The 144,179-nt window shown below is 38.7% G+C and overlaps 2 protein-coding genes, 1 non-coding gene and 2 pseudogenes across 7 annotated transcripts; 2 read left to right on the forward strand and 3 right to left on the reverse strand.

Annotated features, from left to right (window-relative positions):
- The first annotated feature begins 214 nt into the window (after positions 1–214).
- LOC114913077 (uncharacterized) lies at positions 215–24,719 on the forward strand (annotated as a pseudogene).
- An 8,281-nt stretch (positions 24,720–33,000) lies between these two features.
- Positions 33,001–37,632, reverse strand: LOC140855229 (uncharacterized; annotated as a pseudogene).
- A 25,333-nt stretch (positions 37,633–62,965) lies between these two features.
- Positions 62,966–64,553, forward strand: LOC105034487 (uncharacterized). 2 transcript variants are annotated; one of them, XM_010909679.3, is made up of 3 exons: positions 62,966–63,183; positions 63,295–63,389; positions 63,560–64,553. In XM_010909679.3, exons 2-3 carry the CDS (start codon positions 63,308–63,310, stop codon positions 64,429–64,431), a joined length of 954 nt encoding a protein of 317 aa, XP_010907981.1. In that variant the 5' UTR covers positions 62,966–63,183; positions 63,295–63,307; the 3' UTR covers positions 64,432–64,553. The 2 variants fall into 2 exon arrangements, with proteins under 2 accessions (XP_010907981.1, XP_073107763.1); XM_073251662.1 differs by having other exon boundaries at positions 62,966–63,389.
- A 1,059-nt stretch (positions 64,554–65,612) lies between these two features.
- LOC114913078 (U6 spliceosomal RNA) lies at positions 65,613–65,712 on the reverse strand. Its single transcript, XR_003799115.1, has one exon. It is a non-coding gene; the product is annotated as a U6 spliceosomal RNA (small nuclear RNA).
- Positions 65,713–66,744: 1,032 nt separating this feature from the next.
- On the reverse strand, positions 66,745–109,211 carry LOC105034486 (mediator of RNA polymerase II transcription subunit 32). 4 transcript variants are annotated; one of them, XR_012138541.1, is made up of 5 exons: positions 108,645–109,210; positions 92,405–92,495; positions 70,151–70,396; positions 69,228–69,281; positions 66,803–67,532 (listed from the first exon to the last, which is right to left on the reverse strand). XR_012138541.1 is itself a non-coding variant. In XM_073251664.1 (2 exons), exon 1 carries the CDS (start codon positions 109,098–109,100, stop codon positions 108,645–108,647), a length of 456 nt encoding a protein of 151 aa, XP_073107765.1. In that variant the 5' UTR covers positions 109,101–109,211; the 3' UTR covers positions 70,029–70,396. The 4 variants fall into 4 exon arrangements, 1 of the variants encoding a protein (XP_073107765.1); XR_012138542.1 differs by lacking the exons at positions 92,405–92,495; positions 108,645–109,210 and adding an exon at positions 87,299–87,866 and having other exon boundaries at positions 66,745–67,532; positions 69,406–70,396; XR_012138540.1 differs by lacking the exons at positions 66,803–67,532; positions 69,228–69,281 and having other exon boundaries at positions 70,029–70,396.
- Positions 109,212–144,179: the final 34,968 nt, after the last annotated feature.

A 144,179-nucleotide genomic window follows, 5' to 3' on the forward strand; every position in this document is an offset into this window, starting at 1 on the left:
CTCCTCCCTCTCCACTCTCTTAACCGCTAAAAATCTCTTAAAATCTCTCTTCTTTTTCTTCTTCATTTGGGTGGATCAAGCTTACCCTAACTTCAAACCCTCTTCTCCAAATCGGTTATCTATCTCTCCAAAATTATTATTTTTTCTCTAAAATCTTTTTCACTCTACCTTTCATTAGGTCTCCTAAGCTGTTTGCAAGTCTCTTTTGTTCGAAATGGTTCTCAAATTGAAGCTACCACAGAGAAGAAAGTTTGCTCGTAGGTTAGAGAAGGATGTGCGTAAAAAAAGAATGGCAGCGAAGCCCTCTCCTGCTCCAACCTCAGTTTCAAGTTCTGCTTCAGCTTCTTCACAGTCTCCACTTAGTCTAAGTAAGGTACCACTCTCCAATTGAAAAGTAGAATCCGGGAAGAATATAGATTTTAAGTTTTTTGAAAAAGAGGGGTTCTCAATTGGATCAAAAATTAAAAGTCAAAGATGGAAGTTTTACTGTCTATTGAAGGAAAATACTTATGTTGATTGGTCAGAGAATTCTATTTGAATTTAAGTTACTACAATGGAACAGTAAAGTTTTTAGTGAAAGGTGTTAACATTGTTCTTGATCCATTACTTTTGAGACAAATCTTGCACTTGTTTTGTGAAGGTTATACTCATATGGAGCTCCCAATCAAAGAAGAGGGACTAAGTATTATTTTAGGGAGAACATTTACTAGAAATTTTAATAAATTAGAAGCAAGGATACTTTCAGTAGAGACGAGACTTTTGCATCACATGGTGACTAAACTTTTTGTCCCTAGGAGTGGCAGGCATGACCTCTTATCTGGTAGGGATTTATGCATCATGTACCATGTGATCATCGAGACCCCCTTGAACCTTCCTACTCTGATGATTGAGGCCATGAGAGAGACCCTAAATAGGTCTAAGGCTCACCTGCCTTATGGTATGGCACTCACCCTGATCTTTAGGAGGTTCGGAGTCTATTTTGAGGAAGAGGCAGTCACTAGATTATCACATTCTGACATCATCAACCGTCACATACTGCACCGCATAGATTTTTCAAAGACTGATGGCGGTTGGTCGAAGGATGTTGAAGAGAGAGCAGAGGAGGAGGGACCGTCTTCACCTCCTCGTGATCACAGAGCATCTCCTGATATTCAGTTCGTGTCTGATCACGAGGCTGGTCCCTCAGAGTCAGTGAGGAGGGATGCTTCTGGACCACAGTCAGGGAGCAGAGTAGATCCTTCAGTATTCAGACTTGCAAACGATCAGATTCAGTTGATTTTTTAGCAGGTTGCCTCTATCTTATCCCAGCAGTTTGCCACCTTAGGTTTTACTCAGAGGACGATATCTCAGGCTGTTTCAGACTAGACTGTGATCCCTTATGTCTCTACTATCTTTCAGATGCTTACAGCTCAGTCCGCATGATTTGAAGAGCTTGAGGGATGTATTCTGAGACTGACGGGCAGAGTTTTAGATATACAGAGGTAGGTATTAGTCTTAGCCCATCTCCAGCTGCAAGAGGACATCACGGAGATCTCCAACCTGTCTACAGAGGCAGCTAGGCTTCGAGACATTTGGGAGAGTGGCTTTGATTTTTTGATGAGAGAGATTAGGAACTCCAGTGAGGCTGTCTCTACTCAGATTGGTATCCTGATGCAGTCCAAGTCGAGGACTTTGGAACAATTGGACACCATCAGACTTGTTTTCCTATCAGAGTCCATATCTTCCCAGGCTCCAAGACCTTCTCGCCCTTCTGCTCGTGCCGGTACTTTTACCCGTGGCCGAGACAGACGTGGTCGAGGACGTGCCCATGGCTTTGATCCTGAGTCTCCTCATCATATCTCTGACTCTTCTGATTCTGATGCCTTTAGCTATGATATTTATTAGATCTAGCATAGTTAGTCTTTTATGTTTAGGATCTAACTTATGGCCTTTGTATTTGTTGGCTGATTGACTCATAAATAGTTATATTTTTTATTATCCATGATTTTTGTATGGCCTTTGTATTTTGACTTGACTCTTATGTATTGTGACACTTATGTATCTGATAACTCTTTAATCATATTTTGGATATATATATATATATATATATATATATATATGCTTTTAACTTCTATGAATGTTATTTGGATTGATATTTATGAATGACATCAATTAAAATATCTTAATTATGTGATATGAAAAATACCTCATATATGTACTATAAAATATTTTGAATGGCAATATCTTCTATATGAGCAAATTGAAATATCCTTTATGATTGCTATAGTGAGGGAGAGTCTTTTTTATTTTTTTTAAAAATTTCTTAAGATCTTAATTGATGTTATCAAAAAGGAGGAGTAGATAAATAAAATTAGGCAATAAGCAAATTTGTCAAAGAAAATAATCTTATAAGCAATTTTCAAACTAATTTTCAAACTACTCATGATGTTCAAACTACTCAGGATGTATTCTATTTAAATAATTGACTATAATGTTTAAGTGATGTATTTTCATAAATTTGAAATTCTTAATCAATCTTTATATATGTTATATTTTGCTTTTGCTCAAGTATTTTGTCATCATCAAAAAGGGAGAGATTGTTACTCCATGAATTGATTTTGATGATTATAAAATATTTGAGGAGGTTACTAATGATTTTAGCTTGAAAAAAGATTTATTATATTTCAGAAGTAAAATCATAATTTTATCAAGTTCTGATTCGAAAGCCTCAAGAGCAAGAATAGAAGATTTGTGATCTATTGGAGGTAATTTTATATTTTTTTGGATGTATATTTTGAGAAAAATTAAGTTTAAAGAAAAGGGTCGATCCCTATCAAAAGGGACTGAACGACATGCTATTTTTGGTTGGCACACCCAAAGGGGGATGACCCTATGAGTCAACCTCCGTGCCAGGGGTCGACCCCAGGGTCGATCTCTGTTGTTTGTGCAAGCCAAAGATACAGAACACTCATTTTCTATTCTGCGCCATAGAGGTCGACCCCTGGGGTAGACCCCTGTGCAGGGGACGACCCTATGAGTCGACCCTTGTGACAAAAAATCTCTGTAATGGCTAATTTTTTAGTTTGTTTTGGCCATATTTAATGCTCATTTATTGCTCTCCAACAGCTCTAATCCTGTCCAGATTTCTCTCTAGCATCTATTGAAGATATAAAAGTACTTAAAGGAGGAAAAAATATAAGAGATTCAAGCATTCATTTCAGCCCTAAGCAAAAAGGCCTCTTCAAGCAAAAGAAGCTTTCATTTTAAGTTCACCAACCCCTCAAGAGCTCATTCAAGTCTTCAATAACTTTGAAAAAAATCAGAAAAGCTTCTTCCTTATTGTGTAAAGTATACTTAAAGCTTTATTTACTCATTAAAAGAGCTAAACTTATATTTCTATGTCATTAACTCTTATACTTTATTTTTGTCTTGATCTTTAGTTTTGAAAGGGTTCCAAAATTTAGATAGGTTGATCCGAACTTTGAATCGAATTATATTGGGTTGGCTTGTATTCGAAAAATAAGTGTTCTTGCTTGGGATAGCTAGAGTCGGAGGTACCGACGTTGTATTCTTGTTGAATATATTTTAGTAGATTTAAATTCTCAAATAGTAGCTTGGGGAGTGGATGTAGGTGCAATATTGGCACCAAACCACTATAAACTTTGATTGTTTATGGTGTGCTTACTTGTTCTCTATCTAAATTTTTTTATTTTCTTGCATTCTTGCATCTCATTTCTACACTTTGTTTAAATCACTTACTACATATAACTTACTTATTATTACTTAATCCTTGTGGTTCTAAATTAACTTTAAAATTTTAAAAACTCAATTCATCCCCTCCTCTTGGGTTGCATAGCTGGGCAACAAACTCATAACTGGATGAAGCGTAGCATCTTCTAAAAATTGCTATACTGGTCTACCAATTTGATTCATCATAATCTTGATATCATGTATATTGAAAAGAATATTTTTGATAATATTTTCTACACTGTTATGGATGTCAGAAAAAGGATGAAAGATAACCCCAAGGCTCGAGTGGATATAAAGAACATATGCAAGAGTCCTCTATTAGAGCTAGTTGAGGTGTCTCCGAAAAAAATTTTTAAAGTCGAAAGCATCTTACACTTTAGCGAGAGAGCAGTTGAAGAATGTATGTGAATGGTGCAAAAATCTTAAACTCTCAGATGGTTATGTAAGTAATCTAACTTGGTGCGTCAATATCAAATATTGCAGGTTGTATGGGCTAAAGAGCCATGACTGCCATGTCTTCATGCAACGATTACTTTCATTGGTTTGGTGTGATCTCCTTTCCATCTGTATATGGAGTTCTTTAACTGAGCCTAATTTTTTCTTGAGAGATATTTGTGCTACCAAACTATCTCCCGATCACATCTTCAGTCTTAAGGCTAGTAGTGTAGAGACTTTATGTAAGTTAGAGAAGATATTTCCTCCTAATTTCTTCAACTCCATGGAGCATCTTGTGATTCATGTGGCATATGAAGCTAGGGTCGGTGGACCAGTGCAATAAAGGTAGATGTATCCATTTGAAAGATATATGCACAATCTCAAGAAGAATGAAAAAAATGAGGCTAGAGTCGAAGGTTCTATTGTGGAGGCTTACATAATTGAAGAAATATTTAATTTCAGCCGACACTACTTTAATCTCAGTGTGCAGACAAATCTGACTCAAGTGAGTCGACATGATGATGGTAGTAAGGGATTAGAGGTGGAGATCTCAATATTTGCCTATTCTGCTTATGAATTTGGACACGAGGTTTATCGAATATTGACTGATACTGAACTTCGATAGGTAGAGACATATGTTTTGCTAAACTACACGAAGGTCGACCCATATGTTGAGTAAATATCCATCACAATCTGAACTCTTTAATAACCTATTATCCTGTACTTATTTTATGCATGTATAGCAATATAATGAGATGCTGAGACGGGATAACCGATGATAAGTGAGAAAAAAAATTTCACTCAGCGCTCACATAATTTATAAATTGATTCCATCAACTGGTAAGCAATCATTGTCATTTTATTTATTTTAATTTTTTTTAATTTATTTTTTCTATAATATGCAAGGAGATGAATCCATACCTAAGAAGATAAGACCATTAGATTACAGGCCAACAAAATACGTGACATGTTATAATAAATGTAACATAAATGATTTCAAATTTTACACACAGCAATATGGATATAATAAGAATACAATGAAGAGTGGTGTGTGTATAAAGGGCAACTGGTGGGCAGAGACGGAGAGTGACTACTATGAAATTCTTAAAAAAATGATCAAGTTGACCTACCTTGGAGGTAATAGTATCATTCTGTTTAAGTGTTGATGGTTTGATATCGATAATTATATGAAGGTTGATTTATGATATAGATTTATTGAAATCAAACATGGATCAAAAGCATATGTTAATGATCCCTTTGTGCTAGCCCGACAAGCTGTTCAAGTGTATTACACTCCATTCCCATCAAGAGAGAGAGGAAGAAAAGAATGGTGGGCTATATGTAAAATTAAGTCTCAGGCCATTCATTACGCGCTCGAAGAAGAAAAAGAGCCCCATTTACCAGAATACTTTAAAAAAGATGAAACATCTAGAGTTCATCAATCTTTTATAGATGTAGAGTTAGATGCTTCAAATTTTCTTCTACATGATGGCCAACATGAGGAGATAGATACTTTTGAGTTTGTTTTAAGGGACAATTCTATCCAAGAAGGAGAAGAAAAAGAAAAAAATAAAGAAATAAAAGAAGAGGAAGAATCAGACGAAGAATCCGAATGATACCAAACATCTGAAGAGGCCGATGAGTAGTGCTCCCGCTTGGGATGAACTTCCCCACCTTTGACTCATTTTAAATAGTTGTTTTGCATTGCCACCAATCTGAAAGATACCAAACATCCGAAATGTACCAAGAAGCTAGACCTGCAAATTGATGTCGATCCTCCATCAGAGAGATCAGACTCTACATAATACCGAGCATGAAAAGCTGCCAAATGTATATAATATGTTGGGGAAACTGCTCAAGAAAAGATGTTATGTAGGATTGTTAGTTAGTATCTGCAATGTATCAACAAAAAAATGATTCTCATCCAGCAGTACATGATAATGTGTTAGTCTGCTGGTACAAAGTTAAGGTATTATGATATATAGTTAAATAAATATGATACTGTTGGATGTATGCCCTAGAAGTCAATCTTGACTAACTGTTGCCCAGCTATGCAACCTAAGAGGGGGGGGCGGGGTGAATTGGGTTTTCAAAATTTTAAAGTTAATTTAGAACCACGAGGATTAAATAACAATGAGCAGGATATATGTAGAAAGTGATTTAAGCAAGATGTAGAAATCAGATGCAAGAATGCAAGAAGATAAAAAAATTTAGAAAGAGTGCAAGTAAGCCAACACAAACAAATAAGATTTATAGTGATTCGATGCCAACCTTGCATCTACATCCACTCCCTAAGCTCCTACTTGGGAATTTAAATCTATTAAAACATATTCAATCAAGAATACAACGTCGGTACCTCCGACTCTAGCTATCTCAAGCTAGAACACTTATATTTCGGATACAAGCCAACCCAATACAATCTGATTCAAGATTCGGACCAACCTTTTCAAGTTTTTGAACCCTTCCAAAATTAAAGATCAAGATAAAACAGAGTATATAAGTTAATCACATGAAAATACAAATTTAGCTCCTTTAATGAGCAAATAAAACTTTAAATACACTTTACACAATATGAAAGAAGCTTTTCTGATTTCTCTCAAGGTGGTTGAAGACTTGAATGAGCTCTTGAGGGGTTGGTGAACTTGAATTGATAGCTTTTTTTGCTTGAAGAGGTCTTTTTGCTTAGGACTGAAATAAATGCTTGAATCTCTTTTTTTTTCCTCCTTTATGTGCCTTTATATCTTCAATGGATGGTGGAGAGTAATCTGGGCAGGATTAGAGCCATTGGAGTATATTAAATGAATATTAAATACGATCAAAATAAGCTGAAAAACTAGTCGTTACGGAGATTTTCTGTTGCAGGGGTCGACTCATAAGATCGACCTCTGCACAGGAGTCGACTCATAGGATCGACCTCTATGGTGCAGAACAGAAAGTCACTGTTCTGTATCTTTGGCTTACACAGCAATAGAGGTCGACTCATAGGATCATCTCCTTTGGGTGTGTCAGCCAAAAATATCATGCCATTCAATCCTTTTGACAGGGATCGACCCTAGGGGTCGATCTTTTTTTTTAAACTTAATTTTCTCTCAAAATATATATCCAAAAAATATAAAATTACCTTCAATAGATCATAAATCTTCTGTTCTTGCTCTTGAGACTTTCGAATCAGAACTTGATAAAATTATGATTTTGCCTCTGAAATACAATAAATCTTTTTCCAAGCCAAAATCATTAGTAACCCTCTCAAATATTTTGTAATCATCAAAATTAATTCAAGGAGCAACAATCTCTCCCTTTTTAATGATGACAAAATATTTGAGCAAAAATAAAATATAACATATAATATATATAAAGCATTGATTAAGAAATTCAAATTTATGAAGATGCATCACTTAAACATTATAGCCAATTGTTTGAATAGTAAGCATCATGAGTAGTTTGAAGATTAATTTTAAGATAGCTTATAAGATTATTTTTTTTGACAAATTTGCTTTGATAATTTTGCTTATTGTTTGATTTTACAATTTTGCTTATTGCTTGATTTTAGATAATTTTACTTATTATTTAATTTTAGATAATTTTGCTTATTGCTCGATTTTATTTCTCTACTTTTCTTTTTTTGACAATATCAATTAAGATCATTACTCTCGCTTTTTAAGAAAAAAATGAAAGAGACTCTCCCTCACTATAGCAATCATAAAGGATATTTCAATTTGCTCATATAGAAGATATTGCCACTCATAATATTACATCGCACATATAAGAGGCATTCTTCATATCATAGAATTAAGACATTTCAATTGAGACCATTCATAATAATAAAAAAAAATCAATCCAAAGACATTCATATAAGATAAAAGCATATATATATATATATATATATATATATATATATATATATATATATATCTAAAATGTGACATATATATCATAATACATATGAGTCAAGTCAAAGTACATAGGCCATACAAAAATCATAGATAATAAAAAAATACAACTATCCATAAGTCAATCAGCCAATAATTACAAAGGCCATAAGCTTGAACCTAGACATAGAAGACCAACTATGCTAGATCTAATAGATATCATGGCTAGAGGCATTAGAAGAGTTAGAGATATGATGAGGAGACTCAGGATCAAAGCTACAGGCATGTCCTCGACCTCGTCTGCCTCGGCCACGAGTAGAAGTACTGGCACGAGTAGAAGGACAAGAAAATCCTGGAGCCTGAGAAGCTATGGGCTGTGTTAGGAGAGAAAGTTTGATGGTGTCCAATTATTGCAAAGCTCTCATCATGGACTGCATCAAGACACCAATCTGAGTAGAGATAGTCTCACTGGAGCCCTTGATATCTCTCCTCAAAAAATCAAATCCACTCTGCAAAATACCTCGAAGCCTAGCCACCTTTGCAGGCAGGTGGGAGACCTCCATGATGTCCTCTTGCGGCTGGGGATGGGCTAAGGCTAATACTTATCTCTGCAAATCTAGAACTCTGCCCGTCAGTCTCAGAACACATCCCTCAAGCTCCTCAAGTCATACGGACTGAGTTGTAAGCATCTGAAAGACAGTAGAGATATGAGGGATCAAGGTCTAGTCTGAAACAGCCTGAGATATCGTCCTCTGAGCAAAGCCTGAGGTGGCAAACTACTGAAATAAAATAGAAACAACACGCTGGGACATCAACTCAATCTGATCGTCTGCAAGTCTGATCTCTGAAGGATCTACTCTGCTCCCAGACTGTGGTACAGAAGCATGCCTCCTCGCTAACTCTGAGGGACCAGCCTCGTGATCAGACATGAACTGAATATCAGGAGATGTCTTATGATCACGAGGAGGTGAAGATGGTCCGTCCTCCTCTGCTCTCTCCTCAGCTCTCTCCTCAACATCCTTTGACCAACCACCATCAGTTTTTGGGAAACCCATGCGGCGCAATGTGTGGCGGTTGATGGTGTCAGAGTATGATAACTTAGTGACTGCCTCCCCCTCAAAATAGACTCTGAACCTCCTAAAGACCAGGATGAGTGCCATACCATAAGGCAGGTGAGCCTTAGACCTATTTAGAGTTTCTCTCATGGCCTCAAACATCAGAGTAGGAAGGTTCAGGAGGGTCTCAGTGATCACATAGTATGTGATGCATATGTCCTTACCAGATAAGAGATCATGTCTGCCACTCTTAGGGACAAACAGTTTGGTTATCATATGATGTAAAAGCTTCATCTCAACCGAAAAAATTTTTGCTTCTTATTTATTCAAGTTTCCAGTAAATGCCCTCCCTAAGGTAGCACTTAATCCTTCTTCTTTGATTGGGAGCTCCATATGAGTATAGCCTTCACAAGGCAAGTGTAAGATTTATCCCAAGTGAAATAGATCAAGAATAATATTAACCCCTTTCACCAAAGATTTTACTGTTCTATTGCAGTAACTCAAATTTAAGTAGAATTCTCTGACTAAATCAACATAAGTATTTTTTTTTAATAAACAGTAAAACTCCCATCTTTGATTTTTAATCTTTGATCCAATAGAGAATCCTTCTTTTTCAAAAAACTTAAAGTCTATATTCTTTTCGAGTTTCACTTTTCGATTGGAGAGAGGTACCTTGCTTGGGCTGAGTGGGGATTGTGAAGAAGCTGGAGCCACACCTGGAACTGGAGTTGGAGCAGAAGAGGGCTGGGCTGCCATTCTTTTTCTGTGCACATCTTCCTCTAACCCTCGAATAGATTTTCTTCTCTGTGGTAGCTTTGATTTGGGAGCCATTTTGGACAGGAGAGACTTACAAACAGCCTGGGAGATTTGATGAGGGGTAGAGTGGAAGGGATTTTAAGGAAAAGCAAAGATTTTGAGGAGATAGACGGTTGGTTTGGAAAAAAGAGTTTGAAACTAGTGTTAGCTCGAACTACCCAAACGAAGAAGAAAGAGAAGAGAGATTTACATCCTAAGGGAGCGATTTTAAGAGAAAAATCTGATGGGAAGAGAGATTTTGAGATGAGAGTGGAGAGGGAGGTGATCTTGTTCGATGGAATGAGGAAGACGAACGGCAAAGGGGTTAGCTCTTTGCAATCGGAGAAATCCCAATAAAACAGAGCCCGATGGGTTTTAATAAAAAATTATAAGTTTATCCTAAGATCGACCCTAGGGGTCGACTCATGGCAAGAAAAAATTAAAAAAATAATGAAAAAATTCCAAAAAAATTTGAAACTTGAAGGAATGGTGTCTATTTGAGAGATTGATCATATGAAGGATAGTTTTGAGCTTTTAAGAAAGGAGAGATATGAATTTAGCTCAAAAATAAATTGGTTCAATGAATTTTTGGCAAATTAAATTTGGAATCAGAAAGATACTCAAGCTGAAGGATCAAGGATTTCTAATTCTCTCCTAATTTCACAAAATCAATCTTCACTTAAGGCCTTGGTAAAGATGTCAGCCAATTATTTTTCAGTACATACATAATCAAGAATTATATCTTTATTTTGGATATATTCTCTTATGAAATGATGTCTAATTTCAATATATTTTGATTTAGAGTGCTGAATTAAATTTTTAGTTAGATTAATAGCACTAGTGTTATCACATCTTATGGGAGTTTCATTGAGTTTGATGTCAAAGTCCTCAAGTTGTTGCTTAATCCACAGGATTTGAGCGCAGCAACTTTCGGCTGCAATGTATTCGGCCTCGGTCGTAGACAGTACTACCAAATTTTACTTCTTACTAAACCAAGAGATTAAGTTAACGCCAAAAAATTGGCAAGTTTCACTAGTACTTTTTCTATCTAATTTACATCCAATAAAATCGGTATCTGAATATCCTATTAAATCAATTGATGAGTCATTAGAATACCATAATCCTAAAGTTTGTATACCTTTTAAATATTTAAGAATTTTTTTAACTGTATTTAAATGTGATTCTTTTAGATTTGATTGAAAGTATGCACATAAATAAACACTAAACATAATATTTGGTATACTAGTAGTTAAATACAATAAAGAACCAATCATGCCTCTATAAAATTTTGAGTCTATATTTTTACCTCCTTCATCTTTGTCAAGCTTACATGATGGGCTCATGAGTGTACCAATTGCTTTGGAGCTCTCCATTTTAAATCTTTTGAGTAGTTCTCTTATGTACTTGCTTTGGATGATGGAGATCTCTTTCTTTGTTTGTTTGATTTGGAGTCTGAATAAGAATGTAAGTTCTTCCATCATGCTCATCTCGAACTCCCCTTGCATGAGCTTAGCAAAATCTTGACAAAGAGTTTCATTAGTAGACCCAAATATAATATTATCAACGTATATTTGTACAAGTAAGATATCATCATGATTTCTTTTAATGAAAAGGATTGTATTTATATTTTTTTTTGAAAAATTATTATTAAGCAAGAATTTATTTAACCTTTCATACCAAGCTCTAGGTGCTTGTTTTAAACCATATAAAGCTTTGTTTAATTTAAAAATATGATTAGAAAAAGCATGATTTTCAAAATCGAAAGATTGTTATACATATACTTCTTCAGCAATATAACCATTTAAAAAAGTACTTTTGACATCCATTTAGAATAACTTAAAGTTCATAAAGCATGCATATGCAAGTAAAAGCCTAATTGCTTCTAATCTAGCAATAGGTGTAAAGATCTCATCAAAATCAATTTTTTCTTCTTGATTATAATCTTTTGCAACTAATCTTGCTTTATTCCTAATCATATTTCTATGTTCATCCAATTTATTCTTATATACCTATTTTGTGCCAATTACAGAATAATTTTTAGGTCTTGATACTAAAGTCCATACATTATTTCTTTCGAATTGATTAAGTTCCTCTTACATTGTATTTATCCAATTCTAATCTTTTTCAGCTTCATCTATGGTTTTAGGTTCAAACTGAGAAACAAATGCAAAATGATTGTATGCATCTCTAAGTGAAGAACGAGTTCTTACTCCATGTATCGGAGCACCAATGATTAGTTCTTTGGGGTGATTGTGATCATACCTCCATTCTTTGGGTAGATCATTTGTACCTTGAGGTTGTTCTTGTTGTTCTTCACCTTCATCCTCTTATTAGTTTTCATGTTCTTCTTCATTTTGGATTGTTAAGTCTTTTAGGGTGAGCTCTTTCATCTCTTCTATAAGAGGATCTGCATCATTAATACCTTCACTCTTCCTTGAGGGAAGATCATAAGTCTTATAAAAAATATATATTGACTCCTCTACTACTAAAGTTCTTTTGTTGAAAGCTCTAAAAGCTTTGCTAGAAGAGGAGTAACGAAGAAAAATAGCTTCATCAGATTTTGCATTAAAATTTTTTAATTTCTCTTTACCATTGTTCAAAACAAAACATCGACAATCAAAAATATGAAAAAAATACAATGTTTAGTTTTCTTTTTTTCCAAAGCTCATAGGGCATTTTTTTTAGAATTAATCTAATTAAAGTACGGTTTAAAATGTAGCACGGTTTAAAATATAGAATTGGTCTAATTAAAGCTCATAGCATATTTTTTATTTGTTTCTTGGGATGCAAGACATACCTGCATATAAAAATCAAGTTTTGACTTTAGGTACCCAAGTTTTCTTGGATCCTTTTTGGTTAGTCACAATAGTTTCTTTTGGAATCTATATTTTCTTTACATTAGAATTTTCAGATTTGTTAAAGAAACATGTATAGGATTTGTGTCCTTCTTTACCACATTTAAAGTAAATAATATTTGAAAACTTATTGCTTGATGAGTTCACATAGATATTTTTTAGAAATTTTTGTTTCTTTAAAGGATTGTAGCCAAGGCCGGCTTTATCATAAATGGCCTTTTGATTATCAAGTATCATTTAAAGTATATTTAAATTTAAAGTAAATTTTTCTATTATAGATTTTAACTTAGCAATTTTATTTTTTAAGTTTTGATTTTCTTGTATCAAGATCGATTTTTTATTTGAAATAATCTCATTTTCTTTTAGTAAAGATTGATTTTTTGATTTCAATTCGTTGTTCTTTACCTCTAACTTCTTTAAATCATCAACTAGATCATAAAATACTTCTTGAAGTTCTTCAAAAATAAAGTCATTAGGAGTTTTAGCATTTACTTCATTTTTATGTGCCATAAGGCATAAGTTGGTTTGTTCATGAGACTCTTCTTCTTTGGAGCTTGACTCATCACTATCACTCTATGTAGCCTCCATAGCCTTTTTCTTGTACTTCTTGGGATCCATTTTAAGTTGTGGATATTCAGACCTAAAGTGCACCGACTTCTTACATTCATAACAAATAAGGGGCTGCTCCTTATCCTTCTCCTTGCTATGCTCCCCTTTTGTAGGTGGCCTCTTTCTTATCCCTTGTTTTTTTTTCTTCAAGAATCTTTTAAACTTCCTAGTGATGAGGGCTATTTCTTCATCTTGCTCTTCATTTTTTATTTCTTCGGATTCCTCATCGAGTTGAGTAGTGGACTTGAGGGTGATTGTCCTCTTCTTCTTGACATCTTCTTTTTGATATTGTTTCATATTTAGCTCGTGTGTCGTTAGTGATCTTAGAAGCTCCTTCAAGGGTAAAACATTCAGATCTTTGGTTTCTTGAATTGCGATCACTTTGGCCTCCTATGTCCTTGGTAAAGACCTAAGAATCTTTCTCACAAGATTGCTGTTAGAGTAAGACTTATAAAGACTTTTTAGACCAGTAATAATATCCATAAAATGAGTAAATATTTTAGTTATTGATTCTCCATGTTCTATTTTAAAGAGTTCATATTTATGCACAAGCATGTTAATTTTTGATTCCTTAACTTAATTAGTGCCTTCATGCGTTACTTCTAATCTATCCCATATTTTTTTAGCCGATATGCATGTTGAAATATAATTAAATTCATTAGCATCTAAAGCATAATATAAAATATTCATGGATTTGGCATTGAGTTGAGCCATTTTCTTGTCAACCTCATCCCATTCTCTTTCGAATTTGATTGATTCTACACTATCAATTATCTTAGTGGGTGTGTGTGGTCCATTAATTATGATACTCTATATATCATAGTCAAGTGCTTGGATAAAGATTTTCATTCGAGCTTTTCAATAGGTGTAGTTTGACCCATTGAAAAGTAGAGGTTGGTTTGTGGATTGCCTCTCGGTTAGTGAAGCACCAACTTGAGTTGCCATAGATCTTTAGCTCTTTGATAGTTAAATCAAAGTTGGGCTAGAGCATCTGGCTCTGATACTACTTGTTGTCCAGCTATGCAACCCAAGAGAGGGGGATGAATTGAGTTTTTAAAATTTTAAAGTTAATTTATAACCATAAGGATTAAATAATAATAAGCAGGATATATATAGAAAGTGATTTAAGCAACGTGTAGAAATTAGATGCAAGAATGCAAGAAGATAAGAAAATTTAGAAAGAGAACAAGTAAGCACAATACAAACAAACAAGATTTATAGTGGTTCGGTGCCAATCTTGCACCTACATCCACTCCCCAAGCTCCTACTTGAGAATTTAAATCCACCAAAACGTATTCAATCAAGAATACAACATCGGTACCTTCGACTCTAGCTATCTCAAGCTAGAACACTTATTTTTTGGATACAAACTAACCCAATACAATCCGATTCAAGGTTCAGACCAATCTATCCAAGTTTTGGAACCCTTCCAAGACTAAAGATCAAGACAAAACAGAGTATATGAGTTAATCACACAAAAATATAAATTTATCTCCTTTAATGAGCAAATAAAATTTTAAATATACTTTACACAATACGAAGAAAGTTTTTTTGATTTTTCTCAAGGTGGTTGAAGACTTGAATGAGCTCTTGAGGAGTTGGTGAACTTGAATTGAAAGCTTCTTTTGCTTGAAAAAATCTTTTTGCTTAGGGCTAAAATGAATGCTTGAATCTCTTTCTTTTTTCCTCCTTTAAGTGCCTTTATATCTTCAATGGATGGTGGAGAGTAATCTGGGTAGGATTAGAGCCATTAGAGTACATTAAATGAATATTAAATATGATCAAAATGAGCTGAAAAATTAGCCGTTATGAAGATTTTTCGTTGCAGGAGTCGACTCATAGGGTCAACCTCTATGGCGTAGAACAGAAAGTCACTATTCTATATCTTTAACTTGCACAGCAACAGAAGTCGACTTATAGGGTCATCTCCTTTGGGTGTATCAGCCAAAAATATCGTGCCATTCAGCCCTTTTGACAGGGATCGACCCTAGGGGTCGATCCATTTCTTTAAACTTGATTTTCTCTCAAAATACATATCCAAAAAATATAAAATTACCTCCAATAGATCACAAATCTTCTGTTCTTGCTCTTGAGGCTTTCGAATCAAAACTTGATAAAATTATGATTTTGTCCCTGAAATGCAATAAATCTTTTTCTAAGTCAAAATCATTAGTAACCCCCTCAAATATTTTGTAATCATCAAAATCAATTCAAGAAGCAACAATCTCCTCCTTTTTGATGATGACAAAATGTTTGAGCAAAAGCAAAATATAACATATAACATATATAAAGCATTGATTAAGAATTTCAAATTTATGAAGATGCATCACTTAAATATTATAGCCAATTGTTTGAATAGTAAGCATCATGAGTAGTTTGAAGATTAGTTTTAAGATAGCTTATAAGATTATTTTTTTTGACAAATTTGCCTTGATAATTTTGCTTATTGTTCAATTTTAGATAATTTTGCTTATTGCTCAATTTTAGATAATTTTACTTATTGCTCGATTTTATTTCTCTACTCTCTCTTTTTGACAATATCAATTAAGATCATTACTCCCATTTTTTGATAATATCAATTTTATTTTAGATAATTTTACTTATAGTGAGACTCCCCCTCACTATAGCAATCATAAAGGATATTTCAATTTGCTCATATAGAAGATATTGTCATTCATAATATTACATCGTACATATAGGAGGCATTCTTCATATCACAGAATTAAGATATTTCTATTGAGACCATTCATAATAATAAAAAAAAATCAATCCAAAGACATTCATATAAGATAAAAGCATATATATATATATATATATCCAAAATATGATATATGTGTCATAATACATACGAGTCAAGTCAAAGTACATAGGCCATATAAAAATCATGGATAACAAAAAAAAAATACAGCTATCCATGAGTCAATCAGCCAACAATTACAAAGGCCATAAGCTAAAACCTAGACATAAAAGACTAACTATGCTAGATCTAATAGATGTCATGGCTAAAGGCATTAGAAGAGTCAGAGATATGATGAGGAGACTCTGGAGTGAATCACACTACATACACTAATAGAGTGAATCACAAGACATAAAAGACTGAATCATATGTTAACTGCACCTAAAGGTTCATTTTAGTTCCACTGGGTTGCCACTACATACTGTTAGGTGTTACTAGTGGATTGTGAGAGCTCACTAGGATTGTTCTGGATCGACAATCCTTATTGTGTTAGAGTAAAATTATTTTGATCCATTGAAAAGAGTTTCAATGGTACGGTGATAGAGATCATTGTATGTCTCACTACTAGATAGAATTGAACCTATGAGGTCACACAACAAAAGGATTAGGTCTGAAATAAGTAATTGAGCTTATAAAGTATCAATTGGGTTTAGAGAAATCCAATGAGTTTATGGTAATCTTGCTAGCACATGGTTGGACCCAATTTCTCTTTTCGTTGGGATTACTTATTTGATAAGTTAATTCTAACTTAATTATCTGCTAATAATCTACATAAATAAGATTTATGAGACTTTAATTATTGGGTGTCTAAGGTTATGGATTATATAAATTAAGGGTGCAAGTCCCTTATGAATCTCCTTGATAGTTATTATTGAGCACCACCTTGATTTGATCAATTTGGGCATGTCCTTTGATTAGAGGGTCTTTTATTTTCATATGGGGTATCTCTTGAGTATATTTTGGGGTGTCTAATTATGGGTGCAAGAGCTTCAATTGTTGGCACTTAATGGGCTTCCTAATGTAAGTTGGATAACTTAAGTTAATAGAAATCCTAATGCAAGTAGGACTTGTATTATGAGATTGAATAGGATTCAATCTTTATACCTATTTAAAGGGATCTCCCCTAAGGTCTCTAGAGCATTAAAATTAGTAACCCCTCACACCCAAAGGATCTCCCCATGTCCTCTCTTCCTCTTCCTTTCTCTCCTCTTGGGTGTTCTATACACCCCTTCCTTGGGACACGCATCCCAAGGAGTTCCATGCCCAAAGGAGTTTGGGTGCCTCTTTCTTACTGGTTTCTAACATCGGTAGCAGCACATAGCAAGGAAAAACTCTAGAGAAGAGAAGAAGAAGAAGATCAAGGAGAAAGATCAAGTGTCGATCGCGATCCAGGCTTCATTCAGATTCAGCAGGCTGAATTTTGAAGAACCAAAATTTAGATTAAAGAGGACTGTTCCAGATTGATCCCAAGAGGCCGAACACTTATGCTACTAAGAGAGAACCTCTTTTCTTTCAGATTCAGTTTTGAAGAAAGAGATTGTGAAACAGGTATGTGATTTGATCACAATCTGAATTTCAGCATATATCAATTTCAGCATATGAAATAGATCATGTGGTTTTATATTTTTATACATATAAAATTAAGATTAAAATTATTTTAATCTTATTCTCTACTATAGTATTTAAAAAATAAAATTTTTACAATACATATGCATGCATCAAACCCCAAAATCCAACAGATACATAGTTATTTTATTTTGGTACACAGTTAATTTAGTATGATACATAGTTATTTTTATTTTTAGAGATTATAGATTATATCTTCCCAAGGTCGGAGCCATCGCAGTTGAGGAGAGAGCTCTCATGCTGCCAGCTCGCATGCTTCTGCACCGCACGTACCACACGATAAACTCTAATTCTTTAGATATTCTTCTTTATGTTATTTTATCTTCTATTATCTAATAGAACATTCTTTATGATGTCTTAATACTCTCAGATTCGGATGATGTGGGGTCATCAGTGACCTCACAGTCATATAGAGCAGCGTCTGGCTATCAGTGTTAGTGGGATGGTAGAGGATCCGTCCGGCTCGCAGTACCTCTGACTCAATCAGAGGATAGAGAGCTCATCTACATTCAGAGCCGCTCATAAATACTATATCTTCACTGGATATGTTTAAAATTTAGTCATTGTAGAGTCTAACATTTATTGATCAAAATCAATTTTGTAGCATATCTACAGAGACCTCCATGCCTCGTGTGATTATCGGGATCATCCGATGATTGATGCCAGGGCCGATGAATGAGTTCTCCAGTTAGCTATCGAGGGCTGGTGATGCAGTCTGGGAGATGTTCCTGATAAGTTAAAGGTATTTAATTTTTAAATTTATGATAGGTTTGTATTCTATTTATTAATATATGCTTGCTTCTACTTGCAGGAGTACTATCGATTCGAGATTCCTCAAGATGAGGAGGCTGACCGTCGGATCTTCGAGAAGATGGCCACCCGTAGGTTTCGAGATGGGTGATACAACCTTAGGCAGTCCGTCAGATAGCACTCCAATTCTGAATCACCATCGGACTAAAAGTCTTACACAGGTCACTGAATGCGGACCGATATATAGGAGGCCCTTTGCGATCAGTGGAGTACTGAGGAATACCTTGATAGATGGCAGAGGGGCAGTATCTGATCAAGCACACTGGTGGCTCCATTGGCACATATGTTGTGGTCGACAGATTGATAAAAATTCTATCCTTAAATTAATTTTATATTAAATTGATCATATATATATTTTAATTAATTTAATTTTATTATTTATTTATTATAGACAGATAGTTGGGTCATGCATCAGGACAGCTACAGATATGGGAGGCCACACATTAGTCCAGGAGGATTGGTGATTACTTAGATCCTTGTTCTCAACAGATCACGATAATAATTTAAAATATTATTTATTAAATTTTTATATACACTGATATATATGGACTAATAAATTTCTAAACTATATAGATGGATTATACAGAGTTTTTTGTATCACGACATGGTGAGGATCCATCCTCTCGGTCCCTTTTTGATCTCGAGGGATGGCTCAGGATCATCAGAGGGGTGAGCAGGAGTTGGGTCATAAGATTCGACCACAGCTTCGACCCTCCACCAGCTCAAGGATCTTCATCGATATTCTCCTCTTAGGGCTCGATGACCCAGACATAGACTGACGCACATGTGGAGGAGGTCGTGTAGAAACTTTTGAGCTAGTGACCTCAGAGCTTTCGAGAAGCCATCCGTGATATGGTCATTGAGATTCTTCAGGATCTACATCTACGTAATTAGCTGGGCTCTATTGTCACAGCCATCACAGTAGATAAGTCTATTAATAATTTTTTTATTTATTTTAAATTTTTATATTTAGAAGCTTTACATATTTTGATTTAAGTCCTGAAAAGAGATCTAGGAGATAAAAATTCAATCTAACCATCCAAATAATGGATTGAAGATGTCTATAGCTCCATATCATCGAGTGTAATATGTAAAAATAATCTATTTGAGAATTGGAGCAGTATATCAAAATATATATCTCCGTATCGATATATATACTTTCACATTAAAACTTATTAATAATATATATTTTTTTATTATAGGATGCTAGGATATCCGACTCTCATCCATCAGGTACTGGAGAGGATGTACAGAAGCAGGAGGAGGATGAGGAGGACAAGAAGGAGAATCGTACATGATTTTTTTTGATATATATGCAATTTTGATACTTATAAAGTAGTATTTATATTTAAAATTATATAATTTATAATTTTAATATAATATAATTAATTTTATATTTATGATTGTGTTACATAAATATTATTTTATTTATAATAAGTTTTAAAAAATATTATTGCTTGTTACTATAATTAAAAAAGTTTTAAAATATTTAATTATATTTTTTTAAAAAAATTAAAAATTATTAGTGATGGCATTATTGACACAAACTGCCATCGCTAATAGTTTTTTAAATTTTAATTAAAAAAAATTAAAAATTATTAACAATGGTAGTAGCGATAGAACTGCTATCATTAATAATCTTTTAATAATTTAATTAAAAAAATTAAAATTATTAATGATAAAATTTTATCGCTAATTATCTTTATTAGCAATAGTAGATTTGTCATTGCTAATAATGATAATTAGCAATGAGATTATTTTTATTAGATTTTTAGTAATGGGAGTCCATTGCTAATAGTATTAGTGACAGCAAACTAACTATTAGCTTGCATTTGGTGCATCGCCAGGCAATCTGAAAAGGTAATCTGGATTGCCTTCAAGATAGATTGTCATCATTAAATTATCCATAATATTGATTACTGTATTTGGTACATATAAGTAATATTGCAGTAAAATTATTGAAAATCTTAATTGATATATTTGATATGATAATCAGATTATCGATAATATAAAATCAAATTTCTAAAATATCTTTTTAATTTTATAATAATAATAATAATAATATAATATAATATAATACATTATTATATATAATGATATTTATATAATTATTATAATATAATATATTTTAATATAATATATTGTAATATTATATTATGATATTATAATAAATTATTATAATATAATATAATATACTATTTTATTTTAATAATATAATATATTATACTATATTATTATATATAATAATATTATATTATATATTATGTTATATTAATAAAAGATATTCTTATAATATATTATATTATTAACATATTAATATATTACAATATATTATAATATAATAGTATAATAATATAGTTAATATATTGTTATATAGAATAATATTTATATAATATACATTACAATATATATCAATATATAATATTATATGATAATATAATAATATATTATTATAATATAATATAATATACTATATTATTATGTATAATAATATTATATCATATGTTATATTATATTAATATAAGATATTAATATAAGATATTAATATAAGATATTAATATAATATATATGATTATAATATATAATAATAATATAATAATATATAGTAATATATTATTAATGATATTTATATAATTAATATAATATAATATATTTTAATATAGTATATTGTAATATTTTAATATTTATATAATAATGTAACAATATAATTAATATATTGTTATATAGAATAATATTTATATAATATATACTATAATATATTAATATAATGTATAATAATATATGATTATATAATAATAAATTATTATAATATAATATAGTACACTATATTATTATATATAATTATATTATATTATATACTATATTATTTTAATATAGGATATTGATATAATATAATATATATTATTATAATATATTATAATAATCAAATAATATATAGTAATATAATATTGTAATAATATAATAATATAATAATATATAATATAATATAATAATATAATATAATACAATATAATTTATTGTTATATATAATAGGATTCATATAATATATATTATAATATATTATCATATATTATATTATTATAATACAATATAATTATTATAAAAATATAATAATATAATAATAATTGTATATTATATTATAATATATTATATAATATTATTATATATAATAAGGGAAGGATGAGAGCTGTCGGGGAAGGGGGGAGGAGGGATGGATTTTGTATGATTTTTTTTTTGAAAGATAATTTTGTCCAAATTTTTTTACAACATTGTCAGATAAGTGATAATCTGGATAGCCACCTCTCCCTAAGGTAATCCAGATTACCTCCTGAGAGGTAATCTGGATTGCCAAGATAATCTAGATTGCCACCCAAAAAGCATATCAAACACAGTAATCTGGTGGGCCCATGTTAAATTGCCAGCAATCTGGATAGATTGCCAGCTACCAAATGCAACCTTAGTGACAGCAATGAGCCATCACTAATAGTCTTTTTTCTTGTAGTGAATTTCAGTATGATTTTATTCATGCTACCGGTGGCGGTGGCTGTGGCGCTATTCTCTGACCTTCTCTTCGACGACAATGATGATGGAGGTGATGGACACAGGTGGAGGTGAGGTCGGACGGTAATTTTCTCTCTCTCTTTTCTCTTTCTTCTCTTTCTTCTCCTCTCTTTTCCTTTCTCTCCTTACATTCATCAGACTTATTAGATTGTTTTCTATAGTTTCTTTTTTTTTAGACCAATTATAATGCATCTAAAATGCACATGACTGCTAAAGATTTTGGATAAAGGGTTATTTAACTAAATTTTGAATATTGAATATTCAAAATTGATTATTTATTAGTTTTTTGAAAAATTGTTATTGCAAGAGAATAGTTATGGCTTGCGAACCAATACAGCTCAGGGATTTTTAGGATTGAAAAATAATCCTAGTGGTAACAACCCTAGGATTAGGAAGAGCTTGCCAAGGTTAAGAGAAAGGAAACAATTTAACAAAAAAAATGTTATTAGGAGAATTTTAATAGTTGAAAAGTTGGGAATATTCCTATTTTTATATAATGTTGGGATTTCTTTGATGAACACCTATCAGAGAGCCCTTTTGTTGTTACAATTTTTAGTTTATGAAGGGTTTTATGTAGGTTTTAAGAGTGGAAAGGCCTCTATAGTAATGGAATATTCTTTTCAAAAATAAAAGTCATATTTTGTCTGCATTTATTTTTTTAAAAATCTACTTGATTCATATGTTGAATATTCACCCTTTGGTTTTGGGTTCGACCCATCTTGCTGAATTTTTGCATGAAACACAAAAAAAGGTGGATTTTTAAATGCATTATTTCAGTCCAAATATATGATAATGTTACATGAATCTTTTTATCTTAATTAAAGTATTGTCATTGTAGACTGATGCATTTTAATTAGGAGAAAGGCTCAAAAGTTTAGGGAGGAGGTTTCTAGAGAATTTGGATGTTAGTTGTGAGAAAATATTTTGAAAGTTCATTTTGATTAATGGCTTGGTTTGTAATGTGGCTACAAAAACTCATCGTTTGATATAGCTGATCATTGATGGATGGGCTGTGGTTAGTCAATCATGATTTTGATGGCATGAAAGCATGAAGTTTTTAAAGGAACAATGTTAAGATGTGTATAACTTATTGTACATTGTCATGCTATAATTCACTTCATACTTTATTTTAGACATTATTGTTTATGAATATATAGAATTGTGCTTCTCTAGCAATAACTTTGTATTCACAATTTTCTTTCTAGATTTTTTGAGTTAATTTTGATTGATATATATTTATAATATTACAATGATATTTCTAATATGCATCGCTTGAATTTGATTTGTGATGCAGTGTTTCAATGGCTAGCTCAAGGAGAGGCAAAGAATTTTGTATTGGCCCTGATGAATATAGCGAATGGAAGATACTATTTCAGTCACTATGTTGAGATTATGGATAGACTTATAGAGTCCATGCCTGAGGAGCAAAAGGCAAGGGTGGGTACGACTCTATTTGGTCATTTGCTCTAGCTTTCATACATCAAGCAGAGCAGGTCATTATTAGATGCATTGCTCTCCTTCTAGGATGATGAGAAGGAGGATTTTAGGTTTAGTAAGACTATGGTTCCTTTTATGGAGATCGATATTGCCCTCATCCTTGGTTTGAGAGCCATGGGTGATGAGGTTGAGTTGTATTAGGAGGGGAGGATTTAGTTAGACCTTATCATCTGATTTTTTGATGGTGACAACTAAAGACCACTAGAAATTTAGTTAAAAATAAATTGATGTATCTTGTTAGAAAGTCTGGATTGGAAGATGTGAAGGACTTTACTGAGTGTTAGGTTCTTTATCTTTTTGTAACTATCCTCTTTCCAACTATACATTATCATATTTCTAAGCCATTATATCCATATCTTGATGATTTGGATCGTCTAAGATCATATAGTTGAGGTCTTATAGTTTTTTATTTCCTTTGATAGCAGATCTCTAATCTAGCATAGAGTGTGCACATAAGGAATACGACTAGAAGAGGCTCTACTAGGTACATGAATAGATGTACAGTGGCTCTAGTGGTAAGCTTGTCTATATTTACTTTCAATTTAATTATTTGAAAGTTAATCTAATATAGTATATAGTTAATTTAGCATAGTATATAGTTAATATAGAATGATATATGGTTAATTTAGTATGGTCCACAGTTAATCTATTATGGTACATAGTTAATTTATTATGGTATACAGTTAATCTATTATGATATACAGTTATTTTATTATGATATACAGTTAATCTATTATGGTACATAGTCTAATATTATTTTGGTATGGTGCACAGTTAATCTATTATAGTACATAATTAATCTAACATTATTTTGGTATGGTATATAGTTAGATTCCTCTAAAATATAATGCTTATATTGCTTTATTTTATAGGTATAGGCTGTTGAGCATACCAACAGTCTTTTTGGAAACCATAGACCATCATTCATCTATTCTCATCTCTTGCATTGGAGCAACATGCCATTCCCTCACAAGGTGGAGGTGATCACTGAAGCCATAAAGAAATTAAAAAAAATTGAGATATTAGCTTTTGTATCTAATATCATACACATTTCCAGTAAAGCATAACTAAATATTTTTATCCTTGTTAGATGATCAAGAGGATAGAGCCTAAGGAGGATAAGCGGCACATCCTATTATAAGGCCATAGAGGCCGGTTCCGATATAGGGGTAGGCATGTACAAAATCTAATTTTTTTTTCTATTTTTTGTACTTCATATTAGTTACGGAACTCACATATTATTTTCTATTTGGTACACACATGCTATATGCTAGCACACAATAAAGGCCACCCCACATACATTTATAATTTCATTACACACAATTAATGTTATGCTATATTCTTTTTTATTTTTTATAGTATGTAATTATCTTCATATGCCATACACTTATTTCTGTTTGGCACATAGCTATTATCTGACGGCATACTATTTGTCACACTTTACTTAAATGACACACTTAAAATTTCATTATATAGGAACACATATAGCTTTCCACTATACATTACTTATTGCATACAATCTTTAAGATATTTTATGGTATTTTAGGTTCCATCATCTAGTTAGCCCAAACGACATCCAATTCATGCTTTAGAAATACGTCTGGCAACAGTTGAGAGGTCCTTGATTTGTCATGGTTTCCACTTAGAGGACCCTCAACCTATCGAGGATGTTGCAATGGAGGATGCATAGATTCTTGCCTTTGATAGGAGGCTTTTGTGCATTGAAAAGATGCTTTATGATAAAGATTTAATGTCAGTAGATGACATTGCAGGCATAGATGTAGATCCTACTGAGGTAAGTATGATATTGTAGTTGTAATATAAAAATTTAAAATTGTTGTTGTTTCTGACCTAAATAATCTTTATCATTAGGTGAGGGCAAGCATTCTTTTGTATATAAAGACCCTGACCAAGTTGAAGTGGAACCTACTATCTCTCATAGTAGTGAAGCTATAGAGGTAGTTTTTATTAATTTATAGTCAAAGATATGATTTTTATATTATAATATAAATGCTTATTATGTCCAATAAGTTTGTTCTTATCAGGTCAGTTTCACAGTTGAAGTTGAGTGCGAGAAGGAATGTGCCACCGCATAATATATATCCGTATATGCAAGCAAGTGAAAATGGAAGCTCGCGAGAGAAAGCACATGAAGAAGGGAAAGACCATATCATACTTTCCTAAAATCTATAAACATACAAGGAAGAAACAATAAGAGAAGAATATAGGCGAAGGGATTACGGCCTTATTCACTAGCGAGAGTGATCCAAATGCTCACCAATCTTCATTTTTGGAGCTTATCACTACTACATTGATGGAGCTGCGCTAGTTAGTTAAGGACCAAGAAGATTCATCCCTCTTAGAGAGTTTTAGAACTTTTTTTATGTAATACTTATTAAATTACTGTGATGTTTTGTGTTTTTGTATCGTATGGTTGTATGACATACATTAAACATTCAATTTACTTACTCAAAATATTTCTTATATTTCATTATTTTTAGCATATTCGAGATTCTAGTATAGTTATAGATATTGAAACATCGGTGCTGCCAGATAGATCAATACGATTGGCACGAAGATGCACCTATCACGGGAAGGAGAAAGGTATACTCCCATCACTTCTTGAAGCATCAATTGATTTCTATATTGATGGAGATCACTTTGAGTAAGTTAATAAAATATTTTTTCTATATCTCATTGTTCAGCATGAGTTCTTCTGTTAATACCTACATATTTTATGTAGTGAGACTATTTGGGAGGACCAAGATACATCTAAACCTTTTTGCACATATTATGCATTGGATCAACTCCTTCATGATAGGCCACTACAGAGTGATGTATGAAAATTATGCTTACCTATTTCCCTTCCTCTATTTTTTTGGTCATAATGATTTTTTTTATTATGTACAACTCATTAATGTACACTTTCATATCATGTAGCTATTCTATATAGAGTATAGGGAGCCTGTGAAAAATGCTGCTTTGTTTTTGCATTGGGAGATATAGATGCAAAATTTATTAGAAACATGTATTTTATTTTTAACAATAGATGTTATGAGTTACTCATATTTCTCTTCTCTTTTTCTATGTAGACTACTGTGCTTCAATGCCTTTTAGGGGTGACTAATGTGACCTCTAAAATCACCAATTAGATCATAGATTCAACATAACCAAGCATACAAAAATGGATGGTTGATATCTAGTTATCGGATCTTGAGCACTATAAGTACTTTTCATCTTAATGAACACAAGATGACATTGGTACTTCTTACTTTTAAATTTGAAGAAGCAGTAGTATGACTGTTACAACTTGATGTGGAGCTTCAATGTATTAGATGATGCAAATAAATATTTATATAACATTGTTTGGCAAATATTTGTTGCTTTTATGTGTAACAACATCTATAACTAATATATTATATTTCATACCATGTTGCATAGGCAACATTCATGCATTTTGGGTTGTCTGAATGAGTAGGATACCACCTCCCTGAAGCTCAAGTTCGAGATAGTCACGACTGCTAGCAGTAGAGCTATGATACTATAGATTGCAGAGTGCATTTATTGATATTTTCAAAAATCCTCATATGAGGTAGCTTGAGTGTCAGATTTAAGTGATTTCAGCATACAGATTTTTTATCTCATGAACATACGCAGTGGAAAGGTAAGATTAAAATAATTTTACTCTTAGGCATGCTTGGATCTAATCCTAAATCACCAAAGGATCTATTAACATGCTTGAAATAAATCTATGCATTAGATCTAAAATCAAAAATCAGAAGGAAAGATCAATTACATTAATTGCTTTCCTTTGATCTTACTCGGATTGGATCTGGTGGATGTCCGAAGTTTCTGTTGGAGCCGCGAAAGTGTCCGACCTTTACTGATATCACATTGAGATGATCTGATTGAAGCACTGAAGCCACTGGAGTACTAGTACCTTGCAGGCCTCACTTCTAAATTTAGATTTGGACTTCTTCTTTTAGATCTCGAAGAAGAAGGCTGCAGCACAAACTCTTCGTGCTGAACTGATGAGATCTTCACTAGGATACCTGAAAGAGAAGAAAATCTTTTTTCTTCTCTTCTTCTCTCTCTAAATTTTCTCACTCTGATCTAATCTGAGCAGAAGGAGATGGTAGGGCATGGAGAAGAAGGAAGTTGGCATGGAGATGGAAGAAGCTGATAAGGAGCTCAAGCTAGATCTCATCTCTCGCACGCCCCACATCTCTGCCTCTTTTAATGTCACCCAAACATCATTTCAATCTATTCCAATGCCCTAACCTGATAAGGATCAATTCAAATTCAAGTTACATTTGAATTGAAGTTGATCCTTATCAGGAAGAAGTCAAACCAGAAGAGGAGGCACCAAGTTGCGCCTCCTCTCCTCATCCACATGCACCAAGAGAGAAAGGGCAACAATTTCAGCCCCTCCTCTCCTCTTGGTTGACCAAATAGGAGAGAGAATCCCAATAACCTTGGGCTTAGGTACCTAATCTGATTAGATTTTAATTTAGATTTGATTTGAATCCAATTCGAGTCTGATTCGAATCCAATTCGAAAAGGCTATCAATCCTGATTTAATCAGGATTATAATCCAAGTCAAACTTGGATAATTAAACCCAATTAGTCATAAATTAGGTCAAGCTCAATTAAATTAAATTTGATTTAAATTAATTAAGACTTGATTCATAATTCAATTAGGCCCAATTATATTGCAATACTTGTAATTAAGTCCCTGATGCTAATAATTAGCAGTTTCTACATTTGTAACTTTTACAAATTGATCCAAATCATCAATCTGATAATTTAATCATGATCCAAGCCATTGATCAGGTCAAGCTCGTTTTGTGTGTGATCCCTCAGATTCTATTCTATCTGATAGTGAGACATATCATGATTTTCATTATAGTATCATCTAAACTCCTTTCGATGGGTTGGATCAATTTCAACTCAACTCAACAAGGATCGTTGATCTAAAAATAATCTTAGTGAGTTCTCACAGTCTATCAGTGATGCCTAACAATATGTAGTGGCAATCCAGCAAAATAAAAAAAACTAAACCCTTAGGTGTAGTTATCGTGTGATCAATTTCTTCTATCGAGAGTTCCGACAGGATGCAAATCATGAAAACTCATCAAATCCTAAGCATCCGTCATATGCAAGATTTAATTAGCTTGAGTCCAATCGTAAATCTCATAAAAATTTTTTTCATTATCACGCTGCTGTGACCACAGACTTAACGACTCAGCCTCTTAGATTGCATAGGACTACTCCTCAACTACTAAGACCGATAGATCCCCTATAAATGTACTCCTACTCCTACAGCAAACCTACTATAGCCAATGAATACCACAAGATCTCGAATGGCTAGGGACCATGCTTATGTATTGTCAAACTACAGCAACCCTACTGTGAGCAGCCGAGGCACCGTAGGTCAAAAAACTACTCATATAACTACAGCATCGAGATAGTCATTGACGAGTGAGTAGACATCCAAGTGACTTCTTGTTCTTGATCATGTTCAGTACCATTATTCTCTAACAATCATCTGCACTCTCGCTCTAGTATCCCCACACTGTAGACTCAAGATCTATCTATTCAAAGAGAAGCGATCCGTACATCGATCTTGATAGATCAATCACCATCTTCATAATGATTCAACAATCAAAAGTAATTCGAGAGTTAATCTATAACGACATATGTCTCAAATTTTCAACTCCTTGAATGATTCTAGGACACATTACTCTAGAATAGAAATAATTATTCATATTATTAATTTTAATAAATCAAGTATAAAAATATGTTCTGAAATTAATATAATGTATCAGCCAACAATTAGCTTTTCAGATCATACATCCAACATTGAGACCACTGCGTGATGATTTTAAGGATGCCTCATCATATAAGAGTTGGGTTGTGAGAAATATTTTGTTTAATGGGTACTCTGCTATATATAAAAAATTTTGATCTTGATATGAGAAAAAGATGTCAAGTACAAAAGATTAAAACAAGATGGTTGTGTAAATAATCTTGATAGTTTATATCAATTGTAAATTTTGATCTTGTACTGATATGATGCATATATTATTTTTAATACCATCCAAAATTTTTCTACAATGTGGCTTGTTCGAATGTACAGCAGATTAATATTATATTCACTGTGTATGTGGAATATAATTATGTTGGTGCCGGTGGTGCCGAAGGCATCATCCTTTTGAGATGAAACTTTAGCTTCTACCTATTTAAGTTTATTCTGTATTCGCAAGCACCTTCTTTTAATGCATCAGCGTTCCTTTCTAGCTAGTTAAAATGCTTCAAAATAGCTCTCTCATCAGCCTATGCAACATTAAAGAAGCAATTGATATCATATAAGCAAAATAATACTGATATCATATAAGCAATTGATATCATATATTGATTCGACAGTTTCAGGTGATATTTCATCTACTTAGTTTACCTTTTTTGATCCTATAATGGATGCTTAAATCACAGACATTTGATTTCAATGTTGAGAAGCTAAATTTATCTTGTATATTTTTCTGCAATAATTTCTTTCAAGTTTAGTCATTTATTTTAATTTTCAATAAGTAGTTATAACAGCATAAGCTAAACTGCTTGTTCAGTAAGTAATTCTGATTCATATATACTGACTGTTTGCCTAAACTGAATAGAATGGAGGAAAAGGCTTCATGTAGTGGACCTCAGCTAGTTTGTGATTGAGGCTTAGTTGAGTTATACATAGTCACTGACTGAGTTGACTGCCAGCATGTTGTTTTGTTTAGAAGTTTGGAAGTGCAAACTTTGATGCTGTCTAGGTGACATAGGATTTTATCTACATGGTTTTTACTTACATGTGTTTTATTTTCAATTTGATCTTCTGAATCATATTTGATTGTTAGAATAACAGATTTGTAAATGATGCCTTCTCTTATTTTCTACAAAAGATCAGAAGTAGAGAAGTAAACTAGGTATGTTTGACCACAAAACAAGATATTCTAGTGATTGTGCATTCTTATGTCACTCTAGATATTTAGCCATGATACTTCAACTGCATGCCGCGATACTTCAACTATGTGCCATGATACTTCAACTACTGTCACGAAACTTCGGCTACATACCATGATACTTCGACTGTGTGCTACGATATTTCAATTGCATGCCATGATACTTCAAATGCATGCCATGATACAAGTTTAGCCATATAGCATGAAAAATTAGATCCCTGATAAAATATTTTTCAGTGAAACAAAATATTTTTCCATGTATTCCCTTATTCTTCTTTTATCCTCTTGCAAAATTAGATACTTGGATGCACTTCTCAACATCCATCTTAATGCAATGCTAATTTCAATGCCCATATCTTAGCACATCAAAAAATTTTTTTAATATTGATGAAAATTCAATTAACATATCTTTGCTCATAATCTGCTCGATAATATATGTTAAATGATGATCTCATTCATGAGTGGATAAAAAATGATTCAAATCTATAAGATAGATTAAACAATTATGATGGTGATGACCCTCATTTATTTAATAATGTTTATTTAATGACGACTAGTTGAGCAAAAACACCATCATTCTCATTTTTTGAAATATACAAGAGGAGGCTCCCCACATGGCCAATAAAAGGTTAGATATAAGAACAAATATAAGCAAGAGAAAAAGAAATAGAAAAAAATAGTACCGTGATACTTCAACTATATGCCATGATACTTCAACTGCATGCCATGATACAAGTTTAGTTGTGTGCAATGGTAATTTAACTATGTACCATATAAATTTAACTATATACAATGATAATTTAACTATATACTATATTTATTTAACCATGTATAGTGATAAATTAACTATATACCAGTTAATTTAACTATGCAATGGCAAATTAACTGTATGTAGTGACAAATTAACTGTGTACCATATTAATTTAATTATATACAATGACAAATTAACTATATATTATATTAATTTAATTTTATGTAGTAGTAATTTAACTATGTATCATATATAGATAACTGTGTAAAGTAGTAAATTAACTGTATACCATATTTAGTAATTATGTACCATATTAACTTAACTATATGCTATGGTAATTTAAATGCATGCCATGAAATGTCAACTATGGACCATGATCTTGGTTTCAGTTTTGAAAATGTAAGTGCGTAAGTTTCAGCGATACTTTAATTACGTGCCATAATACGTCAATTGTGTCTCACGATCTTGATTTTAATTTTCAAAATATAAGTAGGTTTCAATGATACTTCAACTGCATGGCATGATACATCAACTACATGACATGATATATATACTTCAACCATGTATCATATTTATTTAATTGTATATAGTGGCAAATTAAGTATATACTATATTAACTTAACTGTATACAATGATAATTTAGTTATATACCATATTAATTTAACCATGTACAGTGACAATGTAGTCGTGTACCATGTATATATAACTATATACAATAGCAAATTAAGTATATACTATATTAATTTAATTGTGTGTGGTGGCAATTTAATTATGTACTATATATATATAACTATGTATAATAGCAAATTAATTGTATATCATATTTAGTTAACTATGTAATATGTTAATTTAGCTGTGTGCCATGATAATTTAACTATGTACCATATATATATAACTGTATATAATAATAAATTAACTATGTACCATATTTATTTAATACAGTGATAAATTAACTATATACCATATTAATTTTACTATGTATAATAATAATTTAACTGTGTACTATATTAATTTAATTGTGCCTAGTGGTAAATTAACTATGTACAATGATAATTTTATCATGTACAATATATATATATATATAACTATATACAATAGCAAATTAATAATATACTATATTTATTTAACTGTATACAATAATAATTCAAATGTATACCATATTAATTTAATTATACACAGTGATAATTTAATTGTGTATCATATTTATTTAATTATATATAGTGATAATTTAATTATATATCATATTTATTTAACTATGTATAATAGCTAATTTAACTGAGTAACATGCAAATCAATCCAATGTAAGCCTACAATCCAACATCGAGCACGAGAAGACATCGTAAGAAAACTATGAAGCTCCAAAAAGAGTTCAGACCCAAATCATACCCTGAGATATTAGAGCATGCCAATAGATAGCATTAATATTAATAGTATATCAAATTCAATAGTTTCATTAATCTGGATTCTTCTGCTGTCGTTGTTTGATTCAGAATTTAGTAAGATAAAATACAAAATTTAGAATAAGAACAAAGAATATAAGTTCAAGTGAAAAGCAATTGAATAATTGAAAAAGATAGATATTTTTAGATTTTACATGTTCATAACAAATTGCACTTTCGTAACATCCAGCCATTCTACTTCTTACAAAATAACTACAATCCTAAATGTTACTCAATAGCCTTATTACAAGTCCTTCTATTGTGTCCTTCATTCCCACATCGCTTATATTTCATATTTCTCGACAAATCCATCTATGAAGCACTTCTCTTCTTCTTAGGTTTGCTAGGATGAGTCTTCATGACAGGCGGTAAAATATGTATCTCATCTGAGGTACTTTGGGTCACCTCAATATCAGAAATTAGATTGATAAATTCTATATATACTATTCTATATATTTTAGTCTGAAAATAATTATCAATAAAGTAATATAATGATCTACCGGCCTTCTCAATGCATGTACATGCATGCTTAAATGGCATTCGAAAGATTTGCCATTCACCATAAGAGCAAGTGCATTCTTGTAGGTTAACCTTACATGAATACTTTGTGTCTTTTACGTCATAAATCATGATGTTTGATGTAAAGATGGATAACATCCGACTCTCTTCTACATTTCTTTGTAACACTCTTTTAGGATCGAGGCAAAGATGGGTTTAGATGCTGTAACCTCGAGTACATCTATCATGCATCAATTGCATAATTTGGAGTCTTATATGATTAACCATCTAAGAAATAGGAAGATATCGAGCCTCCAAGATCTAACTATTAAAATACTCAGCCATATTAGATGTTATGATATCCCAACGTAGGTCAAAAAAGATTAAATTTGCCCAATACTCCGACTTTGCATGCATTATAAAGTTGCACTTGAGACTTCTGCTATAAATTTGCTCATTAATTTTTGAAAAATATTCAACCTTGGAGTATATAAAGTAATATTTAATAAATCAATTAATCTCTTCTTTTCAACTGCACGATAGTGGTAAGCACCTGCATGTAAAACAATGAAAGGATAACGTATACAACACTTATATATTAATATACCTAAGTATTTTAAAGATGCAACTTAAAAATTCAGAAAAAGATGCTGCACACCTGATTTTTAAAATTATCTTTAACACGACGGTTGCAGTAGGAGTGGTAGTTCTCCGTAAAGTATTTCGGCACTGCTTTCATAAGCCCATGATATCTATCATAATTATGAATTATTGTCTATGATAGTTGACACAAGACTCTAAGGCTCCTTTAAAAATCTAACAAAATTAGTCTCAATTGTCATCATTTTCTATATCAATAACAACATATTATAGAGAGCATATCATCATTTGTATCTTTGCCTACAGTACCAAGTAAACTCCTCCATCCTTATGCTTAATAAATGTTGCATCCATGAAAATTAGAGATCTACAATCTTTTATGAAACCATTGATTGAGACTTTAAATGAAATGAATAGATGTTTGAATTGATCTTCGAGGGTTTCATACCCCACTATGCTACTTGGGATTGGTCTCAAGAATGGCATCATGATGCCATCATATTCGTTCATAAGATAGTGACCTCTAACTATAGAGCTCCTTGCTAGCAACATCTTTCCCACGCTAAGCTTGATGATATGGTAATTTCACATCAAATTTATGATGAATATCTTTTACAATATCACTTGGCCTATACAAAGGCATATCTTGAATTTTTTTTCTTCACAATATTTGAAACCCAATGCTTCAAAGCCTTAGGATGAGATTGAACTTACAACCTTACTCAGCATATATATTCATTGTTCATTAATTTAATTACAAATCTATCTTGATTCCCAAGGCGAGAAGCATGAATGCACCATCCACATCCTTTATATGCATAATCAATGATCATACGCTGATGATCATTCTTCACAAATATAAAATCTCACTACAATAAAATAGAATTTTTGTGATATAATTATTTGCTACGAAAATATTTTCATTACAAATACATGTATTCACAAAGAAATAATATTTCCATCATAAATAATATATTATTTATGATGCAAACTATTTTTCATCACAAATAATTGATTATTTCTGATGAAAAATTATTTTTATTATAAATATTTAATTATGATGAATAATTTTTATCACACATAATTGATAAAAAATCTAAAATTTTTAAAAAATAAATGATAGATTATTTATGATAAAAAATTTTTATCAAAAATAATTGAACATCAATGATGAAAAATATATTTATGTCATAAATAAGTATATATTTGTGACATAAAATTTTTATCACAAATAATTGATAAAAAATCAAAAATAAAAAAAATAAATGATAGATTATTTGCGATAAAAATTTGTCATCATAAATCAAGAAGTATTTATGATGAAAATATATTTTTCATCCTAAATAATTATATATTTATGATTAAAATTTTTATTATAAATAATCGATGAAAAATTAAAAATTTAAAAAAAATGATAGATTGTTAATGATAAAAAATATATTTTTATCATAAATAATTATATATTTACAACATAAACCTACTTTTCATCATAAATAATTGATAAAAAATCAAAAATTTTAAAAAAATAAATGATAAATTATTTATGATAAAAATTTTTCATAAAAAATAATTAAATATTTTTGACCTACAATATATTTACATCATAAATAATTATATATTTATGATGTATAATTTTCATCACAAAGAATTGATGAAACATCAAAAATTTTAAAAAAATAAATGATAGATTATTTACGATAATTTTTTTTTGTTACAAATAATAAATATTTATGATAGAAATATATTTTTCATCATAAATATTAAATTATTTTTGATAAAATATTTCTATCATAAATAAATAATAAAAAATCAAAAAATTTTAAAAAATAAATAGCAGACTATTTGCGATGAAATAAGTTTCTATCATAAATAATTGTATATTTGTGATGTACAACCTCCTTTCGTTGCAAATAATAGATGAAAAATCAAAAAAAAATTTAAAAAAATGGCATATTATTTGTGATGCAAATATTTTATTGAAAATAATTGAATATTTATGACCAAAAATAGATCTGCATTGTAAATAATTATATATTTATGACATACAATTTTTGTCACAAATAATCAACAAAAAATCAAAAATTTAAAAAAATGAAAACAGATTATTTGCAATGACAAATATGTTTCCAACGTAAATAATTATATATTTGCAACGTAAACCTACTTTTCATCACAAATAATCGATGAAAAATCAAAAATTTTCAAAAATAAATGATAGATTATTTGCGACATAATTTTTTTTCTGTCAATTTTTGCCCTGCTTCTCTTTCTCAGTCAATTTTTTTTCTCTATTGACTAACATTCTCTTCAACCAGCCACAAAGCCCAGATTTTCAACTCTCCAAACTTCTTCTACTCATCCCGTTCATCTCCTATCCTTCTCTTTTTGTACTAACTCCCAAATGTTAAGAATTTTTAGACCGTCAAACTTACTGGAAAAGAAAAAAATACCAATTTGAGTGCGTCAATAGCTGAGCTGAGGGGGATGAATCGTTGATGGATGCTACATTTCCATCGCTAATACCCAATTATTTGCGATGAAAAGTTTTAGATTGATTTAATCGGATTGATTCGGATTGGGTCATGGGTCAACCCAGTTCATTTTCACCTCGAGGATCGTGACCATCGAATAGCATGCATCTCGCATTGCATCGAACGACATGCATATCGCTTTGCATCGACCGGCTCGAAAACTATTGAAATTTTTTTACTCTCTGCATCACATCAGAGTTTTCATCGTCCCCATTAATAATCATAATATAGGTGGCATGCAACTAAGCCTATCCATCGCATGCCATGCGAGCCCATACGCATGCAAAGCATCGAACGACATGCACACATTCCATGCATTAAACAAAAATTTATTTACGATGAAAAATTTATTTTTGGATAAAATTTATTTTAGAGAAAAATAATTTTTGAGAATTCTTAGCAATGAAAACTTTTGAAAAAAAAATTGAAAATTTTTGAAAAAGTTTTTGAAAATTTTTGGAAAAAGGTTTTTGAAAATTTTTGAAAAAAATTTTTTGGGAATTTTTAGAGGGAATTTTTTTTTTATCGAGAATTATTAGCGATGGAAACATATTTTGCATTGCTAATAAAATAATTAGCGACGGAGATTTGTATTTTCATCATAATTTATTTTTTTATGAAAATTTTTTTGGTTAAATTTGTTTAGGCAAAAAATTTTTAGAGGAAAATTTTTTTTTTTACAAAAATTATTAGTGATGGAAAATAGAGGTACATTGCTAATAAAATTATTAGCGATGTAAATTTATATTTTCATCATAAATTATTTTTTTTAAATTTTTTTGGTTAAATTATTTTAGAGTGAAAAATTTTTAGAAGAAAAAAAATATTTTTTGGCCAAAATTATTAGCGATGAAAAAAATTATTGCATCGCTAATAACACTTATTAGCGATGGAAATTCTTATGTTCGTTGCAAATTATTTTTTAAAAAATTTTTTGGTTAATTATTTTTAGAAGGAAGAAAATTTTGTGGGAATTATTAGTGATAGAAACAGAATATGTATTGCTAATAATTATTTTTAGTGATGAAAATAATTTTGTGTCGCTAAAAATTTATTAAAGATCCCCCTCAGGCCACTTCAGTCTACCTCTCTTAGTTCCCGTGAAACCCTCTCCCTCCCACGAAACCCACTCCCCCCTCCCAAACTTCCATCGGTCGGTGAGCGAGCCCCTCCTCTCGGGCTTCCTCTCTGTCGGCACCACTGCCACTGCCACCGCTGCCGCCATCGCCATCGACGACTTTCAAAGGTGAACCCTTTTTTGTTGGCTCCATGGGAAAGGGAGGAGCGGGGGGATGGGTGCCTAGGCGGGGAGGAAGGAGAGGGAGGGGGGCTATTTGGCGGGGTTGGGGGTGGTGGTGACAGGCACGGACCAAAGGGGTGGGGTGGAGGGATGTCATGTGGGGTGGGGGGGTGCGAGCAGAGCGGGCTCGACACCCTATGCGAGCAGGGTGGGGCGGAGGGGCGCCGCATGGGGTAGGGGGCAGTGTTGACGGACTGGGGGATGGAGGATGGGGGACTAGGAGCCAACAGTTGGGGCATGGAGGATGGGGAGTAGGGGGAGGGGGGGTGTTCCTGCGAACAGCCTGTGGGTGGTCGGAGGTTGGAGGATGGGGTGGTTGTGTTCCCGCAGACGGCTACCAGGGCTCAGGGGGGAGGGTAGGTGGGCTAGTCGCTTGGAGGTGGGCCAGTGCAGGGGGTGGCATGGATGGCCGGAGGGTCAGGGATGGTGCCGGAGACGTGACGGCCAGCGGGCTAGGGGTGGACAGTTGGGGGGCCGGGGGCAGAGCGGTCGGGGTTTTAGGGAGGGGTTGTGGCGTGCGGGAGAAGAAAGAGAAAAAAATAAAAAAAATATTTTTAAAAAAATTAATAATTTATTAATAATAATAATAAGTATTAAAAAATAATAATGATAAATAAAGTAAAATAAAATATTTAAAAATATTTGAAAATCAATTATTTTTGTAATAAAAATAATTAAGATTTTAAAATAATGATAAAATATTATTTTTATAAAAAATATTTTTAAAAAATATGGGGGGGTACTGACAGAAGGCGTCAGTCCACGGGTTGAATGGGCTGGGCTGGCCCAGCCCATGGGCCAAATGGGTTGGCCCTTGGGCCCTGATAATAATTTAGGGCCAAATGGGCACCACGGGGGGTGGAAGGAGACCCTTTAATGGGTTTCGGATTTTGAATTTCAATTAAAAATCTAAATTTGATTTGCTTCATTAGGTTATGTGGCATTTTTACATTTTAGACCCTATAAATTGTAATATTTGATCTTAGTCCTCAATTATTTATAGTTTAATCCCTGCTGTGGAATTTATTGCATAAATTTTTTATGTTACTATTTAGTCCTTGTTGTTTAATGCACATTACTTTTGCTTGTTATAACTTAATATTTTTGCTTGTTTAGTCCCTATGTTTTATTATAATTATGATTTAATGTTTTACTAAAATTAGCCAAATCCTCCAATGAATTTTTAATGCATATGAACAGTTGTTATTGATAAATTTATATTTTATAATTATTTATTAATTTAACTAATTAATTAGATATTTATTTTTATAAAATTTGTATTGCATAGAACTATAGATCCATCTTTTCATTAATGTTTCATTAATGTACCATGCTATGGCGTCCATACATTTATATATTTTTGTATGGGTGAGAGAATTATATACTTTGGTCAATAAATTATCCAATTTAGATAGTTTAAAAAATTATAATTAATTTTATAAGTAATTATAGTAATCAAATGATATATTGAAGATTTGAAAAAAAATTTGGATAGTATTTTTCTTTAGTTCTCCTTACATATCTCCAGCAGTATGGGGAGAACTAAGGAGAAATACTACTAAAATTTCTTTTAGCCTCTATTGCATATCGTTTGATTACTGTAATTGATCTATAAAATTAATATTATTTATAAATAGAATAGGATCTAACTTTATGGTAATAGGATGCATTTATTATGTAAGTTGTTGGGTATAAAATACCCTCAGCTGAAGTTCTCAGCGGGATTGACCCTTGCGGGCTCCGTCCCCGACTTCAACTGCAGGAGGACTCCGTCCGGACTCTTACGGGAGCCGGGCTCCGTCACCAACTTCAACTGCAGGAAGACTCTGCCCAGACTCCCACGGGAGCCGGGCTCCGTCACCAACTTCAACTGCAGGAAGACTCCGCCCGGACTCCTACGGGAGCCGGGCTCCGTCACCGACTTCAACTGCAGGAAGACTCCGCCCGGACTCCTACAGGAGCCGGGCTCCGTCACCGACTTCAACTGCAGGAAGACTCCTCCCGGACTCTTACGGGAGCCGGGCTCCGTCACCAACTTCAACTGCGGGTAAGCTCCGTCCGGACTCCTACGGGAACCGGACTTCGCACCCGACTTCAACTGCAGGAAGACTACACCCGGACTCTTACGGGAGCCGGGCTCCGTCACCAACTTCAACTGCATGAAGACTCCGCCCGAACTCCTATGGGAGCCGGACTCCGTCACCGACTTCAACTGCAGGAAGACTCCGCCCGGACTCCTACGGGAGCCAGGCTCCGTCACCGACTTCAACTGTAGGAAGACTCCGCCCGGACTCCTACGGGAGCCGGGCTCCGTCACCAACTTCAACTGCTGGTAAGCTCCGTCCGGACTCCTACGGGAACCGGACTTCGCACTCGACTTCAACTGCAAGAAGACTCCGCCCGGACTCCTACGGGAGCCAGGCTCCGTCACCAACTTCCACTACTGGTAAGCTCCGTCCGGACTCCTACGGGAGCCGGACTTCGCACCTGACTTTAACTGCAGGAAGACTTCGTCCGGACTCCTACGGGAGCCGGGCTCCGTCACCAACTTCAACTGCAGGAAGACTCCGCCTGGACACTTACGGGAGCTGGGCTCCGTCACCAAATTCAACTGCAGGAAGACTCCGCCCGGACTCCTACGGGAGCTGGGCTCCGTCACCAACTTCAACTGCAGGAAGACTCCGCCCAGACTCCTACGGGAGCCGGGCTCCGTCACCAACTTTGACTGCAAGAAGACTCCGCCCGGACTCCTACGAGAGCCGGGCTCCGTCACCGACTTCAACTGTAAGAAGACTCCGTCCGGACTCCTATGGGAGCCGGGCTCCATCACCAACTTTCACTGCTGGTAAGCTCCGTCCGGACTCCAACGGAAGCCGGACTTCGCACCTGACTTTAACTACAGGAAGACTCCGCCCGGACTTCAACGAGAGCCGGGCTCCATCACCAACTTCAACTGCAGGAAGACTCCGCCCGGACTCTTACGGGAGCCGGGCTCCGTCACCAACTTCAACTGCAGGAAGACTCCGCCCGGACTCCTACGGGAGCCGGGCTCCGTCACCAACTTCAACCGTAGGAAGACTCCGCCCGGACTCCTACGGGAGTCGGGCTCCATCACCAACTTCAACTGCTGGTAAGCTCCGTCCGGACTCCTATGGGAGCCGGACTTCGCACCTGACTTTAACTGCAGGAAGACTCCGCCCGAACTCCTACGGGAGTCGGGCTCCGTCACCAACTTAAACTGCAGAAAGACTCCGCCCGGACTCTTACGGGAGTCGGGCTCCGTCACCAACTTCAACTGTAGGAAGACTCCGCCTGGACTCCTACGGGAGCCGGGCTCCGTCACCAACTTCAACTGCAGGAAGACTCTGCCCGGACTCCTACGGGAGCCGGGCTCCGTCGCCAACTTCAACTACTGGTAAGCTCCGTCCGGACTCTTACGGGAGCCGGACTTCGCACCTGACTTTAACTGCAGGAAGACTCTGCCCGGACTCCTACGGGAGCCGTGCTCCGACACCAACTTCAACTGCAGGAAGACTCCGTCCGGACTCTTACGGGAGCCGGGCTCCGTCACCAACTTCAACTGCAGGAAGACTCCGTCCGGACTCCTACGGGAGCCGGGCTCCATCGCCAACTTCAACTGCTGGTAAGCTCCGTTCGGACTCCTACGGGAGCCGGACTTCGCACCTGACTTTAACTGCAGGAAGATTCCGTTCGGACTCCTACGGCAGTCAGGCTCTGTCACCAACTTCAACTGCAGGAAGACTCCGCCCGGACTCCTACGGGAGTCGGGCTTCGTCACCAGCTTCAACTGCTGGTAAGCTCTGTCCGGACTCCTACGGGAGCCGAACTTCGCACCTAACTTTAACTGCAGGAAGACTCCGCCCGGACTCCTATGAAAACCGAGCTCCGTCACCAACTTCGACTGCAGGAAGACTCCGCCCAGACTCCTACGGGAGCCGGGCTCCGTCACCGACTTCAACTGCAGGAAGACTCCACCCGGACTCCTACGGGAGCCGGGGTCCGTCACCAACTTCAACTACTGGTAAGCTCCGTCCGGACTCCTACGGGAACCGGACTTCGCACCCGACTTCAACTGCAGGAAGACTCTGCCCGGACTCCTACGGGAGCCGGGCTCTGTCACCAACTTTCACTGTTGGTAAGCTCCGTCCGGACTCCTACGGGAGCCAGACTTCGCACCTGACTTTAACTGCAGGAAGACTCCGCCCGGACTCCTACGGGAATCGGGCTCCGTCACCAACTTCAACTACAGGAAGACTCCGCCCGGACTCCTACGGGAGCCGGGCTCTGTCACCAACTTCAACTGCAGGAAGACTCCGTCCGGACTCCTACGAGAGCCGGGCTCCATCCTCAACTCCAACGGCTGCAGGCAGACTTCGCCCGGACTCCTGCGGGAGCCGGGCCTCGTCCTCGATTTCAACTGCCGGTGAGCTCCGCCCAGACCCCTACGGGAGCCGGACTCAACCCCCGGCTGTGACTGAAGGAAGGCTCCATCGAACTCCTGTGAAAGCTGGACTCCGAGCTCCTCTTGGACGGATGGCTAACTATCTCTCCCCGCCAGACACCCCAGCTGGACTTCAGCCGGCAGACCTTCTTCTTCGCCCCCTGGCGCGCTGCAGTAACTGCCACGATTCTGCTCCATTCCCTGCGGCAGATTCCACGCGGCTCCATCACTCCACGATCCTGCTCCACCTCCTGCAACAGATTTCGCGCGGCTCCATCACTCCTTGGCAGGCCGTAATAATGGCCACGGTCCTGCTTCACTTCTTGCGACGGATACTGCGTGATTCTTCTATCCTCTGGCAAGTCGCGACAACGGACGTCGCTCCGCTTCTCATAGCAGACTCCACGTGGCACGCCCCGGTGATAGCCACGGGTCCACCCCACTACTCTCCGAAACAAACTTTTCCTGACTATGGACGGCCCACTGCCAGACGGTTACAGGCATCACCATCAGTTTGTTGCCCCCTCCACCTATAAAAGGGGGAACCCCAGATACGTTATTCTATAAGCTCTCATTTTTACCTAGAAACTCTGCTAAAATTTTCATTCGAGCACTCCATTCTTGTTGAGGCAGAGAACTGACTTATGCGTCGGAGGGTCTTGCCGGAGCAACCCCACCTCCAGTTTAGACTTCTTTTGTAGGTCCCGACGGCGACCGCGACTCCCTCGACTCCAGCTTCTCCGATGCAAGCGGATTTTTGCACCAACAGGATTGGCGCTAGAGGAAGGGGCTGTGTCTTCACAGTATCCTTGTTCTTAAAGGAGCGCTCAACGGGATCGCCCCCGGGCATTTCTTCCAACGTCCCCTCCTCCTTTCTCCACTTGGTCCTTGCTCGATGCCTCCCCGCAAGGTGTCCATGCGACGGTCCACGGCCTCCACGGCCAGATCTCAGGCTCCGGCCTCACCTCCTGTTTCCAAACCTCCTCCTCCTCCGGCGACGGCAGTCGGTGCGGAGCAGTTTGATCTGCTAGCGTAGCAGGTCAGAGGCCTCACTGAAGCTGTGCAGGCTATGCAGCAGCAGCAGCAGTCACAGGCATCGGTGCATTTGGAAAGGGTATCGCCGGAACACCAGAATCCGACGGCGGGGCGGGCCACTTGGGCCAGCCGCCCCGTCTTTCATGGAAAAACGAACCCGAGGGTGGAGAGCCCTCAATCGGATCACGACTCCACTCCTGGAAGATCCCTGCCCCCATTCTGCCAGAGGACCCTCGAGACTCGAAGTCGAGAGGATTTCCAAGACCGGAGACTCCAAGAGATGAACCGGTGGATCGAAGAACTCCGCCATGCTCCCCCCGCTTATGGTGAGGATATTTGCACTGACCCTCTCTTTTCTCAAATGATCATGCAGGAACCGATCCCGCCAAACTTCAAGCTCCCCCAGTTCAAAAGCTACGACGGGACTTCGGACCCGATTGATCATCTGGAAGCCTTCCGGACGATGATGCTGCTTCATGGCGCTTCCGATGCCATTCTATGCCGAGCCTTCCCATCCACCTTGAAGGGAGCGGCGAGAAACTGGTACTCGGCCCTGAAGTCGGGTACCATCTTTTCCTTCGATCAGATGAGCCACCAATTCGTGGCCCATTTTGTCAGCAGCCGGCACCCCCGGAAGGGTTCAGAGTCCCTCATCAATATCAAGCAGAGGGAAGGGGAGTCCATTCGGGCCTACATCAACCGTTTCAATGTCGCGGTGTTGGAGGTCCAAAACTTGGACCAATCAGTCGCAATGGCTGCTCTGAAGGGCGGCCTTCAGAAGAATGACCTTTTGTTCTCCCTGGAGAAGAAGTACCCCAAGGATTTTACTGATTTGTTGGCTCGGGCTGAAGGGTACACTCGAGCGAAAGAAGCCTTCAAAATGAAGGATGAGGAGACCGCGAGAGAGCGGCAGGCGGGAGACTCGAGTAAGCCCGCTGTCGAAAAAAGGCCGAGAGAAGCTCGGCCGCGTTCTTGATCTCCTCCTGGGCACAAGCGTGCCCATACTCCACCCCGGGTACGCAGGCAGAGGAGTCCAAATCGCGGGGTTTGGCGGGGTTCTCCATCGGGAAAGTTTCGCAACTATGCCCCCCTCAATGCCTCGAAGACCCAGGTACCGATGGAGGTCAGGGAGCAGCTCCCTAGGCCAGAGAGGATGCGCACACACCTCGGGAAGTGCAACCCCAATAAGTTCTGTCTCTACCACCGCGACTACGGCCACGACACGGAGAAATGCATCCAGCTCCGAGATGAGATCGAGGAGCTCATCCGACGAGGTCGACTCGACAGGTTCATCCGACGCCGGCCTGAGGATAGAGAAGATCGGCCAAGGACCCTGCCGCAACCTGAACCGCCAAGGAGGGAGGAGCAGTCCGGAGATCGGCCTCCAATCGGGACCATCGACTCCATCGTCGGAGGGCCTCAAGGAGGAGCAGACCTTCCGCAACCATGGAACTCGGGAAACCTGTAAATGTATCGCTTACAATTTCGTCTTGAATCTAAATTCCTTTCAATTTGGCATGCTCCTCCCATTTGGCATGGATTTGTCACGACTGGGTATAACCCCTTCAAATAATTAAAACAAAGTTATGTTAGGAACGAGAGGAGAACCTCATCCTAACATGACTAAAATGAAAGTTCGATTATCTTGAGATCGGATGGGGGGAGAGGCCTTACAACGCCCTAATGCGCCCCCACAGCCATATCGGGAATAGGAGGAGAACCTCGTCCTGGTATGAGCAAAGTCAAAGGCCCGGTTCTTTTAGACCGGATGGGGGGAGAGGCCTTACAACGCCCTAATGTGCCCCCACAGCCATGTCAGGAATAGGAGGAGAACCTCGTCCTGATATGAGCAAAGTCAAAGGCCCGGTTCTTTTAGACCGGATGGGGGGAGAGGCCTTACAACACCCTAATGTGCCCCCACAGCCATGTTAGGAACAGGAGGAGAACCTCGTCCTGACATGAGCAAAGTCAAAGGCCCGGTTCTTTTAGACCGAATGGGGGAGAGAGGTCTTACAACGCCCTAATGTGCCCCCACAGCCGTGTCAGAAATAGGAGGAGAACCTCGTCCTGACATGAGCAAAGTCGAAGGTCCGATTCTTTTAGACTGGATGGAGGGAGAGACCCTTGCAATGGCCCTTATATGCCCCCACGGCCCCGTTGGGAACAGGAGGAGAACCTCGTCCTGACGGTGATGAAATCCGACCGCCCGACAAGATCGGATGAAGGAGAAAGACCCCTCAGCGGCACCTTCACACTCCTACGCAACCCCGCAAAAAGCGAGGGGAGGGCCCTCACTTTGAAAAGAGGAGAGAAATTGAAGAAGAAGAGCGACGAGCTACGTCGAAAACAGGTGAAGGATAAACCACACCAAAGACCTAAGGAACCTCATCCCAACAAAGACGGGAAGTTCCTACAAAACACCCCCGGCCTCTAAGGAGGCTCTCGACACAGGTCAAGAAGACAGCGACGTCTCTGAAGTAATGCGGAGTTCGGACCACCAAGCTCGAGCCTGCGGCCATGAACGATGAGAAAGGCAAACCAGTGTATCGATGACTGGGCACCTCCCAACGACGTCAACGTCGGACAAGTCGAACGATAAGAGAAGTTCGACGGACGATAATTTAATACAATATGCAGACGAAGTAACACAAAATCTTCTTTTCATTCCATTTGCGAAATATACACCACAAAGCCCAGAAGGCCAAAGGAAGAAAAGCAAAACGACAAAAGCGGGACAAAACAATAAAAAGAAAAATGTATACATGAAAAGACAGAAGGACAAAAAGAGCCCTAGGGAAGCTCTGCTCCTTCCGACCTAGAATTATCTGCTCCACCCCTCATCCAGGACTGCCTTAGATTCTCAATTTCTTCTTCTAGCTCTCTCCTTTTCAGCAGCGCATCCTGGAGCACCCGACGAAGTCGCTGGCTCTCGGTCTCCGCCTCTCGACGCCTCTTTCTCAGGACCTCAGATTCTGCCTCCACGTCCGTGACGGCCTGCTGCTCGTATGCCAGCTGGATCTTCAATTGCTGTAGCTCAGTCATCCTTTCTTCAAGGGCGGCAGAAAGCCCTTCGACGGTTCCTCTCAGGGACTGGAGTTCATTGGAATCCCGGGCAGAAGTCAGCTGAGCCCTGTTAGCCAGCTACCTCTGAAGACGGGTGACTTCGTCGGTCGCCACCCTGAGTCTCCCTTTATATTCCTCTATCTGCCTGTGCCAACCGGCCCGATGCACGTCGTAGCTCACCTCGGCGTCCTGAAGCTGCTGCTGAAGGTCGGAGACCTTCTTCGACCACTCCCATCACCGTCGGCCCGAGCCAAGAGCCGGGATGAACTTCCTCCCAGCTGGCTGATTTTCTCCATCGCAGCCGACAGTTCCACCCTGAGAGCGCTAATCTTGGCAGCTTGAGCCCAAATTCGGCCGCTGGCGCTCTTCTTGCATTCCTCAAGCTCTTTCGCGAAGTCCACCTTCCTCCGGCTATACTCCATGATCCCCTTCACATGGAGATTCCGAAAGCAGGTGGCCTCCACGGTGGCTTCAGAGTGACCCTCTCTGAATCTGCGAAGCTCGCCTTCCATCTTCTTTGACTTTTTTGTCAAGTGAAGGACTTCCTTCTTCAGCTGCTGGATCGTCGACTTCAGCAGAATCCTCAGGGGCAGGGGAAGTGCTTCAGCAGGGCACTGCCATCAGAAGGCAAAAACGTCAAGACACGCCTCATCGCAGAAAGAAAAGCAGAGAGAAGAAAGGAAGGAGGGAGAGGCCACCCACGATAAAAAATTCAACTTTATTGATTGGATGATTCTTGAAGACAAAAAGGAAAAGAAAAATTACGGTAAAATAAAAATACAAGGTCGGAGGTATCAGACCTCAGGGGCAGGAGTTGGAGAGCTTGGCGTTCCTGGAAGGGGGGCTGCGGCAGTAGTGGTAGCAGGAGAGGGACCGGCCTCATCTTCAGACTCCTCACCCAGGAAGCTGAGGTCGAGCTCCGAAAATTTCCTGGCCACCTTCTCCGGGCAGAGCTCGAACCCCTTGATGAACGCCTCCTGGCCGAATTGGACATTCAGGTCCCTCATCTCCGTGGAGGTCTTGAATTCCTCTACTGCAAGAACCCTGGCCTCTGAGACCAGGACTGAAATCTGCTCAGCCAAGTTGGTGACCTCGGCCTCCGCCTTTCTCACCGTCTCCTCTAAGGTCTGCTTCTCCTCCTCCCGGACTTGTTTCTCTCTTTTCAGGGCCTCTTGAAGGATGACTACTTCGGCTACCTTTTCTTTGAGATGAGCGACCTCGGCCCGGCAACGCTCCTCCACCTGGATGGCATCCCTCCTCGTCCGGTTCATCGCCTCGATATTGGCGAGGAGCTGGTGCCCAATTTGCAAGGGTGACAAGGGGATCAGAACAAGGGCCGAATAGCCGGTTAAATGAAGATTTGTTTACCTCGAGGAAGGATCCTAGGGAGTCTCAAACCCACTGCTCAGGATCGGCACGATCGATCCTCTCGATGACTTCGGGCAGGATGCAGCCGTCGATCAACCGCCTGATCAAGTCCCTGTCATTGAAGGGATTCTCCGGATCCTCTTCGGAACAGAGGGACTCGTCAGCGATGGCTCGATGGCTACTCACCCTGCGGGCCACCGACTTCCTTCTCTTCCCCCTCTCGACTGCGGGCGCCTCCATGGGGTGGACCCCCGAAACGGGAGCCCCAGTCGGTGGACTCCTCGAAGAAGCCTGGGGGGCCGTAGGTTCGGCGTCCGAGGGAATGTCGATCGCTGGAGCCGCCTGGGCGGGCGTGACCAAGCTCGACTCCTCTGCCCTAGCCCTCTTTGCCGATCCGGAGGCCGCGACACCCTTTCTTTTGTGGGCCTTGAGGCCCCTAGCAAGCATCCGTGCTGCTTCGGCGTCCATTCCTTAAAAAAAAAAAAAAAAAGAGAAAAAGAAAGGAGAGAGAGGTCAGAAATCAATAATGGAATGAAAAAGGAGTGGCACAAAAAAGAAAAGAGAAGAGAGAAAGAAGAAGAAAAAAAAGAGAGAAAGAAGAAGGATAGAAGAAAAGAAGAGAAAGAAAAAGATGAAGTACTCGCAGGATCCTAGGGACTCAGGCCAATGTTGAACAAAAATTGCTCCCTCAAAAGGTTGGGAAGGGAAGGAGCGGAATAGGCGAGAAGCTTTCAGGCAGCCTGGAGGTCGTCCTCCCCCAGGCTGGGGGCCCGGCGGACAGAATCCCTCAGAGAGCCCCAAGGGGGCAGGCCCAGCCACAGGGTCGGGTAGTGGACGAAGAGGTATTTCTCCTTCTAGTTATGGATTGAAGAGGGGGCACCTTTCAACAACCCCTTCTTGCCGAACTGAGGGGAGAAATACCATCAGTCCTTCGCCGAAGGATGACGCTTGAAGGTATAGAAGTGCCTAAACAGAGAGAGGGATGGTTGGACCTCGACTACGTGGCAAAGGGAGAGAAACCTTATCAAAAACCTAAAAGAATTCGGAGCAACAGAAGCCAAAGAGATGTCTAAGAAGCGGAAGAGGGCGACAACAAAGGATGAAAGTGGAAGCCGGAGTCCGGTACGGAACGCCTCCTGATACAGGCAAAATTGACCGGGTGGGGGAGTGCTAGTCCGGTCGGAGGGGCCAGGCAGCTCCAGGTCGTACTCCAGAGAAACTCCATACTGAACCCTTATCAGAAGGAGTTTATCCAGAGTCAGGGAGCATGGAATGGCGCCCGACGCAAAAATCGGGCGAAGCCCAGCCCCAGATGCGGGTTCGTCTACAGAACGAGGGACCTGGGGGGTCGAGGCAGAAGAACTCCCGAAACCGTTGGGAGCGGAAGAGCCGGAAGATATTTCGAATAACTTCGAATGAAGACTCTAAAGATCCCGAAGAAGACGGACAGGACAAAGGGTGAGAGGCCACAGGAGACTAACTCAGAGGAATACAACAGAAAAAAAAATGGTAAAGAAAAGGCCCCTAAGTGGCGGGAAGAAAGATGAAGGTTCTGGGACTAACCTAGATCGCTCTGAGGGATGCAGAGGGGCGAGGACAGGGATGACTCGAACGATGCCTATGGCCCGAGAAGATGCCAACAGAAATAGGCTCTCGAAGAAACAGGGCTCTCGAAGGAAGGGCAGGTACTGGTAGAACTCTAGAGTGAAATAGGGCCCCTAAAGGTGGAAGGGCGAATTTAAATAGACCCTGAAATCCGGTGCCATAATGATCGCGAATCCCCCCAAGCCGACCCGCGCTCAATATGTGTCCCACTCGCCACGGCAGGCGGCTAAAAGCGACTGACGGTTGGCAGGGCCATTATTGCACCGTACCTGGGCCAGTGTACCAGCGAAAATTTTGAAGGGTCCCTTCGTATCGCCCCGATTCGAAAAGACTCCAGCACGCGCACCTTTAATGCCAAAATATCTGGGGACGGTCGTGCGCAGGATTCGAGGGGACAACTTCGGCTATGCCAATCTCTCTGTACTTCATTCGAAATTCAAACTCGAAAGTAGGGGGACTGGTGTTGGGTATAAAATATCCTCAGCCGAAGTTCTCAGCGGGATTAACCCTTGCGGGCTCCGTCCCCGACTTCAACTGCAGGAAGACTCCGCCCGGACTCTTACGGGAGCCAGGCTCCATCACCAACTTCAACTGCAGGAAGACTCTGCCCGGACTCCTACGGGAGCCGGGCTCCATCACCAACTTCAGTTGCAGGAAGACTCCGCCCGGACTCCTACGGGAGCCGGGCTCCGTCACCGACTTCAACTGCAGGAAGACTCCGCCCGGACACCTACGGGAGCCGGGCTCCGTCACAAACTTCAACTGCTGGTAAGCTCCATCCGGACTCCTGCGGGAACCGGACTTCGCATCCGACTTCAACTGCAGGAAGACTCCGCCCGGACTCTTACGGGAGTCAGGCTCCGTCACCAACTTCAACTGCAGGAAGACTCCGCCCGGACTCCTACGGGAGCCGGGCTCCGTCACCAACTTCAACTACAGGAAGACTCCGCCCGGACTCCTACGGGAGCCGGGCTCCGTCACCGACTTCAACTGCAGGAAGACTCCGCCCGGACTCCTACGGGAGCCGGGCTCCGTCACCGACTTCAACTGCAGGAAGACTCCGTCCGGACTCCTACGGGAGTCGGGCTCTGTCACCAACTTCAACTGCTGGTAAGCTCCGTTCGGACTCCTACGGGAACCGGACTACGCACCCAACTTCAACTGCAGAAAGACTCCGCCCGGACTCCTACGGGAGCCAGGCTCCGTCACCAACTTCCACTACTGGTAAGCTCCGTCCGGACTCCTACGGGAGCCGGACTTCGCACCTGACTTTAACTGCAGGAAGACTCCGCCCGGACTGCTACGGGAGCCGGGCTCCGTCACCAACTTCAACTGCAGGAAGACTCCGTCCGGACTCCAACGGGAGCCGGGCTCCGTCACCAACTTCAACTGCAGGAAGACTTCGCTCGGACTCCTACGGGAGCCGGGCTCCGTCACCGACTTCAACTGCAGGAAGACTCCACCCGGACTCCTACGGGAGCCGAGCTCCGTCACTGACTTCAACTACGAGAAGACTCCGCCCGGACTCCTATGGGAGCCGGGCTCCGTCACCAACTTCCACCGCTGGTAAGCTCCGTCCAGACTTCTACGGGAGTCGGACTTCGCACCTGACTTTAACTGCAGGAAGACTCCGCCCGGACTCCTACGGGAGCCGGGCTCCGTCACCAACTTCAACTGCAGGAAGACTCCACCCAGACTCTTATGGGAGCCGGGCTCCGTCACCAACTTCAACTGCAGGAAGACTCTACCCGGACTCCTACGAGAGCCGGGCTCCGTCACCAAATTCAATTGCAGGAAGACTCTGCCCGGACTCCTACGGGAGCCGGGCTCCGTCGCCAACTTCAACTGCTGGTAAGCTCCGTCCGGACTCCTACGGGAGTCGGACTTCGCACCTGACTTTAACTGCAGGAAGACTCCGCCCGGACTCCTACGGGAGCCGGGCTCTGTCACCAACTTCAACTGCAGGAAGACTCCACCCGGACTCTTACGGGAGCCAGGCTCCGTCACCAACTTCAACTGCAGGAAGACTCCGCCCGGACTCCTACGGGAGCCGGGCTCCGTCACCAACTTCAACTGTAGGAAGACTCCGCCCGGACTCCTACGGGAGCCGGGCTCCATCACCAACTTCAACTGCTGGTAAGCTCCGTCCGGACTCCTACGGGAGCCGGACTTCGCACCTGACTTTAACTGTAGGAAGACTCCGCCCGGACTCCTACGGGAGCCGGGCTACGTCACCAACTTCAACTGCAGGAAGACTCTGCCCGGACTCTTACGGGAGTCGGACTCCGTCACCAACTTCAACTGCAGGGAGACTCCGCCCAGACTCCTACGGGAGCCGGGCTCCGTCACCAACTTCAACTGCAGGAAGACTCCGCCCGGACTCCTACGGGAGCCGGGCTCCGTCGCCAACTTCAACTGCTAGTAAGCTCCATCCGGACTCCTACGGGAGCCGGACTTCGCACCTAACTTTAGCTGCAGGAAGACTCCGCCCAGACTCCTACGGGAGTCGGGCTCCGTCACCAACTTCAACTGCAGGAAGACTCGGCCCGGACTCCTACGGGAGCCGGGCTTCGTCACCAACTTCAACTGCTGGTAAGCTCCGTCCGGACTCCTACGAAAGCCGGACTTTGCACTTGACTTTAACTGCAGGAAGACTCCGCCCGGACTCCTACGGGAGCCGGGCTCCGACACCAACTTCGACTGCAGGAAGACTCCGCCCGGACTCCTACGGGAGCCGGGCTCCGTCACCGACTTCAACTGCAGGAAGACTCCGCCCGGACTCCTACGGGAGCCAGGCTCCGTCACCAACTTCAACTGCTGGTAAGCTCTATCCGGACTCCTACGGGAACCGAACTTCGCACCCGACTTCAACTGCAGGAAGACTCCGCCCGGACTCCTACGGGAGCCGGGCTCCGTCACCAACTTCCACTGCTGGTAAGCTCCGTCCGGACTCCTACGGGAGTCGGACTTCGCACCTGACTTTAACTGCAGGAAGACTCTGCCCGGACTCCTACGGGAGCCGGGCTCCGTCACCAACTTCAACTGCAGGAAGACTCCGCCCGGACTCCTATGGGAGCCGGGCTCCATCACCAACTTCAACTGCAGGAAGACTCCGCTCGGACTCCTACGGGAGCCGGACTCTGTCCTCAACTCCAACGGCGGCAGGCAGACTTCGCCCGGACTCCTGCGGAAGCCAAGCCTCGTCCTCGATTTCAACTGCCGGTGAGCTCCGCCCAGACCCCTGCGGGAGCTGGACTCAACCCCCGGCTGTGACTGAAGGAAGGCTCCATCCGAACTCCTACGAAAGCTGGACTCCGAGCTCCTCTTGGACGGATGGCTAACTACCTCTCCCCGCCAGACACCCCAGCCGGACTTTAGCCGGCAGATCTTGGCCCCCTGGCGCGCTGCAGTAACTGCCGCGATTCTGCTCCATTCCCTGCGGCAGATTCCACGCGGCTCCATCACTCCACGACCCTGCTCCACCTCCTGCGACGGATTCCGCACGGCTCCATCACTCCTTGGTAGGCCGTAATAATGGCCACGGTCCTGCTCCACTTCCTGCGATGGATACTGCAGATTCTTCTATCCTCTGGCAAGTCGCGACAACGGACGTCACTCCGCTTCTTGTAGCAGACTCCACGTGGCACGCCCTGGTGATAGCCACGGGTCCACCCCACTACTCTCCGCAACAAACTTTTTCTGACTATGGATGGCTCACTGCCAGACGGTTACAGGCATCACCATCAGTTTGTTGCCCCCTCCGCCTATAAAAGGGGGAATCCTAGATACGTTATTCTATAAGCTCTCATTTTTACCTAGAAACTCTGCTAAAATTTTCGTTCGAGCACTCCATTCTTGTTAAGGCAGAGAAATGACTTGAGCGTCGGAGGATCTTGTCGGAGCAACCCCACCTCCGGTTTAGACTTCTTTTGCAGGTCCCGACGGCGATCGCAACTCCCTCGACTCCAGCTTCTCCGGCGCAAGCGGATTTTTGCACCAACATAAGTCATTTTAAATGATAAAACAATTAGGTAGCAATTACCTTGTATTTATTATGTAAGTCATTTTAAATGATCAGGGTTGGCATTCAGTCCGAGATTTGGATCGGGATTCAGTCTGAGATCCGGGCCACGGACGGTTCGGGATCTGATAGGGATCAGGTCTGAATAAATGCCAAGGATATTTTTTTTATTGTTAATAATTTTTTTTATTATTAGATGGATGTCAACAAAAGTTGAATGAATGCTAGGGGTATTTTTTTGCCTGAATATCGAAAAGATGTTCGAAATTTTATTGAGTTTACACGGCATAAGCCTGACAGTGCCAGTAGGATAAAATATCCATTGAAGAGATGTGTCAATATGGTATATCATCACATATCACTTGTTGAGAAGTATTTGCTACGTTATGGTATGGATAAGAAGTACACTCACTGGATATGGCATAGAGAGGGTGATCTGAATGAAGTTATGCACGATGATGATGATATTGAAGATGATAGTGATGCTCTGAATCTGTCAAACATAGTGGTATAGGTTCACTATTGGATGATTTATATCAAGATGTTCACTCAAATGTACCCATGAGTACTAATGCATCTACAGGCAGTTCTGATCGTGAGCACAATATCAATAAGGTAGAAAGGACTTCTAAACAGTTTATAAAGCTTGTAAGGGATGTACGAAGCCACTCCACCCAAATCGTGTAAAGTTCTTCAAGTTAGAGTTTTTGATCAAATTATTTCATATTAAAATCATGAACCGATGGAGTCAGAAGTCATTTGATCAAAATTTGACATTGATTAAAGTAGCTCTTCTCGATGGAGAGAGACTTTCAAAATCATATTCTAAAACAAAAATATACATACGAAAATTGAGACTTGACTATATTTCTATACATGCCTACAAAAATGACTGTATATTATTTTATAAGGAGAAGGAACAAGTAAGTGAATGTCCGAAATACGGTGAGTTTAGGTACAAAATTGATAATATGAAAGAAAAGAAGATATCTCATAAAGTTTTGAGGTATTTTTTATTGATTCCAAGACTTCAAAGATTATATATGTCCACAAAGACAGCTGAAGAAATAAGATGGCATCATGAGCAATGGGTTCTGGAGGAGAATATACTTAACCACCTGATCAGTTTTATAGTGTGGAAAGACTTCAATGCAAAGCATCCGCACTTTGCGAGTGACCCACATAATATCCGACTTGGTCTAGCAATAGATGGATTTAGTTTCTTTGACAATTTGAGTATTTCCTACAACATGTAGCCTGTGATGCTAATACCATATAATGTGTCACCTTGGAAGTGCATGAAAGAATCATTTATTTTTATGTCACTATTGATTCCACGTCCGAAAGCATTAGGTAATGAAATTGATATGTATCTACGATCTTTAATCAATGATCTGAAGGAGTTATGGAGAAATAGAGTACAGACATATGATTCTATCAGTCAAAAAAATTTTAAGTTGCATGCTTTGATTTTATGGATCATAAATAATTTTTCTATGTATAGAAACTTATCTAGGTGGAGTACCAAAGGATATCTGACATATCTAATATGCAACAAGGATACATTCTCTTTATATTTAAAGCATGAAAGAAAAATCTGCTTCATGAGTCATCGATGGTTTCTACTTGCTAATCACTCTTGGAGGATCTGTTATAACCAATACTTTGATGGTAAGTCCGACCGACGTCCGCCACCTAAGGAGCTAAGTGAAGTAAAAATTTAAGAACAATTTGAAGCCATTGAAAATATAAAATTTGAAAAAATATCGGATACTCGCAAGGGAAAGCATACTGAAGCTAAGCTGAATTGGATGAAGTGAAGCATATTTTTCAAACTACCATACTGGAAGCAGCTATTACTTCGTCATAACTTGGATATAATACACATCGAGAAGAATATTTATGATAATATCATCCGTACAGTATTAAGCATCGCAAAATAAAATAAAAGATAATTTAAAAGCTCATCTTGATTTGGAAAAAATGAGAATCTGATCGGAGTTACATTTAGTTCACCGAGGTGATAATTTTTTTATGCCACCTGCATGTTATTCACTATTTGACGAGGAGAAAAAGAGTTTCTGTAGATGGTTCAAAACTGTAAAGTTTTCTAATGCTTATGCTTCAAATGTATCATAGTGTGTTGGCAACAACGATGGCAATATCTCTGGCATGAAAAGTTATGACTCTTATGTGATGATACAGCACTTGCTTCCTATGGTCATATGTGGCTATCTGAGTGGCGATGTTCAAGCTGCATTGATTGAGTTGGAAGTATTCTTTCGAGAACTGTATTGTTAAAAATTGAAGATTAACTTACTTGAGAAGTTTGAGAAGGATATTGTGCTAATTTTTTATAAGTTAGAAAAAAAATTTTACCATCATTTTTTGATATTATGGTGTACCTGGTTGTTCATCTCTTAAAGAAAGCTCTTTGGTCGGATCAGTACATTATCGATAGATGTTTCCTATTGAAAGGTAAAGAAATCATAATCTCTTTATCATATCAGTTATAAGATATAAATATATTAATTAAATTTAAATTTATTTTTATTTATAGATTCTTGTGTATCCTAAAAAAATATGTGTACAATGAGGCACAGCTTGAAGGATCTATAGTGAAAGTATACATAACTACGGAGCATATCACGTTCTGTTCGATATATTTTGATGATATCAAAATAAGATTCAATCGTACAGATCGTAATGCAGACTGTGAATAGAGTGATGATGAACCGACACTGTCCATATTCAAACAAACGGTTCAACCTATGAGTGGCAAGAGGTATGAGTTTATGGATATGAATGAGCTATCCAAGGCATACTTCTGTATTCTAAATAATTGTAAAGAAATTAAAAATTTTATTGAGTAAGTACCATCTTAGCATACCTTTTAGTATGCTAACCAATTTTTTTATGTCGATGTAAAATTAAAAATTATGATTTATTGCAGTGAGCATAAAAGTATACTATTTAAGGAGAATAATACAGATGTTGATGATCAATAGAGAAAGAAATTTACAAAATAGTTTGGAGATCATATAAGTTCCATTAGTATTATATTATATTTTAATAATTATAAAATTAATTATTTGAACCAACAAAATTTTTTATATTATATTATAGATGAAATCTAAGCATTTCAATAAAGAAGAAGGTGTGATCGATGAGTTGTATGATTTAGCATGTGGTTCCGATCGAAGGATTAACCACTATACATCCTGTATCATTAAAGAAATGAGATTTCATATAAGAGAGCTTGAAATGTAAAGATGAATCTAGAATAATGAGATTGCTATGATAGGATATGAAGGAGAAGAGGAGATTGAATATCTTGATGTATTGATAAATATCATAGAATTGAAGTATGGATCCAATAATTCAGTATTCTTATTTTAGTGTGAATGATGGTTTATTAGCAATAAGAAGATCAGTATTCATATCGATCCACACTTTATCAGTGTCAATTTTGTACAAACATGATATCAGAATGAGCCATATATATTAGCAACTCAAGCGAAATAAGTAATATATTTGAAGGATCCGAAGTATCGAGGTGATTGGCATATCATACAAAAAATAATACTTAGAGGCATATATGACATACCAATCCGACTAGAGATAGATGAAAATTCAGATCTACATGAAAAAGAAGCCTTTCAAGAGGAAAAACAAATATTGACTAAGCTTCTTATTGATGAAGAACTTGTGACAACTTCTTTGAATAGGGCTGATCTGCCATCCAATGAAGTTAAAGTTGATTTTATATTTAATCTTGATGATTCGGAGGACGACGATTAGTTCATAAATAATGTTGAGATAGAAGACGATACATTAGTCGATTATTATGATTTAGAGGAAGACTTACAAATCGAGGAGGATATGGATATTGATGAGTAGATCTATATTCTTTGTTAAATCTTCTCTTGCAATAATGATATGCAATATAATTCTATTTATTAGCATTTATTTATTTTTCACTATTATTGTTCATTATTACATTCATTTATATATCGAGTTAGTTATATACATGGTTTAAGCATTGTAAGTATGGCACCAGGAGGGAGACGGTCACGTTCGAGTTCTCAGCCTATCCCTGAGGATGAGCCTTCTCCCATTTCCACTGCCGCACCATTGGAGCCACCAAAGAGTGCTGTAGAGGCAGATCCAAATGCTATTTTAATATTTTTTACATAATAAAATTTACTTTTAATTGTATATGTTAGGTTTATAGATAGCTATCATACTAATAATTTATTCATTATTGTTTCAGGCCATTCGATATAGATGGTGAGGCGAGGGTGAGGTCCATCGAAGAACCTCACCTTGGAGCATTAGAGACGCAAGCACAAGGGGCAGCATCTTCATATCGAGATTTCGTCCGACTTCACCACGCCCATTAGAGGATGGTGCGAGTCATGGCAAACTGAGTTGGGCATCATATATATGCCGCAGCTATGCCTCTGTGACACTTTTCGATTGTTGTCACGTTACACTGGCTCAGATAAAATAATATTTAGTAAAATATTTAATTAGTACTGTATTCTTATAATATTTGTTATTGGCAGGCTATATTTGATATTATTGATTTTAAGCATGATTACGTGCGACAAGCTATGGATGATCATCTATGCTCGTATTTCAAGGATTACCGACATCGTATTCATTGCCACTGATACACTATAGTACAGGATCAGGGGGTGGAGGCAGCACAGCAGCGGCCATATGACAGCATCAATATTGAGGACTGGACTGTCATATGCCGCAGGTATGAGGATCCGATATATCAGGTTAGGCATCCAATTTTTTTTAGAGTTAATAATTAAATCATTTATTCTTAAATTCAGTTAGTTACTTATTAATTTGACTGTTAACTATAGAGGCTTAATGTATTCGAAATATCGCGAATTGGATGATATAGACCGTCTCACACTGTGGGGGTTCGAGGTCGTTCGCTCGTCATATATAGCAGATAGTAAGTAATTTCTATTTAGCATATTTTAACTCTTTAACTATTTAAAAAAAAAAATTATTAATTGTTCTTAAATTACAGAGAGATATAGAGAGTGACGAACTTTCTGGTAGGATCGAGATCTACTAGCAGATCCATCAACGATGGTCAGGAGAGTGGACGGTGGGGAGCCAAGAGCTTTATGTAAGTTTTTTCAACTATTTTTTTTATTAATATTTTAATTTTTAGTATAAATTTAGAATAGCTATAACTTTAATTTTTGAGATTGTATAATAGAGATGAGGTTCCAGCCTACCCCCAAGGGCTCGACCGCATCCACAGATGATGAGATCTGTGATCAGGTACTGGTATGAGACCCTATTATGTTAGGGGGCTAGAGCATGGGATCAGAGCTCTCCCATCCTCACACTCGCCCAAGGCTGACATCCATATTGCCTACGATGCTCGACTGGTGGAGATACAGAAATAGACTGTTGAGGATCGACAACGAGCTGATGAGTTGACTGCATATGTCGACTTATACCAGTTGTTCCAGGCACAGATGGAGTTGATGGTAGATGGAGCAGATGATGAAGCTGATGAGGCAGCAGCAGGCCGATCCTTTGTGCTCTACCCATTCCCCTTCTCTAGATGCTAATGCTTGATGGCTAATGGCTTATCTTTGTATTTTTTATTTTTATTTTGAACCTCTTATAATTATTAAATTTTTTTATAATTATATTTTAATATAATAAAATGATCAGATTTATTTATGGATTTATTGTGTGAATTTTTTTTATTTTTATTTTATAGATTATAAATATAAAATATTAAAAATATAAATTAAAAAATATATATTTATAAATTATTTTTTAAAAAATATTATATTTTAATTGGTGATGGAATTATTTGTGATGGATAATCATCGTAAATAAATTATTTGTGACGGAAGATTTTCGTCACAAATAATTTATTTTTTTCAAAATTTAAAACTCCTTTTTAAAATTATTTGTGATCGATAATTTTTATATTTTTTGTGATTGAAATATTTATGACGTAAATTTTTCATCATAAATAAATAATTTATTTTATTTTTTAAAAAATATTAAATTTATTTATTAAATTATTTACGATGAAAATTTTTATCATAAATAAGTTTATTTATGATAAAAATATATTTTTGTCATAAAATCACCTATTTGTGCTCAAAAAATTTTCATCATAAATAATTTAAAAAATAAAAAAAAATTGATGAAAATATTTTATCATAAAAGATCTATTATTAGCGATAAAATTTTGTGTTTTATTGCAAAATATTATCTGCAATCTCATTTTTAGCAACTAATTATTAGCGATGAAATTATTTGCCACGAAAATTTATTTGTAATGCATTTTTTGTGTTATAAATATCTTTTTTTGTTGTAGTGTTTCTATAATTTGCAATACAGAAATTATGAATTATATCACGAAGAATTTCAACATTCTTGAATTCTTAACCTACACCATCTATAGAGTTCTTCTAAGCATCAGATATGTTCTTTGGACTTGGTTTATCATACCATCTATAGAGTTCTTCTAAGCATCTAATGTGTTTCTTGGACTTAGTTCATCTTCAATGATAGCTCTCATTTCTTCGACTACTCAAAATAGAATTACTCGAATTGCTAAAAGAGAAAAAATGAGATGAATTGCTCTTCTGACAAGTTTTGGAACAATATATATGTTTAGCTTTTTGAGATGGGCCGCTATCCCTGCAACATAAAAAGTTCATTTTTTGAATATACTACCTCATGTTTATTATCATATTAGACGATTCGATCTAATTAAAAAAAAAACTAAATAAACTATAAATAGATTTTATATCATCTCATGTTAATTATCATATTAGGTGATTCAATTACCGATACAGAATGACATACAACCATATCAATTATTGCAGTTTTTAACTTTAGATGTATTTCATATATATTCCTAACATCCTTATCCATCGTGAGCGTAACGAGCATTCTCGAATTATTAGGAATATAAAATTTTATATCAATTATTGTGGGAGATAAATACTTCCATCTCTCCACTCAATAAAAATATAATTGAGAGTTGTATCTTGTAAAATTAAAATGATATGGGCTTCACTACTATAAAACCACACAATCATAATAACGGGATTTTCAATATCCTTGCAATCCATAATTGAGATATTTTAAAAAAAATAAAATTCTTTTCAAGGATCATCAATAGAAGTTTATTGCATGAAGCTCATCCACAGATAAGAAAGATGTTTAGGACTTGAACAAGTCAATGAAATAGAAAGAAAGATTTTTGTTATGAAGGATAGACTTATGATGATTTTTAAAGAAATTAATCTATACCTAAATCTTAATATCACGATAATATCAACTGAATGAAATGGGATTCAGCAAAACTAAAAAGAACATCTAAATGGGATAATTTAGTATTTGAGAAGACCAACAAAAACATCTAAATAAGGCAACTTTGATAATTGTTATTTCCAATCTTAACCAATACGATTCTACGATGCAATATGATATCCAAAAAAAACTAGAGAACCACATAACAGGATATCCAAAAAATCTAAAAACCACAGAATATGGAATGTTTCCAAAAGAAGAGTCCAAGTCAAAGGGTAAGTTAGGTATTTTATTAAGTAAAATGGAGCCAAAAGAACGTTCTATTATGATAAGCTTAAAAGGACGGATCGAGAGTTAGAGCTTTAGCCAATAAAGATTCTTTGTTAGAGTGGCGTCAAAAGGAGGGTCCAAAATTAAATTCCTGTAAAATATAGAACAACATTTATCCATCCCCTTTTTATTTTAAAATTTTGGTAAAAGAAAACAATAGGGCGGCATTGTGTGGTATTCATGACAATTGTATTTTGGGCTTGACTCGAATCTTGCATTGACAAGCTTTATCAAGTCCATGGTACGTGGCTATAAGGGCTGGGTTATTCAACTTTATGCATTAATGCACATGCATCTTGACTAGATCTATTCATGGGCTGGTGGTCTGCAGCATGCTCTAGGCCCAAATATTTTGGACTGGTTTGAGCCCAAATTTTAGGCCTGATGGGCTTCATCGGTTTGAACATGGAAAATAAGCTTATTTAATAAATGAGTTAAGCTTGGGTTTAGAATTAAAGCCTAGCTCAAATCGCACCTAGCCACTTTTTTTATATTATTTTATTTATATTTGACATATTTATACATCAAATTGACAATTATTGTTGATAAACAAACTTAATGGGCTAATAGACGTGTAATAGGTTATTGGTAACTTTTTTAACATTTTAGATCCAAATTGCCCTAGCTTATTCGAAGAGATTATTTTCCTAATTTTAAGGACATGCTGTTATTTGCTATTGTATTATATATAAACACCTTTTCCAAATATCATGTAAATCTATTTTGTGATTGCTTTTGTTGGCAACTATTATAGAACTATAAACTTCAAAACTTATATTATAATGCCAAAGAACCTACTTGATTCTATCTCACACATTAATAGTTTGGCCTAGTGAACCTACAAACTTGAAGGAATTCATGGAAAGTGTTTTTTTTTTTTTTTAATGGTGAATATGAAGGCTTATTTTAGAATATTATCCAAATGAGACCATTAATTGGTTATTTTCCTTAGATATATAATATTTTAAAAAACAATGAAGATATAAATGCATTAATACATACCTACCTATCTACACACATAAATATGTGTTTATGTATTTATGTATGCACATATGTATGTATATGTGTATATATATACATTTGTGTAGTTCTAATTAATATACATGGGGTATAAAAATCTCTCTGTACACTCACTATAAAAATCTATGATTCAAGTTGCAATTGAAATTCTAAACAGGTGGATGCAATTAAGAGTTAAAAAATGCCTATGTACGTATATGTTTTAATGACTTCTTTCAAATGCCTCAAGTTATTCCTAATGTATTGTTCCTATGAAATTAAATGATATATTGATGCAACTAGATACATAGGTCAGAAATCTCAAAATTATGTAATTTTTTAGTACAGACATAATAAGTTACTAAAATTACATCCAATAATTTAGATTTTGCATTTGCATCTTAAATCATAAAATTTTGCGGTTGGTATAAAAAGAGTTTTTTACTCCCCACTTATATATATAGGGATGAACCACCCTCCTCTCGAGAAGAGGGGGAATGGATAACCTATTCAATTTAACCTCTTTAAATTTATCATGCATTTTATTATATTAACATGACAGAGGTTATCCATTTTTAAGTCCATTTGGTACATATGTTAGAGACTACTACAATATGCAATGTTTAGTTTTTACGCATTTTTTACTAATATAGATCTTGATCAATAGTAAAGATCTTCCATTTGAATATCTCATTATCTATTTTGGAATTGACAAAAATGAATATCCTCTCATCTGTATCTATATATATATATATATATATATATATATATATATAGAGAGAGAGAGAGAGAGAGAGAGAGAGAGAGAGAGAGACCTTGATGAAAATGCAATGCACCAAAACTGTAATTAATTGTCCTGCGTCGAAACAACGTATCAAGGATATGGATCACATGACTTCCCCTTTATTTTTTTTGACGAAGGACTTTAGAGAAAAGCCAAATTAGTCAACGTGCTCATGTGGAAGAAACCAGGACCCCAGAAGGCACGGGCAGCTTTTGCAAAGTCTAAGAAAAAGTCCAGCAGACGCCCCTACATTTCGGACCGGCAACAGCCCCAACAACCATATCCATCACAAACTACTCACAGCCAAATATTCAAAAAAAAGCTCTAGCAAAGAGAAGGAAGAGAAACCTCGGCCCCCCAAAAAAAAAAATTGAGACAAGGGGAGAGAGGAAGCAAGGAGAGCGGCCTCTCTTCCTCTTGCATCTATCGGTGCAACTGGAAGGAATATTCGTTGAATAAAACGTTCTCGTCATCTCCTTCCAAGCAATATTTATCATAAAATCCTTTTTGGAAACCATCTTTTCTATTTAAGCTATTCTTCTCTCTTTCATACATATCTATAGAATTCTATCTCTCGTCTCACTATTTGTTGGTATAATCAACAAGGCCTCTAGACAATATGAGGAAGCTCCGCACGAATTCATCCCCTGAATTACTTTTTTCTGCCGATGGACAACGTTCAAACGATTCTACTTCCAAAGGTAAGCAGTGATGATTTACGCCATCTCTTCTCTTTCATTCACTTTAATTCCCACTATTCAATACATAAACGTTGGTCTCATATTCGATACCAAGGAAAACGTGAAATTATTTGATTATTCTTCTAATTTCTCATTTCTCTCTCTCTCTCTCTCTCTCTCTCTTATTTCAGGTGCAAAGGCAAATGCAAAGCTGCCACTGGAATTGATCCATGATCACAGCCATGCATCTAAAGAAGACGACGTCCAGAAACCGCAACGTATTAGCACCGGGATGATGACCATCCTCGACGACATAAAATCTCGGCTCGAGAAGTCTCAATTCCCCAAAAAGAGAGAGCCCCAGCTCCGGCGGTGCAACACCGACCTCAGACGTGGCTTTCCACCCGAGGAGAGGAAGCATCGGGAGCCGATCACTGAGGAGAACTACAAGCTCCGAAGGGAGCTCAACTCCAGCATGATGGCCCGCAAGCACCTTGAAAGCATGTTCACCAGCTTAGGCAAGGAGAAGGCCATCATGGCCGCCGAGCTCGCTCGGAAGGTGCAAGAGCTCAGCGACATGGAGGAGCTCATCGTCGACCTCAAGGCACAGAATGAGACGTTAACAGAGAAAGTAAAGGCCTGTGCAGCCGAACACAAGAATAATGGCGTCGGCATCGGCGGCGACTCGTCGGGGAGCATGGCGCTGCAGGAGCGAAACAAGGTGCTCTCCGAGCAGCTTCTGAAGTCGTTCGACGGCTATCGGTCGATGAAGAGGAAACTGAAGGAAGCTCAAGAGGAGAATGCTACAATTGTGTCTAAGATGGAGATGGCGGCGTCGGAGGTGGCGGCGAGCATTGAGATGATTCATGGCTTGCATGAAAGGATCGGTAAACATGGCGAGGCGATGGCGGGGATCGACGGGGAGCTCGCAGCGGTGGAGGGGATGCTTGTTGGATTACAAGGGAAGCTAATTGTGGGAAGTCCAAAGAAGGGGGAGAGTGTGAAGCCGGTGGTTGATATGCCGGCAGAGAAGCCTTCAGGTTTAGGTGCAGAAGGTGAATAGAGAAGCTAAGAATGTAGAGAGAAGAATTTTATTCTCTTTTTTGTTTTTCTTTTTGAGCTTTTGTAAGTGTAATGGTTCCCCATTTTCTTGTTATGAAACTATATATATTTACATAAATAAAAGCACAGTGCAACCTCTCTGTCTTCCCCCCCATGTTACCCTCCTTTCTTTTCTTTGAAAAAAAAAAAATTTATATGCAATATCCCCAAAAATATGTAAATAAAATGCTATACTGACGAAATTTCCAACAACAAATAGGACGATGCTCTGCATGAAACTTTTGGAGGATCACCCGGTTCAAGGCTCCAAAATGTTGTATAAAAAAAGCCATAATAGCAATTTTCCTTTAAAGTCCTTTTGGCCGGGATATATCAAATTACAAGATAATCTAACGATTTATAAAATTATTTATCTAAAAAAATAATTTTTACTATATTTGATTGATAGAAAAATTATTCTGAAAAATGATAATGAAAAGATTACTATATTTGGGGATAATCCTATACGAGAATATGAAGAAATTTATAAATATGCTTTTCAACATAAAATAATTTTTTAATATTAAGATGGTATATTAGTATTATTATCTCTGATTAATTTTTATATAATGACTATAATCACATAGTCTTTTGCATAATACTATCTTCATCTTAATTTTTTTATAAAATTTTTTTATTAAATAAATTTGGAAAGATATCATAACAAATTCAATGATTACATATATAGTTTTATTAGAATATTTTTATCAAGTATGGATTACTATTACTCAAAAATTTATCAAATTACCAATCCTCCCATAATATTTATTTTAACTTCTCTCTTTGAAAAATAAATATGGAGTCTATCAATTTTTTTTACCATCTCTCTCTTCCATTTTTCATACCAAATCCGATATAGAATTCATTTTTTCATGCCAGATTATCTCCAACCAAACAGATCCTTAAACTAAATTCAGCAACGAGGCTGGTAAATTTAAATATCATGATGGCTGTACCGAGGGTAAATCTTTCTCTTGTTGAGGTTGGAGTGCTTAAGTAGCTGTCTTCCAGCCCTAAACTATGCAGCACCCAAACAAAGAAGATAAGCCCAAAATTTCTTCGGGGCAAAAGCAGGACCCATAGGAAAAAGTGAGAGGCATATGTAACCATGCCCAAAATATAAGAATGAGGTGCATGGAAAAAAAAAATATGGACCGTTTCAGGATTTGTGCGTGTCATCCTTGCACAGAGGAGCTCATCTTCTTTTTATCGTTAGGATCTTATGTGATGTCTCCAGAAAGGCAGCCATCTGACGTCTTCTCACTTTGAGGAAGTGAATGGGATCCAAGTGAATCTCAATACGGCCTAAAAAGTTGATTGGTAAATGAGTTGATTGGGTTTTGATTTCCATTGGGCATGGGATTGGTTTCCATGTAAAACCTGACTCTCAAAGTAAAGCCCAAGCCACCTTCTCATCTCACTCTCCACAAAATAAAACATTTGGTTCCCATATTTGAAGTACATTGAGAAATTTATGCATCTTTTAATGCGTGAAAAGATTTACATTGACGTATCCCCAAATTTTATTAATAGAAACCCTTGCTAGCTCTGAGGATACTAATGAATCATCAAATTTGATTTTCCAGGTCTACCGTTCCCCTTCCTGTTAAAAGTTGAATAAGGAAGGTTGAGTTACATAAAAAGGGAAGCATTTAAGTAGATGAAAGTATGCTATGAGATTGGAAAATACATTTGCAACATCTGATTAGGAATTCTCCTTTTAACAGCAGAAATTGTATTAAGTTTTCAAAATGTTGAACCATGTAGAGTTCTAGAGATATGGTCAGGCCCTCCGGCGAAACATATGCCATACGAGGGCTAGATAACATCACAGTCAGCTAAGTAACTCTCAAGCTTTGTAAGGATGGCAATGAATCAGATACAGATCAGAGAGACAACTAGCTATTGCACTTGCTTGAAGGTGGGACAAATTGGAATAATCGGATTAGGTGAAGTTACATTTTTTTTTTCTTTTGTGGCATACAAATTATTTTTTTTTAATTTGTTTACCTCACGAAGAAAATTTGTGACGAGTTATATATATTCGGATTAGATTCAAGACAAATTTTACCATTATCCACACCTACCTCAGATTGCAGTGATAGGGTAAAAGATGCCCTAGTAGGATCAGGTGGGAAGAGTAAGTTGCCATCCGTAAAACTTTGCCGGTAAATTTGGAGAAGCTTTGGTGCACACACCAGGTATAATTGCACCTGCGCCACTTTGACCTCCTTTCCCATTTGTTTACAATTATCTATATAAATAATTGATCTCAACTCAAAAAACAAGTAATAAGCACAAAACCAAGAATCCAGATTCCACATTTGTTCAATTACATCTAACTTATAGGCATTGCATACATATCAAACTTCCCCAACTAAAATTACAAGCAGGCTTTGTAGATTTGAAGCAACCCGTCATCTCAACCAATTGAGTGGTTGGCAATCGTAAGGCAAACTGCCTAAGCCCGGGTCTGCTTTTGGAAGTACACCTACCATTCTAGCTCAAAAGAACACCCCTTAAAAAAGTTATGAAGAAAGGTGGTCCAAGCTTGAAAAACTTTGATATAGCACGCCTGGTAGTTAGGAACTTAGGATGTAGATTTACATTTTAGAAACAAAAGCATTCAGACTGAATCTGGATTACACTGTAGGTAAATTCTTAAATAATGCATTCTAGAACTTGAGTATTTGAGGATCTGATGTCCTTTATAAATCTTAGGTAAAATTATCTCAGGAATGATGAGAAAATCCAAGTGTAGAAGGATCTACATATGCTCTTTAGCACTGAGATATGGAAGCAGTCAACCCTTGCCTGTCACAAAGAACTGGGGATGAGTAAATGGTGACATGTAGTGGTTAAGGATCTGTCTCAGCCGATGGCTCAGCAAGTGTGTCCTCTTCAAAAAGAGAAGAAAAAGTCCATACAAGAAAGATGAGGAAAGTTGGATTCTCTCTATGGTTCCACTCGAATAAAGCAATCGATGTTCGGACTAAACCAACTTAAGTGTCAGCTGAAACTGCAGATATCTGACTTTGAGCAAGTGAAGGAATCCAAGCAAATCTGCAAATGACCAAAAGAGTTGATTTGTAATGATTGAGGCTGGCTTCCATTTGGCATGAGTTTGACACAGCTTTATCTTAACCATAAACCAGGGTCCAGAATCTTAATATTGGCAAGTTGATTTCAGGTTTGCTGAAATTTCGACCATGCTTTAGCCTAAAAGCCCAGGTCACCTAGCCCATGCTCATCATACTAGTTCTTACTCTCAACAAAATAAAACCTTTCTTTGCCTTATTTGAACTGCATTGGAGAACTGATTACATCATTTAATGAATGACAAGATTTAGACAGATGTACCGCCAAATCCTATTAATAGAGACTCTGACTGCTTTTAAAAATGCTTTAATGGATCACCAAGTTTGAATTTTTAGGTCTGTTTATCGCCTTAAATTGGAACTTAAATTTGGAAGGTTGGCTTGCATAAAAAAGGAAGAATTCAAGTAGATAAAACATTCTATGAGATAAGAGAGCACATCTACAGCGTATAAACAGGTTCGTAGTTCTTTTAACAGCAGAAACTGATTCAAGCTTCCATCAACTTTTCAAGACAACGCACCATGTGAAGTTCTAAAGATATGGTCAGACCGTCATGGCAAAAGACATGCCAAGTCATGAACGAGGGCTACGTCACACCGCAAGTGCTTAATACTTGACATTCATGCAAGTCCTGTCCTTTTTTGGTTCCCTCAGAAGCTGCTTTGGTACATATACTATGTATAACAGCACCCAAGCTACTTCCCTGAACTCACAAGTTTACCCCCATCAATCTAAATGATTGGTCTCAGCTCATAAGAAAGAACTGGTAATAAGCACAAAACCATCAATTCTTGCACAACTAGGGATATAAGTGAGCTCTCTAGATTTAAAGCCACCCCACCCATCATCTCAACCAAACAGTAGAGCAAAAGCAATAAAAGCCTCTGTTTGCCTAAATTGAGTAGTTACAACTCAAAATGCAGACTGCCTAAGTATCATCTCAACCAAACAGTAGAACAAAAGCAATAAAAGCCTCTGTTTGCCTAAATTGAGTAGTTGGAACTCAAAATGCAGACTGCCTAAGTATTAAGTCCCAACGAAGAACTTGAATTCCAATGGGGTTTGGATATGGTCATGTATGCCTAACAAAGATGGACAAGACCACACCTGATAAGACCTGTCAAAAGCAGTGAGGAAGGGTGTTTCAAGCTTGCAAAACTTTGATCTAACATACTGAGTAGTTAGGGCATAGATTTACATTCGACACAGCCGTCTGGACTGAATCAGGATCAGAATGGAGGTGAATCACACCCACCCATCTGCATCCCTACACCAGACTGGCCTTGTACAACTTTAGTGGAGGATCTGATGTTCGTAAATAGTTATTTGGTGAGTCTATTCCAAGGGTGATGGAAAAATGCAACTCTAGAAGGATGTACTTTGTATGAGGCAGGGTGTAACGTGTTAAGTAAACCCAATGCATGTGCACTAAATTTGTAATGAATGTGATACTAGACCTATAAATTCCATTTTCTAACATAAAACATTTTCATCTGACAAAACAAAGTAGTTAATGAATCATATAATTATGTTCGTAGACACAAAGCACTGGTTTACCAAAATTGTAAGAATCAATATATTTCTAAATCTGTTCATGAGAAAAGATCAAGAAACTTCGATTTCTGTTTAGACAACCACAGCAGAGAAGTCTGCCCATACCTGTCATAAAGAACTGGAATGCATGATACTGACATGAAGTGACCTGTTAAGGATCTGTTTCAAAAAGGAGATTAAAAGTCCATGTAAGAAAATTGGGGAACTTCAAAGCTTGCAATAATGACCTAGGGATTATATATTGTTACAAAGAAAAATCACGGACTACAAACTACCAGCTGACCACATCTTAGAAAGGTGCTTGTGGATGATCCTTTTGATCTTCCATTTCACAAAGGTTTTGTCAGACAGCAACCCTTGACTGAATTGATTGTGGACAGCCTTACAAGGATGTCATTCCCCACCATCCCAACAACCATCTGAATCATTGGATCCTCCAACATAAGAGATGATCACACCAGTTGTTTTGAAATAATAAATAAAACTTAAATATAGAACTAATATGAAAATTTAGCTCAGTATTGGGAGACGATCACCTTAATAAGGAGTTCATGATGGAAGCTTTTAGATCCACAAGAACACACCAGTTGCCTCCTTGTTCAGAGATAGGGCAAACTGGAAATGTCCACTGTGATTTTACCTGTTCCATTTCGGGCTTAACTCCACCAGGTTTTGAAACTTTCAAAAGGAAACTTTCAAGCTGTGTTGAAATGCCCATAAAATCTAACATGATAAGGTTTTAATATATATATATTTCTATGTAAAACCACATAGATAGGTATAGACAAGCCCTATCCCCATTATCTGAAGCCACTTGTACAGAAAATGCCTTATCATTTGTTTCTATCAAAGGCCAAGTTCCACAAACAAGTACATTTAAATTTTGTAACATCCATCCAACATTGATGACGCTGCTAAGATCATTTCTTACTAATTATCATAATCTTGAAATACAGTAATAAACTGAATTAAATAAAAACTTTGGAATCAACAACAAAGAGAACCAAAATAGAAATACAAAGGCTCACTTGTTCCAATCAACAGAGTTGGTGATAAAGCAAGGAAGATGCTCATCCCACTTGCTTGACATCACAGCAATTCTTCAGGCCTTGGAGGTGAGAGGTGGCATACCTTCATGCAGTTGCATGCTCCATTTTCATTGCATGTCAATTAGTGATGCAATGCCATCAAATCATGCTGCAGCCACTCAGCAGTTTGCACAACCAGATCTCGGACATACTGGTGGAAAGTCCTCTCCAGGTAATGGCATGGGCCTGTTAAAAGTATCAGGTAAGCCAGGGCTTCTTCACCATTGAAGCAAAAGCAAAAACAGCTCTAGCAATCTTCAAATGATGCTATTAGAATTCCTAAAGGAGTATTTATGAGAACTGTTTGTTGGTAGTTGGTCTAGTGGAGGTGCTAGAGACAATTTGCAGTGGCGCATGTGCATACTTATAGGCATATGAAGCTATTCTTGGATTCTTGTGGGCTAGAAAATTTCTGCTTTGCCCTCTTAGCTGTGAATGACAAGTGGCTACAGAAAAGGAAGTGATGATATTAGTTATTTTCACCACACCATGCATAGGAAAGGAAGTGCATCCCTTCTAAAAATGATAGGCAATGGTTTATCTTAATTATACCAGAGGATTGATATGCAAAATGTATGCTGACATTTGTTAGGCTAATCCTTTTTCCTGATAAGAGATCCTTGATGGAGGTCTTGATCTCTATAAAACAAAAAGCAGTAGACAACCGACGTTAATCTTACAGTCCGCGAATTGTTCTTCTTCAGGACAGTGAATATCATAACATTTAAATATCCAATATATCATGTTTCTTGATGAAATTATATCCCTGAAATTAAATGGAGAATTCTATTTTTTAATCATAGTTTTCACACGGGCACCCCTTGAGACCTGAGATTAACATTACACCTCACAATCCAACTAAGTGAACTCTTTATCTTTCATTTTAACTGAAAACCAAATATTTGGCGCTAAATATGAAAATCAAATACAAATCATTTAAAAGTAGGGGCAAATGTTCACTATAATTCTATAGTCTACATGACAATTTGCATACTAGAAAACATAAACACAGATGTTTCATTGTTTCCTCTTCATATAGAATTTTTGTTCCTTGGCGACTCTGGTGCCAAACTTGCTATGAGATCTGAGGTTGAATAGGAAAGTCTTAAATTTATTAGGATGATGTTTTATAGTACTGTAGTGTCTACCTTATTGAACTATAGGGATACTAGATTATATTTTTTTCATATTAATTATTAATGAATCTTTTCTTACAGATACTACACTCCCTTCTCTTTTTGATTTTCCTCTTCTTCTTTTCCTCCTCTTTCGAGCTACCAGCCAAGGCAATGGCCAGCACCAACTAGCTGTAAAACCATCTCCTCTTTTCTCTTCATTTACAAGCAAGCTTAAAATCATTCTACTATTTCTGATTCTCTGCAGAGTTCTGTATTGAGACATTGCATCGGGAAAAAAGAAAGAGTCATGTGTTAGAACACTTTCCTCTATATTCACATAGTTCACATTCTCACCTTCTCTTAAACTTGAGAATGTCCCAGCTGCATGATCCTCAAATTGATTTTTTGCCTAAATTAGCATAACGTATCGTATCTGAACCAATCAAGTAGCCCAGAAAGCAAACACTCATTCGTCTGAACTCCCTTCTTTTATAATTTTCATTGCTGCAATCACATGTATTGCATAACTTGTTGTCTAGGTTCTCGGATCGCATCTATTTTCTCCATAATTTATCTTATAACTTCCTATCTTTAACTTTTTTGTTTCCATTTTATTGTTTGAGCCTCTTTGCTATCAGATTTTTATTCACTTGGCCCTCAAAATGTTAAATGATTATATCCTGAACTCATAATCAACAAGCCATGATATTCTTGCCATTGACTAGCTTACTAGCCTCCTCTTATCGACCAATATTTGAAGCCACATGTAATTCAGCCCAAGCTTCTCACTATACATCCAATTAGATACAAGGACTGATTTCAATTTTCATCATTAATTCACTGCATCACTCCAATAACAACGCATAGTTCATAGCACTATTCATCCTGAAGAAAGGAAAACCATTCCTGTTGCAAGCATTTAGACAGGTGTGACAGCCGAAAACCCTCATTGGTAGTGAATTGTTTTGAATGTTAAGCAACATGGATTTTTGAAAGTATAAGAGATTCACATTGTGGGCTTTTAATAGGGCTGAAAACAGATCGAATACGGATTGGATATCAGTAATATTCATATCCATGTCATTTTCTAATTCACAAATACGGATGCAGAAATTGATATCAATAAGATGCCAAAATTCATATCTATATTTGTTTTATACAGCTAAAATACAATTTGGATTTTGAAAGTATGGATATAAATATGGATATAAGTTAGTTGAACTTTATAACCACCAAATCAAAGATATCACTGAATGGAATGAAAATTTAGTCAATAACATCACTTATTTCCCTTAAAAGTTCTTGAATGCTATATAAGTTTACAAAGGATTACAAACAGAACTAGATATTTGGATATGGATCAAACACTTTATCCATAGCTGTATCCCTTTTTCTTTAATGGAATCAGATGTTCAAATTTGTACCCATATCTGGACAGATTCCAATATAGAAATGGATCTGCACAGTTATTATCCAGATCACTTTCGCCCAAGAAGTTCTACATACCCATTTTAAGAATCTAAGTAGTTATCAGGCATCTTCTAAGTAAATGGTGATGGCAAATTCGCCAATAACAGATAAAATGATGGCTACAAGTGCTGCCTATTGACACATTCAAGCCAATGCTTGATGCGTTAAAATGGAATAATATAGTCCTATAACATTTTAATCATTCATTTGTAGCTCGGCTATTCAGATTATGGAACTGGATAGTAGATAAAAGTTGATGTTTAAGTCCCAAGGATGATAAGTCAAGTTGTTGCACTAAGCTGAAGATTAGGAATTAGATCATTTGCCTCCATGCTTTGCTTCCAAGAAAATTTAAGACAAGCTAGATCTTAGGTAGGATTCACCATCTGACAAGCTGGAAAAGCCTTTAGGCTCAGCCACGAGGCTTACACACAGAACAATATTGTAAATTATAGCAGCTTCATTGTACGGTTAGGATTATTTCGCAAAAATCCCTTTGCCTGTAACATGTTTTCAGAGTAAAAGAAAAGGCAGACAACACGTCCAACTGCAAAGAAATTGTACCTATTTAGGACAGGAATCTAGCTATTGTAAATGCACAATAGATGATGAAATGTTCTCTGTCTAGTGGAAGACTATGGCTACTTTAACTAGCACCAGATTTTCAAACATTATCAAGATGGGATGGTACCACATACACTGTACTGGTCCGATGGAAATCCAAAACCTTTAGCACCCTTGGGGCGCTGAAACTGGTTGGACCGGTATGCACTAACTGTATCAGTCTGTACTGATCCATATAAGTCAGTATTGATCGTATCATACCGACCAAACTGCTTGGTATCAGTTGCCTTTTATTCTTTTTGTTTCTAATTCTCTTAGTGTAGGTACCTAAAGACCGTACTAGTATTGTACCATTTTGATGGAAAAGTGGTACAGGATTGGATACTGGTATTTGAAACCTTGACCAGTGCAATCTAAAAATACAACAGTGGATTCCAATTTAAAGAAATATCAATCAATCTATGCACAAACATTTTAATTAACTCAGATAAATGATTTACCAATCACTCAACCAAAAGTTGCTAATCTATGACTCCTTAATGTTGCTCCTAGATTGATTTTGATGATTACAAAACAATTTGAAGGGATACAAATATTTTTTATTTTGAAAAAGTCCTTATGCTCTACAGGGGCAAAATCGTAATTTCATCAAAACTCTGATTTGATAGTATCATCTTGTAGAACAAATGATTTGTAATCTATTGGTGAAGATTTCATTATTTTTGGACTTATATTTTTGAAGTTATGAAGGTTTGAAGTGCATGAGTCGACTCATGAGTCAACTCATGGCACAATGAGCTGATTGGCACGCTAAAATCCTGTTGGCACGCGACCTTTTTTGGCTTGGCACGGCTTGTGAGTCGACTCATGAGTCGACCCACAAGGCATGAGTCGACTCATGAGTCGACCTCTGTTAGTGTGGGCCAAAATTTCCAGAAACTTGATTTTCTGGATGTTGCATCAGAGATCGACTCATGAGTCGACCCCTGAAGCATGAGTCGACTCATGAGTCGACCCCTGCGACAGGATTTGCCTGTAACGGCTAGTTTTTGGCCAGATTTAGCTGCTTTTAATGCTCACCTTTTGTGCTCTAACGGCTCTTTTTCTGGCTAGTTTGTTTTCCTTTGTTTCTTAAGGCTATAAAAGGTTTCAAAAGGTGGAAAACAAGTAGAAGAGACATCCAAATATTCAAGAGGCATTCAAGAGATTCGAAAAGAGAAAAGAAAGAGCATTCAAGAGGGCATTCAAGTGCATTCAAGAGAGGGTTTCTCAAGCCAACTTCTCAACCTCATTCAAGAGCTCATTTAAAGCCTTCAAGAAGTCTTCAATCAAAGCTCACCAACTCCTCAAGCATTTATTCCTTTTCTCATCCATTTTGAGGAAATCAAAGAAGGGCTTCTTCTTTTGAGTAAAGCGTATTTATTGTTATACTCGCTCATTTAAGGAGCTATTCTTGTACTTATTTGTGCTCTAAACTGATTTTATCTTGTGAGTAATTGTTTTGTTTTGGAGGGTTTCCAAAACAAGGGAAGGTTGATCCGAACCTGAAATCGGAATGTATTGGGTCGGCTTGTACCCGGAAAACAAGTGGACTAGCTTGGGATAGCTAGTGTCGGAGGTTCCGACGTTTGTATTCGGGTTGAATACAAAGTATAGTGGATTGGAATTCTCAAGTAGGAGCTTGGGGAGTGGATGTAGGTGCAAGGTTGGCACCGAACCACTATAAATCCTTGTGTTTGTGGCATGCTTTATTGTTTCTCTTTAATTCTCCATTATATCCTCGCATTCTTGCTTTAAGCAATTAATCTCAAACTAAAGTCTCTCTCCTCATTCATCAAGCTTTTGATATATATTTTTCATAAGTAATTAGTTAAGCCTAAATTCTTTAAAACCCAATTCACCCCCCCTCTTGGGTTGCATAGCTGGGCAACAAGTGGTATCAGAGCCCGGTGCTCTAGCCCTTCTTTGATCTAACAATCAAAGAGCCAAAGATCTATGGCAACCCACGTCGGCACTTCTCTAGCCGAGGGGCAATCCACCAACCGACCTCCACTTTTCAATGGGTCTAATTACACCTATTGGAAAGCTCGGATGAAGATATTCATACAAGCACTAGACTATGATATGTGGAGTATCATAGTGAACGGTCCTCACACACCCACCAAGATTATAGATGGTGAGGAGTCAACCAAACCCGAAAGAGAATGGGATGAGGTTGATAAGAAATTGGCACAATTAAATGCTAAAGCTATGAATGTTCTCTATTGTGCATTTGATGCAAATGAATTTAATCGCATTTCTACCTGTGCATCTGCTAAAGAAATATGGGATAGGTTAGAAGTAACCCATGAGGGAACAAATCAAGTAAAAGAGTCTAAAATAAACATGCTTGTACATAAATATGAGTTATTTAAAATGGAGCATGATGAGTCCATAACTGCTATGTTTACTCGTTTTACTGATATAATTAATGGTTTGAAGAGTCTTGGCAAATCTTATACTAACAGTGAGCTTGTAAGAAAGATTCTCAGGTCATTGCCAAGAACTTGGGAAGCCAAGGTGACTGCCATCCAAGAAGCAAAGGACTTGAACACTCTACCTCTAGAAGAGCTTCTTGGATCCTTGATGACTCATGAGCTTAGCATGAAGCAACATCAAGAGGATGAAGTCAAAAAGAAAAGAACCATTGCCCTCAAATCCACAGCTTCTCCTGATGAAGAAACTGACGACACAGAAGATGAAGAACAGGATGAAGAGATGGCACTCATCACCCGGAGATTCAAGAAGTTTCTAAGAAAAAGGAAACAGGGGATGAGAAAGAGACCTTTCACAAAAGGGGAACAAAGCCAAGAGAAAGAGAAAGATCAACCCCTTATATGCTATGAGTGCAAAAAGCCGGGGCATTTCAAATCCGAATGTCCACAACTGAAGAAAGATCCCAAAAAGTTTAAGAAGAAGGCAATGATGGCCACATGGAGTGCGAGCGATGACTCAAGCTCCGATGAGGAGACTTCAACAGAACAAGCCAACCTGTGCCTTATGGCACATGAAAATGAGGTAATTTCTGAAATCCCTAGTGAATTCACTTTTGAAGAATTGCATGAAGCCTTCAATGATTTAATTGATGAATTGAAGAAACTAGGAATGAAAAACAAAGAACTGAAATTGAAAAATCAATCCTTAGTAAAACAAGCTGAAAACCTTTCAATTGAAAAATCCACTTTGCTTCAAGAGAACCAAAGCCTAAAGAATGATATTAACAAGCTGAAACCTATAGTAGATAAGTTCACCTTAAGTTCAAACAAACTAAATATGATTCTTGAAAATCAAAAGGCCGTATATGATAAGGCTGGACTTGGTTATAACCCCTTAAAGAAACAAAAATTTCTGAAAAATATTTATGTAAACTATTCAAGTAACAAGTCTACCAATATTACTTGTTTTAAATGTGGTAGAATAGGACATAAATCTTACACTTGTGCAAACACAACTATAAAGAAAATATGGGTTCCAAAAGGAACCATTTTGACTAACCAAAAAGGACCCAAGAAAGCTTGGGTACCTAAAACAAAAACTTGACATTTGTTTGCAGGTGTGTCTAGTATCCCATGGAGAAAACAGGAAATGGTATCTGGACAGTGGATGCTCGAGACACATGACTGGTGATGAATCACAATTCATCACGCTTGATGCTAAGGATGGAGGGATGGTCACCTTTGGAGATAATGGCAAAGGAAAGATCATCGGGATAGGTAACATTGGTATCACTCCCTCCAAATATATTGAAAATGTTTTGTTAGTTAAAGGTTTAAAGCATAACTTACTTAGCATTAGTCAATTTTGTGATAAAGGGTATAAAGTTGTTTTTGAATCATCTGTTTGTATTGTGACTAGTCCTATTAATGATGGCATCAAATTTATAGGTCATAGACATGGCAATGTTTATATGGTAGATCTAAATGATTTAGCCAAATTAGACATGCAATGCCTAGTATCCTTAAATGCTAAAATTAATGAGACTAGTTGGCTTTGGCATCGTAGACTTGCTCACATTAGCATGCATTCTCTTTCAAAATTAATTAAGAAAGAATTAGTTCATGGCTTGCCTAAACTGAATTTTGAAAAAGATAGAATTTGTGATGCATGTCAACTAGGTAAGCAAACTAGAGTTTCATTTAAATCCAAAAATATTGTTTCAACTTCTAGACCTTTAGAGCTTTTGCATATGGACTTATTTGGACCAACTAGAACCACTAGTCTAGGAGGAAAACGATATGGTTTTGTAATTATAGATGATTACTCTCGTTTTACTTGGGTTTTCTTTTTGGCACACAAAGATGAAACATTTCATATTTTCACTAAATTTCATCGAAAAGTCACTAATGAAAAAGGATTTTCAATTCAAAATATTAGAAGTGATCATGGAACTGAATTTGAAAATCAAGACTTTGAAAAATTTTGTGATGAAAATGGAATTGGCCATAACTTCTCTGCTCCTAGAACACCCCAACAAAATGGGGTAGTTGAAAGGAAAAACAGAACCTTAGAAGAAATGGCCCGTACCATGCTTTGTGAAAGCAACCTTCCAAGATATTTTTGGGCGGAAGCTATTAACACAGCATGTTACATTCTAAATCATGCTTTGATTAGACAATTTTTTAAGAAAACCCCCTATGAACTTTGGAAAGGAAGAAAACCAAATATTGCATATTTTCATGTTTTTGGTTGCCGATGTTTTGTATTAAATAATGGTAAGGAAAGACTTGATAAATTTGATGCAAAATCAGATGAAGCAATCTTTCTGGGTTACTCCTTCACTAGTAAAGCTTTTAGAGTTTTTAATAAAAGAACCCTAATAGTTGAGGAGTCCATTCATGTTGTCTTTGATGAATCTAACGATCTTCCTTCGAGGAAGAATGAGGGTGTTGATGATGCAGATCCATTAATAGAAGGTATGAAGGAGATCACTCTGAAAGATTCAGCTACTCCAGAGGACAAGGGACAAGAAGACAAACAAGATGAGAGAGGTGAAGAAATTCAAGAACAACCTCAAGGTACAGATGACCTACCCAAGGAATGGAGGTATGTTCACAACCACCCTAAGGAGTTAATTATTGGTGATCCTATGCATGGGGTAAAAACTCGCTCTTCACTAAGAGAAGTGTTTAATCATTGTGCTTTTGTATCTCATCTTGAACCAAAAACCATTGAAGAAGCTGAAAAAGATCATAATTGGATTAATGCAATGCAAGAGGAACTTAATCAATTTGAAAGAAATAATGTTTGGACTTTGGTTTCAAGACCTAAAAACTGTTCAATAATTGGCACAAAATGGGTCTTTAGAAACAAATTAGATGAGCATGGTAATGTAATTAGAAATAAAGCAAGATTGGTTGCTAAAGGATATAATCAAGAAGAAGGAATTGATTTTGATGAAACCTTTGCACCTGTTGCTAGATTAGAAGCTATTAGACTTCTACTTGCATATGCTTGCTTTATGAAATTCAAATTATTTCAAATGGATGTTAAAAGTGCATTTTTAAATGGATTTATTGCTGAAGAAGTTTATGTAGAACAACCTCCTGGATTTGAAAATCATGCTTTTCCTAATCATGTTTTTAAATTAAATAAAGCTTTATATGGATTAAAACAAGCACCTAGAGCATGGTATGATAGACTAAGCAAATTTTTACTAAATAATAGTTTTTCAAGAGGTAATGTAGATACAACCCTCTTTATCAAAAGAGATCAAAATGATATGTTAGTTATACAAATTTATGTTGATGACATTATTTTTGGGTCTACTAATGAATCTCTTTGTCAAGACTTTGCTAAGCTTATGCAGGGAGAGTTCGAGATGAGCATGATGGGAGAACTCACCTTCTTCCTCGGACTCCAAATCAAACAATCAAAAGAGGGAATCTCCATCGCCCAAAGCAAGTACACCAAGGAACTACTCAAAAGATTTGGAATGGAGAACTCCAAACCCATTGGCACACCAATGAGTCCCTCATGTAAGCTTGACAAGGATGATGAAGGTAAATGTGTAGACTTAAAATACTATAGAGGCATGATTGGATCATTATTGTATCTAACTGCAAGTAGGCCTGATATCATGTTTAGTGTTTGTTTATGTGCTAGATATCAATCTAATCCTAAAGAATCTCATTTGAATGCTGTTAAAAAAATCCTTAGATACTTAAATGGTACTCAAACTTTAGGGTTATGGTACTCTAAGGACTCACAAATTGATCTATTAGGATATTCTGATGCTGACTTTGCTGGATGTAAATTAGATAGAAAAAGCACAAGTGGAACTTGTCAATTTCTTGGAGTTAACCTAATCTCATGGTTTAGCAAGAAACAAAATTCGGTAGCACTGTCTACGGCTGAGGCCGAATACATTGCAGCCGGAAGTTGTTGTGCTCAAATCTTGTGGATTAAGCAACAACTCGAAGACTTTGGAATTAAACTTAATGAAACACCAATAAGATGTGACAACACAAGTGCCATAAATCTATCTAAAAATTCTATTCAACACTAAAGATCCAAACATATTGAAATAAGACATCACTTCATAAGAGAACATGTTCAAAACAAAAATATAATTCTTGAATATGTTTGCACCGAAAATCAATTAGCTGATATCTTTACAAAGGCCCTTAGTGAGGATAGATTCTGTGAAATTAGGAGAAATCTAGGAATTCTTGATCCATTTGCCTGAATTAATTTTTCAATTTCCAATGATTTATTGTCAAAATTTCTTAGAGCTTAATTTCCAACACCTTTCTTGGTCCCAAAAGCTTAAGTTTTTCATTCTAAAAACTTATCTTAGAGCTAAACTCCTCCCCAAATTTCAAATTTTTCTGGAATTTATCCACATTTTTTCTGATTTTCTGAACTTCATGAGTCGACCCCCATGAGTCGACTCAATGGCAAACTTGTAAATCCCACCAACTTCCAAACGGGCTTAAGGTTTTTATATAAGGATTGCTGTTCGTGAGCCGACCCACACGGTCGTCTTCTTCCTTCCAAAACCCATCCTCCCCACTTCCATTAGCTCCCATTCCAAGACTCAAGCTTGTGGAACTTCTCCCGCCTTCTCTCCACTGCAAATCGCCTCTTGGGGAAAGGTCTTTTTGTGACTTCTTCCCTTGTTCATCACGGTTGGAGCGTGCCCTAGCACTCCACCGTCCCTCTCAAATCCACCCGTTTTCTCCACCATAATTCCATTTCACTCTCTTGTGATCCTTCCTCCACTCTTTCACTTGCTCCTCAAGTCTCCTCGCCTGCTATTGAAGAGATTATGGCTCCAAAGATGAAGCTTCCCCAAAGGAGAAAGTCTGTCCGAGAACTTGAAGAAAATGTCAGAAAGAAAAGGCAAGCAGCACAGTCCTCCACTGCTCCCACTCCAACGTCAGTTCAAGGTCCTTCACATTCCTCTCAAAGCCCCAGTAAGAACCCTCTTTCAGATAGAAAGGTAGAAACCGGGAAAAGCATAGACTTCCGGTTCTTTAAAAATGAGGGATTTTCTTTTGCAACCAAGATCAAAAATCAAGGATGGAGTTTTTACTGTACCCTTAAAGAAGTCACATATGTTGACCTAGTTAGGGAGTTTTATCAGAATCTAATTTATGGAAATGGGTCAGTAACTTCAACTGTAAAAGGGATTGATATTTGTCTGAATCCTGTTATCTTGGGGGAGATTTTACATTTGCCTAGTGAAGGTTATGCATATATGGAACTCCCTGTGAAAGAAGGTGTTAGTGTTATTCTTGGGGGTGCCTACCAAGGGAATCTGAATAAACTGGAAGCAAAGATATTACCTATAGAGATGAGAATTTTACATCAAATGGTCACCAAACTCTTCTTCCCTAGGAGTGGTAGGCACGATCTACTGTCTGGCAGGGATATATGTATTATGTTTCACATTATCACACAGACCCCCCTAAACCTCCCGGCACTTATGATTGAGGCCATGAGAGAAACTCTGAACAGATCTAAGGCACATTTGCCTTTTGGTATGGCCCTGACTAGAGTATTTAGGAGGTTTGGTGTTAGCTGTGAGGGGGAGACTCCTACCAAGCTATCTCATGTTGACACTTTCAACCTACACACCTTGCACCGAATGGGTTTCACAAAGACTGGTGGTGGTTGGATCAGGGGAGCTGAGGAGAGAGCTGAGGAGAGAGCAGAGGAGAGAGCTGAGGAGACAGCTGGAGACAGAACTGAAGTCAGAGCTGAAGAAGAAGAAGGTCCATCATCTCCTATTCATGACTTCAGGGCAGCTTCACCAGATATACAGTTCTTTCCGGATCCAGAGGCTGGCCCTTCGGAGTTTACCAGGATGCCCACACCAGTGCATCAGCCAGAGAGCAGAGCACCTCCGTCAGAGTTCACACTGTCTGATGATCAGATTGAGCGGATTTCACAGCGTGTGGCTTCATTATTGTCTAGTCAGTGGAGCAGTACTACATTTGCACCAGGGGTTACTTCTTCTGATCAGACTTTGACTCCCCACATCTCCACAGTGTATCAGATGATGACAGATCAGTCCATCCGGATTCAGCAGCTTGAGGACTCTATTTTGAGATTGACTGGCAGAGTCCTTGACTTGCAGGGGCAAGTCTTTGACTTGGCCCATCCTCAGCCACTGGAGTCTTCAATTGAGGTCACTGATCTCACTGCAGAGGCTGGCAGACTTAGAGGAGCTCTTGAGGGCGGTTATGAGTTACTAAGGAAGGAGATCAGAGGATCGAGTGACTATGCGACTACCCAGTTCACTGCTCTTCTTCAGGCTGTTTCCAGGGCACTGACTGTACTTGATTCCATCAGACTTACCCTTTCTGTTCAGTCCCTAGCTTCTCAGCGTTCTCAGCCACCCAGTTCCTCCCGCTCGCCTGCTCGTACCAGTACTTCCACTCGTGCCAGAGGCAGACGGGGTAGAGGACGCACTTCTGATTCAGATCCATCTGCTCCTTATCACATTTCTGATGATTCCGATCATTGACTTATCTTGATCATTTCTAGATCCTAGGTGTTAGTGTTTTGTCCTTTCTAGGATCTGTATTTTGGGGCCATGTATTGACATGTGCTAGTTGGCTTTGTATGTTATGATCTATGTACTGAAACAATTATGGTTTTATGATATCATCTTTTTTTTTTTCCTTTGTAATGATGTTTATCATACTTTGGTTATATATTTCTCCTTTGTGGAATATTGTCTTCTCTTTGTGGTATTATCATCTTATGATTGCTGTTAATAGTTGCTACATTAAGGGGGAGTAAACTCTACAGAAGAAGAAATTAAAGAATGCTTCACAAAAAGGAGGAGTTAACCTTGTATGATGATGTCAAAAAGGGGGAGAAATTAAACAAAAACAAATCCATCAAAAGCAAAAACTACAAATTATGATTATGAGAAATTAATAAATTGAAAATTTTAAGTACAAATGCCAAGTATACTGCAAATAAGTACCTTTTAAAATTACTTATACTCTGATTTGCTGTAAACATTTGGATATGCTCTGATAGGCTCCAACCTACTCTGATATATTGAATACATTGCTCTGATACATTGAAAAACTGTTTTTACTACTCTGATACATTGCTAAATTTTTCTCTGATACATTGTAAAATTGTCTTCCCTACACTGATACATTGCAAGATTTTCATTTCTCTTGCTCTGATACATCTTAAACTTAAATGCTCTAATACTCTTTCCAAATCAACTATTCAATATGCTTTGGCACACATGACTAGTTTTGAGAATTGAGAAAATTTTTCAAAATACAGTTTGCTCTGATAATAAAATCAAATTTTCTGCTCTAACACCAAAACAATTATCCAATGAGCATATCTTCCAATCTTTAAGCAAATGGACAAACTATTTATGCATATAACCATTTGTATCACATGCCAAAAGAATCATACTCTTTTCAAGCATATGCACCTAAAATGCAATCTTTTGAAATTCATGATTCATATAAATGCTTTTGTTCAAATGTTTTGCCATCATCAAAAAGGGGGAGATTGTTGCTCCTAGATTGATTTTGATGATTACAAAACAGTTTGAAGGGATACAAATATTTTTTATTTTGAAAAAGTCCTTATGCTCTACAGGGGCAAAATCGTAATTTCATCAAAACTCTGATTTGATAGTATCATCTTGTAGAACAAATGATTTGTAATCTATTGGTGAAGATTTTATTATTTTTGGACTTATATTTTTGAAGTTATGAAGGTTTGAAGTGCATGAGTCGACTCATGAGTCAACTCATGGCACAATGAGCTGATTGGCACGCTAAAATCCTGTTGGCACGCGACCTTTTTTGGCTTGGCACGGCTTGTGAGTCGACTCATGAGTCGACCCACAAGGCATGAGTCAACTCATGAGTCGACCTCTGTTAGTGTGGGCCAAAATTTCCAGAAACTTGATTTTCTGGATGTTGCATCAGAGGTCGACTCATGAGTCGACCCTGAAGCATGAGTCGACTCATGAGTCGACCCCTGCGACAGGATTTGCCTGTAACGGCTAGTTTTTGGCCAGATTTAGCTGCTTTTAATGCTCACCTTTTGTGCTCTAACGGCTCTTTTTCTGGCTAGTTTGTTTTCCTTTGTTTCTTAAGGCTATAAAAGGTTTCAAAAGGTGGAAAACAAGTAGAAGAGACATCCAAATATTCAAGAGGCATTCAAGAGATTCGAAAAGAGAAAAGAAAGAGCATTCAAGAGGGCATTCAAGTGCATTCAAGAGAGGGTTTCTCAAGCCAACTTCTCAACCTCATTCAAGAGCTCATTTAAAGCCTTCAAGAAGTCTTCAATCAAAGCTCACCAACTCCTCAAGCATTTATTCCTTTTCTCATCCATTTTGAGGAAATCAAAGAAGGGCTTCTTCTTTTGAGTAAAGCGTATTTATTGTTATACTAGCTCATTTAAGGAGCTATTCTTGTACTTATTTGTGCTCTAAACTGATTTTATCTTGTGAGTAATTGTTTTGTTTTGGAGGGTTTCCAAAACAAGGGAAGGTTGATCCGAACCTGAAATCGGAGTATATTGGGTCGGCTTGTACCCGGGAAACAAGTGGACTAGCTTGGGATAGCTAGTGTCGGAGGTTCCGACGTTTGTATTCGGGTTGAATACAAAGTATAGTGGATTGGAATTCTCAAGTAGGAGCTTGGGGAGTGGATGTAGGTGCAAGGTTGGCACCGAACCACTATAAATCCTTGTATTTGTGGCATGCTTTATTGTTTCTCTTTAATTCTCCATTATATCCTTGCATTCTTGCTTTAAGCAATTAATCTCAAACTAAAGTCTCTCTCCTCATTCATCAAGCTTTTGATATATATTTTTCATAAGTAATTAGTTAAGCCTAAATTCTTTAAAACCCAATTCACCCCCCCTCTTGGGTTGCATAGCTGGGCAACACTTAATGTTTTAAAATGTGGTGCAAACTACTGCATATGCATAAGCAGTCCTTCGATGCACCACATTGCCCATATGTAGTAATATGTCCAGTCATATTAGATATAAACCAAAAAGGCAATCAATTTAGCATTTCACAACCACATATCAACCTGCTTAGAATCACATGGCTGCATATGGGAGCCCAACTATCATTTTGGAGCTACATACATAGCCCACTGTTATCTGGGTCCATGTAGGTGAAGCGAGTTCAAGCTGACAGTTAGGTTTAAGATGGGCTTCAAGTGAGCCTGATACGACTATTAATAGTGCTACAATGTTGATTACACTATAATTATTGCTATTGGGGATCAGATACTAAGTAATAAGCACTGATTGTTAGTAGTTGTTGTTGTTGTTATCATCTATCCATTAAAAAAAAAAAAAAAAAAAGCTAACACTATTGTTTTTGTTGAAAGTAATTGGCTGCCTTGATTCAGCTATCAGACCAAGGGGCTTTATATAATAAGCACACAAAAGACAACTTCCTAAGTTACCCTTGTTACAATACTAGCACAAAGCAACTAATCAAGGGTAAGATAGGTAAAATAAAGCAACATAAAATAACTAAAATAACTAAGTCTCAACATTCCCCCTCAAGCTGAAGTATATAGTTGCAGACCCAGCTTGAAGCAACAACTCAGAAAGGATTGTTTGGATAGTGCCTTAGTGAATATATCTGCAGTTTGATCAGCTGAGTGAACAAATGGTGTAGTCACCAGCTTCTTGAGGACAACATCACGAACAAAATAGCAGTCCACTTTGACATGTTTAGTCCGTTCATGAAAAACTAGGTTTATAGCAATGTAGATGGCTGATTGATTGTCACAGAACATTTCCATAGGTGTAGGATGAGAGAAACCAAGTTCCAGCACGAGATTTTTTTAACCACGAGTTCTCCAACTGTATAAGCCATAGCACAATATTCAGCTTCTAAGTTGGAACAAGCAACACTATTTTGCCTTTTGCTTTTCCAAGTAACTAGATTGCCACCTAAGAAAGTGCAATAACCTATAGTAGAACGTCTATCTTCACACAAGCCAGCCCAATTGGCATCAGTAAAGGTAATGAGCTGATAATGACCACTCTTTTTATAAACCCTTTTCCAAGGTAGCTTTTCAGATATCTTAACACCTGATATGCAGCTTCCCAATGACAAACTCTAGGTGTATCCATAAACTGGCTCAGGACACTAACAATGAATGAGATATCAGGCCGAGTCACAGTAAGATAGATCAACTTGCCAATCAGCCGTCTGTAGGGTGTACAATCTCCAAACAAGTCATCCTCTTCAGTTGTTAGCTCAAGACTAGAGTCCATTGGAGTTTCAGCAAGTTTGGAATCAAGTATACCAGTCTCTTATAATAAATCAAGGGAATACTTGCATTGAGATAGATTTAGTTTGTTCTTAATGTAGAGAACTTCAATACCAAGAAAGTAGTGCAGTGATCCAAGATTTTTTATTTGAAATGCATATTTAAGCCACTATTTAGTCTGAATAATCATCTGCAAGTTGTTCTCTGTCACAATAATATCATCAACATAAGCCACAAGTATAACCACACTATTATCCTAACGACATACAAATACAGAATGATCAGAATAGCACCAGATAAAATCATATTGACCAAGCCCTACTGAATTTATCAAACCAGGCCCTTGGTGATTGTTTAAGACCATAGATAGCTCGTTGCAGTCTACAAACTTTCCTGTCCTCCCCTTGAACCACATAACATGGAAGTTGGTCCATATACACTTCTTATTCCAGTTCACCGTAGAGAATTGCATTTTTAACATCTAGTTGATGAAGGGGCCAATTTAGATTTATAGCAAGAGAGAGAATTACATTCATAGAGTTCAACTGAGCCACAGGTGAGAAGGTTTTAAAGTAATCCATCCGATATGTCTGTGTGAACCCTTTGGCTATGAATTTTTTTTAAATATTATTTATTATTTATTTCCAAACATACCCCCACCGCCAACTTATTTTTCAATTTATCGTTTTGCAGTGCCACATGTGAAATCGTGGATTGAACCTATGATTTCACAGCCAACTCAATTTGATGATGTGGCATAGTGAAGTCATGGCTTCAAGCCACGATTTCAAGAAATCGTGACATAAAGCCACGATTTCAAGAAATCATAATATGAGGCCTTTAGACCATGATTTTATCACTGTTTCCATTTTTTTGGGTACTGAAGGCATGCACTGGTGGTTTGGGGGCAGAAAAATTTTTTTTTCTCCTCCGTACTGAGGGCGTGCACAGGTGGGATGGGCAATTTTGTGTTAGGGAGGGTGGTGTTGTATAAAAATAAAAAAATATATTAAATAAAATAAAAATAAAAAAATAAAAAAATAAATACAAAAATGGATGGTGTGTTAAATAAAAAAAGTAAAAAAAGATGTGTGCTGGTGTGTTAAATAAAATTTTAACAAAAATAATAAATAAAAAAATTTCTAGTAGGCAAAGGCTACCAATGCCGTCGACTGTCAGACCAGGATGCTCTGCATGCCCAAGACTCTTCGAAGCTTCGATGGATCTCGCAAAGGATCGGAGCAGAGATCAAGCAGGGTCGGCGGCTGTCCGATAATATAGATCTCGTGGAATAGCCATTCTTGCTCAGGTGGTCGAACGGGAGTCGAAGTCTGCAGGACTACCGAAGGGGCTGCACAATGCTACCTGATCTGCATGGTCTCGGTGGCCAGATTGCATCGCCACATGCTCGCCACATCATCAAGGAGTTGCCATGTCATCGAGTGGACAAAACTGACACCATTTTTTATTTTAACAGCACCACAGACCTTTTTTTCAATTTTTAACATATTCTTTTTATTTTTGTTAAGATTTTATTTAACACACTAGCACACACCCTTTTTTTGCTTTTTTTACTTAACACACCACCCATTTTTGTTTTTATTTTTATTTTTTATTCTTTTTATTTTTTATTTTTATTTTTTATTTTATTTTATTTAACATATTTTATTTAATATATTTAACACCCCCCCAACAGCACCCATGCACGAAGGAAAAATAATTTCTCCCCCCACCCATGATTTCCTCTAATACGACACTATCCCACCCCACCCCCAACACCCCATCCCACCCGCACATTGAGGAGAGAAAAAAAAGATTTCTCCCCCTACCCCCGATTTCCCTCCCCCTCCTGTGCACGCCCTCAGTACCTAAAAAAACAAAAAAAAAACAGAAACAGTGATAAAATTGCGATCTGAAGCCATGATTTCTTGAAATCGTGGCCTTAGATCATGATTTTTTAAAATCATGGCCTCAGATCATGATTTTTTAAAAATATGATTTGAAGCCACGATTTTACTATGCCACATTATCAAGTTGAGTCGGCTATGAAATCGTGAGTTGAACCCACAATTTCACATGTGGCACCACAAAATGGTAGATTGAAAAATAAGTTGTTGATGGGGATATTTTTGAAAATAAATAATAAAAAAATAGTATTTTAAAAAAAATCTTTGGCTATAAGTCTTGTCTTGAGTCTCTCAACTGATCCATCAGGTAGATATTGGACTGTATACATCTAGCGATATTTTATGATTTTCTTTTTTAGAGATAAAGTAACAAGGGTCCAAGTATTTTTGGACAGCAAAGTCTTCATCTCATCGTCCATTACGGCCTTCCACCTTGGTACAGCAATAGCCTCTGCAAAGATCTTGGATACAAAAATAGAGGATAATTTTTGTTGATCCTTAGCTACTCACTGTAATCTAACAAAACCTTCATTCATAGACGGAATAGAAGATTCGACCAAGATCTAATCTCCGATATAATGTAATTCAGGATTCAGTCCATGCAAGAAAACAGATACACAGTTTAGATCGCTATTGTTTTAACTCTTCCAAGTTGCTGGTCAAAGGTTGATAAAGATTTAATTCATCAATAATACTTTTGACACTACTGAAATAATCAGTTAAGGGTCTATCTCCCTGCAAGTTGCTGAATATCTTTTTATATAGATCAAAAACTTTGCTTTGATTCTTTTCCTGAGTAAAAGTTATTTTCAGATCTTGCCACAAGGACTTAGCAATGTCATGGAATATAAAAGAGGCAGCAATATTCTATTCTATGCTATTCCAAAGCCAAATAATTATTTGATCGTTCTCTTCCTCCATTTTTTTCAGGTTGGATAAGTAATGTCCGGAGGATCATCAGAGATATGGTCGAGTCTATCTTTAGCACTCAAAAATTTCTCCATGACCTGAGACTATAGTAAAAAATTGGACATCCCAGCAAGCTTAATAGCTGTAATCTGAGATATCTCATGCTGTTGGATAGACGACTGAATGATAGGCGAACTAGTTTTGTCGTCGGCCATGGTACTCACAACATAGATTAATAAACCAACAGCAAATACACCAGAAGTCAAAGAGGTCCACTTGGGGTCAGAAAAACGGCTGTGGAATCAGGAAAATGAGAAAAAGAAAATATGTGAAGAGACAAGATCTGAACAGACGAGCAGCAACTTGACACCATAACTTGAGATGCTTGATCAAAAGCAAGTGAGTAGAAAGTTGTTGATTAAAGAAGTCATTTTTTCTAGGAAAAAAGGCTCGACATATAGGGTTTGTGATGCTGGTTTGATAAAGACAGCAGCAAGAAAGATGGAAGAACTCTACCTCCAAATTAGAACAACTTGTGTGCTTGAAGAGGACAGCAACAAAAAGACAGGAGAGAAAAAAAATAGGTGTAGCAACAGGGGATTGATCTCTTGTTCTCGTTCTCCTATTTAGATGGCAGCAGTAATGACAATAGCGGTGGCAGCAGTAGAGACAGCAATAGCGCCAACTGCAGTAGGTAGCAGTGGCAGCAATAGGAAGCAATAGCAGTAGTTAGCAAGAGGAGGAGAAGTTAGGGTTTGGAAGAAAGGGAGAGAAGAGAGGCAGTGGCAACTAGGCTAGGGGGAGAGAGAGAGGTATCAAGGGTTTGGCAAACCCACTCTGATACCATTTGAAAGTAATTGACCGTCTTGATTCAGCTATCAGACAAAGGGGCTTTATATAATAAGCACATAAAAGACAACTTCCTAAGTTACCCTTGTTATAATACTAGTACAAAGCAACTAATCAAGGATAAGATAGATAAAGTAAATAAAGCAACATAAAATAACGAAGTCTCAACAGCGTTTATTGTGCTTAACATATCATGTTTATTTTTGCATAGCTAAAAAGTGGTAACAACATGTGCACTGCATATGTGGCAGATGTATTGCATATGCACTGTGGTCCCTTCACCATCCACATACTATAGCTGCTCTTAAGAAACTAGAATTTTCCTCTAGAGCTACATTTGGTACTTCCTTTTCTCTAAGTTCAAGACAATTTGACATGCAAGTTAGAAATAAACATGGAAAATAGTAAAATATAGCTTGTGCATAGGATTGTATTCAAGCCAAGCCAAACTGAGTCAAATAACTAGAGGCTCGAGCTTAACTTGATGAAAAAAAGACAATACTCAAGATCAACTCGACTCGACTCAAATATCAACCAAGTCATACTCGAGCTCGAGTTCGAGCTCAAATTCGAACTATTGCCTACTCATGATATATATATATATATATATATATATATATATATATATATATATATATATATATATATATATATATATATATATTATAAATAAAAATAATATTATTAAAAATACATATAAACTCGGATAGGCTCACGATCCTTCAAGCCAAGTATCTTGCTATTTGAGCTCAATCAAAAAACTACTCGAGCTCCATAGCAGCCAAGATGACTCAAGCGTGGATCTGATTCGAGCTCGAGCAGCTCACAAGTAGCTCGACTCGTTTGCACCCTACTTGTGCATGCACCTTATGCACTAAGATATATTGAACTATGCTTATGGCTTCTAAATCGGCCTTCAATGATTAACGACTGCAAGGCCAATCGAGGTAGGTGGTAGCAAGTTAAGCCTCTTACTAGTTGTGAGCTAAAAGGGAAAAGTTCTTATTATATCAACCTCACAATGCATAGACCAAAGGACCTCTTGAGATGCACATATATTTTAAGTCCTTGCATCATCACACTTTGCAAAGAACTAGCAATGGATACACACGGAATAGCCTCATCATGTCTACAATTTGTGGAGGTGGTAACAAAAATAAGATGAGTGCAGGGTTAAATGGTAAATTAGAAAGATGTAGCGACAAATTGGAGGGTGATAAATCCACAAACACTAGAACAGACATTGAATCCCAAAAATTGATCACCAAAAGCTATTGAATTCTTCTCGATTAACAAACATGTTCATTCATAGAAATGGAATACTATGAAATCATTATTGTCCGATTTCCTAGATCTGCTAATGGAAAGAAGAGGTCACCAATGAAGACACTTCCAACAAACAGGGTGTGAACTTCTAACAAGGAGATATGCTGCCGGAGTATTGCATAATAAGATTGAAGAGTTTATTTCATGAAAGAAAGACAATATTGGTTGCATAAATCAACTTGTTGCATAATACATTCACATCAGATGAGAGAAACCAGTACATCAATAGGAAGATGCTTAGCAAAAGATAGAAATGCATACAAAAGAAGATGCTAGGGAGTTGGATGAGTGATACATAAAAGGAAATGAAGAACTACGAGACTGAAACATGCTTAACATTTCGTCTAAAATATTTTGCTTTGGCCAAAATGATTAAGATGGGAAAAAACAAATTGTAGGGAAATCACATATGACTATGCAAGTATTGAAACATGTTTCATCGAGAATTGAAATACTAAATTTGACTGTTTCGGCTGGAAATAGTGAAAAGAGACTCGCATGAGAGTTCTATTTAGTCATTTAAACACAATGAAGTCCAATTAGTTTTAATTAGTACTTTCTTCACAAGAAAGCAGGAGAATTTCAAGAAATTTCATGACAATTATTTTAGCAAAGTTAAACAACTTTGTAAACTTTGTTCCAGACAAAAAGTCATAACTTTGTTGCTGTCATATCTAATGGATTTGTGACAGGGGCCTGCTCTTGGAGCCACTGCTAGTGACCTAGATTTTGTCATTAGCATTTATTTTCTTGGTGGCACTTGGCAACAATGATAATTGAACAGGACAACAAGATAATGCATGATCACAATATGACATTTTTTTCTTTTCATGACCTATTTAGATATATGCTTTATTTACCTGTTTGAGGTTTTCAAAAAGAATAACTTTTATTTGAATAAATACATAAAAGGGAGGTTATAAGGAACATGAGTAAATCTGCAAAGTTGGCATGAACTTTCAACAAGGAATAAATATTATAGATAATCAGCTTTCATCAAATTTTTATGTATTGTTAAGTCTATTACTAAAATGCATGAATATAAAGTGACAGGATGCAATTTTCACTGGAACAAATGGAAGAAGAATTAACAAAAAGTAATGATCTAAAATGGATTAAATAAAGCTTTCTGTTTGTAATTATGGTTAAGCTATCAGGAGGAGATATTAGAATGCAAAGAGTTTGAAGGCCAAATATTATAGAAGCAAAATGAAAACATGGTCAAAGCAGAGAGAAATATAATATAACAAATCCTGCTTTTATTAAATTATTCACTTTTCCGGCCTTCAATGCTTCCACTTGTGCCAGAAAACTCGACAAACTTTGAGAAAATATTTGCTTCATTCGGCTAACCATAGAGGCACCTCTGCATAAAATGAGTAAAGAAGAGTTCAAAAATTAATCCCATCCAAACAGGGCTAGAATTTGGTTAGGTGTGAGGGGCAAAACTTATATCTACTATTTTCTAAAGAATGTAGGCACATGAAATTGCAATTTAAGTTGAAACTATTCATAAGACTAACATGACATGATGTTGATAAATTAGGTTGTGAGCATTTCAATGAAAGAGACATGTCATACCAGAGTCACTAGCTTGATCACTATTTTCACAAAACTTCCACTACGTAAAGATAACATTCCAGAATGGAGCTTAACATTGATGTCTAAGACAACAATCACCAATAATATAGTTGGGATTTGGATCATAATTTAAAACTAAGTAAAACATATATTAACACTGCTCATGAATAATATGTAATATAATCAAAATAAGACAAGCAAGCAGTGCATCCTTTAGAAATGTAGTGCTCTTTGCCTCCAATACATGGCTTAATGTTGGAGTCTCTTGCTGCATTAAGTCACTTCTATAGTTTATCGAAATTTATTACTAATAGAATAAGCTTTTGCAATCTAAATTTAATTAAAGTCTAAGAATGGTACTAATTGCTATTTATTCAGTATCCACTGAAAATACTTGTTGTGGAATATTTGATTTAATCATGAAAGCAACATTAATGGATCCAGATGCACATGGACTATGATCCAGTTTTTAATTAAAAAATGATCCGGGTGAAAGACAGTTATCTTATATGAACTCATGAGCACAAGCAGCAAATCTCAAATGGGCATTGATTAGGCAAGAGCTTTAGGGAGGAATGAGAAGGTCAAGAATAATGGTACAATACAAACTACAATGCTGGCAGGGAAGCAAGATAAGGAGGCACTTTGGATTTTAGAAAAGTGACTAGTTAAGGAGATGTATCTTTTAAATTATAGAAGTTCCTTCTATTTGGATGGATATTTATTCATAGAAAATGGTAAACACCAATCATTTTAATTTGCAACATAAGAGAAGTCCAAGGAACTTGATTGTTTGTTAAGGGACAGATATATAAATATTTTAAGAAAAAGCCATCTATAAAGTTTTTCTTAAGGAAAAGAGAAGGCCAGATATAGAAAGTTGGCACTAAAAATGGACTGGAAAGGGAGGAGTGGGAGGGAGCAGGGGCTGAGAACAGCAGGCTTTGTTGGGGGAGGGGGGCATTGGGGACCATGGCCCCCACCACCCCCTAGATCCGGCCCTGCATCTAAAGCAGATTAGATTTGTCACTAGGCTATTGCTAATAATCATCATATCAAAACATGGAATATCAACCATCCAGAACTTGAAGCTGCATGTATCATACATAAAAAAACACCTATCTCAATGATGCACAAACATCACATTCTTTTAGTCAATTGAGTGAAAATGGCAGAACCAGGTCCAAAGAAATCTCAATGGAAGCCTTTAGTAGAACCAGACTAGAGTGAAGCCTTTATAAATATCAGAAATCAGCTTTACAATGAAGACGCTACTAAGAACAAAAGGCCAATATCAGAAAAGCAGCTTGGGATGAACTGAAAGGGATGAAATATTACTATCTGCACAGGATTACCAATTTCAGGAAAAGAAACAATGGAATTGATTGTGTGACAGAGTCCACATTGAATTTGATGAGAAATTTAATTAAAACATGAACTGCATTAAGATTATTTTTTTTTCTTGAAGTAATTTTGAGCTTCTCAAGCAACACAATGGTTGCAACATATCACTCAATTGAACTGATAATTGTTGTAGTCTTAAATGTTATTCTGCATCATATCTGATCATAATGTCAATCAAATTTACACATTACAATTACACATGACTTTGCAACTACAATATCACCAATCTCATTTCCATATGACTAAATGACTGAACAGTTATAGTGTCAACGTACATAAAGAAAATGTAGCCTGTTGGGTATGACTAGGGATGATATGGGCCTTGGCCAGACAGGCCCTGTCTGTTAACCTAACTTTGACCTAGCTCAAGGCCTTCATGCCCAAGCCAGGCCTTGAACCCTAGTCCTAAAATGAATGTAGGCTAGGTCTCAACAAACATTGGCCAACCTAGGCTTAGTCTATAGCACGATTTAATTAGCCTAGCCAATACCAAATCCCATTTTAAATAACAGTGGAGAATCTATACCATCCATAGAATGCTGTACTTAGCCAAACCGTCTAGTACACTCCGTATTCTACCATACCGGTCTCGTACTAGTACAGTGTCATACTGATACTTGGTATGCCATCTCGTACCATACCAAACCGCATACCGACACTGTAATAAGATGATATCAATATGGGATCTAATATTGAGACCGCAAATCTTGATATCATCCATTCAATATGGATGGCTAGGATTTGATATTATATGATTTAACTCTAACCGAAAAGCCCTCATCCTTTTTTCTGATTCCGTTCCCCTTAATTCCCTCCTCTCCACAACTTGCCAATGTTGCAAATAGCATATCATGGGGAACCTCTCCCCTTCCTCACATATCCCTTCACCATTGGTCCATGCATCCACCACCAGCTCGACACCTTGCAAGTGGCCCATCACTTACATTGTCTTTGCTCCTTAATCCATTGCCCCAACCACTTCCACAATCTCTACCAATGTTCTGTCGTCTTGTGATTCTCCTTCCCTTGTCTCACCTATCCCAGTCACGGCTAGTTCATTGTCAATCTATGAATCATCAACTCTCCCTAAAACCTGTTCACAACAAACTCTTATACCATCGAATGTCCCTTACCATTGGCTACTTGCACAGGATCACCTCTTATCCAAGTATGATAGATCTGGCTAGGGAGATGACAAATTTAAGATCGCATATAAGAGAGGCTTGGTGCACTGTCGCTTTCTAAGTTTCACCAACCAAACATTAGAACACTTACTTCCCACCCAACTGAGTTCAGGTTGAGACCAAGCCTAATCATTTTAGACATGGCCTAGGTCAAACTTTAATCATTAACTCACATACATGTATGGATGGGGCCGAGCTTGCTTGCAAGCTTGCCTCAAGCTTGGAGTGGCCTAGACAAGGCCTGCAACAATAGCAACCCCATCTACAGTTGAGGCTATGGCATGTGCATCATTCAGGTCATCAGTAGCTTTATATGATCTTGGTGCAAACATTTATACTATCCACTGTTCACATCAGATATTACAGATTTCAAGACATCTAGTCTGACGGAGAATCTCATATTACTTTTGAGATTCACTAAAATTTTCCAGGATTAATATGGGATTTTAAATGAACCATATGAAAAAAAAATATTTTTCATGCTTTACTTCATGGGTCAGCCGATGATAAAAATCTCTTTCTATACCAGCAAGATTAAGTTTGACAAACAATTTCTTGTATGCATGTCAGGCATATGGGAATCTAGGATTTTGACTTGAGAATTAAATAATGATTCAGGCAAAAAATATTTCGTCAATGCAGCAAAAAAAATTATAACATATGATATCATAATATCTAATTGTCATATTTATTATCCACATACTTATTTCTTTTTAGGTCCCATCACTGATCATCAGCCCTTTTTGCAAGAGAAATGATCATCAGCAGCCCTTTTTGCAAGAGAAATGATCATTGTTATAGCCAATTCTTTAAAATGAAACCTTCCCACTTAATTTTAAACCATAGTCGACCCAACTTTGGTGAAATGATATTGGATGAAGATGATAATGATGATGATATCTATGGGAGTTGGCAAAAGTAATACATGTTTGAGAGTTAAGACTATATAAATGGATTAATGATTATGTTTATACACCAATAAGGAAGAGTTTGATATAAACCAAGTTTCATCAACCTTTTCTTTGTTACCCACAATTGCTTAGAACATAAAAGGTATTTCCATTGACTAGGAGCACAAAATGACAAAGGAAGTCATCTCACCAGGGCAATTCAAGATAAACAACATATACATCAAAGAACATGTTTGATGAAAGCTTTGCAAGAGCACCATGTGTTGGACATAGGGTACATTGCATGCATTTGGTGGCACAGCTCGCCAGCTGATTATTGTAAAGTTTGTTTGATCTAGTAAGTAGTAGCATGTCACATAGTTTTTTTCCTTCATGTTGGCTTAATCTTAATATGGTATCAAAGCTAACATAGATCTGAACCATGATGCTCTTGTTTGTGATCCAATCCAGGGCACTTGTGATGCGGAACAACCCTAAAGAAGAGAGAAAAAAAAAAACAATCCTAATGATCAAGCTCCCTTCTGTTCATCAACAACAAATCACGTCCGGCCAAGGGCATCATTATTTCCAGGACAGACAGTATAGTTGCCTATACTCTGCTCAGGAGGCGTGATTGATTGATACGAGACCAAAGCGAGATCAATCTAAATGATGCAGATGAATGCCATTCTAGAGATCAGTAAATAACTAGCAAAAAAAAAGTCCATAAACAGATAGCAGAAATTAAATATGCTCACGAGTAAATGCAAAAAAAAGAAATATGAATAGAATGAGAGATAGTAAACATTAAATCCGTGAGAAAAATCCGAGAAGATGATAAGAATCCAGATCGTGGTAGTTAAGAAATTACCCTGATTATGGCTCTTAATCTTTTAACTAAACAGATTCGTCGATAAAGAACTAGGTCTTTACCAACGTCGGATCGAATAAAAAAAATAATAAAAATAAAAATCAAAGATCAACTAAGAAGAAACGAAGGTCCTCGACAGTATATGATCTGTAGAATAAGAGATCACTCTTTCTCTCAGCACGATAGATAGAAATTTTGGAGGAGACAGATCTTCTCTTGGTGGGATAGGCTTGCGTGAGTAGATGGTGGAGTCGAGTCAGGATCGTAGGAACACTGAATCTTAAGTAAATGAAGGTTAAAGGGACAGGATAGAAAGTGGGCCTCACATCCTCCCCTTGTGGGACGATTTTGGGTCTCACACCCTCTCTCTCTCGGAGAGATTGACACAAATATTTGTGGAGTTTGTAAAATCATTCATTGCCCTCTTCATGAAAGATACAAAGATTTATATAGGACTCTAGGGGTCTTATTTCTGTAGGAATCTCTTATCTTTTACAAGAAAGAAATTAGCCCTCCACAAAAAAATAAAGCATTATGTCTGATTTTCAAATAAAATAATCTACCATGGGAAAGAAATCAGTCTTCAACAAAATAAGTAGCCAAGAACTCTTAAAAAATCGTAGGAAAGAAATGAAACTCCATGTGGACGCTTGATACTTGGCATAACTTGGCATGAGAATCCTTGGGCACGGCACACGCTGGCATGCATATTTCTTCCCTGGGCATGTGGAGAGTGGTGGCTCCAAAAGTGACGTGGACAAACCCAACTATGGCCCTATGGACCCAAAACTAAATGCATTAAAAACTTATTGACTGAAAATAAAAAACTGAAGTAGAATCAATCTAATGGGACTTCTTCGATCCAAATTGAATCTAAATCATGTCGCCGACTTCTGATGGCTCTGGTGTCCGCACCAACTTGTAGTGTGCCAATTCGATCACAAGGATGTTTGCCTTTTGTTTCCCTTGCTTTCCCAATCTAAGTCTGCATTACATAAGACTAGATATCCTCACGCAGAACCAAGATGTGAATGTACTTCACTTAATATTAGACCCATTACCTCTGTTGCCGCGCTAACTCCAATACAGTGTTGTTTTGTTCCGAATGCATACATACTACACTGCCTGCCAAGTGTTCAATTATTTGCCCAGTTGAGCCCTTAGTTTGACCATCACCAGTATCCATACACATGCTAGAATAAGTTTGCACAACAAGTGACGGTGGTCAGCCTCATAGACAAGCAGTAGTCCTCGAGTCTAGTTAGTTGTAGGTACCTCCTACCACAATCCAAATAAGTCCTTCTAGAAGGTTGGCACCAAATATATTTCACAGGAAGCAAGCAGGTAGCACAGTAGCTGTAGCCTCCATGTTTGAGAAATGCTTGGATAAGTTTTTGTCTTAGAGCTGTTGCATTTCATAGCCTTCTGCAAGGTCCTATAAACTATCAACCAAACATGCAGCAATTGCCTATAAATTTCCATGAACAAATATCTTACAGCCAGGAATCTTGTAGCCAGCCATCCTCCGCTCGGCACTGCAACCAGCAAACACAACAACTCACAGCCAACCAAGGCAAAAGTCAGCTACCAAAAGGATTGCTGGTTATGATCATAACAGCATCTGGCATCCATCCAGTACTCGAATTCTCAAACTTCTCAGGCACAACATATGTTCAGTGCTTGTCTCTATTTCGCGAAAAGCAATCTCACATGCTACACAACAATAATCATCTCACAGCTAAGCCAAACTTTGCGCAATCTTAGTCTATCATCCAGTGCTTAAATCTTCTCGAGTTGCAAGCACTGAGTCACATACCAAACCCTCATCAAACAAGCATTCACCTTGTGATTTTTGATCCTTAGACCAACATAAATGTATAGTCTATATCTTCAACTCCTTTAGGCACTTATTCCAACTCACTCACATGCCCCTTAAAAAGTCATAGCTTCTCTTAACCCCACTATCATTGTAAATATAAACATCTATTCAGCTTTGGTAGCTCTGGAGGCATATAAACAGGATCAAATCTTGTCCTGCAAATGGTTAAGATCCCAAGCTTCTACTTGCTTCGTCTGTACCTGATCATGTTATATAGCTGCCATTTCTCAAGCAGTCACACTTACCATAATATTTTAGATCCTACATCATATATAAGGATAGAACATCACAACCATGAGTTCGTGGGATGATTTTTGTGATTGACATGAAACAAAAACTCAAGTTCTTGTGGGTTCCATTTTTTAGGAGTTCTTTACCGTATGTTCCATTTGTTAGGAGCTTTTTATCGCTTGTCAGCAGCATCACTTCATATTAGAGCTCCATAACTATATGCAGGAACTCAGGCATCAACTTCACTTTTGATAGCAAAATTAATGCTCCAGTTGCTTAGAACAATCCAAAGCAAAGAGAAAGCTCTTAATCAGCAGTTTTTTCTTCAGATCTTCATATCTCTTCAACCTACATTCAAAACCATTTGTTGCCAACCGCTATATGATACTCCACTTCCTACTCTTGTTGTCACTTTGACTTGATGGCTGAGGAGAGACACACCTGTACATCCTATGGTCTTAGTCTAGGGAGCCTACATCTATTTTTGCAGCATATAGAACTCAGCATACTAGCATTAATGCCCATCCTCCTCCCTCTTAATGCCGTGAGGAGGAAGTTCTGCTATTATAATCGAAGCACCAGACATACTGTCAAGGAGTACAACACTAGACCACCATTTCCCCAATAAACTACGGCTGCTATTGCCACAAAGCCAACTACTGCTACTTGATTCTTCTTCTAATGCTAGTTGTGGCGCTACCTTGATCCAGTTTATATTTTCTTCGAAGTTTATTGATCAACCTTCCCAGAAAATTTATCAACAACACCACAACACCAGTACTAGCTCTTCATCCATGGTCATGCCTCTTCAACTCTATTCGTGCTCCACGAGTACAACTTCGTATCTTGAATTTTTTTTTCTTTTCCCATTACATGTGATCCTGCATGCTTCTCTTCTTGTCCATGCTCACCTCCTTGTGTGCAGCCTCATATCATTACAGCTGATGGCATGCTTTTACAAACATCTCAGTAGGGTTGATCTTAAAGTCACTCATTTTAATGTTCCTTCTATCTTGTTTTGGCTATTGCCATAATGGAGTATGTTTGATGGACCACTTGGATACACCTAATTCTCCAATGCTTAGATTTTATAAGAGTTGCTTCCTCCAATTCTAAGATGTATCATCATCGTCTTGGTCATCTTTGCCATTCTTGTCTTGCTATTTTAGTTGATATTGGTGTATTAGACTGTCTTTTCTAATTTACATATGTCATCCTTTAAACGTTGTATTCTTGATAAGCATATGAAATTTCTCTTCCCCTCTGATAATTCTATGATCTTTTTCACCCTTGGACTTAGTTCATCCAACTATGTGGCATCATGCTCCTTTTGTACCTATAGATGGAAATAGGTATTATATCATTTATTTTGATGATTATTCTCACCTAACATAGGTTTAATTTGTGAACTATTGCACTTCGTTGCATACAATATATAAAAATTTTTGCTATGTTTCACACACAATTTTCCAAACGCATTAAGACTTTTCTTGACTTGAGTGGTGAATACATGTCTCATGACTTTCTTGCCTCATAAAAGACATTCCCGTCTCTCTTCTCCTAGCTTCGCTGGGTGAATGGTGTTATTGGTCAAAAGTTATGGAGCAATTCAATCATTGTTCTTTCCATTGGTTTCACTCAACCATTTGCATACATCATATTTTCAAGCAACATCTTCGTTGTTCTCCATGAATAATCTTGTTCCACTTCAGTATTTTTTTGAGGATTGAGATTGCCTACAGCCCTAAAGGTTATATCAGCAAAATTACATTTTTGACTTGCTTTCTAAAGTTAGCTTGATTAATTATTTTGGATTCTCCATTAGAGTTTCATCATAAGTTACAACACGGGGTGACATACCTCTCATTGATCCTACTTGCCAAACACCTAGTAGTAGTCTTGTCTATTTCACTATTTTCAAATAGGATATTCCTTATGCTGCAAATGCTTCGCCACTTTTCTTAGCATTGATATTAGTTCATTATGCTAATCTAACTGGTTAATTATTTCCAATGTACTACTTTATAAGCATTGCTTTTCTTCAACTCCTGATCCAAAAGATTCACCGGACTTGATGTGAACCACTTCGGCCACTATGAATAGGGCTAGATGGTCCAAGAGCGAGATCCACTATATCGGAAAACCAAATCATGAGCCAAACTTCCAAAGACCATAACCTAATCATATGTCACCCAAGTGAGATATTTTTTTAAAAAAAATCAGTAACTTTTCACACTCTATGATGTAACACCACCTCTAAAGGAGGACCGCAACCCTAGCGATCAGACCTAAATTCCGTAATTTGGATCCTAAAGTTGACCAGTCCAGCAAAAAATTCCCTTTAAAAGAAACACTTTGACCAGATTATCCCCTAATCTGAGAAGAATTTCGCAGAATATCGGAAGGCAAAGTTAATGTAGAAATTAAGGTCTGCCTCTTGTAAAATTTTAGCTTTTTAAATTTATTTCTATAGTCATGTCTATTTTAAGAAAGTGAGTCCTATTAGAACTAAAGAGAAATCTAATCTGAATTATGTAAAGATGGATTCCGCCATTATAAATAGAAGCTATGTACCTCAGTTTTAATATCATGAATGAAAGAAAAGCGAATGTAAACCCTACTTTCATAATTTTTTAATCTTTTTTCTTAATTTCTTTTAATAGATTTGAGTTAAGCAGATTGAGAGAATTTTTCCTTCTCTCTAATTGGATCATCTCCCATCTTCGTCTCCATGCCTTCTCCATGCTACATACGCAAATGATTCAATTCATCATCATTCCATCATTGGTTAGTCTATATTTCTTGGGCCTTTATCATAAATACAAGAACCAAGATACTATCGCCCACTCATCTAGTGAAACTGAGCTACAAGCTATGGCTATGGCTGCTAACATTGTTAAGATTATTTGGCTTCATTATCTTCTTGATTATGTGGGTGCCATCATTTCTAGGACACCTCCACTTCATTGTAATAATACTAATACCATTCAAATTGCCACAACCCCAATAACCATGAGCTCACCAAGCATATTGATGTTGATGCTTTTCTTTACTCGTCATCATCATCATTATCATCTTATCACAATACTTTCTCTTCACTATTTTCCTACAAAGATTTAGCCACTTGATTTACTTACAAAGCCTTGGACGAGAGGTCAACACTCTCATCTTATTTACAAAGTCTCGATCCATGACCCATCAAGATGTTAGAGTACTAAGTGTTGTGCATATTGCATATTGAATGCGTTAGGTATTAAGTTGCCCCTTTGTTATTATAATCACCATGTATATATGAACCTTGCCAAGACAATAACATACACAAAAGAGTTTCTCTACAATGCACTTCTCCAGGATTAACTTTAACAATTCAATACACTCCCTGTTTATGGACTATTTGATGGTTCTTTAACATCATAGAAGAGGTACATAGTAAAATTACAAAAAGATAATGAATGAAAGAAAGAGACCTCATGTTTCCTAGCTTCCTTGTTTCATGTCAATTCTTGCAGCAAAGAACACAAGTTTGCTAGCGATCCTATTTCAATCAAGGTGTAACATGGTACTATTGGGTGGATAGCAACAAGCATACCAACTTGAGGCCAAATATTCTGAAGTGGAGACCGTCAACCTTCTCAGACTAGGAGAAAATTGAACCCTACTTTAAATAAGGTGTGCTTCCTCAAGAGATTATATAGCTGTTCCTACCTTTTATTCAAAGGTGAATTTTAAAATCAGAAAACAGGATGACTGTCACTCTTGGGACTTATTTAATCCAATCCTTATATAGTGGTAAATATAAATCAAGAGACAATACCTCTACCACACTTTGGAAATATTTAATCCAATCCTTACATACCGATGTATGCATAGCATATTGAGATTCCCGTTTAAGGCTAAGTAGGGCCACTTCCATTCAAACAAGGGTTCCAGCTCCAAAGTATCAGGGATCTTTCATCTCTATTCTACCACATCCAACCAAAATTTACCACTGTTCAGCTGCCCCAAATTGTGTAAATGGTTCTACCCAAGCCAAGAAAAAAAAAAAACAAAATAATCATACTTCAGATAATTACATCAATATTAATATAAAAAATGGAGCTATATCCTATCGAGATTCCTGAACCTACTAATTTTAGCGTAGGGGCCATATCTTTCATGCTAAAGAAGGATTCCCCTTCCTTTACATGAATCCACCGTTAGATCGTGCAATGGTCGCTTCAAGATCCATGCAGGCAGATGAATGAAGGGGGTTTGGAGTACTTTGAGATCTGTCAATAGTGCAATCTAATGGTTGACACCACAAAAGAAGATCAGTCATTCCTTCCCGTGAAAGATACAACTCGAACCTGTAATTTTACAGCTAAACATGGCCAATCTCATGAGACAATAGCTTAATCCACACCCCAAAAGGGATCTTCCATCTGAGTTCCACTACAACGTACCAAAATCTATACAATACATTAAAAGGGAAGCCAGTGCTTTCCCAGTGCGACAAGTGTCATGCATTCAGCATTCCACGTGTTGTCCTACCTGTCTGCCATGTGTCAACCATCTAATGGTTCTTTTGTTTTATGTTTAAAATGACAGATGCCATTGCTTGGGGATAATATTTAAAATGTCAAACAATAAATGATTCCAAAACAGGGAATGAGGATAATATTAATAAAAAAATCAATCATATTCACATGATGGTGGTAGAGGCAAATTGCCGGTTCTGTCTGCCGTCGGATGATAATATTTAAAATGTGAAACAATAAATGAGCCTAAAACAGAGAATGAGGATAATATTTAAAATGTCACACAATGAAAATAAAATGATAAAAAAAAACAGTCAAATTCGCATGCTGGTGGCAGAGGCAACTTGTTGATCCTGTCTGCCGTCTGATTCCAATAAATTCATATTAATAACGTTGGCCGTCGGGGCGAGGGGGTATGCCATCGGATCCAATTAAGGACTGATATATTAAAAGAAAAAAAATTACACCAGAATCACATGCTTGAAATCTACTTACACGATAGCAGAACCCATTTGCTGGGCCACAGAGAGCAGTTTAAGAGGGAGATGGGATCTTCTGGTGATTCCACCTGAATCGTAGATCCAAACTGCTGGATAATAGATGGTTGAAAAGAACAATAGATCGATTTAGCAGGCTGATGGTGATTTTGATGGGGAGTTACAGAGAGTCACGGAGAGATGATGAAAGGGATGGGTCAGTAGAGGAAGACAGAGAGGATCTATATATATTTTCTCCTCCAGATGACAGGAGGCAACCGTGCGTGGAAGAAGATTTTCAGTGGTGAGTTTTTTTTTTAAACGTACAATAGATCTATATCCTCACATTCTACAATCTCATCAGACTAATTGGGATGGTTGTTATAGGTGTGCTACAGCCATCCGAACCCCTTACTGCATCATCTGAGGAAGAAGAGAGGATTCGATAAATTTGTTTTCTTTCTAAATAGCATCAGAGCAATGGGGGGTTGCTGTGGCAGCCTTCCTCTTCCAGAGCAAGGGGTGCCTCATTTCCTTTTCAATATCAGAGCAACGGGGGGTTGCTGCATCATTTGGCAGCCTTCCTGTTCCCCTGCCACATCATTTGGGTAAAGGATTATCATGATCAACGTGGTTGTAAAAACCACTGTTGATCTCAAGTTGGAAAGGTTACTGCCTGCGGCAGCCTCCAATTTTCAGAAATCACCATGGATGGTGCTTTACTAGGCATCCATGGTGACACTAAGGAAAGGATGGCAAGGGTCGGGACGATTGCTGGACTTCAACCCCCCAGTCCCTTTTTTCTCCAGATCGGATCATGGGTTCGGGCAAACCGGCTGAATGGGTCCGGGCAGATAGGGTGAATTTGGAAAATGGGTGTGGTTCGAAGAATCCGGTTTTTCCCATGGGTTTGGGCTATTGGATCATGATTTACTGGGTTATTGGGCTATTGGGCTATCAGATGATGGTTTATTAGTTATTGGATTGATTGGATTGCGGTTAAAATATTTAGGGTCAGGGTTAGGATCTTGATCAGGGTCAGGAGCAGGTGGCTTGGGATTAGATTGGTAGTTGGATCAGCCTGCATTTTTCGATAGGATCTGATCTGGGCTCAGGGTCGGGTTTGTTCCTGCTCATAGTCGGCATTAGATAGGTTGATTTGGGATGATGGTTGGGTTGAGCCAGATTTTTTTGGATAGGATTCACTATGGGCTGAGAGTTGGAGTTTAGGGTTTGGTCCGGGCTTACGATTAGGGTTGGGTCTCGATAGGCATCAGCATCAGGGTGCTTGAGTTAGGATTTGGGTTAGGATCTCATCGGTGGACAGGAAACACCGAAGGATGTTGAGGGCGACGTGCGGCGAGGGTCCAGGATAGTAGAATCGGGGTGGCAATCGGTGAATTGACAGGCGGTGTGGGGAAGGATTAGGGTTTGGTCGAAGAGGGTTGAGATGGTGATGGGTTGGGGTTTAGGTTGCAGGTGGTGTTAGGGTTTTGGAGGGAGGCATCGGGACGTCTGAGGCTTAGGGTTGGGATGAGTAGGACCCAAATTAGGGTTAGGGTTCAGATGAGGATAGCGATTGGGAGGGATGGGGTCGGCATCGAGCTTTGGGTTAGTGCTAAGATTTGGGGTTTTGTAGATGGGAATGGTGAGGGGGATGCGTAGGATCCAAATTAGGGTTAGGGTTTAGAGGGGGATGTGGTTTTGTAAGGATTAGGGTTAGCATTGGGGCTTCGGCTAGGGTTATGGTTGGGGTTTTGGAGATAGGAGTGGCGACGGAGGAGCCTGACAGAGAATAGAGATAGGGATAGTAAAAATAAAAAAAAAGAGAGGAAGAAGCGAGGGATCGGCGAGGTGAGGGTTGGGAGAGGAAGAAGTGAGGGAAAAGGAAAGAAGAAAACAAAAAGGGTTTTGGGGGACAGATCGGGTTGGGGTTGCGGGTGTGGGGAAGATGAGGTGAGGGCTGGGAGAGGAAGAAGGGAGGGAAAAGGAAAGAAGGAAAAAAAAAGGATTTGGGGGATGGATCGACGAATGAGGAAAAGGAATAGGAAAAAAGATAGCACCGGTGACGACAAGTTAGCACCGACGCAACTTGCGGATAGCGGCCTTCCTCAACGGCATAGTGAGAGATGGATCCACGGTCGTGGACTTTAGCGCCTTCGATGCGAGTCCTCGATCGTTGAAATCGGCACATAGTGGGGGCGAGCCGATAGCGGTGGTGGAAAGGAGCACCGGAGGTGAGAGCGGGAGGAGAAGCTGCGTATAAGGGATGAATGGCGGAGGGCGAGGGATCGGGATGCGAATGGCTGCGGGGGGGTTGGGGAGTGAGAGTTGGGGTTTAGATCGATGGAAGCTTCTGGAGAGAGAGAGAGGGAGGGTGAGGTGGGGAGGACAGGAGCAGCGGAGGTGAGCGATGGAGAGGGGACAAACGGAGGCAGGTGAGAGATTGGGATGTGAGTGGCCGTCAGGGAGGGGGGGTTGGGAGGGAGGGTAGGGTTTGGAGCGGTGGAAGCTTCTGGAGAGGGAGAGGGGGTGGGGTCGGGAGAAGCGTCGAGGGTGAGGGTAGGAGGAGAAGCGGCAGAGAGGGGACAAATGGCGGTGGATGAGAGATCGGGAGGTGAGCGACCACTGGGGTTGGGTGGGAGGGGGAGGGATAGGGGGTGGTGAAGCGACGGAAGGTTTTGGAGAGAGAGAGAAAGGGTGGTTGGGTATTTAAATTGATAGGCGCATAGAACATCTATGCGGTCATTGTGCATAGATGTTCTATGCGCCCCTTTATTATACAAAGGCTCCTATAGAAATATTACGCAGAAACTGATTTCATTTCAATTTATTTTTAAAATTTAAATATTTATAATAAATAAATAATGAATAAATATAATAATATTAAATAATATAATTTTTTAGATAATATTTTATATAATAAATATTTTATTGGATAATATGTTATATAATAAATTTTTTAGATAATATATTATAACAGTCAGTTCTTTTTCTTCTTTTTTTTTTATGTTTCACTTGGTTTTGTATTAAGCATTTGGATATGCATTCATACATACATATACACACATGCATACATATAGGATTTGATTGAATTTAATAATGTATGCTTTTTTATTATTATTCATAATTTATTTAATTTTATTTTGATAAAATTAGGTATAATATATTATTCTGATACTAATTTCATATTTATTGTAATTGCATAAATAAACTTAATTTAAATTTCTTCAAAGATCATATTGTAAGAAATCATGGCAAAATTAGAGCTTATGTCACCGCAATATGGTTTCAAATTGCAGTATTCTGATTTTCTCAAAGCTTATGTTCAGATTGCTCTTGAACCAGATGAGGAATATGAGGATGATCCATTTGAGCATACGATGATATGGGGACGGATAGGGAGGGTGCGGATTAAATCCGAAGAAAATACGACGGAAAAAGCGATAAAATTTTTAGATGTTTTTGGATTTGAAGTCGATGATCATAATTACGAAGACAAAGAATACTATAAATATTAGTATCGAAGAATCAATGCAGCTTATGATGATCTCGTTTCCAGACATAGAACCTTGAAACAAACTTATGATTTGACCATCAATAAATATAGATATTTGAAAAAATGATTACGATGCATTGCAAGAGGAGGTTAATAGATATAAGAAACTGCTTTGTATGGATGCCGAATCATCAGTGGGAGAAAATTCAGCATAGAATCTATCTTTTTCCTTGCCTTTTAAATGCAGATATTGTGGAGAATATATTAAATCTTTTTTGTGATGTAGAAATTATTGAACATATTCGGACTTTCTCTTAAATAGCTATATAATATTTTTTCTGCTAAATGATAAAATTTTAACTTGGATTTATTCCCTCTTTTGGACTGTTCATATGTATTTAACAGATATTTCCACACTGCTTTGATATCTCCAAGAAATAACCAATAGATTATTTTATTGACTAATTTTATTAAAATGTATTGTATAATTTTGTATTAGATAACAATATATTTTGAGAAATAAGAAATAGAACCGTAATAAATTTTTGGATAAAAAAATATATACTTTAAATCAAAATTTATTAATTACTTTACATTATCATTATGTTCTTTTTTTTTTATTGAGCTTTTTTGGCCCACTGTATAGCGTGGGTTACTTGCTAGTTTTACATTATACAGCTACCCTGAATGGCCTAAATCAACCCATACACAGCATGATCATGCCGCATCTGACATCATAGAATTAAATTGGTACTAATATAATAAGAAATGGAGGCCTACAACTGCGCCAACGCTACAGTAATCAATCAAATGAGACTCAATTTGCTGGAGTATTCCCTTAAACCCTAGTAAATACTAAACTTCCGATAAAAACGTCTCCTTTTGAAAACAAAACAAACTTTAGAGACTCCTCAGCCATCATAAATGAAAAATGATAACCAGAAGGCTCAAAAAAATGCAATTAAAAAAAAAAAAACACGCACCTAGCGGATCGGACCTTCGGAAAACCTGGCGTCAGAGGGTGCCACAGAGGAGGAGGAAGGAGTAGCGGCGGCGGGAGCCGGGGTAGCAGCGGAGGGGGTAGCGGACCCGGCACCGCGCTGGAGCTCGAGGACAAGCCAGCGGACGGCCTTGCTCGTCTGCTCGAGGCGGGAGGCGTTGATCGGGGGTACCCCGCTGGCGGGCGCCGGGGAGGCGGCGCCGGTGGCCTCGTCGACCAGCAACTCCGACCCGATGCGGTGGCGCGCCCGCTCCACCATATCCTCCGCGCGGTCGCAAACCGCCTGGAAGGTCTCCCACCGCTCCCTGAAGGCCACCAGGGCGGCGTCGATCTCCGCCGTCTTCTGCCCCCCGGACGCGGCCCTCGCCTCCAGGACGCCCGCCGTCGCCGCGATGAGCTCATCGTAGGCACTGGTTAGCTCGTCGACGGTGCCGTCCATCGCCGCTGCAGTTCGATCGCCGGCAAGGGTGTGGAGGAAAATGTTTTTTTTTTAAAAAAACAAAATTCGTTTTTGAGCCCGAAAGCCGCTGGATACGGGTGATGGTTCCAGTTACTGTTCGGTTTAAATTTTGTAACGCCAACGGACCCTGGCTTGAGACACGTGGGGGAGAACTGGATGGATAAGATTGAAAGCTTTTCTAAAGAAAATAATATTTTATGGGTATAATATGTCGGCAGGACAGTTTTATTTGCTTATTTTTTATTCAACTTTCGGTTCGTCATGGTGAGAAAGAAAATGGGAATGCGCAGTGCTTTTTTAAAAAATAACGGATGTGCAAATATAAAATTTTAATTTTTAATATTTTATATATTATGAATGATATTATATCCAAGGTTCGGTCCACTCGCCTCCGAAGTAAGATTGATGAGCTAGTCTCTGGTTATAAAATGGATTCCTTTAAAGATCCATTGATCTTTAGAAGTTTCATAGCAACCTATACTATTTCTTATTGCAAGCGCACCAACTTCTCAAAATCCTTTGTAAAATCGATTTTAAAAAGACTTTGAACCGTGTTTCTTGAGATTTTCTACTAGAACGAACTTTTAAGTGATTTTGATAAAAGATGAATCGACCAGATGAGCTCCCCTTGCATCACTCGGTTCTTAGAAAAGGAGACTGGCCATTTCTTACCGAAAAAGTTTCAAAAATGAGTGGCTGGAAATGAAAGTCTCTAACATTGGCTGGCCCGCTTGTTCTAAGAAACTCAGTTCCTCTAGCAAGTGCAATCTATTGGATATCAATACTGTAGTTCCCTTAAGCTATTATTCAAAAAATCGACCAAATATGTCGTGACTTCATTTGAGATTATCAGCAATCAAGTAGCAAAGTGAAATACTTAATCAGTTAATCAAGTTTGTAGGCCTTGTAGTTTGGGAGGCTTGGGGATAGTGGATCTTACCACCCCCTGTTGCGGCCAATCGCCTCGTCGTCCGATCGTCGGAGAACGTGCACCTGCAAAAAAGGGAAGTCCACACTGACCGGAGGCGGCTCCGGCAGGGACCCTCCGACGGTCAAGTCAGAGAGGTGACTGGGCAACAGTGAAATGAAGACAGAGAGCTCGATCGAGCGAAAAAGGGAGAGGGAGGAGCAAGCCTGTGGTTTCGAAGGCGAGAATGGAGATCTCTTGCACTGTTGCCTTCTCCGATTTATATAGTGGAGCACGGTATGGCACCGTCATTAATGGCGCAGACAAGTGAGGAATTGTCAACTCACTGTAGATTGTCAGAGTCACCGTGAAAGTGTCATGTCGCCGTGGGGCTGTCAAATCATCAAGGTTGACAATGTCCTCGACGGGACAATGCCCCTAGATGGCCGTGCCGCATGTTGCTGTCAGAACTGACAAGATCTGGCGGCTGTACGGCGATCAGAGGAGTCGACCGACCCTAGGTCGGTGGCCAGCTGAGTGGCGTCGGGCTCCTCCGTTGGTCGGTGAGTTTTGCGTGAGTCGGCCATCAGACCTTCGGGTTCAGTCGGTCGGGAAAGGTGCGTCCGACATATCCTCAGTCGGTCGTAAGCCGATGATGGGCCGGTGATGGCGTCAGTCGGTCGGTCCGATTGTCAATCGGTCGGTCGGTCCCTCCGACCGTAAGTCGGTCGGTCGGTCCGACCGTCAATCGGTCGGTCGGTCCCTCCGACCATCGGTCGGTCGGTCCCTCCGGCCATCGGTCGGTCGGTCGGTGGGTATTTCCCAACAGTTGCCCCCCTCCACTCCTGAGTCGGACGGTGAGCTGGCCGATGCTTTTATTTGGGCAGCAACCCTGGGCGAACAGGAGTGGATTCGTCGTATGCCAGATTCCGACCGTACCGCGGGTTGATCCGATGTCAGGTGTTTCATAAATGCCAAGCGATTTGGATGTCTAGTCGGTGTCAGATGTCACGTCGGCGTCAGGTGTCAGACGTCGCGTCTTGTCGTCGTCAGACGTTACGTCGGTGTCAGGAGATCGGGCGTCGGACGATACGGTGTCAGACGACCGGATATCCGGCGTCGATCGTGGGAGCGCGGGGCGCTGTACGTCGAGGACCTTCGCGTGGGTCTTCGGCTCCCGATTCTGGAATTCGTCCAGAATCTTCTGAACTATTACAGACTCTATCCGGCGCAACTAGCGCCGAACTCCGTCCGTCTCATAATCAGTTTTGCGTTGTTGTGTCAGCTCTTGCCGACCAACCCTCGCATTTCTCTCTTCCGGGCCTTCTTTGTGCTCCGACCCCACCCTAAAGCCCGAGGGTGGTGGCTCTTCAACCCCCGGAAGGGCCTTTCCTTCATCACCGATCTTCCATCGTCCATCCATGGGTGGAAGAACCAGTTTTTCTTTGTTTCTTCTCCATCTTCTTGGGGCTTTCCTTCTCACTGGGGCGTGCCCCGAACTGAAGCCAATGACAACAGCCGGGTGGAAGCGGACGACCGGGAGGACTTCCACCGACTGAAAGATATGTCGGTCCCGAAGCAAAGGGAGCTTGTTACCGAACAAGCTCTCTATGATGCCGGCTTAAGCTTGGTCCCCCGACTAGGTATCGTCTGATCTCCCGGTCTCCTTTTCATCCGGCCCTTAGTCCGGTTCTTTAATTAACACCTTTGTCGGTATCGCAGGGACACCTCCAAGAATACGGCCGACAGATGCTGAGATTCAGCAATTCGCGACAAGGAAGAGGCCAGCATCGGGGGCCGGACCTTCGCGCCCTCTGAAGAGGCCTGCTCCAGCGGCGCCGATCGTCGAAGCGTCGGTGATCGATCAGTCAGAGCCCGTCATCGCGCTCGCGGCTCCAGCGGCGCGTACAGAGGAGAGGCCGATGGAAGAAGCGGCCGAAGGAACGTCGGCGGCATCACCGGAGGTGGCAGAGCCGGATGTCGTTCGGGAAACCGAACATCATCCGGCGGCGTCCGTGGCCGCAGCGGGGGGTGCTGGTTCTACTTCGAGCATCCCCTCATTGCCGGCTCCGTCGGTCGGGGCGGCCGATCGAGAGAAAGCCCCGATGGACCCCGGGGACGAGACAAGGTCGGGGAGCCGCTTTGTGCCGTCCAGCGCACAGTTCCCCGAAGGTGCGTCGGCATTGGCCGACCATAACCTGGCGAGAAGGTTGTGCCAGGGGATCCTACTCCCGGCCGACGTGGAGTCGCTGAGGTCTCGGCAAGTGATCGAGATGCTGTCCAGGTTCTACCCGACCATGGTCGAGGTAAGTTTTGTATCACTTTCTTTTTCCTTAGAAACTTTTCTCATTATGTGATCCTGACGAAGTATTTGCAACGGCAGCTGATCTACACAATGTCGGAGCTCGAGGTCGGGTACCGGAGGTTCGGTAACGTTCGGGCCGCTTATAAGGAGAGGTCGGCGGCGGCCGAAGCCGAGAAGGCAATGTTGGTCGACCATCTTCAGCAGTCGGCCGATCGGGAGGCCAAGTTAGTGGACGAGGTCTCCCGGCTTGGGTCCGAGCTAAGGTCGGCCAAGAAGGAGGCCAGACACAAGGGCCGGGCCGTGCGTCGTCTTCGGCACGAACGGGACGGCGTTGCCGTCGAACTCCAAGGCGAGCGCGAGCAGCTCCGGGTGAGCCTGGAGAAGCTCGCCAAGGCTGAGGAGGAGCTTTCGATCGCCCAGGCCGACGCCGACATAGCAAAGGCGAAGGCAGAGTCAGCGAAGGAGTCGCTCGGTCGGGCGGAAGAGGAGGCAAGGTCGGCGAAGGAGTCGGCCGACCGGGCGGTTGAAGACTTCCGGGCCTCCAACCAGTATCGGGAGGAGATGCTCGAGTCGGGTTTCGCCTCGTACCGGGTGGGGTACGAGGATGGCCGGGATGCGGTCCGGGCCTCTTACCCGGAGCTGGACCTCAGCAGCATCGTCCCACTGGGGGCCGAGGAGGAAGCCACTGAGGAGATGGCCGACCAGCCATCGGGAGGCGTCGTCGTTGCGAAGGAAGCCATCCCGCAGGAAGCGGCGCCGACTGCCAGTCCCCCGCCGACCGAAGGACCAGCTTCAGCCGTCGACCCAGCTCCGATCGTGGCCGACACACCAATCATCCCCGATCTCCCAGCGGTCGAGGAGATCGACTCAGATGGGTGATCGGGCCTTACCGACTTTCTTTTGCTTTTTCTATTTTTTGAGATACTTGTAATCGGGCTTCGACCCAACTTTGTACACTTTCTTTGAATGAAAACTTTGAATGAAAACTTCTTCCGCTTTCCCTTTGTCTTCTTCTTCCAAATGCATAGTTGATTGCCTTAGTGAGTCACTAACTTATGTAAGTCGGTAAGACGTTCGGCAACTCGTGCCGCTCTGAAGGAGGGTAAGTCCCGACTTTGGATCGGCTTCTGATAGTCAAGGTCGTCAGTCGGGCGCGTCTGTTGAGTCGGGAGCCGACCGAACCTGGCAAAGGTTCGGTAGTCGGGCTTCCACTGACGCGTTCAGTCGAATGTCGTCCGGCGCAGTGTCGGGGGAATGACAATAAGTCGGATCCCGATGCTCTCGCATCGGGTATTCATTCTGTGTCTTTCGATATACGGCGGTAAGCCGAATATCATCCGGCCGGCCGTGGCTCGATCGGCAAGTCGTGGATGCGACTAAGGTCGCGTTGTGCGATAGACGGTGGTAAGCCGAATATCCTTCGACCGGCCGTAGCCTGGTCGGGAGTCGCGACGTCAGTCGCATAGGCTTTTCGCCTCTCTTTGGTCGGGGCCCGATCGGCTTGTTAGCCGACGGTTTGGCCCGAAAGTTCGACCGTAGAAGGAGTGTCAACTCCCATCAATGTAGACGCGTCGGTCCTCTTAAGAGTCCGATGTGTCGTCGAAGGTCGAAGGAGTGTAACTCCCATCCATATGGGTGCATCAGTCCTTGTAAGGGTCCGATGTATTATCGATCGTCGAAGGAGTGTCAACTCCCATCAATAAGGGTGCATCGGTCCTTGTAAGGGTCCGACGTATCGTCGATCGTCGAAGGAGTGTCAACTCCCGTCCATATAGATGAGTCGGTCCTCGCAAGAGTCCGATGGGTCACCGACGATAAGGCCGTTGGTTCCAGATGGACACTAAGTCCACGTTGGCATGTCGGGGCTTGACCTTGATGAGCACCGATCATCAGTCGAAGAGTTAAAACTCCGAGATTCCAAACCGAATTTGTATTCTGGCTATCGAATTACAAAGTTCATGGATAGTACAACTTTAAGTTGTCGGCATTCCAAGTTCGGGGAATGGGTTTCCCCTCAAGGGTCTCCAGTCGGTAGGCTCTCGGACCATAAGTATCTGCTACTTTGTAGGGTCCTTCCCAGTTTGGAGCCAACTTCCCTTGGTCCAGGAGCTTCGAGACTTCCGCCTTCCTTAAGACCAAGTCGCCAGGCCTGAAGAGCTTCGGTCTGACCTTGGCGTTGTAATACCGAGCGACCTTCTGTCGGTACGAAGCCATACGAATTTGAGCCTCGTCTCGTAGTTCGGGGAGGAGGTCTAGGTCGGCCCTCCGACACTCGGAGTTACCCGGCTCTTGATACTGCTTGACCCTTGAAGATGGCAGTCCAATCTCGAGCGGGATCATCGCCTCCATCCCGTAGGCCAGGCTGAAAGGCGACTCTTCGGTCGGAACGCGGGATGTCGTTCGGTAAGCCCACAGAACGGAGCCTAGCTCGTCGACCCAGAGGCCTTTGGCTTCGTTTAGTCGGGTCTTGAGTCCGTGGAGCAAGGTTCGGTTGGTCACCTCGACCTCGCCATTGGACTGTGGGTGCCCGACTGAAGTCAGTCGGTGCTTGATGTGGAACCTGGCGCATAAGTCTCTGAAGTCCTGGTTGTCGAATTGCCGTCCGTTGTCGGTGATGATGGTGTGCGGCAACCCGAACCTGAAGATGATGGACTTCTGGATAAAGTCCTCCATCTTCCGCTCGGTGATCTGCGCCAATGGTTCGGCCTCCACCCACTTGGTGAAGTAGTCGATGGCGACGACTATGAACTTCCTCTGACCCGACGCTGGTGGAAAAGGATCGAGAATGTCGACCCCCCACTGGGCGAAGGGCCATGGAGCGACAATAGGAGCAATTTGGCTGGCCGGTTGGTGTTGAATGTTGGCATACTTTTGACATGGTTCGCATCTCCGGACCAACTCGGCCGCGTCCTTCTTCATGGAAGGTCAGTAATAATCTTGTCGCAGGACTTTGTAGGCCAGGGACTTGCCCCCCAAGTGATTCCCGCAAATTCCTTCGTGAACCTCTCGGAGAGCGTAGTCGGCGTCGTTCGGTCCCAAGCACCTAAGCAGGGGAAGGGAGAACGACCTCTTGTAGAGTCGGCCATCCATGATTACATATTGAGAGGCCGACCATCGGAGTCGCTTGGCCTCCGCGGGATCTTCGGGGCTGATCCCGTCGGTCAGATACTGAACGATCGGGTCCATCCAACTTGGTTCGGATGTTAGCTACAGTACTTCGTCGACCCGATCGATGCTCGGCTGCTCGAGGTTCTCCACGAACGTCCGACCCAAAGAGTCGAAGGCCGAAGTTGCCAGTCTGGAAAGTGCGTCGGCACGGGCGTTCTCTGACCTAGGAATGTAGAAAATTTCAAAATACCTGAGGCGTGCCACGAGGTCCTTCACTTTCTGAAGGTATTTGACCATGGTCGGATCTCGCACCTCGAATTCGCCCTTGATCTGTCCCACGATCAGCTGAGAGTCGGAGAATGCCCGGAGGCTGTCGACGCCCAGTTCTCTCACCATCCTCAAGCCAGCGAGGAGTGCCTCGTATTCGGCTTGGTTGTTGGAGGCCTTGAAGTCGAACCGGAGGGCATACTCGGTGACCACCCCGTCCGAATTCGTGAGCAGGAGCCCGGCCCCGCTTTCCTGAGCGTTTGAGGCTCCGTCGATATGGAGTACCCAGGTGGAGATCGGGTCTGGCTCAGAGACCGCATCTCGTCCCGGGTCTTCAGCTCCCGACCCTTGGTCGGTTGTCGGGCATTCGGCGATGAAGTCGGCCAAGACCTGAGCTTTCAGGGCAGGCCTTGGTCGGTACTGAATGTCGAACTCGCTGAGCTTCATCGCCCACTTCGTGAGTCGTCCAGTTGTGTCGGGTCGTTGCAATATTGCCCTCAGGGGCTGGTTGGTGAGCACCACTATGGCGTGAGCCTGGAAGTATGGACGGAGTCATTGTGCGGAGACGGTCAGGACGAAAATCATCTTTTCCGTCTCCGAGTACCTTGCTTCGGCGCCGTGGAGCACCTTGCTGGTGTAGTAGATAGGCTGATGGGTTCGGCACTCATTTTCTCGGACGAGCACCGAACTGATTGCCTCAGAAGATGTGGCCAAGTAGAGATACAAGGTTTTCCCGACCTACGGCTTTACGAGCAGCGGCGGGGAAGCCAAGTACTTTTTCAGGTCTTCGAAGGCCTGTTGGCACTCATCCGACCAAGAAAAACCGTTTGCGCGGCGCAGAGTTTTGAAAAACGGGAGGCACCTTTCAGCTGATTGAGAAATGAATCGGCTAAGAGCGATGATTTTTTCGTTCAGCTGTTGGACCTCCTTCTTGGTGTTCGGATGACGCATGTCGAGGATCGCCATTATTTTCTCAGGGTTGGCCTCAATCCCTCTCTGAGAAACGAGGAATCCGAGGAACTTCCCTGGGGTCACCCCAAAAGCGTACTTGGTCGGGTTGAGCTTCATTCGGTGTCGTCGAAGGGTGCGGAAGGTCTCCTCGAGATCCTGAACATGGTCCGGGATCCGCGCACTCTTCACCAGCATGTCGTCCACGTACACCTCCATGTTGTGCCCGATCTGATCTTTGAAGACCTTATTGACAAGTCGCTGGTAGGTGGCGCCGGCGTTCTTCAGTCCGAAGGGCATCACCCGATAACAGTAGAGGCCCTTGGGAGTCACGAACGCGGTGTGCTCCTCGTCTTCAGATGCCATCCAGATCTGGTTGTATCCGACGAAGGCGTCCATGAAGCTGAGCAGTCGAAATCCGAACGTCGCGTCCACCAGCTGGTCGATCTTGGGGAGTGGGAAGCTATCTTTTGGGCAGGCTCGGTTGAGGTCGGTGTAGTCGATGCAGATCCTCCACTTCCCATTGGCTTTTTTGACCATGACAACATTGGCGAGCCAATCGGGATATGTGGATTCTCGAATGAAGTCTGCTTCAAGTAGCTTGTCCACTTCTTTGTCGATGGCCTTCTGCCTCTCTGGAGCGAAGGACCTTTTCTTCTGCCTCACCGGCCTCATCGTTGGGTCGATGTTGAGTCGGTGGGTTATTGTTTCTGGAGGGATGCTCGACATATCTACTGCCGACCAAGCAAATATGTCGGCATTGGCCGTCAGCAGCTCCGTGAGTCGGCGTCGTTCGGTGTCGGGCAATTGGGACCCGATCCAAATCTTCCGATCCAGATTTTCTCCTATCGAGATCGCCTCGAGCTGCTTGGCCGGCGAACCCCGTTCTTCCTCCTCCCGTTGGTCCAGCTTGTCGATTGTCAGGAAACCCCTCGACTCATCGCTTTGAGCGAAGATCTGGAAGCACCATCGGGCGAGCTGTTGATCTCCGCGCATCTCTCCGATTCCGTTTTTGATCGGGAACTGAACAAGGAGATGGTACGTCGAGACGATCGCCTTGAGGGCGTTCAGTCCGGGTCGTCCAAGGATGGCGTTGTAGGCCGAAGGAACTTGGACGACCGCGAAAGTTAGGTGGACCGTGCTTTACCGTGGTTCGGTGCCGACCATCACGGGCAGGGTGATTTCTCCCTCTGTCGTGATGGCATCTCCGGCAAAGCCGATCAAGGGCATGGAGACCCTCTTAAGTCGGTCAGTTGACAGTTGCATCCGAGAGAAGGTCGAGTAAAATAAAATATTTGTCGAACTTTCATTATCAACAAAAATTTATTTTACATCATAATTTGCTATTGTCGCCGACACAACAACAGCATCGTCGTGGGGAGTCTGGATGCCCCGAACGTCGTCCTCCGTAAAGATGATCACGTCGTCTGGGCGCGGCCTTTTCGTCGGCTCCCCTCCCGCAGACGTCCCCGGGCCCAGCCGCTTGGAGATCATGTTGATGACTCTGGCCGTCGGCTGATTGTTCGCCGCTTCTTCAGTCGGCTGGGGTCGTCGATCGGCAACTGGTTGGGTCGGCGGACCCTTCCGAAATTTGCCGAGATACCCCCGGCGGATGAGAGCTTCGATCTCATCCTTCAGCTGGATGCACTGCTCGGTGTTGTGGCCGTGGCCTCGGTGAAATCGGTAGTACTTCCGACGGTTGAGGCCTTTTGCCTTCAAAGGCGGAGGCCGTCGCAGGTATTCTTCCCCCTCGATCTCCATCAGAATCTGTGCACGAGGAGCAGAGAGAGGAGTGTAGGAGTCATACCTGGGGCGTGCCGGCCTCGGAGTTTGTTGCCGGGGCGATTTTTGGGTTCGTCGGGGCGGTGAGACCCGAATATCGGTTGGTGGCCTGTTGGGTTCGGCGGGCTCCCGACCTTTCCTCCACTTCTCTTTCGGGCCTCTGGGCTCGGCCAAGCGTCGGTCGGACGCTCCTTCGTCCGCGCGCATATACTTGTATGCACGCTCCAGTAGCTCGGCGTATGTCCGGGGGAGGGTCTTGTCCAGAGAGTAGGTGAATCGGGACACCCTCAGGCCCCGCTTCATGGCTGAGATTGCCATGTCTTCATTGAGGTCCCGGACCTCAAGCGTGGCCGTGTTGAATCGCACCACGAAGTGCCGGAGCGTCTCATTTTCTCCCTATTTGAGAGAGAAAAGGCTGTCCGACGTTCGCGGCGGCTTTCGGTTGGTGCTGAAGTGGACCACGAACGAGTGCTCGAGCTGTCCGAAGGAGTGGATACTTCTCGATCGAAGATCGGAGTACCAGGCCCTGGCAGCCTTGCGGAGCGTAGCGGGGAAGCCGATGCAAAAAAGAGCGTCGGTTGCCCCTTGAATCGTCATGAGAGCTTTATAGCTCTCGAGGTGGTCGACTGGGTCGGTGGAGCCGTCATATGGCTCCACGTGCGGCATCTTGAACCGACTGGGAATCGGTTCGTCGAGGACTAGTCGGGAGAGAGGTTGGGCGGTCTGGAAGTCGACATCATTCGAAGACTTCTGGCCGTCCATCTGCAATTGGGCGAGTCGGCGGTCGATTTCCTCAAACCGGCGCTCGTAGTCGTCTGCTCGTCGATGCTGGGAGACCCCGGGAGTGGAGTCTCCGGAAGATTCCGAAAGGGAGGCCGACGGCGTGCGCGGTCGTTTCTCCTTCCTTGCCCGTTCCAGCGGAGAAAGAGAGGGTTGCTGGGACCGCCGGTCATCACGCCAGGGCCGCTCCTCCTCTCCTCCGTGGGAGCGTTGTTGAGGGCGCTCGCGCGGAGGCGACAGGGATCGGCGCGGTCGTCGGCGGCTGCTCCTGGAGGGCATCGGACGGGCCGCCGGTTGTTGCTGGAGGCTCTTGACTGCGTCCGTCAGTACGGTCATCTGCCGTACGATGGCCGCGATCTGCGCCTCCGTGGTCACCGCGGGGCGTGGAGAGCTGGGCTCCGCCGCCGGCGGTGGCGGGGAGGCCTCTTCCCGACGGGAAGAGTGCCTTGCCGATCCGGTGATCCTCGATCGTTGAGCTTTTGTCTTTGTCATTCTGGCCCCTACCTGGCGCGTCAATCTGTTACGGCCAATCACCTCGTCGTCCGATCGCCGGGGAACGTGCACCTGCAAAAAAGAAAAGTCCACACTGATCGGAGGCGGCTCCGGCGGGGACCCTCCGACGGTCAAGTCAGAGAGGTGACTGGGCAACAGTGAAATGAAGACAGAGAGCTCGATCGAGCGAGAAAGGGAGAGGGAGGAGCAAGCCTGTGGTTTCGAAGGCGAGAATGGAGATCCCTTGCACTGTTGCCTTCCCCGATTTATATAGTGGAGCACGGTATGGCACCGTCATTAATGGCGCAGACAAGTGAGGAATTGTCAACTCACTGTAGATTGTCAGAGTCACCGTGAAAGTGTCATGTCGTCGTGGGGCTGTCAAATCATCAGGGTTGACAATGCCCTCGGTGGGACAATGCCCCTAGATGGCCGTACCGCATGTTGCTGTCAGAACTGACAAGATCTGGCGACTGTACGGCGATCAGAGGAGTCGACCGACCCTAGGTCGGTGGCCAGCTGAGTGGCATCGGGCTCCTCCGTTGGTCGGCGAGTTTTGCGTGAGTCAGCCATCAGATCTCCGGGTTCAGTCGGTCGGGAAAGGTGCGCCCGACATATCCTCAGTCGGTCGTAAGCCGATGATGGGCCGGTGATGGCGTCAGTCGGTCGGTCCGATTGTCAATCGGTCGGTCGGTCCCTCCGACCGTAAGTCGGTCGGTCGGTCCGACTGTCAATCGATCGGTCGGTCCCTCCGGCCATCGGTCGGTCGGTCCCTCCGGCCATCGATCGGTCGGTCGGTGGGTATTCTCCAACACCCCCAATCATTGATCTTCTCTTGAAATGATGTTGAAAATATTATAAGGATCAATAGAAGATATGGTACACATTGAGAAAATTAAAGCCATCTACTAGTCCAAAAAGCTACCCTAAGAGCCCACTCAATATACGAAAAGCATTGCATCCTCATTTTGGAAAGACATGCTCAATCTATATGGTCTCTCAAACAAATCTTTTATCTTAGTCTGAGAAGTGGGGTTCATATTTTCTTCTAGCATGATATATGTTGTTATGGGAAGATGGCACCTTTAATACCATTCAGTTGTAAGTCAAGAGAGACTCTGGTTTATATGGAATCGGAGCTTTCTCTCTCCCATGAGGCACCTTTTGTATAGGATAAAATCATATAGCACCTAACACAGGCCAAAGTAAACAATATCTCTTAAACGCAGGTGCAGAGACCGACCCAACTGAGCCATCCAACCTCTTGACTGCAACATTAACACCAGAGAAAGGATCTGCCTCCTGTCCATGAACAAAGTCCTCCCTGACTGAGGGGGCTACTATTGTGAGAGGACCATATCTTTAATCCCACATCGGTGGTGAGTCAAAGAGGACTCTGGCTTATATGGGATCAAGATTTTTTCTCCTCTATGAGGTGCCTTTTATATCAAATAAAATTGTGCGGTACTTGATACGGGCCAAAGCAGACAAAACCTCACGAGCTAGATGCAGAGACCGATCTATCCGATCTATCCAAGCTATCCAATCTCTTGACTGCAATATATGTCTTGGTGAATCACTAGTATGTAACACTTTTCCTCATCTTTATCTCTCATCGAAGAATCATTCAATTTCTGTAGCTGACTTTAGGCTACATGAAACAAGTCTATGGAACTTCAGATTTTCACTATGTTCATCTATTTCTAGGGGGTATCCCATGCTTTCATTGGCCTTACAATCCCATAACCTCTCCACTAATCCAGGCAGATGGTTATGGAAGCGGAATTCATCTGGGCTCTTCTCTATCAACCATTGTTACAACTTCCTTAAGCATGTTGGAGTGATTTCATTCTTTGGAAAAATTCATTTGGAAGCTTCTCTTCCAAAGAAAGTTAAGCTTTTCTCTTGGTTGTGTTATTACGATAGAATCCAAACAACCAATAATCTCTTAAAGAAGAGCTTGTCTCTATCTAACAGATGAGCCTTCTATGGAGAAAGTGGTGAAACAACTTGTCATCTATTCTATTGCAATATAAGTATTCCAAGGAATTCTAGCAAACAATCCTTAAAAACTATAGGATCCTTCAGTAATTCCTAGATACTTAATTATAAGAATGTTTGGGACCTTTGGAAGGAGCAGAATTTCATTCTACAACCATCCCCTGCCATGGAATGTCTTTTTGCTTCTGCCTGTTGGTGTTTTATGGTTCAAACATGTTGGAGGGAATCCAAAAGGGAAAACTCAAAAAATTTCCTAAAATTTTCCTTCAAGTATTTTAACCCAACCTTTTAATTTTACCATTTAAATATTTTAATCTCTTCATCACCATGATTTTAATTTCTAACTATTGGGCTCCTAATTACATAACTTAATAGGTCAGTAAAAGCCTAAAAAGTCATGTGTAGTTAATCTCATTTTTATTTTCTGACCGTTAGGCTATTTAATAAAGATTGTGACCGTTAGGTTTCTTATTAAAAATTTTAATAGGTCAATAAAGTTCCAACGATCATAAACGATCATATTGGATGACTATAAAAGGATCATCTTGAGATCTGATTTGAGATATTCCATCTAATCCTCTCCTTTCTTTCTTCTAGCTTTTTCTCTTCAAATCTTTTTTTTTGTAATTATTTTTTTGGATACTGAAAGAATCTCCATCAATCTCCTCCGCAGTCATGCTGACATGTGGAGAATTTCAATCGTACCTTGGGGTAGTTTTCTTGGATTTTTTTATACGAGAGATGGAAATACATTTTAGGACAATCTCCAACATACTTTTGAATTTTATCATTTTTATTTCTTCTTATTCTGTAAGTCTTTTATAATTTTTTTTATAATAAAGTTTTATTAGTTTTATTTAATTTTTTAAATCACATTAGGAATTCTCAAAGTTCTGTTCCAACAATCTAAGACATATAATTGTTGGAGACTAATAGAAGGCATATTTCTAAGATATAAAGATAATGAGTTTCTTATACTATTTTGTATGTATTCATCATAAATTTTATATTCACATTGTAGTCCTTACATATTGCTTTAGTAGTGATTAATCATTTACTTGTATGAAACTGTATGCAGCTATATGGTGACCCATATTCTTTAGAAGATGTTTTGTTTTACTTCACTATTGCATGTCATCCTGTACTGTTGAACTTGTATGAATTAGGCCTTCAAATTACTACTTGTTTTTTAAGCATATTAAGATATCTTCTTTTAGAAAGCTTCTTTGAATTACTAGATTGATTGCTGATCCTTTTGATGTTAGCTTTGTATTTGCTTATTGTAACTGAATTTTAAATAGTAAATAATGCTAATCCACTATATAGGTTGTATCTACTATTTGTTGTTGAAACTGTGTTCACTATTTTTTTGAGAATTTTTATCAAATTCTATTTTTCTTTTTTTTTTAGCCTTTAAATCTATTAGGATGTGTATTCTTTTAATTTGCACAAAGATTTCATCAAATGTTTGTAAATATTTGCTGAAGTCAAATAGGTTTCAACTTTCAACCAAATCCTAGAAATCTTATAGAATAAATAAGTGCCACATCTATGTCATACATAAGGTGATAGAGAGATACTTCTGGAGTCCACTACATACTTTCTTGTAACTATCATGACATATTTTAATTAAAACTGAGGAAAAAACCATCAAGCAAAATCATGATTTTGGTTGCCCCTGATTTAAATCCAAACTCAAGTAGAAATTGAAAAGAATTTACCTATCTATTGCTATCAAAATTCGTCTTGGGTTGGCTTGGCTGGAGCTGGGTGGTGATTGTAGATCGGTGGTGATAAGATCTACAAGATAAGTCTTCGATCAGAGTTGGCTTCGATAGAGACCTTTCGATACTCGAGTCAAAATTCTGAAACAGATAGGAAGGAGTGAGTATTTTGAAAAAGAAATGATTTCATATTTTGGGGGTCTCTTATAGGCCTTTATTTATAGATCGAGGCTGAAAGCCATGAGAAGGAAGAAAAATCAGACAGTTTGCCCTAATTTATGAAGCAAAATATGCCCATTTTCTTTTACTTTATCTAAAGAGATATATATTTATTACCTCCTATCTTTTCAGGAATGTCTACTTGGAAAGGATAGTTGATGGTTAGTCTTGCTTTGTTGAACAAAATATGCTTATTATCTTCTTTTTTATCTGGTGAGATATGTTTGTTATTTTTTTTCTTATCTGCTTGTCATCAGTTATTCTTGGTGGTCACGAGATTTGAAGATCTGCATGAGAGCTAAAGGTCAATCTTTCTCATTATACTACATAAGGTCAGCTCAAGTGCCTTAGGTCGGCTAGCATCAAGGTTGGATCAGGCTCAACTTTTCTATGCATCGATTTTATCTAATGAAAGAATTTTCTACACATAACATATGCCCCCTACTCTCAAATATGAACTAAAAAATTATATCGGACAAAGGGAGTACATTAGCTTTTAATAGTCGACGCTAATCCTTTTGGTGGTTTCTTGAAGATAGCATATCCTTTGACTCGTCTTTGGGGTAGCTCTATGTAATCATTCCTTTGGTGATCTCGACTCAGATCGGTATTGCTGATATTTTGAGCCTCCGAAGATTCTTTTCACCACTATAGCTCGGCTCATCTTAAAGACGAGGGGCTTCTTCGCTCATGATCATCCAAGGTCTTTGAGGGTTTTTTAGATTTAGCTCTTACTTTTTGATCGTCGAGATCTTCTTCATTAACTATTCTCATTCACCTTTGAGGATCCCATGACTATTCTTGTTTGATCGAAAATGAGATGCCTTTCTTGTAACTATATTCATATAGGAATGAAGCACCTTCGAGGAACTCGTCATGGCTATAATCATAGAGGCGCCCTTCTCGTGGCTATATTCATCTGGAGATGAAGCATCTTTGAAAAAATCATTGTGGCATATTCGTTTTAGTGATGTGGCACCCTTCTCATGACTATATTCATTTTGGTTTGATCTTCATCTTGGTTCGGTCTTAATCTTTGCTTGGCTTGATCTTGATCATTGTCTCGGCTCAGCCTTGATCTTTATCTCGGTTCGATCTTGATCTTCACCTCGGTTCGACCTTGATCTTTATTTTGATTCGATCTTGATCTTTGCTTGGCTTTATCTTATTTATTTGCCTCAGCTCAATCTTGGCCTTTGCCTTAGCCTGGGTGCTCAAAGACTTATGGTTCTGCAAGAAGAAAAAAAACAGGATAATGGATGAGGACTTGAGAGCCTCTTATCATATATGTTTTGTGGGAGTTTTTTTCTTTTAGAGCTTGTTCTCTTAGAATATCTTTAATTCTGTTCCAATAGATGAGGAACTATGGATCCATCATGATTTAGGAGATAAAATTCAAGGGATTATCTGTTGCGATCTTCTTTCCTGTTTGGATTTTAATCTATTGCGATCTTCTTTTTTATTTGGATTCTATCAAGAATTCAAATTTTAAAATAAGAAAGGTAGATTAGTCATGATTCAGAAATCAGGAGATTTTCGTAACCTCCTTTATCTTGATATTACGATTCCCTTTCTCCTTTAGATCCTGTCTAGAATTCAAATTTTAAAATGAAGAAGCATAGATGATTTGGAAATCAAAGGATTCCTGTAATCTCCTTCTTTATCTTAGATGCTGCGATCTTTCTCATTTAGATTCATATCATATACCTCCCAGTTTTGAGCTTAACTAAGATAGCTAGGAGGATGTTAGCCGATCTAAAAATGGTCAGCTTGGATTTGGTTGGTATTTAATCGATCTGAAGATGGTCGGCCTAGACTTGGTTGATGTCTAATCGATCTGAAGGTGGTTGGGTCAGCTTGGACTTGGTTGACATTTAGCCAATCTAAAGGTGGTTGGACTAGACTTGGTTGACGTCCAACCGATCTGATCTTTAGAAACTCGATGGCGTTGGAATGACATGACGAAGTTTCTTTGATAAAATGCTCACTTCTTCTTATAAACAGATCTAGGTCTTTCTTCTAGCACCAATCTGTTATTGTAGAAATCTATCTGCTTGATTGGAGTTGAGTGACGATTATAGGTCGGTGATAGCAAGACGGCAGTAGCAAGACCTACAAGATAAGTCTCCAACTGGAGTTGGCTCCGATGGGGATCCTCCAATGCTCAAGTCTGAATTTTATAATAGATAGAAAGAAGTGAGCGCTTTGAGAGAGAAGTGATTTTATACCTTGAGGATTTTTTCTGGATCTTTATTTATAGACAGAGGCTGAAGAGCCATGAAAAGGAAAGAGAATCAAGCATTTAATCTTGATTTATCGGATGACATATGCCTGTTGTCTTCTGCTTTATTTGAAGAGATATATTTATTACCTCTTGTCTTATTGGGAATGCCGACTCCGAAAGAAAAATTGATGGTTAGCCCTACTTTATTGGACGAGATATACTAGTTATTTTCTTCCTTATTTGATAAGATACGTTTGTTATTTTTTTCTTTATCTGCTCGTCATCAGTTGTTCCTGGTGGTCATGAGATTTGAAGATCTACATGGGGGCTAAAGATTAATCTTTCTTATTATGTCGGATAAGGTCGTCTCAAGTGCCTTGGGTTGGCTAACATCAAGGTCGGATCGGGCCCAGCTTTTCTGTACATCGGTTTTATCTGAGAAAAAAATTTTCTACTCAGTGCACTACTAAAAATAAATTCTACACGGACACTATGTGTGCTTTTTTCTCATTTGGTCATGTGTTTAATTGCTAAAAGATTCCTTAATAAGTCAATTCTATATTTGTTGAATTGTAGTGCTTTGACTCCTTAACTTGAGCAGGCAAAGCCCTCGCCGATGGCTATGTGGATTAAAGAATGATTTGCAAACATTCTAGAACTTACAACTGGCTATCAAATGCATTATGTGATATTTCCATGAGATATGAAAAATAGTCTGATGTAATTAGCCCATACAAGGATATGGTTTGCTTTACTAGTTTGATTTTGTTAAAGTAAGCTAAAGATTACGGCCATCTGAGTCAAATATGCCCGTAACCTGTCACTTTTCCCCTTTATATCAAAACAAAATTGAGAATCTAATAAGAGTGTCTTCAAAATCTGGAGAAATGAATGGTAAAAACAAAACAAAGAATCTAATGAAAATATTTGCCTAGTATAAAAGTCGGTTCATTGTGATATTCAATTGTATATACAATTACGAGTAGATTATTTTTACGAAATAATATTGTTGCTATATCTGCATATCCTTAATCTTTGGCAGAGAGATCTGTATATTCGTGTAGTTGACTAAGCTTTCAGTATTAAAATTTTCTTTGTTCAATTTGCTGTTAGTAGTTGCAGTGCATGAAGTTCTATGTTTTTTGAGAATACCAAAAAGTTCTATGTATATATCATTTCATGCAACCTAATTTATTTGTTTTCATATTAAACTTTAAAGGTGACTTATAATTCCTTGTCCTGCTCTCCATATAGTGTTTGACTTAGATTATTTTATTTACATGGGTCTAATATCTTAACATGACTCTTCAATTTGATGTGCAATTTGAACCTTACCTCGTACGATGACATGTCAACTTTGATAGTTACCTTTATGACAATATAAATCAAATTTTACATGTTTAGATATGTGGACACCCATGTATCATGAAAGTATGTGCATTCTTGACGTTACAGTTATAGATAGCTAGCTATTGCTTGCTCACTTAAGGTTAATTATAAACAATGCAAATGCTCATCAGTCTGTCTTACAAAAAAAATTTAAATAAGACTACGATCTTATTTATCGAGGGAGATGAGGCTTAGCATATAAAGGACCTTCCAATAGTACGAACCTAACCTTTGTAATAGAATATCTCTTGAAGAAGGTTCAATGTGGTAATAATAAGCTGATTAGTTGGTCAAAGAGCATATATGATTTATTTAATATAGGAGTCATAGACTCCATCCCATCTCAATGGTGATTAGTGCTCCTATATAGTAGTTAAGAAGAGTTTACCTCTAAATGAGATCTGAGAGGTATTCCTCGAGATGTAACACTATACACATCTCTGAAGGGGCTCATATATATGAGAGTATTTGTACATGACCGCAGATATAAGATATAGCCATTTTTAGTAACTCTTATCAAAAATCAAGATACATGTGTAGGGCTACTAATGCAAGAATCGTAATAGAGAATTCTGTACTATGTATGTAGTAGTTGAAGTTTGGATTAAAGAAATATAGTTCAAGACCCGCTTCATTCCGATGCCTTTAGATGAAAATTATTCATACTAAGTGAGGTTAAGTTTTGTAAAGATACCTTACCCATTATATAGTATAAGCACTATGAAATTTATATTTTTTATTTATAATTTTTAAAAAAATTTGAGTTTTGTGGGGATTGTTGGAGGGAATCTAAAAAGGAAAACTCAAAAAATTTTCTAAAGTTTCTCTTCTAGCATTTTAACCCAACCTTTTAATTTTATCATTTAAATATTTTAATCTTTTTATTATCATGATTATAATTTTTAACCTTTGGACTCCTAATTACAGATCTGAATGGGCCGGTAAAAACCTAAACGGTCATGTGCATTTAATCTCTTTTTTATTTTCTGATTGTTGGACTTCTTATTAAATATCTTAAAGGGTCAATAAAGTTCCAACGGTCATATTAGATGGCTATAAAAGGACTATTTGAAATATCTCATCCAATCCTCTCCCTCTCTTCCTTCTATCTTTTTCTCTTCAAGTCTTCTTCTTTGTAATTATTTTTTTTGGTGTTGAATGGATCTTCATAAACCTCCTCCATGGTCGTATGTGTTCGTAGACGGAGGATCTTGATCATATTTTAGGATGATTTTTTTGAAATTTTTTATTTGAAGGATGAAAATAAGCCTTAGAACAATGTCCAATACATTTTTGAGTTTAATCATTTTTATTTCTCCTTATTCTACAAGTCTTTTATAGTTTTTCTATAATAAAATCTTATTAGTTTTATTTAATCTTTTAAATCACGTCAGGAATTCTCAAAATCCTTTTCCAACATAACGTAACCTCGGGAGTTGTGAAAGAGATGGCCAAGCATGCTGAAGTCATCTTGCGAAGTTGGCTTAACCCAAGTGATGACAACAAATTGAGCAGACTTCTGGGTTGGCTTGACCATTTCTGGTTCCAAGCAGGTTGTCAGGATGTCTGGAGCGATATGCTCCAGGTTCATGAGTTTGGAGGAATTAATGATACTTCGATCGGATGCCTCCCTTCGTGATATCAATCCCCCATATTCACATGGACTTCAACAGCCAACGGACATATTGGATTCGATTGGCTAGAAAAAGGACCTCTTAATCTTACTACCTTTTCCTTATTTGTCTTATATGAGTCTTTTATCGTGCTAATATAATTTAAATTTTTTTTTATCAATTTAACACTGATATCAACTTATTTATCGAAATAATATAAAATCTATAAAATATCATTTCAAATAATATTTTTTTGAGAAAACATCATTTGAAATGATATTTTTTCGATCCCACTTAGCATCCACCTAGATCCTGCCACTAAAAAAAATAAAAAATATCATTGAAAATGACATTTCTAAAAACATCATTTTGAATAGTATTTTTAAAAATACTATTCAAAATGATATTTTTAAAAACATCTTTCAAAATGGTATTTCTAAGAAAAATACTATTTTGAATGGTATTTTTATAAAATGCCATTCAACAAGGTATTTTTTTTCATGTGATATATTTTATTTATATTTTTTAAATCAATTTTTTTGAATGCGATATAATTTTTTATTATTATTTACATTTTTTTGTACATGATATTATGTTTTAAACTAATTTAAATAGTTCTTTTAACATGATATTTTCTTTTCCAACTTTTTTTTGGGACACATTTGAAGATCATGACAAACCATATAGCATCCTAACACTTGAAATTAAACAAGTAAAATATCTAAAACTCTGATAGAAATAATAATTGATAATATAAAATACAACAAAGATATATAGTTTATAAAAAAATCTCACAGCACTATAAATAAAAAAAAGATTAAGTCCCACAAGGACGTCGTAGTGCCTGTGGCCATTGAGAAGGTCCTCAACGGTCGCTCTTACTCCTGTGTCACTTGTGATGGCCTCTCTCCTATGTCAGTAGACGTCTCTTGAGCATGCATATCAGGAATAATAGGTCCTGTTGGAGCATCTACAAGCTGAGTGACCCCCTCAACCTCCTCATCTGGATTTAATGATGGATCTGTAATAAAAAGATCAGACCACTCAGATGAAGACTCATGATGCCAACTCGGATCCGGTGCTGTCATCTAAAGCATGTAGGAAGATGAAGTCCTTGGCATCTGTGGATAAAAAAGCGACGACATATGTCCAAATAATATTTCTAAGATAATTTTTTTCCTCACCTTAACCTTCGATCCATGATTATTTTATTTGTATTTTTTAAACCAATTTTTTTGGATGCATGATATATTTTTTCATCATTATTTGTACTTTTTTGGTGCATGATATTATTTTTTAAACTAATTTAGATAGCTATTTTAACGTGATATTTTCTTCCTCAACTCTTTTTTGAGATACATATGAAAATCATGACCAAGCATATAGTATCCTAACACTTGAATTAAACAAGCAAAATATCTAAAATTCTGATAGAAACAATAATGAATAATATAAGATAGAACAAAAGTATACAGTTTACAAAAAAATCCCACAATACTACAAATCCAAAGAATACTAAGTCCCACAAGGGCGTCGTGGTGCCCGTGGTTGCTTGGACCTTCTCATGAAGGTCCTCAATGGTCATTCCTGCTCTTGTGTCACCTATGATGGCCCCTCTCCTATAACAGTGGACGTCTCCTGAACATGCTATCAGGAATAACAGGTGCTGCTGGAGCATCTATGATCTGAGTGACTCCCTTAACCCCCTCACATGGATCCAATGATGGGCCTGTAACAAAAAAATCATATCACTTAGATGAAGAATCCTGATGCCAACTCAGACCCGATGCTGTCATCTGGGGCATGTAGGAAGATGAAGGCCCTAGCATCTGTGGATCAAAAAATGGTGGCATATATGCAGCATGTGGTAATGATATCTGCAGAATACATGGTGCTGGCATATTTGAAGCATGTGGTGAAGGTATATATCTCATATCTGGCGTACAGGATGCTTCAATCATCGTCAATATCCCTAAACATGCTCTCTCCATCTCCCGCAGTATCTGGATCCACTCATCCTCATCAATCATAGATAAAGTATGATGAGTGTCCAACATAAGATCCAATAAACGATCAGTCTACATAACAAAAAAAAATCAGCAATACATTATAGATCATAAAATAAAGATATAATGTAGCTATATAAAATATTTTGTATTAACGATAAGAAGTAAAATGAAGACTTAACGAATTAAAATTAAATATAAGATTGATATAAGACATAATTTTCGAGGTCTTACCAATATGCGCATAGTATAACTCTCATCCTCGTATCTTGAAATTGCATACCGAGGCTGTCCAATGATCGATAATGTAATACTAAAAAATCAAATCATGTAGTCCTCGATATATGGATGACCTCCTAATGTATGATCACCATGAACTATATAATCTCGTCGTATATTTTAAATGGTAATATACTATGCATGTCTGATATGCCAATCAATATGAGCTCTCCCTCATCGATCAATACGATGAAATCGCTGGCTAGTATCAAATTACTCTGGAATGTCCTAAATCTGGCCAAACTATCATAGCATACGATCTAAAAGGTGCCACTCCACCATATCAAAATAAATAAGCGTTACCCTAGTAGTCCATATATCATGTCCATTCATGCAACTTTATGGTAATATAGATAATATCTGATCTGTGTATGGCTCTTACAAAAATTGATAGAGTTAAAAATAAAGTCGGATTAGTAAGTTTATTTTTCAATAGAATATGAATACTATAAAATTATATTTGTACACAAATTAAAATTATCCATCTATGTGTATCAGTTAATATATTCAGCTGATCTCTACAAACTTGTGCCACCTTTGTCGACACATGGTGAATGTCGAATGCAACGTTCCATCTACTCGACAATATGTTCACATTAATTAAATTTCATCGATAATTAAATTTTGTAAGTAATGAAATTAATATTTGTATACCTGTATCCCCAAGGTGTATCTAATCTGAATAGAATATCGAGATCGTGCTGCTCTGGTGGCATCTCAAGCAACTATTTTCACAATGGATTGATAGTCGGCATCCTCTTCCATACCTAAATCTGTCAATTCAAAAAAAAATCATATATGATATATCCAATCAAAGCTATAATACAATGTAGAAAATTAAAATTTATATATCTCATACCTGCAATAATATAAGATAACCTTCGATCTTTGACTGGTCTACCGCAGAACCCTGACACATAGCCCTATACAGGTAAGCTAGTACTGTACTATCCCAACTAATCCTACGAGTGAAATCTAAATCCTCTAATAATTGTAAAAACATCAACTTCATCTTGTTTAATGAAGTATCGACAAAAAGGCATCCTCTAGTAATCGCAGTATGTAGCCCCTGACATTCTGTCGCACCATCTCCTCTGGTGCATTATCTTCAATGTGAAAATATCGATAATAATCATCCAAACACTCTATCCTCAATCATGAATGATCAAAAAATTATGCATCAGGCTGAAATCCTAATAATCGATAGCACATATCCTGCTACTCTGGAATGCTAAGAGTGGGATCAGCTCCTGTAACTGCCTCACCATCAACTGAGAGTCCGATGAGGACACTAATATCTTGTAACGTGATGGTCATCTCATCAAATAGAAAATGAAATGTGTGTGTCTCTGGGCACCATCTCTCAAGTAAGGCAGTGATAAGATCAACATCCATCTGTATCCGCCTAATCCGATAGACTCCATAAAATCTCAGATATCATAAATAATCTATAACTCTATCTGTGATATCCTTCGTCCTCCATATGTCAGCATTGGCTCATCATAATCGAAGGTGTTTGGGCTCCTGCAATAAGATAGAATAATTAGATAACGTGTATCTCTCAAACAAGATTTTTTTTATAAAAATATAAATAATAAGAATATAATACTTACATTGCCATCTATGATGGCTTGTGAGCAATGGATCTCCTGCAATATAAGAATACTGCAGTTTTGAGGGTCCGGATGCCATCCTTCGTAAGCCATAACACACTAATAACTTTAAAACAATAACATACATCCCAAATGTATTAGAGCATGAGAAATATGATACTAATTCATTTTATGATAAATATAATTCTGTAATCATACATAGAACAATGGAGAGACTAATACACAATTTTGAACATAGATTATAACAGTTCAACTATCAAAAATATATAAAATAATATATAATTATAAAAATACATAAAATAATACATAACTCTTCAATGTCTTTCACTATTTGAAGTTAATATGTGTGGAAGTAACCTAGGACAGCGATGACGATTATGATCCTGTTTCCTACAAATGTCACAATGATTCTTGCTTCTTATTTGTCTATCATCCATCTCATTTCGTAGTCTTGTTGACTTTGGCCTGCCTTTCTACTTAGGTCTCAAACGATGATGATCAGGAATACATGTATACAAGTGTATGGACATCCAATAGTCTTCATGTGATAATGGATAAAATTTGCCACTTCAAGCATTCATGTATGCCGCAATTGTGTATGCATCATTTATGAATCCACTAAAATGTATAGTAATTTTTTGGCACATAGCTAAAACATACGAACAAAGATATTATAGATGCTCCACTTTTCACAAGAATATTTTTTATCACTTAAAATCACAGTTTGAAAATTTTCTCTACCTCTTAACTCTGCACTTGCTCTCTTCGTAAGCACTTCATATGTGTCTTGTTGGATATTGAATACTATTACAGTATACTGGTTAGTTTTAATTTGATCTTCTATAATCTTAATCGCAACATGAAGAGTCAAAAAATTACTTGGATTCTCCTGCACATATCTTGAAGCTTGAGCATGTCTCACATTAAAATATTTCACAAGATAGTAAAATATCATTTAAACATAAACTGTAATTGGTACATTTCTAGCTCCTCATAAGACACTGTTAAAAATCTCCAATAAATTTGTAGTTAAAACACCATAGCGCATGTCGGCATCATGTGCCAATATCCACTTCTTTGGTTCCAACTCAAACAGTCAATTTCAAGCCTCTACATTCACTGTCTTGATTCTACCCATGATAAAGTCGAGCTTGCGAACTTGATGAGTGCTCTCTGTTTGGCATACTGCTCTTTCGAGCTGTGTATTTTTAAAATGAGTATTGAAACTATTGCAGATATGTCTTAAGCAGTATCAGTGATAGGCACGTGGTAGACTCCATCCAATAGACTCATCTGTAATGGCATTCAATATACCTGGATGTCTGTCAAAAATTAGATATATTCCATTTCTATCTTATGCGACATGTGTTCTGAGCCGTAAAAAAAACCAACTCAACTAGCAGTCTTCTCCTCATCCACAATTACATATGCTAAGGGATAAATCTCATTCTCTGCATCAACTCTTGTTGCAATTAGCGTCTTGCCTTTAAACTTTTCATACAAGTGCGTGCCATCAATGCTGATCATAGGACGACAGTGCCTTCAATCCTGGATGGATAGTTGAAAAGCTCAGAAAACATAATTTAAAACTCACACATCGAAATTTTCAATTAGAAAAAAATCCCATGAAACAACAGTGCCAGAGTTTGTATTTTGAAGTGCAGCCATATAATAGGATAATTTTGCATAAGACGACTCTCATTCTTCATAAATATCAATCAATATTTTTTGTTTTTCATACCATGCTTTCCTATATGATACTGTATATTGAAATTGCTCATTAACGACTGCCACAATAGCTTAAACTTTAACACCTGGATCTTTCTCAACCAAATGTCGGACTAGTATGCCAATCATCCTTCCACTGATATATTTGTGGTCTCGACTCAATTCTGTAAATAAACAAATGTGATAATCCTCATATCTTGTGATCTAAAAATATCCATATTTTTTCAAAATTACAGCACGAAGCCTCTATTTACATTCTTGTTCAGTATGTGATGATGCACATCGTATGGACCATAATTTTAAATGTGACTGAACTACATTGTATATTCGATGCTTCCAAATATGATAAAGATCAACAGCTTTCTTTAGCTCATCTTTACTCTGAAACATCAGACCTATAAAAAATTCAATCATCAAAGAGTTTCAAAATTGAGAATCAGAGTTCAATCTTCGATTAGCACTAACACCATCATCTTGATCTAAATTTAAGTTGCTAAAAAATTATGAGGGTTCATGCAAATGAGGATCAGATTCTCATATATTATCATCTTCATATAAATGAGGTTCAAATTCTCCTACAATATCGGGCTGATTATCTTTATCACCATCTTCATCTTCATCATTGTTACTATCCTCGTCAAGCTATTCTTCATCAGCCTCATTCTCATCTGATTCAAAATCTCGATTATTAGAATTTATTCTAGTACTGATCCAATCATCATCCCCTATTTGAGTGTCGTATCCCACACTTACTATTACTTTAAGTATAGAAGAAGTCACCATAGATGAAATCACCATAGGAGAAGTCAGTATAGGACTTTGAATAATTGGACAACTAAGACCAATAGTATTAGAATGCTATCTGTAAATATGGTCTCAACATTAATAGTTCACACCATTGGACTTACGAAAGGTGAAGAAGGTTCAGGGGTGTTATTCTCTTGGGTTAAAAGCCTACTAAAGTACCCAAACCTTGGTACCATCATTTGAGTAGTATTTTCAATAGAGGATATATCTTTCTTTTCAATATATAATTCAATATATCGGTATTCTGAAAATTTCAAGGGGAATGTCAGTATTTTTTAGACATCTTCATCATCATCAATTGGAACTAAGATATACTTGCTCTATATTAATTATCCCGATAAATTAAAAGATCTTCATCTTAATTTGATTTCATATTTTTCTCTATCTATAGGAATACCACTGTATAGATTGTCTAATAATTTTTGACGTGATAATGATGAAGATAGTCTAACCATCCGACTTGCAGGCTGACTGTACTACACGCCATCTTCGTCATTTTTTATTGTGCCATCATAATACAATAGTAGACGAATCCGAGCATTAACCATTTTCTCAAAAAAATTTGATAATATTAAAATTAAAATATTTAATATTAATAAATATTTTAATAAAATGACTTACATAATAAATGCATCCTATCATCAACTAAAAGATAAAGATAGGTCTTATCCCATTCAAAAATTATATTAATTTTATAGATAATTACAGTAATCAAACGATACGTAATAGGATTCGAGAGAAATTTTGGCAGTATTTCGCTTTAGTTCTCCCTACACGACTGGAGATATATGAGGAGAACTAAAAAAAATACTGTCCAAAATTTTTTTTGAATCCTCTGCATGTTGTTTGGTTACTGTAATTACCTATAGAATTAATTACAATTTTTAAACTGTCCAAACTGGATAGTCAATTGACCTATGTACATAATTCTTCCACCCATATAAAAATATATAAATATACAGATGCTATAGAATATATACATTAATCAAGAGACGGGTCTATGGTTCTATACAATATAATATATTTAAATTTTTTTATCAAATTTTAAAAAAATTAGATTTTGATTGATTTTTAATAATATAATAAATAACATTAATACATTCACAGATACATTAAATTAACAAATACATTAGCAAAAAAAAAAAGACTGAAAACGTCTGGAAGGAGAGAAAGAAGGAAGAGAAAAGGAGGGTGTGGTGTGGGTGGGAGAGAGGGCGTCAGACAGGCAGAGGGAGAGAGAAGAGAGGGCTAGCGGGGGTGGGGGGAGGGGGCAGGTAGCCACCACGAGGGGTGGGGGGAGAAACCGCCGCCAGGGGGCGGGCAGCCACCGCAGGGAAGGTCACGTCGGATGGGTGGCCGATCAGTAGAGGGCCAGCGGAGGGGGGCCCGGCAGCCACCATGGGGGGTGGGGGGCAGCTACCGTCGAGGGGGTGGGCAGTCATCGTGGGGGGGGTTCGCATCGGAAGGTGGCCGACCAGCAAAGGGCCAGTGGGGGGGACCAGTAGAGGACCAACGGAGGGTGGGGGGGCAGCTACCATGGCGGGGTGGGGGGAGGTGGTAGAAGCCGTTGGGGGGGGGGGGAGAAGGGGGTGTCAACCGACGGGGGGGAGGGAGGGGGCCGCCGGTGGGAGGCGGGGGGGGCACCGGGGGGCATCCGGCAGGGGAAGGCACAACAGGGGGCTGTCAGATGGGGGGAGGAGGCGGCTGGGGGAGGAAGAGGGGAAGAGGGAGAGAGAAGGAAGAGGGGCGGGGGGGAAGAAGAGGGGGCGGGGGAAGAAGAGGCGGCGACTTACCAGTAAGGGGAGATTGATCGTCGGAGAAGAAGGATCGAGGGTCGTCGGAGAAGAAGCTCATTGGAGAAGAATGAACCAGATTTTTTTCTTTTTTTTTTAATATATAAAAATAAAAAATATCAATTTGAATGACGTTTTTAGAAACATCATTTTCAATGACATTTATTTTTGGTGGCAGGATCCAGGTGGATACTGAGTGGGATTGAAAAAATACCATTTCAAATGATATTTTCTCAAAAAAAAATATCATTTAAAATGACGTTTTATAGATTTTGTATCATTTTGGTAAATAAATTGATATCTGTATTAAATTGATAAAAAAAATTTTAAATCGTATTAGTATGATAAAAGACTCTGTCTTATATCCTATTTGTCGTTAGGGCACCTCAACAAGACATGGATGTCCATGCACTGCTATTTTGCCTACGGTGGGAGAATGTGGGGACACTAACGTTCCTCCGTATATTCGCTTAGCCCTCCTATGTAACTTCTCAATATCAATATAATATACTATTTCTTAGGGGAAGTATCCTACTTTCCCCCTTGTCACCTCCAAAAAAAAAGAAAAAAAAGAAAAAAAAAGAGAGTTTGTGCACAAAAGTTATTGATTTCAAAATAATGATATTATTTTTTAATAATAAATTATGAAATTCAAAATTTAAGACTTTTTAGATGGTATTTGTTGTAAAAATGGGAATATTAAAAAGAATAAAATAAGTATGTCTGATATCTTATGAGATATACATGGATGATTTTGGATAACTTGTAATTTTTTCAGTTTTTAATGTTAAGATGCTAGGTTACAAGAGATCCTTTATCAACCTAATTAAAGGATTATGTAGGTATTTACACTACATCCAAACTAGTTATGATTAAAAAGGCCAATTTATCATACAGACCAAAATACCAAGAGTGCAAGTTGAGTGAATATGATGTACACCTGTGGGAGCAAGAATTCTCAATCTAAGATGAACCCTTAGTGGAATGGAGTCCAAAAATGATGGTTGGTCAACAATTCCAGCTACCCATGCATGAAAAGAGTGATCAAACTACTTACTATACATGAGAAAAGTAGTCCATATGGTATACAATAGCAAGGACAACAATCCAAAGTATATAATGGTGCCCAACTTTCTACCACCCATAAAATGAAAGGTAGAGTAATACTACCTATCAAGTATAGCAATGGTGAGCCATGTGGCACATAACAGTAAGGATAAGTGTCCAAGATGAGTAGTAGTAGCACTTATCTTACTATTTTAGAGGAGTCACTTATAAATATCAAATTATAATATGAAGAAAAAAGGATCCTTCAAAATATGAATCATCAATGTATTTTATCTTATCTCATCTTGTCAGTAGCTTTCTACCCTAGGCGTAGGGTTAATTTAAATTTCTACTATTGTTGCCCAAGCTACACCCCTATCCTGATCCAAATCTAACCCCTTCAAATGCTGGTGTGACACTAGCCAAAATCCTTCAGAATTAAGGTACCTACACCTATTTATTAAATTTAGATCCTAAATGGATCAACCCGTCTAGACCTATTTATTAAATAGGATTGGTTCAGCTTTAGACTTTTGACCCATTTATCCTATTTTGATATGTTAAATAATTGGATAGGTTATAACTAGATTCATTTAACTTGTTCGACCTATGTAAAATCTGTTTAACCCATCTCTATCATGTTTAACCTGACCCACTTAACCTATTTAAATCCATTTAATCCATTAAAATTTTGCTTAACTTAAAATTCATTTAATAAACAGGTTATGTGGGTTGGATCAGATTATCTGTTTAATAAATAAGTCAAATTCAAATCTGAATTGTAGATAAATAGATCAATTTTGAGCTAAATTTTTTATCTGACATGTATCTAACCTGACCTGATCTAATACGACCCAATTTCCACCCCTAAATATGACTACCCAGGCTTTGATATCAATTGGAGCTAGTCCTTGACAAGTTGTAAGGTGCTATTAGCCCTCCTAATCTCAAAAGAAGAAGAAGAAAAAAGAAGAAAGGAAATTCTCTTTGGGCTTTTGCATCATGGGCTTCTTAATAAGATACCTAAAAAAAATGAACACCCTTACTTTCTTTTGCATCTACTAGCAAGTTGTTTTATTTCTTGTAAATACCCAGCAAATGTTTTGGCCATTAAGGCAATCCCTTTTTTCCATCTCTTTTTATCCCTTTTTGTTTCATGTTAATTAAAGCTATCACTTTCTAGTTCCAAAACTAACAGGCCAAATGATACTCAATCCCTCTAATTTTCTTGCAACCTGTGTCGTGCCTTGAGACTAAAGGAGAACTTATGCAAAGCAATATGCAAAGGACTATTCGAAGCTATCATCACCGTAATAGCTGCTCATGGTGAGATATTATCTTTGCTCTAGCTACTTCCCACCCTAGCACAAAGGCTATATGAAGCAGGGCAGAGGTTGTTGTCATAAGTATATGTTTAAGTTGTCACTTTTAATGATTGTGTTGAAGCGACAAAAATGTGCAAAGTACTTCAATTTTTATACTTCTCTCAATTAGTCATCTTGTTTTAATTACACTTTTATTCAGGTCCCGTCTTGGTTTAGTCAAAACCTGAAATTTGAAACTCTAGCAAGTTAGTCATCATTCCATAGCCGCGAGCTAAATATTTATGATGCAGATGTAACAAATTGTAAACTATATAAATATGTTTGGCGAAAATACATAACTAGATCACTTACTAGTTATCGCATGCTGCTAAACTGGCAACAAAATTTTCTAAAATTATATTAACTAGGAAATACATTGCTTTATGCAATACGTGCTTTACTATATGATGCATGAATATGAGTTATCAGATTTGTTGAGGCCAATCCTCTCATCGTCTGGTCATCGGGAACGAGAACCTGCAAGAGAAGTCCTCACTGATCGGAGGTGGCTCCGACGGGGACCCTCCGACGATCAAGTCAGAGAGGAAACTAGGCAACAGTAGAAAAGAACCAAGGAGCTCAGCGAGAGAGAGAGAGAACTAGGGCTTAAGAACCTCCTCAGCACTGTTGCCTTCCCCATTTTATAGTAGAGCGCGGCATGACGCCGTCATTAATGACGCAAACAATGGGAGAGTTGTCAAATTGCCGGAGACTGTCAGAGTCGTTGTGGGGCTGTCAGAATCGCCGTGGGGCTGTCAAATCACTAGGGTTGACCCATGTCCTAGGTGGGACAATGTCCCAGGGCGGCTGCACCGCATGCCTTTGTCAGGGCGGCGGCCCTCAGCAGTCATACGGTATTCGGAGGAGCCGACCGATTGTACGTCGGTGTTTGACTGTGGAATGTCGGGTGAAAACCCAGGGACCCTCCGACGGTCAGCCGGCCAGAACGAAGAGGGTCTGTCCGACCGATATATATTCGGTCGGAGGGTGTCGGCAGTCGTCGGTCGGTGCAGTCGGTAGAGTCGGACGTCGGTCAGACGGGCCCGATGGTGAATCGGCGTGAGAGAGATCGGTCGGTATATCCCAACAAGATTCATGCACCGCATATATTTAAACAAATGTTGGCTCTTAAAGTATGAAGAACTTAATAATATCTTTATTTTGTGATAGTTGGGTAAGTTTGTACATTGCTGCTAATCCTGTGTATACCATTGAAGGAGAAAATATATTCAAATAAATCTTCATATTGTTCATGAAAAATATACAAGAAAATTTGCTCAAAACAGCCTAAGTTCCTACTTCCCAACAATTGACTGATATGTCCGTTAAAAAACTTGGTCATAATTATTTTTGGCCTCTAATCACCGAAGTTTGATTAATCTCCATGCTCCTATTTGAAGGGGACTGGAAAAGTCTACGTGCAGCATGTGTTCTAAAATATTTTGGAGAGCTTTGCACTTGCAAAATGTTTGGCTTTTGCGCTACTCTTGGAAAGATTAGCACATGTTAAATATATCTTCCAATAACTGAAAATATATAATATTTGTAAAATAATTAAAGTCATTAACAAATATTATGTGATATCTAGCTAGAACATGAATTTGAGCACATTGGCGTAGGCCCTGAAATATCGCAAGAAATAATATAAAGTGACAAAATAATCCTTCTGTAAATTAAAAAAAAAAAAAAAGAGTTTTCTAGACCTTTTCCCATTTTATTGGAGTCATGGATTTTATTGACATGTAAAAGGTCAAAGAAATGAACACTACTAGAGTCTTAAAATTGGAGAAGATAGAATATAATGGTGACCAAGATGATTATATGTACATACTAAACTATAGCTGGTGCACCATAAGAACCTGATCAAAATCATCATATGGTTGAGTGCTAAAGGAGAGTTGGATAAAAGTTCATATTGCTTGTGGGTCCTAACTTTGGTATCCATTAAAGTATGCTGAATTGAGGGTTAATCAGCAAGTGAGCACATTGCTAGTGACGATAGCCTTGCAAAGATATTTAGGGTTGCTATTGTGGACGATAGAATGGCCCACCTTGGCACAAGTTTGGCACTTCATGAGGTGACATTTGCCATGATTTGGATGTGGAGAGACAGTACCAAGCATCTGATGATTGATAAGGCATTAGGAAGAGGGTTTCATCCTATGATTGTTCTTGGACATTGAACGACGAAGATGATGAGTAACCAAAATTGATAGAGACTGTGGTAGCTACTGCTACTTTTCTAGTACCAGATATAGAATGAGTGGATGAGGAAATCCTACCTTCTTTGAACTCCGAGCACGTCTGATGCACCGGAAGTGGATGTCATGCACTTCTCTAGAGTTTCGAGTTTATTTTCCATGACCATAATGAAAAAATCAGTGTATTTTATAAAAAGAAAAATAAAAAAGTCTATGTAGGAGGGTCTACATGACCGAATCAAATGACTACTTCATTGATGGTAGTGATAGTCAATAATTTGTTTCGTCTGGGGTTGGTGGTGGGGGGTGGGGGAGGGGGTGCTGTGGCCAATCTTGAATATATAGTTGGAATTTGTCGATGAAATAAAGAATTCTGAGCACTAGATTGTTACATATATCTGAACTATGAGAAGGGAGGAGAGAGGGGGTGGGGGGGTGGGGGTGTGGTAGTGTTCTTAATGTCAATAATCTCTTTTGAGGGAGAATAGATAGGTCCATTCACTTAATCAATAACGGCGGTGCTAATCATGATAAATTCAGTTTGAAATTTTCATACAATTCTATTGAAAAAATTCAACTTGGCAAAATCGACATAATTTGGGAGGATCACCAGAATTGATGTGGACTATTATGACAACTACAGATAAGATTGGATGGGACCCAGAAGAGAGATCTGTCACATCAAAAAGTCGAGTCGTGAGTCAAATTTTTGAAAGCTATAACTTGACCGTATGACATCCAATTGAGATATTTTTTTTAAGATAAAATAACTTTTTGAGATCTATGACATCTTAAAATCAAGGTACATAGCCATCATTTATAATGATGAATCCATCCTTATACAATTCGGATCAAATTCTTCTTCCTAGTTTTAACATGATTTTTTTTTCTAAAATAGACATAACTAGTAGCAATAAACTCGAAAAAGCTGAAATTTTACTTCTACATCAATTTTGTATCCTATCATTTTGTTTGATTCTTCATACATTACATGTAGTTAAAGTCTTATCCCAAAAAAAAAAAAAACTTTCAATTTGGCCTACGCATTTTAGGGTACAAATAATAATATTTGGTTTGATCATTAGTGGTGCTACCCCTAAAGGGCGTGGCATTACATCATAAATTTTAAAAAGTTATTAAACTTTAAAAGAAATCTCATTTCAATTGAACATCATATGATCAAGTTATGGCCTCTGAAAATTTAGCTTGCAACTCGATTTTTCAATACAACGGATCTTACTTTTGGACCTTGTCCAATCCTACCTTTAATAGCCAAAATGGTTTATACCAAGTCTAGAGATCCTTCTAGACCACTTATCTTAATGAAAATCCATATAGTACCAATGTGAACAAACATGCTATGGCATCCTGGAAGCAAGAAGGGACATATTATAGTGTGTCAATTGATGTGCGTGGTGCATGGTGCATGGATTTTCAAGTCAATCAGCCTCTTGAGATCTAGCAGACCCACTTACTTTAACTCAATTTTAAGAGTTGGTTCTGTCACAAGTCCTAAAAGAACAATAAATTTTGCATGCTTGAATTAGTATGTACAAGACAAGGTCTACTTTCAAACATAAATTTGCTACATCAGCATATATTTATATATTCTAGAAAGTAGAAAAGACCTAGCTTATTTATCTTCTTACAAACAACAGGTAAAACAAATAAAAGATCGTACATATGTATGTATATATGTGTTTGCGTGTGTATATGAAAGAGTTGGATATGTGAAGCAACACTTCACAAAAATGAAGCCTTTGTCTAACAATAATATAATTTTTAGTATACTATAGATTTTTTAATGAGAAAGGCATCTCATGGGACTTTGATGCTTTATAAGGATTTTCTTGCTTTATTTCAGCAACTTTATGATGATGAATAATCTGAACCTGTCAAGTCTCAATTGTACACTTCTTGCTTTGATTCCTAAGAAGGAGGCTACCACCCCTCCATCCAAATCTAGGCCTGTTAGGTTTGTGCATAATTGTGCCAAAACTATAACTAAGGTTTTAGTCAAATGACTACAACCCCTTATAAAAGTATTAATTGATCATGCTCAATCAGCCTATATTAAGGGGTGCTTTGTTCGACTGACTTTCATAAACTGACCAATATCTAGCGTAGACTGATCAATACCCGACTCTGGCCCCACAAACAGACGACCTTGAAAGCGACTATCGATCGAGTATCGACTAAATAGGCCGGCGCTACTCTCAACCGACCAACCAAACATCCCTCACCGACTCCGGATCGGTAAGCGGCCGATGTTCGGACTCTCCAGACAACAGACTAATTCGGCCGTCGGTATTTCAGAGTTATTAACCGACGGTCGACCTCCAACGTATAGTTGGCCGACTTATTCAAATATATCATAACCGTCACGGACGGTTACTCCACTGATATTGCGGTATAATCTATGGAGATTAATAACTCACTACGAGATTACCATCTTGTGATT

The sequence above is a fragment of the Elaeis guineensis genome, chromosome 2 (assembly GCF_000442705.2).
Source record: "Elaeis guineensis isolate ETL-2024a chromosome 2, EG11, whole genome shotgun sequence".
Lineage (NCBI taxonomy): Eukaryota > Viridiplantae > Streptophyta > Magnoliopsida > Arecales > Arecaceae > Elaeis > Elaeis guineensis.

What these genes read in the sequence shown, in the direction of transcription:
- LOC105034486 (XM_073251664.1), bottom strand. Translation starts at nt 109,100, where the DNA reads ATGGACGGCACCGTCGACGAGCTAACCAGTGCCTACGATGAGCTCATC.
- LOC105034487 (XM_073251662.1), top strand. Translation starts at nt 63,308, where the DNA reads ATGAGGAAGCTCCGCACGAATTCATCCCCTGAATTACTTTTTTCTGCC. An exon ending in AAACGATTCTACTTCCAAAG is followed by an intron (nt 63,390 to 63,559) that starts GTAAGCAGTGAT and finishes CTCTTATTTCAG; the next exon opens with GTGCAAAGGCAAATGCAAAG.